General features: G+C 43.8%; 1 protein-coding gene across 3 annotated transcripts; it reads right to left on the reverse strand.

The window, feature by feature from the left end:
• Nucleotides 1-6,986: 6,986 nt before the first annotated feature.
• B4GALT4 (beta-1,4-galactosyltransferase 4) lies at nucleotides 6,987-97,722 on the reverse strand. Of its 3 annotated transcripts, none has more exons than XM_030203928.1 (7): nucleotides 97,614-97,722; nucleotides 94,594-95,012; nucleotides 79,594-79,826; nucleotides 75,491-75,678; nucleotides 52,392-52,514; nucleotides 15,013-15,117; nucleotides 6,987-7,795 (listed from the first exon to the last, which is right to left on the reverse strand). In XM_030203928.1, exons 2-7 carry the CDS (start codon nucleotides 94,853-94,855, stop codon nucleotides 7,654-7,656), a joined length of 1,053 nt encoding a protein of 350 aa, XP_030059788.1. In that variant the 5' UTR covers nucleotides 94,856-95,012; nucleotides 97,614-97,722; the 3' UTR covers nucleotides 6,987-7,653. The 3 variants fall into 3 exon arrangements, with proteins under 3 accessions (XP_030059788.1, XP_030059787.1, XP_030059789.1); XM_030203927.1 differs by having other exon boundaries at nucleotides 94,594-95,041; XM_030203929.1 differs by lacking the exons at nucleotides 6,987-7,795; nucleotides 15,013-15,117 and adding an exon at nucleotides 36,361-36,425 and having other exon boundaries at nucleotides 94,594-95,041.
• Between the last annotated feature and the right edge of the window lie 46,457 nt (nucleotides 97,723-144,179).

The following is a 144,179-nucleotide window of genomic DNA, read 5'->3' on the forward strand; positions in this document are numbered from 1 at the left end:
GAACAGGTCCCGTCGGCCAGCCGGTCCTCCGGTGAGAGTGGGGGTGAGAGGCCGCGTGGGCAGTCGGCCCCGGTCACTCCCTCAACTCGTGGGCCACGGGACCGAACCCTGTCTGACCCGGTACCTCGAGACCGAGGGGGATCGACCTCCTCCTCCTCCATGCCTTCCGGCGCCGGTGACGGGCATCGTAAGAAAGATAAGAAGCGTCGTCACCGGTCGCCCTCGGTGCATCCGGATATCGGAGAGGAGTCGACGCCGAAGCGTCATCGTCGAGAGGAGAGGTCTCCGTCGGTTGTGGAGGTACCGACGCGTCGGGGTTCCGGCACCTCGGTGCCGTCTCCTGGCCCCCAGCAGCTTCTGGCGCCGACACCCCTACCGGCCCCACCGCCTTTCCCGGCAGCGGGCCTGGACGAGTGCCTCAGAGCCATCCTTCCAGGGATCCTGGAAGGGCTGATGCGCCAGGCTGTGCCGGCGCCGGGGGTGCTTGCGCCCTCGGCGCCGATGACTGTGGCGCCGGCGAGCTCTAGCCCGGCGCCGGGGCCGTCGACACCGCCGCCGCTTGCGGTGCCGGTCTCGACCGCCACGCAGGTGGAGTCGACGTCGATGGAGGGAGCTCTGTCCCCGCCGGTGCGGGAGTCCACCGCTCGACGACACCGAGACCTTGGTGCCTCGACGTCGAGCCGGGCCCGGTTCAGGACTCAGCTACATGAGCTTATGTCCGACACCGAGGATGAGGACTCGTGGGGGGAAGAGGAGGACCCTAGATATTTCTCCTCAGAGGAGTCTACGGGCCTTCCCTCGGACCCCACGCCTTCACCGGAGAGGAAACTCTCACCTCCTGAGAGTCTCTCCTTTGCCTCCTTTGTGCGGGATATGTCTATTAGCATTCCCTTCCCCGTGGTCTCTGTGGAAGAGCCGAGGGCCGAGATGCTCGAGGTCCTCGACTATCCATCACCACCTAGAGAGTCCTCCACGGTGCCGCTGCACAATGTCCTTAAGGAGACGCTGCTTCGGAACTGGGTGCGACCATTAACTAACCCCACCATTCCCAAGAAAGCAGAGTCCCAGTACAGGATCCACTCCGACCCAGAGCTAATGCGGCCACAATTGCCCCATGACTCAGCGGTCGTGGATTCTGCTCTCAAGAGGGCACGGAGTTCGAGGGATACCGCCTCGGCGCCCCCGGGGCGGGAGTCTCGCACTCTGGACTCGTTTGGGAGGAAGGCCTACCAATCCTCCATGCTCGTGACCCGCATCCAATCATACCTGCTCTATATGAGCATTCACATGCGGACCTATGTGCAGCAACTGGCGGACCTGGTCGAGAAGCTCCCGCCGGAGCAGTCCAGGCCTTATCAGGAGGTGGTCAGGCAGCTGAAGGCGTGCAGAAAGTTCCTGTCCAGGGGTATCTATGACACCTGTGACGTGGCATCTCGTGCTGCGGCCCAAGGTATAGTGATGCGCAGGCTCTCATTGCTGCGTGCCTCTGACCTGGACAACCGCACCCAGCAGAGACTGGCCGACGTCCCTTGCCGGGGGGATAACATTTTTGGTGAGAAGGTCGAGCAGATGGTGGACCAACTGCATCAGCGGGAAACCGCTCTCGACAAGCTCTCCCACCGGGCGCCTTCAGCATCCACCTCCACAGGTGGACGTTTTTCCCGGGCCCGGCAGGCTGCACCCTATTCTTTTGCGAAGCGTAGGTACAACCAGCCAGCCCGAAGGCCTCGTCAGGCACAGGGACAGCCCCAGCGCGCTCGTTCTCGTCAACAGCGTGCGCCTAAGCAGCCCCCTGCGCCTCCTCAGCAAAAGCCGGGGACGGGCTTTTGACTGGATCCACGGGAACATAGCCGCCCTACAAGTGTCCGTACCGGACGATCTGCCGGTCGGAGGGAGGTTAAAATTTTTTCACCAAAGGTGGCCTCTCATAACCTCCGACCAGTGGGTTCTCCAAATAGTGCGGTGCGGATACACCCTGAATTTGGCCTCCCTGCCTCCAAATTGTCCTCCGGGAGCTCAGTCTTTCAGCTCCCATCACAAGCAGGTACTTGCAGAGGAACTCTCCGCCCTTCTCAGCGCCAATGCGGTCGAGCCCGTACCACCCGGGCAGGAAGGGCAGGGATTCTATTCCAGGTACTTCCTTGTGGAAAAGAAAACAGGGGGGATGCGTCCCATCCTAGACCTGAGAGGCCTGAACAAATTCCTGGTCAAAGAAAAGTACAGGATGCTTTCCTTGGGCACCCTTCTGCCAATGATTCAGAAAAACGATTGGCTATGTTCCCTGGATTTAAAGGATGCATATACTCACATCCCGATACTGCCAGCTCACAGACAGTATCTCAGATTCCGCCTGGGCGCACGGCACTTTCAGTACTGTGTGCTGCCCTTTGGGCTCGCCTCCGCCCCACGAGTGTTTACAAAGTGCCTCGTGGTGGTGGCGGCGTACCTACGCAGGCTGGGAGTGCACGTGTTCCCATATCTCGACGATTGGCTGGTCAAGAACACCTCGGAGGCAGGAGCCCTCCGGTCCATGCAGTGCACTATTCAACTCCTGGAGCTGCTGGGGTTTGTGATAAATTACCCAAAGTCCCATCTCCAGCCAACCCAGTCTCTGGAATTCATAGGAGCTCTGCTGAATACCCAGACGGCTCAGGCCTTCCTTCCCGAAGCGAGGGCCAACAACCTCCTGTCCCTCGCTTCGCAGACCAGAGCATCTCAGCAGGTCACAGCTCGGCAGATGTTGAGACTTCTGGGTCATATGGCCTCCACAGTTCATGTGACTCCCATGGCTCGTCTTCACATGAGATCTGCTCAATGGACCCTAGCTTCCCAGTGGTTCCAAGCCACCGGGAATCTAGAAGATGTCATCCGCCTCTCCACCAGTTGCCGCACTTCACTGCTCTGGTGGACCATCCGGACCAATTTGACCCTGGGACGTCCATTCCAAATTCCGCAGCCCACGAAGGTGCTGACGACGGATGCATCTCGCCTGGGTTGGGGAGCTCATGTCGATGGGCTTCACACCCAGGGTCTGTGGTCCCTCCAGGAAAAGGATCTGCAGATCAACCTCCTGGAGCTCCGAGCGATCTGGAACGCGCTGAAGGCTTTCAGAGATCGGCTGTCCTGCCAAATTATCCAAATTCGGACAGACAATCAGGTTGCAATGTATTACGTCAACAAGCAGGGGGGCACCGGATCTCGCCCCCTGTGTCAGGAAGCCGTCGGGCTGTGGCGCTGGGCGTGCCAGTTTGGCATGCTCCTCCAAGCCACATACCTGGCAGGCGTAAACAACAGTCTGGCCGACAGACTGAGCAGAGTCATGCAACCGCACGAGTGGTCGCTCCATTCCAGAGTGGTACGCAAGATCTTCCGAGAGTGGGGCACCCCCTCGGTGGACCTTTTCGCCTCTCAGACCAACCACAAGCTGCCTCTGTTCTGTTCCAGACTTCAGACACACGGCAGGCTAGCGTCGGACGCCTTTCTCCTCCATTGGGGGACCGGCCTCCTGTATGCTTATCCTCCCATACCTTTGGTGGGGAAGACCTTACTGAAGCTCAAGCACGACCGCGGCACCATGATTCTGATAGCGCCCTTTTGGCCCCGTCAGATCTGGTTCCCTCTTCTTCTGGAGTTGTCCTCAGAAGAACCGTGGAGATTGGAGTGTTTTCCGACTCTCATTTCGCAGAACGACGGAGCGTTACTGCACCCCAACCTTCAGTCTCTGGCTCTCACGGCCTGGATGTTGAGGGCGTAGACTTCGCTGCGTTGGGTCTGTCGGAGGGTGTCTCCCGGGTCCTGCTTGCCTCCAGGAAGGATTCCACTAAAAAGAGTTACTTTTTCAAGTGGAGGAGGTTTGTCGTTTGGTGTGAGAGCAAGGCCCTAGAACCTCGTTCTTGCCCTGCACAGAACCTGCTTGAATACCTTCTACACTTATCAGAGTCTGGCCTCAAGACCAACTCAGTAAGGAATCACCTTAGTGCGATTAGTGCTTACCATTATCGTGTGGAAGGTAAAGCCATCTCTGGAGAGCCTTTAGTCGTTCGATTCATGAGAGGCTTGCTTTTGTCAAAGCCCCCTATCAAGCCTCCTACAGTGTCATGGGATCTCAACGTCGTCCTCACCCAGCTGATGAAACCTCCTTTTGAGCCACTGAATACCTGTCATCTGAAGTACTTGACCTGGAAGGTCATTTTCTTGGTGGCAGTTACTTCAGCTCGTAGGGTCAGTGAGCTTCAAGCCCTAGTAGCTCATGCTCCATATACCAAATTTCATCACAACAGAGTAGTGCTCCGCACCCACCCAAAGTTCCTGCCGAAGGTGGTGTCGGAGTTCCATCTTAACCAGTCAATTGTCTTGCCAACATTCTTCCCCAGGCCGCATACCCGCCCTGCTGAACGTCAGTTGCACACATTGGACTGCAAGAGAGCATTGGCCTTCTACTTGGAGCGGACACAGCCCCACAGACAGTCCGCCCAATTGTTTGTTTCTTTCGACCCTAACAGGCTAGGGGTCGCTGTCGGGAAACGCACCATCTCCAATTGGCTAGCAGATTGCATTTCCTTCACTTACGCCCAGGCTGGGCTGACTCTTGAGGGTCATGTCACGGCTCATAGTGTTAGAGCCATGGCAGCGTCAGTGGCCCACTTGAAGTCAGCCACTATTGAAGAGATTTGCAAGGCTGCGACGTGGTCATCTGTCCACACATTCACATCACATTACTGCCTCCAGCAGGATACCCGACGCGACAGTCGGTTCGGGCAGTCGGTGCTGCAGAATCTGTTTGGGGTGTAAATCCAACTCCACCCTCCAGGACCCGAATTTATTCTGGTCAGGCTGCACTCTCAGTTAGTTGTTCTTCGTAGGTCAATTTCTGTTGTACCCTCGCCGTTGCGAGGTTCAATTGACCTGGGTTCTTGTTTTGAGTGAGCCTGAAAGCTAGGGATACCCCAGTCGTGAGAACAAGCAGCCTGCTTGTCCTCGGAGAAAGTGAATGATACATACCTGTAGCAGGTGTTCTCAGAGGACAGCAGGCTGATTGTTCTCACCTACCCTCCCTCCTCCCCTTTGGAGTTGTGTTTCATATTTTATTGCTTGTCATTCAACTGGCGGGAGCGGTCGCGCACGGGCAGGAAAACGGCCGCGCATGCGCGGTGGGCGTGCCCTGCGTGCCGACCGTCCCGCGAAGCCTTTTCCGGTTGGTGGGGGCTGCCGCGGACGTCACCCAGTCGTGAGAACAATCAGCCTGCTGTCCTCGGAGAACACCTGCTACAGGTATGTATCATTCACTTTAGAGCCTGGTGTAATTACAGTTCTGCCTTTTCACGCATAAGGTTGTAGCTCGTCCTGTCCTTGGAATTAGTGCTGTTATGGTTTAGTAAGCTATAAGTGTGTTTTTGCACAAGTTTGTGTATAGCGTTTTACAGTGGAGAGATTGTGTGTTGGCCTTACTGAGGTGGCACAAAAACATCAGAAAGGGTGTAGAGCCTAAATCCTGACACACTACCTCTTGAAGGATCTACATATAGAGCCTATGCATTTCTAAGGTCAACACTGGCATGGTATGGGAAAGGGGGTGGGGAAATACTACTGGAGAGGAAGAGGGAGTGCTGGGTAAGGAGGAAAGACGGAAGGAAGGAAGGGAGAAAGAGCTGGCTTGATATCTCATACATATTCATTGTGGTTATTCCCCAAAAAAGCCAGCTCTTTTTCCCTTCCTTCCTTCCTTCCTTCCTTCATATTAGCATATTCATTTGAATATATATATATATATATATATATATATATATATATATATATATATATATATATATATATATATATATGCAAATGAATATGCTCCGCCCCATCCTTTGCCCCTCCCCCAAATGAAACACTCAAACTACGCCTATGACATTTCCGGCCTATTGAATTTGTAGCAGCTCCAACATGTCCAGCGACCCTCCCCTCCTGCACCCCCTCTGCGCATCAGCTAAGCCCCTCCCCCAGCACATCAACCAAGCTCCTAACCCCCTTTTCGACCCTAATCCCCTTTTCGCAACGGCCGGTACACAATGGAAAAAGTGGAAAATATTTTTTTTACCTGCCACATGGTTCCTTAGACAGCCATGTGGCATTGGCTGTGGACTCTGCATCCGTTCCTCCTCTCCCTTCTGACGTCGCTGCACTCCTCCGGGGTCTTCCTGCAGGGGCAGTGACGTGCAGGGAGAGGAGGAGTGGTTGCAGAGACTACAGCCAATGCCAGATGGCTGTCTACGGAGCCCTGTTGCTGGGTTTTTTTTTCTTTGCTTTTTTCTTTGTGTACCGTTGGGTGGCTTGGCTGAGGTGGGGGATGCATTTGCACGTCCTCGGTCGGTTCGTGAAAAGGGGAAGAGGAAGGGGGGTGGAGTTACCTGCATCGGCATGAGAAAAACATTTTTTTTTCTTTTTGATATTTGGTTACTCCTGGTTTTGTATGTTTTGGTTTCATTTCTTTCTTTTTTTTTTTTTTTTTGCTAATGATGGAGGTTGGCAGCCACTCTGCAGCGATTCCCAGGCAGGGGAGGAGTAGGGAATACTCCTCCCCCCGCCTGGCTCGCTCTTTCATGCTGGCTGGGTCAGGGGGAATGTTTGCAGCTGGCGCGTACCTGGTCCTGTCCGGCCACGTCCCATATGGCGAGGGACACGCTGTTCTCCTGCTCCCCCGGCTCCACGTGAAGCGTACAGGAATTTAGTTTATTTCCGCACATAACCACAGCTGGGATATTCTTTGCTCTTTCCAGCGGAGGTCGTCTCACGCCACTTTCATCTCCTTGTTCGTTGTGACCCACTGACGCCATTGCTCCGCCCTCGACGTCATCACGTTTGATGCGAGGGCGGGGCCCAGAGACATAGCGATTTCAGTGGCTTCACCACCACGAACCCTTCGAGCCGGTCTTGAAGGAAGTGACGTCAGTGTTCTCAGAACGTTGAGGGTGAGTTCTATTATATAGGATTGTCTGCTGAAGCTACTACCCACTGCAAAACAGAACCTCTGCATCTAAGTTCCTTTTTTTTTTTATTCTTTCCAACCCAACAAATAGGAAAGAATTATACAAATTTAACAGCATAGGATGAAACTTGGCATGTGGAGAAAAAAAGAGGTAAAGATAACATCAAGTTCAGAACTTGGAACCCCATAGTCCACTTAAGCCAACAAAATGTCTCCCCCCCCCTCCCCCCCCCCCCCAAGAAAAAAAATGGCCCAGTGCATTTCTGTAGCATAGAAACTTACATAGAGTGAAACATAGCAATTAGTACTACTAATCATTTCTTTAGTGCTACCAGATGTAATTAGGGTATTCTGCTTTTCAAGAACTGCCCATTTTTGTTCATAGATCCAGTGGCATGAATATAGCCCTCTCCTGGACATGTATTTTGTGAAAATACAACAGATGGCAAAATCACATTCTGTGTGGCTTTGCCACAGTCAGCACTAGACGGGTATCATCTTCATTACCTAAAAACCTACTATTTGTCCTTGAATCCCAAAAGGATGCTGTAAATTTACATACAAGTCTTTTCTTCACCAGTCCAGTGTATCCAAAGCACTATTTCTGGAGAGTTATCTGATTTACAGGCCTCCTACATCCAGGAAAAGAAATAACATCTCTGCTATAGGCAATGCAGAATGCACTGTCAAGAGCCTGGGAATGGGATACTGATGTTCACTGTGATATTGGTGTATAGGGTATTGTGCTCCACAGATAACAATTTATATGAACAGGAGTTTAATCCATCTGTCTTCCACGCTCTTGTCACTTGCCTCAGGAGCCTTATTCTGAGGAAAGAAATGGGGGGGGAAGGAAAAAGAGGGTGTCAGGTCTTACAATGCTTGTAGAGAACAATCATTACAATTCTAACAAAGTAGCTTGAAATCCACAAAGGCACAATACAACACAAGTCTATATAAGCTACTTACAAGCTGAATATACACCGTGTAAAGATGTATCACAAACCCTCAAATCTATTACCCTTTACTTAAAGCTTGCAAAGACGATTTAAATATAGGGTTAGAAGGTCAAATCTTGTGGTAACCATTAACTGAACCCTGAAGCCGATACACTAGACCATAAATGAGTGGTCTGTTGCAGGTTTGATTTGGATGCAAATTAGGGCCTAGATGCACTAAATCTTAACGACCCTCTAACAACCCTTTAACGAAGGAAATTCCTAACCATTGCATGCATTAAAGGCCTTTTTCCTACGAAGCAAGCAGCTAACGAAAACGGAATGCAAACGAGAAACTACCATTGAAATGTGGACAATTTGGAATGCACTAACCATACCGACGATTGCAACGAATCACTTACCATCAGAAATTTTACCTGAGCTCAGACCTGTCGTTAAGGCCTGAGCTGTCATCTCCCCGCTGCCCCCTGCACCATAAAAATCCAAGCCAGCATGTTTAAAAAGACAAGTGAGATACAAACACAAGGCTCTCCGCGCCCCCCTGCATCACTACAAAACTAAACATACCTCAAAAAAGGATCGGGAGGGGGCAAAGGCGCTTGTCAGAGGCGTCCTGTATGGACGGCTTTCCCCGCCCCCCCCCCCCCCCCCAGATCATACAGACATTGCTCCCCACTTCTCCCTGCAGCTTAAAAATCCTGTCTCTCCTTCTCACACAGCTTTGAAAATTAACACACTCTGCTAGCCCCTGAAGCCAATTTCCCAGTACTGTAAATAAGCTGCACCTTCCCCCTCCCTTCTTGTTCCATCACAGTGAAAGAGGTCTTTTGTTACAAAAGAGGGTTTACGAGGGTCTTCTTTTTAGAGTCATCTTCAACTGCACTCTCCTGCTAGGTCCGGGACCTGCAAGCCTTTATGCTCTCTGATCTAGCAGGAGAGTTAGATCCGATCCCCCCCTTGCACGCCCCAGTCTGACGTAAGCAACCTAAGTAGATTTAATACGTTTGTGGCATGCTCAGATCTGCGCATGCTTAAGGGGCAAATTAACGACAGGGATGATACATTGTACTTTTCAATACCGCACCGAACATTTCTGAGCTGTGTTTTTTGTGCATTCTTCGTTGTTTCAAATTCGTTAAGCACTTTTACGATTTAGATTTTTTAACGTTTGGTTGATGCATCTAGCCCTCGGTGCACAGCAGCCATTCACATACAATGTAGCTGTGGGGCAGCTGGCAAATAGATCATGGCAAGAGAGGGTTCAGGGAAGTGGGGTAGATATGCTCTTTCAAAATAAACTAAGAGAGATGTAAGTTCAAACAGTGATCTTTATTGGAACAATCACAATAGACTCGACACAGCTGCTGTGTTTTGGCGTAAAACATGCCTGCCTCAGGAGTCTCGTGATGTAGGTTACACAAAGGTAGATGACAGTTCCAAAATAACATGCAACTTTGGACAAAGCAGATCCGAAGTTGGTTGAAGATGGTAGTAGCATCTGTCGCCAAAGTTTAATGAGTTGCTGTCCATATGTGATCTACTGAGCAAAAGGTACCATATTTGTAACCCCACTTAACAGAGATAAAGGCTATAAACATTTTGGGGGGGCAATTTTTGAAAATTGTGTGTATTATAGGGTCAGTAGAATGGGATACTGCAATTTTTGTCACAACTTTAATGGCTTTTTATGTTCTACAGTCTAAAAACTGCAGGTACCAAATGTGGGGCAGGTTATTTTTGAGGTTAATTAGTTTTTTTTTGTTTGTTTGTTTTTTATAAATGCTTCTCATTTTTAAAGATGTAATTAGTCCATACCTGAGGCTAAAATTTTGCTTAATTATGCAGTTGATATCTCTCTGTCTTGTGGTATAAATTAAGCCACATATCCCACTTTTGGTACATTTTTGTTCAGCGAGTCACATACCTGCTTTGATAAATTTATGTGTAGTGGATGAAGTACAAAAGGTAACTACTTGTGACAATCAAAACCTCTAGGTTTTCTCATGTGATTTTTGCATGGTATGCAAACTTCTGACATTTTGGTAGTTTGGGGTGGGATTTTATTTTGTTCCATTTTAGCCTTCTTCACTGTATTAGTGTTCATGTGGTTGGCTACTATATCCTATAAAGCTGAGTTACGGACTTCTCTTGCAGTAATCTCCAAATACAATTTGTAGTCATCAATGAGGGTGACCACCTAATGGCTAGATGTAAAGCTCCTGACAAAGAGTTCCAGAAGGGTTCAGGACTAGTGCTGTCCGTTTTGGCCAAAAGGTTTTTGATTCAGTTCTTTAAGGCTACTATCAATAAATAGAAAATAAAATTAATTTTTCTACCTTTGTTGTCTGGTCTTTTAATATTTGTAATTGTTGGTCCCAGTCTCTGGTTTTTGCTTTCCTTCGTCTTCTTTTAACTCTTTTGCCAGGATCTCCTGGTCCATTTGACATTTCTTCTATGTCCATCATTCAACTCCCCTCTGTGTCCCTGCCCCTATCTTCCTGCCAGGTTGAACATCTTCCCCTCTGTGTATCTTTATTTGTGCCCTGTCCAGCATCACATCTCTGTTCCTATCCCTCTTCATGTTCAGCTTCTCCCGGTATTCCTCCTTCCCCAAGACCAGCATCTTCCTTCCTTTTCTCTTGTCTTCCCCTCCTCTTTCCTCCTTCCATCCATGGTCTGCCCTCCTCTGTCCTCTTTCCATCCAGCTTCTGGCCTCCTCCTTTGCCCCCTCTCCATCCAGCCTCTGCCCTCTCTCTCCCCCCCACCCCTTCCATTCAGCCTCTATCCTTCCCCCTCACATTGCCACTGCTGCTGTCTCTAGATGAGCTGCAGAAGAATCTAAACTCACCACGGGGCTGGACTCTCCATTGGTGTGGTTGCCAATCCTGCCTCCTTGGATGTCCCACTTCCTTTAGCTTCTTTTGGTGACAGCAGGAAGAGGTGGGGAAAGGCCAATTTTTCCCAAAACAAATCAATTTTAATCAGATAGCCACTACTCAGAACCACTGCAGCAATGATCTGACTAGAACAGTGAAAGGAGCTTATCAAGGTAAAGTCAGTTTGGTTTCTCCTCCTGCTTTCTTTGTGGCACCCAAGACTTGTCATCTTTCACCTCCTTTTACTCTTCGCCCTTTCGTTTTTTTTTATTTGCATTTAAAAATATGCATGAGCAAGAACTTAAAAAGAAAAGCACACCAGTAACAATATCACTCAAAGTCTATCCTATTTACAACAAAGGAAAAGAAATGTGCTACTCAGCCCATAAATAAAAGGGGGAGAGGTCGAAAGAAAGATTCCAGAAACCACAGGATACTAAATTATCAAGAAACAAAAAAGGGCTATACTGAAAGAAGCAAAGATCACTCGATCTTCAACATCATCTTGAGCCTGTGCAGAAAGCATCTGTTTCTTGGAATCGATGAAAAAAAATGTAGTCAGTCTTAATCAAAAAATATATATATTACTGGAGAAATCAAATTAAATGTTTAACCTAGCGATTGGACTCGTCGGACTGCTAGAAACTTCATTCTATTGTGAAGTCCCAGGATATATGGTCGACCTGATCGATCTCCCAACCAGAAACAGAACATCACGTACCTACTTGAATCCCCACTACCCAAGCTGCAAAGGACTCAGATACAAATTAGCCTATGCATCCAACTTCTCCTACATAGGCACACAATTGTGGAATGCACTGCCAAAGACTGTGAAAACAATCTATGACCATCTCAACTTTAGGAGATCATTAAAGACCTACTCTTTCAGAAAAGCATAACTTAGATGCCTCAACTCTGCAACACAGCAAAACCATGTGGACTTATTCTTTAAGTAAAGATGTAGTACAGGGTTGTGGTCATGTTCTTATAAGAAAACAAAGGTCACCAATAAAAGTAGCTCGAGCAACAACTTCTGAGTCAGAATGTTCAAGGAAAGCTGTTCAGTCCAGACTGTCCTGTGGACAAATCTCCATCTGGTTTTAAAGAAGCAGTCTCTTGGGGTTTTTTTCCAGCTGAAAATGTCTTTTAAGGGATATAGTATACTTCAGAGAAAGAGGGATTGCTGCTTTAGATATACCCAACACTTCTAAATATTTCTTAAGTAACTCAATCTGTGAAAGAATAGGATGTTTGGGGAAATTTAAGAAGCATAGGTTCAAGTAACCTTTGGAGTTTTCCATCATTTCCCACTACCAACTTGTCTTTAATCAGGGCCATCTGTACGCTGTGCATCTCAGACATTTGCTCATCAAAATTTCCCAGTCTTTTCTGAATTTGTGATACTTGGCGATCAATAGAAATCAAACAAAATAAAACATGGAAAAAAAAATAAGATGATACCTTTTTTATTGGACATAACTTAATACATTTCTTGATTAGCTTTCGAAGGTTGCCCTTCTTCCTCAGATCGGAAATAAGCAAATTTGCTAGCTGACAATGTATATAAGTGAAAACATTCAAGCATTACTATGACAGTCTGACAGGGTGGGAGGAGGGGGGTGGGTAGGAAGTATGCATGGGGACATTTGCTTATTTCCGATCTGAGGAAGAAGGGCAACCTTCGAAAGCTAATCAAGAAATGTATTATGTCCAATAAAAAAGGTATCATCTTATTTTCTTTTCCATGTTTTATTTTGTTTGATTTCTATTGAGAACCTTAAGAGTGGACTAACATGGCTACCACACTCCTCTACTTATGATACTTGGTGAGAAATTTCAAGAAAAGTTTTCTGATTTGCTACCACAGCTGATATTAAGGTGGTACTAGATTTATGCAAAACAGTGATTGCATTCCACAGAGAACTCAAAAGTTGTTGTAGCTGGTTTTTCCAAAGGAGAGACACTAATTAAAGGTTCCAGGCATTTGTAGATCCACCTTGAACGGTAATACCAGGGTCTCACGGTTTGCCTAGCTGATTTTCCTCTGTTTACTAGAACCCTCTCTGTTTCATACTAGATGATCTGGGTGTCTGTTCATCAGCTTTCATTTCTCTCAGCAGCAAGCTTAGATGTGATGGCTGCACTGGAGATGCCAGAGCTTGGTGCTGGACAGGACTCAAAGATGTTTCTGCCTCTCCAGAGGGCGCAGTTTCAAAGGTCTGAGCTGGGATGTCCAGTGAAGTTGGCAATTTTATAAGTAGCTCTGGGATCACTTCCCTAAAAGGCAACTCTTACTGGGACCCTTGTGCTTTTTCCCCATTCCAGGCGTGAGCCTCAGAGCTCAACTTACGAACAACTTCTCTCAGGGTACCACCTTGGCCATTCTCACCCTTTCTATCTTTTAATTCTGTACCAGAAGTGGCATGGGCTCCTCTATCTTATATGTTCAATCTTTGCCAGCAGAGAAATGGGATCCTCCATCAACTTCTCACCAGCATTTTATTTGGATTTTGCTCACACCTTTCAACAGTAGCTCAAGGTAAGTTACATTCAGGTAGAGTAGGTATTTCCATGTCCCTAGAGGGCTCACAATCTAATTTTGTACCTAAGGCAATAGAGGTGTAGGTGACTTGCCCAGGAGTACAAGGAGCAGCAGTGGGATTTGAACCAGGGACCCCCCTGCTACAACCACTAGGCTACTCCTCCAAATATGTATGGATGGACAGACCCTCTCCAATAGTCGCTACTACTTAAGCAAAACACTGTAGCATATAATTGCCAGTTGCTTTGATCTTCTCTGAACTTTAAGCTTTCTTTCAATAATTTACTACAACGGCTTTGGTGTAGACTCATCTCGATGACCAAAACATTTGAACGTGTGTGTGAAGTACTACACTAAGAAAATTTAAAGAGGCATTTCAACTAGCCCCAAAAGTATTGCGAACTTACCGTATTTTTCGGACTATAAGACGCACTTTTTTCCCCAAAAATTTGGGAGGAAAATGGGGGGTGCGTCTTATGGTCCGAAGGTAGCGAGTTCCGAGTTCGGGATCGCCCTCCCCCCGAGTTCGGGATCGCCCTCCCCTACTCACGTCACGCGATGTTCCCTGGTGGTCTAGTGACGTCGGGGCAGGAAAGAGCCCCCTCTTTCCTGCCCAGCGCGCTGCTCTCCGTCCTCCTGTATGCTGCCTGACGGTCTCGGCGAGATTCAAAATGGCCGCCGAGAATTGAAGTCTCAGCGGCCATTTTGAATCTCGCCGAGACCGTCAGGCAGCATACAGGAGGACGGAGAGCAGCGCGCTGGGCAGGAAAGAGGGGGCTCTTTCCTGCCCCGACGTCACTAGACCACCAGGGAACATCGCGTGACGTGAGTAGGGGAGGGCGATCCCGAACTCGGGGGGAGGGCGATCCCGAACTCGGACAAGACGCACCGGAGCACCTAGGTTTTAGAGGAGGGAAAAAGGAAAAATTTTTTTTTCCTATTTCCCTCCTCTAAAACCTAGGTGCGTCTTATGGTCCGGTGCGTCTTATAGTCCGAAAAATACGGTATATTCCATTTCATTTTCTCCTTATATAAGTTATTCTCTATGAATCAACCCTTGGGACAATCACCAGAAATTTGTTGCTTCACAAGTGGCATTCAAGCCCCTGTGAAACCTATCAGTAGATCATGTACTGCAGCTGTTCCCCCGTAAACAGTGTGGAGTAGGAAGGACAAGACAGCTTAAGCCAGCTTAAAGTAGCTCAATACTAACAGTTTTCTTTGGGCCAGCCCTACAGTTTGGACTGTAGTTTTACAGAGTGTAAGGCAAGTGATCCACTTTCAGATCCCTTATCACTGCCAATCAAGTCTGGGACAGACTGCACAGGTGATACACTCAAGCCCCAAGTACCCCTCAGTTCAGTAACAATTCTCCAGAGAACATCAGACATGCCATCTGGAAAAGAAAGATTCAAAGATGGAGTGGGAGAAGAGGGGGGAAAAGAAACAGAATATCGTCTGTTTAAGTTAGTGTATAATCAGCATTACAAATTTTCAAATAGCATTATATTCTACCCAGCATTTTGAAATAGATAAGACGAATCTCTCTTTAAAAAGGAGATCTGATTATTTTGGGAGTCAATATATATAACGAATGTGGCTGAAAAGATCTAGTATAAATAAAGGAGTTCTGCCATGTTGCTGTCTTCTGAAACAGTACTGACTCACCTTTCGCTATTCACTTCATTGCCACTGTCTCTGGTGTGGAAGATCATAGTGTATTTGGCTACATCAGAGAATGGTCGAACCACCTTCATCTTATTAAGAGTCACCCTAAAAGAAGCAAGATTTTGGTGAGTACTAGGTAGAGTCCAGCCCTCAGGGGGCCTTCTCAAGACTTGCTGCAAAGAACGGCACACGACTGCCGACTCCTGCATGCTTTTATTATATCCCACCCCAAGATGTTCTTACAAAATGAGAGAATCCTCTCTTTTCCTGTGACAGCTGCTGTTAAGCATATACACAAATGTTAGAAACATTTGTATAATGGCAGTGGAGTTCGGACAAAATGTATTTTTGCATCACAAACGAAGGGGCACTTTTACTAATATGCACTAAGCAGCTAACGACAGTGCAGTTAATTTACACATTAGCTGTGTATCTTGTTATGGGTAGGAAATGAGCATGGACTGCACGTTGTAGTTAGCTACGGTAACATGGATGATGCACTCGGGCCCCTGTGGTTGCCACATGGTTAAGATATTTTCTGTGTGGTAAGTGCACATGAAGATGCTGGAAACATCCCAAACACTTACTGTATGGTAAGTTAAAAACCTATGTGCCAAGTGCAGAACATGGCTGCACAGTAGAAAAAAGGCCCCTAAATTTCCTGAAAGTATACCAGGGGTTGTTTTAATTCCAACACTTGCAGAAAGTGCTTTTTTTTCTCCAAATGATTTTAAGGTATTAGATTTCATTTATTCTTTATCACAGTTTGTTCCAAACATCTTGGCCCTTGAATTTCATATTTTCATTAAGGTTTGAGATTTTATTTTGTTTTTAAATTAGCTTAAGTTTTGACTAGTTACAATATTTCAAGAAGAAATATACATCAACATGGAAATTAACAAAGAAATTATAAACTAATTAGCCCACATCAAGAAGAGAGTGTAGCAAAACTTTAACAAGCAAAAAAAATTACAATTTGAAATCTTAGGACAATTCCTGTCACCTGCAAATCTAATTAATACCCCTTTCCCTCCCAACTGAACACTCTGATTTTTTATTTTTTTTATTAGCCAAGAAATTTCACCAAGGATCCCTTTTACTAAACTGCTTCGTCAGCATTGCCACGCAGGACTCGCTAGTGAGGTCTGGTAAAAAAGAGGACCTAAATGATTAAGATTTTTTTTTTTTTTAACATAACTAGAATTACCATCAGTAATGAAGTATTTATACGGGAACTATAAAAAATACATTTAATAAAAATGGGTCCCAAAACAAGAAGACTTTTCAAATGCTACCCCCCCCCCCCCCCCCAAAAAATATATTTTTTTACATATCTGAGTTGATCTTGCTACCATCTTGAAACATCTGAATTTTCTGGCCACAAAGCAAAAAATCCTTTCCTTAGGATAAAATTTTACAAGCAACTTAACTTTTTCTAATGCATAGGGGGGGGGGGGGGCTCTGAATCCTGCATTAGCAAAGTCCCCAGTTAACCCAGGAAGCAAAATCCTAACCATGGGAATCAAACAAGGGACCTTTTACATGCTAAGCAGGTAACACACCATGTGAGCCACTAGGCCAGCCCATGACTTGATTTTTGTTAAATTATTATTATAGTAAAAATGCTTTTCCTTTCAACTGATGAGTTGAAAAAACATAATGTACTTTCCAAGCCTCAAGCACACCAAACAGTAGGTTTCTCAATCCAATCCGCACAACACCCCCAGACAGTCTAGATTTCAGGGTATCTACTACGAATATGGATAAGATGGAGACAATTTTGCATTAGCATTCTTTCATGAATATTCATTAGAGAGAGTCTGAAAACCTGACTGCTGTGTGGCCCTTCATGATTGGAGGTTCCCTACCCAATCTATACCATCAGTGGTTCTCAACCCATGCTGGACTTGCATATTCACTGTGAATATGCCATAGAGATTGCTTTCAACTCTCTCATTCATGTTTATTAAGGATGTCCTGAAAATGTAGCCCCTGTGCAAATAGGCTTGGGCTGAAGATTTCCAACCCTTCTACAGAAGTACAGAATGAAACAGCTAGTATTAGGTTATATTTTAATATTAGCATCATTTTATAGACTGATGCAGAGAAAATATCACAAAAGCCCAGTCGATTGTTGAGAAGATTCCAGCTGCCGGGATTTATTTTACAAATAAGTAATTTTTAAGGGGGGTGGGGAAACCAATAGTTAACATGACCAGTCATTAGGCACCCCTTTTCCTCTTCCCTCCAACCCCACCAAAATTAAGAACTACCTTAGATGGTGGGAATTTCAAATTCCAGAGAAATGAAGAAATTTAGAGCCCAAAGTCAGTTGTTTAGTGCAGCTGAGCTACAATCACTGGCACTGCCCCAATGCTATCTCCTGATGTCAGCATCAGGAAGTACTCCCACAAGAACCGAATGCGCTCACAATGATGGCATCAGCCACTCAACGTGCCGCCATACTTTTGTGCTGCATTGCACTACACTACACAGCTGACAGGACTTGGGATCCCCACCAGCTACAAGACTGGTGTACCCAGCTTTGGGAAGGCTTCAGGCTAAAGTGGAGGGGACAAGGCCCTGCCGTGATAATGTCCCTGCTCTAACATCTTTAAAAATAGACTATAGCAGAACAAGCGACAAAACAAAGAACCTGTATATCTTGTTCCAATGGACACTTTCAAAATAGCTACAATGAATATGCATGGAATGAATCTGCATTAATTAGAGACCCGGTGTATGCAAATCTCCCTTATCCATATTTATAATGGGTATCCCAAACAGCCAGACTGCTGAGGAGTGCTGTCCAAAAGTTGCATATATGCACAAAAAAAGTTTATAAATACCCCTCCAAATGAGTATCTTATTATTTTTATTGTTCCTCACTTTGCCATTTCATGTCATTAACTGTTTAATTATTTTAACCCACTTGTATGATAGAAGACTGTCTCCATGATATAGTTAGGGTATACTGTTCCCCCTCTCTTCTAACTCAATCCATGACGTGATCAAAAGTCAACTCTAGGGCCTGGCAGAAGTGATGTGTAGCAGTGCCATGTTGAAGCTTCCTAGCTAATCCTAATTTGGGTCTTCCGCTACCCCAGGTGCCCAAGGATGCTGTGGTGGCAGGATTAGGGAAGGGAATTTTGGCAGCTGGGACCTGGGCTTTAGGACACATGACTACAGGCTGACCAGAAGAGTTCCGCTACATCAGTATTTCTCAAGTCGGTCTGGGAGTACCCCATTGCCGGTCAGGTTTTCAGGGTATCCACAATGAACATGAATGAGATTGAGTTGCATATACTGTTTCCAAATCTCTCTTTCATGCACATTCATTATGGATGTCTTGAAAACCTGACTGGAAAGGGGGTACTCCAGGACCGACTTGGGAAACACTGTGCTACATGAATCCCAAATAAATGACCACTGCTGTAATAATCAGACCAGGGGACATCCCTGGCTGGTAGCAACTGAAGGTTCATGGTTCTGATTGAGTTAGAGACAGAAAAGGAACAGGAAACTGCCAGAACAACAACATTCCCTCCACCCCCCCCCCCCCAAAAAAAAAATGAATACCAAAATAAGCACAAGACTGCTGCTTTAGAGGTCCTTTTACTAAGGTGTGCTGACGAATTTAGTGCATGCTGACAATCAGCATGCACTAAATGCCACATAGCTCATTGTATACCTATGGGCTACAGGGCACTTAAAGCATACTAATTAATTAGCGCATGCTAAATCTGTTAGCACACCTTAGTAAAAGAACCCTTTAGTAAGTAAGTAAGGAGAAACCATTAATTCAGTTTCCCATTTCAGACCAAGCACTTTGTGTATGAGTGAGAGAGAGAGATCCGATCTCCCAGTACATAGTGCTACCAGAAAATAAAATGAACCCTTGAGTCCTTCACAAGCTGCTGTATATCATAACCATACCTTTGAACTGTTTCTGTTTGTAAAGCTTTCTTCTTTTCTATCACAGACCTTTATGTTTGTGTGTTGATAAAGTTGCAGATACTACCCCCTTGTCCAATCGTTTATATTTTTTTAATGATAGGAAGCTGATAAAACATGACTAGAAAGGCCATGTGGAAAGAGATTGGAGCCATTTTATCAACTGTATTTCTTATTTTAGTGTACAGTTGATATTCTAAAGGTTTAAGAGGCTACAGCTGCTTTAAGTTATTGCTTTATATTAGGCCCAAACTATTCTACTCAAATTGTGTAATTTATTGTTCTGGATCTAAAGTACTGGTAAATATAAAACATATACAGTGGGGGAAATAAGTATTTGATCCCTTGCTGATTTTGTAAGTTTGCCCACTGACAAAGACATGAGCAGCCCATAATTGAAGGGTAGGTTATTGGTAACAGTGAGAGATAGCACATCACAAATTAAATCCGGAAAATCACATTGTGGAAAGTATATGAATTTATTTGCATTCTGCAGAGGGAAATAAGTATTTGATCCCCCACCAACCAGTAAGAGATCTGGCCCCTACAGACCAGGTAGATGCTCCAAATCAACTCGTTACCTGCATGACAGACAGCTGTCGGCAATGGTCACCTGTATGAAAGACACCTGTCCACAGACTCAGTCAGACTCTAACCTCTACAAAATGGCCAAGAGCAAGGAGCTGTCTAAGGATGTCAGGGACAAGATCATACACCTGCACAAGGCTGGAATGGGCTACAAAACCATCAGTAAGACGCTGGGCGAGAAGGAGACAACTGTTGGTGCCATAGTAAGAAAATGGAAGAAGTACAAAATGACTGTCAATCGACAAAGATCTGGGGCTCCACGCAAAATCTCACCTCGTGGGGTATCCTTGATCATGAGGAAGGTTAGAAATCAGCCTACAACTACAAGGGGGGGAACTTATCAATGATCTCAAGGCAGCTGGGACCACTGTCACCACGAAAACCATTGGTAACACATTACGACATAACGGATTGCAATCCTGCAGTGCCCGCAAGGTCCCCCTGCTCCGGAAGGCACATGTGACGGCCCGTCTGAAGTTTGCCAGTGAACACCTGGATGATGCCGAGAGTGATTGGGAGAAGGTGCTGTGGTCAGATGAGACAAAAATTGAGCTCTTTGGCATGAACTCAACTCGCCGTGTTTGGAGGAAGAGAAATGCTGCCTATGACCCAAAGAACACCGTCCCCACTGTCAAGCATGGAGGTGGAAATGTTATGTTTTGGGGGTGTTTCTCTGCTAAGGGCACAGGACTACTTCACCGCATCAATGGGAGAATGGATGGGGCCATGTACCGTACAATTCTGAGTGACAACCTCCTTCCCTCCGCCAGGGCCTTAAAAATGGGTCGTGGCTGGGTCTTCCAGCACGACAATGACCCAAAACATACAGCCAAGGCAACAAAGGAGTGGCTCAGGAAGAAGCACATTAGGGTCATGGAGTGGCCTAGCCAGTCACCAGACCTTAATCCCATTGAAAACTTATGGAGGGAGCTGAAGCTGTGAGTTGCCAAGCGACAGCCCAGAACTCTTAATGATTTAGAGATGATCTGCAAAGAGGAGTGGACCAAAATTCCTCCTGACATGTGTGCAAACCTCATCATCAACTACAGAAGACGTCTGACCGCTGTGCTTGCCAACAAGGTTTTGCCACCAAGTATTAGGTCTTGTTTGCCAGAGGGATTAAATACTTATTTCCCTCTGCAGAATGCAAATAAATTCATATACTTTCCACAATGTGATTTTCCGGATTTAATTTGTGATGTGCTATCTCTCACTGTTACCAATAACCTACCCTTCAATTATGGGCTGCTCATGTCTTTGTCAGTGGGCAAACTTACAAAATCAGCAAGGGATCAAATACTTATTTCCCCCACTGTATATATATATATATATATATATATATATATATATATATATATAGATATACACAGGACAAAAATATATGTGTAAAATTATAAATTTACCATATACAGTTCAGTCTCAATTATCCAACCTTTGCTAATCTGGCATATCTGACAGACCCCCCCCCCCCCCCCCCCCCCAGGTGACATTGTTCTTTTCTTTTTTTTTTTTTTTTTTAAATTTTACAAATTATTTACATAGGAAATGCAAAATAGTAAGGCTAAATACACCAATATCTTTCTCAGTCAGAAATAAAAACTAATACAACTATGTACCCTTATTAAATATAAAGTCCACATCTCAGAGACAGTGAAAGAACACTCAAAAAGGAAAAAAATAACAGAAAACTTTCTATCATTAGAGCTTCACAAAATTACAAAACCCTTAATCCTATTTACTCCCTTGACCACGATCTAACAAATATCTTTACAGATGAGAAGGATCAAAAAATATAAATCTCTTCCCTTGATGTTGTATAACATATTTACAGGGAAAAGGAAGGAAAAACATTGCACCCAAAGCCAAAACCTTGGGTTTTAAATTAAGAAAAATGTTTCTTCCTTTGCTGGGTGGAACATGCCACATCTGGAAAGGTTTGTATTACTTGCCCACAAAACTGCACGTTTCACCTTAAAGTACAATTTCAATAACTTCAATTTATCCAATTCAGAAGTAAAGGTCACTAATAATGTAGCATGTGAAGAAATAATATCCTGAGAGTCTTCTAAAAATGCTGTTAACTGACCCTCCTCTGTGGAAGGTTGTATAACTGCTTCAGAGGTTACCTTAGGCAAATAGAAACACCTGAGAATAGGAAAATTCTGAGTGGAGTCAAGATGGCAGCATCCTGATCGCAACTGCTCTGGTGTCTCCTAAATTCTTCTTTTGTAATTTTTTCTTATCCCTCCGAAAAGGGGGAAGGCGGTTGTTCACACCCCTACAGCTTCAGTTTCTTCTTTGTCTCAGCCGCAGCACAGTGGAGCAGATGGGAAGCCAGTTTCTGCTGCTGTGGCTCTTCCGGGGAAGGGGGGGGGGGGGTTGAGCCCCCTGGGAGATGAGAATTTTCTCAGCCCCCAATCTCAGCCTTTAGTTACAAGAAGTTCTGTGAGGCAGTTGCTTGGTGCAGAGGGGAAAACACCCCTGTTGGAGGTCAGTGTTCAAGTTTGGGTGGGACTGGCTGCCCCTACAGAGCAAGAGTCTGGCTCTGGGAATGTAGCTTGTCTTAGAGGGAACCCAACCCATAACAAGAGCAGCACTAGTGGCTTCAATAACATCTACCCAGGTACTATCAGTAGAATCCTCTGCCCCCCACCCCTGCAAAGACCACTTGCAAAAGAACTGCAAAATAAAATTCAGGCAACTGAGCAACAACTAGAGACACAGAAGGGGAAAACTGATTCCCTGGAAAGAGGTGGAAAGTAGGTCAGTCAATAATACTTTAAGGATAAGACCCAATCAAATAGAAGGATTTAGGTTTTGGAAAATTACACTAGATGTCTTAATCTTAGGATATTGGATTTTCCTAAAGTCCCAAGATATGACACCATTGTATCTTTTTAAGAAATATTTGACTGAGAATTTGAAGATTCCATCAGTTATTACCATCCATAGCCAGAGCATATTATATGCCTTCCAAGTCCGGAATATAGCCTCAGAATGAACATTTGGGAAATATATCTGTGGCAGTAGCCAATTCTAATGTGGCAATTGAATTAGCCTCTGAAGGGCTTTTGGTTGTTGGGAAAGCAACCTTACCGATTACTCTGGTTTTTGAACAAGATATTTATTTATTACATTTGTACCCCACATTTTCCCACCTATTTGCAGGCTCAATGTGGCTTACATAGTACCGTGAGGTGATAGCCACATCCGGTGAAGAAACAGAGTGATGTTATTGTCAATGAGATAAATATGTTACAGAATCATTTGAAATAGTAGAGAGGGAAGTTAAATAGTGTTCATTACAAGTTTAGGTTTCTCTTTGTGTTGCTGGGTTCAGGCACTTATGCTGGGTCAGTAGAGTATGCCTTTTCAAACAGGTTGGTCTTTAGTGATTTCCGGAAGTTGAGGTGGTCGTACGTAGTTTTTACAGCTTTAGGGAGTGCATTCCAGAGTTGCGTACTTATATAGGAGAAGCTGGATCCATAAATTGATTTGTACTTGAGTCCTTTGCAACTAGGGTGGTGAATATTTATATATATGACTATGAGGTCAGTCATATATCCTGTGGCATCAACATAGATATGATACTTCATCTCTATTTTCATAATATGTGGACTTTATTTTTGGGACATTAAATTTGGATTTTTCATGATCTAGCGAGATCAACTCAAGAGCATAGAAAATGTTTCTTAGCCATGAGGACAGATGCAAAGTCTGGGTGCTTCGTTCTTCCTTAGATATCCTTGTAAGTGTTTAGTGAAACTAAGGTAATTCCCATATATTCTTTGTCCCACATTAGTTAAGATTCTTTTTAGATGCTAAGAAATCTTTGATTCCAATTACTTCTGCAATTGTGTCCAATGTAGGTGACCCTGGCAGAATTGGAGATATGGATTTGTCATGAGATGTTAAAGCCTTTTCTTCTTTTTCAAATTACCTCTAATAGTAATCACCATATAATGCTGTATTAGCACCTCCATCTGTGGTCTAGTAGAGTTTTTGTCTTTATACCTTCCTATGTATTTGATATGTTATTGACTCATATTTCTTTGTAACAAGATTATATTGCTTGTTCTGATATGAAAAATTGCAGTAAATTAAAAAAAAAAGGAAAACTCTCCACCTTATCTAAATGTAACACCTCTACAAAATACTTCTTGAGCAAAATTTCAGGGGAAATCCAGTAAGTCATAGGAAAATTTAGAAATTTAAAATTTTTTATACGTAAATGATTGTCCATTAACTCCAGTCTATGCAGAACACTCAGGTTTGCCTTAACTGAAGAGGCATTAACTGTCAGTAAGGCCTGAACCTGAGGCTGCACAGATGAAATTGCAGATTCTAAGTTAGTGAGTGACCTTATCTTCCACCTGAACTCAAAAATCACATAACTCTGCAACCTTCTCCTTGTAAAAGACTCTGTTCTAGAAATCACCCACCAAAAGACCATCAAAGAAATTTCTTCCACCACTGTCCCAACTGGAATCTCAGCTGACCAATCAAAAATGACTGGTTGTAGCTACAACAGATGTTGAACTGACGTCTCCTGGGCAGGATTTTGTTCAGCTTCCCCCTGCAACTCTTTGGTTGCGGTTTCAGCTTGAAATCTGCTTGTGGGCAGTAAGGGAGGGATTCTACCATTGAAGCTTAAAGAAGTTCCCTCTGATGTCAACACAGATGTACTCACAGGACCGGCTTAAGATGTTTATCCATTGGGCCCCTATCCTTAGGAGTGGACGTAGTAGCTTTCACAGCTTTTACATTTTGATTTATTCGCTCTCTTCATAATATAATATCTCCAGTAAAAGCCCAATGAGGTTTGATCCACTTCTATATGTTTTGAAAGGACTTTCGGGCCTGCCCCAATGGCCATGGTGCATACAGCAGATGTACTGGGAAACAGAGTCTGGGTTAATGATATCACGAGCAAAGTCTTGCCTCCAAATGCCTGCCAAGCCCTGAAGCCCCTCACCCTCTTACAGACCCTTGACGCATTCAGCAGATGTACTAGGAGAGAGAGGCGGTGTTAATGATGTCACGAGCAAAGTCTCCAAATGCCTTCCAAGCCCCAAAGCCTCTCTCTATCGTGTTTATTTCTATTAAAAAATATTTGTTTCACAGCAAGCACATGTACAGTAATTGTTTTAGCACTCCAATCATCCTGCAGAATGTGCTATAGTGCTGTTAAACAATTTTTTTAAACATGACCTCGACGCCTTTGTTTATGTGTTGTTTGAGGGGTTTATGTAGTGTTTTCCACACTATCAGACAATGGTCCTGTTTATGTTGGATAATCAAGACCGTACTTGTATTGTGCATTTTTATTTTGAAGCTGGAGTCAAGAGTCTGTACATTTTTACCACTCCAACCCTACCCAAAATTGCTTCTGACTTCAATTCCGACTCCACAGCCCTATTACATGAAATTGAATTAAGGTTGGGATAAGGGGTACGAAATGAGGCTCTCATTGTCTTTTTTTTTTATATAAAAATATGGCATTCAACTTAATTTTGCCCTGCTGATCTGGCAACTGAAGGAGTTTGGGTTTTGCCAGTGACGTCTTAGGGGCCCTTTTACAGAGGCACGCTGAAAAATGGCCTATGGTAATGTAGACGCATATTTTGGGTGAGCGCAGAATCAATTTTCAGTGCACCTGTAAAAAAATGCCTTTTTAAAATTTTTGCTGAAAATGGACATGCGGCAAAATGAAAATTGCTGCGTGTCCATTTTGGGTCTGAGACCTTACCGCCAGCGAGCTGGTTGTTCTGCACAGCGAGCCGGCTCCAGTAAACGAGGTAAGCATGGCAGGAGGATGCCACAAGCCATGCTTACCTGTTTACCTCACCTCCCACCACTGGATACAACGTACTGTTACAGGACTATAAAGAAAAGCTTAAGAAGCCCGTTTACAATGATTGTCCTAAAGAGGCTTGAATGGGTTAAATGCAGGACATTTGGAGGGTAAACAGACTGGAAGGCGAACTTCCTGGTGCACAGACGGAGAAAGGGAAAGTGTCTGCCCGTGTTTGCTCAGGTAATCTCTAGGAAGCCAAGCAGCCTCAGGATAAGAATAAAGAATTGTGCCAGATCTCCTGCGATTATAAAGAAAACGGTTACTGGCTTAACTTGTGCTTGAAAAGAACATTACTCTGCAAAGAAGAAAAAGAAAGGGATGTGACTAAACCTCTGATTGAACATAAAATGCAAAACTAACTGTGTTATTACCTCTTCTTGCTGGAGTGTGCAGATAATAAACCTTTGCTAATAAGAGTTTGTTTACCCTTCCTGCAGATTTTCTCCAGCTGGACAAACATGGAGTATTTGAGAGACTGAAAGCTGCTGCTGTTCCCGTTTCAATGTTCATTTTAGCTATTTGGTTGCCAAAGAAATTTGTTTTTCAGTCTTGGCCACATGCACTGTATGAAAAATAAATAAATAACCCATGCAGCAAAAGAGAGTGTTTAGAAGTTTGCCTGCACCGCCCTGGGGGGGGGGGGGGGGGGGTTAAATCGTTTTTATTACCTCCGTTGAAGCGGCCACCTTATTAAAAGCCCTGCTCATCTCTAGCCTTCCCTTTGAGTTCGTTCCCTCAGAGTCCCTCCCTCCCGGAAAGAGGAAATGACGTCAGAAGCGGGACTCTGAGGGAACGAACTCGAAGGGAAGGCTAGAGACGGGCAGGGCTTTAAATAATGCAGCCGCTTCGATGGAGGTAATCAGGGGAGAGAGGAGAATCGCTGGAGGGTGGGCAGGGGAGAGAAGAGAATCGCTGGGTATGGGTGGCTGGAGGGGGGCAGGGGAGAGAAGAGAATCGCTGGGTATGGGTGGCTGGAGGGGGGGGCAGGGGAGAGAAGAGAATCGCTGGAGGGGGGCAGGGGAGAGAAGAGAATCGCTGGGTATGGATGGCTGGAGGGGGGCAGGGGAGAGAAGAGAATCGCTGGGTATGGGTGGCTGGAGGGGGAGCAGGGGAGAGAAGAGAATCGCTGGAGGGGGGCAGGGGAGAGAAGAGAATCGCTGGGTATGGATGGCTGGAGGGGGGCAGGGGAGAGAAGAGAATCGCTGGGTATGGGTGGCTGGAGGGGGAGCAGGGGAGAGAAGAGAATCGCTGGAGGGGGGCAGGGGAAAGAAGAGAATAGCTGGGTATGGATGGCTGGAGGGGGAGCAGGGGAGAGAAGAGAATCGCTGGAGGGGGGCAGGGGAAAGAAGAGAATAGCTGGGTATGGATGGCTGGAGGGGGGCTGGGGAGAGAAGAGAATCGCTGGAGGGGGGCAGGGGAGAGAAGAGAATCGCTGGGTATGGGTGGCTGGAGGGGGGGCAGGGGAGAGAAGAGACTAGCTGGGTATGGATGGCTGGAGGGGGGCTGGGGAGAGAAGAGAATCGCTGGGTATGGATGGATGGAGAGAGGGCAGGGGAGAGGAGAGTTGCTGGATATGGATGGAGGGAGGGGAGAGGAGAGTTGCTGGACATGGGTGGATGGAGGAGAGGGCAGGGGGAGTGGAGGGTTGCTGGACATGGGTGGATGGAGGGGAGAGGAGGGTTGCTGGACATGGGTGGATGGAGGGGAGGGAAGGGAGAGAGAAGAAATGCTGGACATGGATGGAGGGGAGGGAAGAGTGAGGAAGGAGATGAGATGAGGGAAAAGGAAGAGAGGAAAAAAAACTGCACATGGATGAAAAAAATAGGCAGAAGCTGGATCCACTGGACAGTCAAGTCTGCGGAGGACCCAGCTTTTACTTACAGATGTATGGCAAGAAATAAAGAAGAAAGGTGGAAAGTAAAGAAGTAAATGGAAAGGAAGCCCTGGAAATGGAGTTATGAGGACAGATAGCAGCAGAATCGGATACTGGGCCAGAATGATCAGAAAAACAAAGTCACCAGACAACAAAGGTAGAAAAAAATCATTTTATTTTCATTATAGGGTTTGGAATATGTCCACTTTGAGAATCAGGTGCTCAACATTAAAAGTTTATATTTATTTACTTATTTATGGCATTTTATCCCACATTAAACATGAATTAGATTGGAACCTAGGATCATTTAATTTTTTTTTTCCTGGAGTAGTGCATTGCCCCCCCCCCCCCCCAGGCTCTCTCCCCAGTTATAGCCAGCTCTGCAATTTGGGAGGGGGGCGCAGAGGTGGACGGGGGAGAGAGCCTCCTGTTAAACATTTACCAGCACACCACTGCCGCCAGCCATTGACCTAGCGGTAAGGTCTCATGCGGTAACCAGGCAGTAATAGTATACGTATGTAAAATGCCGATTACCGCTCACGTGCCAGAAAATAAAACTTTCCCAGGGCACATAGTGGATGCATGTCAAAAATGAAATTACCGCACGGGCCATGCGGTAGCCGGGCAGTAACTCAAAATTGACACGCGCTGGGCGCGTGTAGGCGCCTATGAGGCATATTTTCAAAGCACTTTGGGAGGCTAAGTTCCATAGGTTTCTATGGAACTTTGGGAGGCTAAGTGCTTTGAAAATGAGCCTCAAAATTTGCGGCTTAATAAAAGGGCCCCTTAGCTTGGCTTATTTCTTAGCTATATAGCCATACTTTCCACATTAATTGAACTCTGCCCTCGCCACTGTTCATCCTGTTCAATACGGAGTATTAAGTATTGGCTCCTATTTTATTCAATCTTTATCTGCTACCTCTGGCAGCCTTAATTCAAGTCTTCTGGATCAACTATATTTTTTTCACTGATGACATCCAATTGGGGGCTTAGGTCAACTCATTACAAACTAGTGACAAGCAATTTTTACATTCTAACACAGTATCTATTCAGCTTAAATTGCAGAAATAATCCTTAGAAGAGCCTCTTTATTAACAGATGATTTGCACTTTTCTGCTTACTGACAGGCATGACCCATGACCTACATAGCTAAAAGCTCAAACGTCATCTTTCTATGCTTTCTGCTGATGCTGTAAATGCCAGGTCACACTGTACCAGCAAAGAGTGCTCTTCCCCCTCCCCTTACAGAAATGGTGCCACTTACTCTGGCTCAGAAGAATATGTTTACATTGGGAGGGTAGAAGTGTTGAGGACTTAGATAAAACAGTGATAAGACCTGGGTCCGAGGGAATAGCACTGCAATCTTCAGTAAAAGAACCTTGAACTTATTTTAAGATGCTGAGTTTTATAAACATTATTCTGTATTCTGTAAACAATAGCGTAAGACAGAATTTAGCTGATGTTACAATAAATTTGGCTGGCATGGCAAGTTGTAGACTGGATGGGAGGGGAATTGGTGCTCAGTCCAGTGTATATAAAGCCACTGTGGTACTGAATCTAGTCAGAGAAGGAGATGATCAACAGAGAGTAACTTTTTACAGCAGTGGTCTCTCTCCCTCTTGTAACAAATTGCTATGGCCTGATTTCTTTGCCATTTGTTACTTTAACATTCTTTGTCCAATTACTTTATCTAATTACTCTGTCCAATTATTTGACCTAATTACCTAATTCCCTAATTCCTTATCTAATTACTCTAATTACTTTGCCCAATTACTTTATCGCCTGATTGCTTTGCTGTCATCTATTTTGGAATAAAGACTTACTCCTTGGAAAGAGCACGGCCTCTGTCTTTTCTGTTACTCCATATCTGGGAGGTGGCTGGTCCATTGTATCTTGGGTGGGTGTAAGGAGGTAGAAAAACCCTATTTGCCCCATTATTCCAAATTGTATATTTCTTATGGTAAGTAGGTATATCAAAGAAATAATTCCCACATAATTACAGCCCTCACTGATACTAGGTTGTCAGAGGGGGCCATGTAAGAACAGACTCCGACTATAAACACACTGCTAATCCAAAGAGCCTCAAATTTCTTGATCTGATTAGCACAGCAAAACAACCTTGCCATCTATCTCGGGGAATATTGTTCCTTCCCCCCTCCACCCCAAGTTACAACGCCAAGCTCTCCATGCAGAAATAAATTTTACTGTATTTTTTTTGTTTGTTTTAACATTCAGCAATTATGTCCATTTTTACAGCAATAAAGACCTTCAGACACTAATCCATGCCCTGGTGGTTTACTATAAATTTCTTATTTAATTATGTGGATTTTGCTTGCATCTTTTTCAGTAGTAGCTCAAGGTGAGTTACTTTCAGGTACTCTAGATATTTCCATAATCCCTGGAGGGCTCACAATCTAATTCAGTACCTGAGGCAAAAGAGTGTGACTTGCCCAAGATCACAAAGAACAGCAGTGGGATTTGAACCAAGCACACTTAAAATATCAAGCCCAGTGCTCTAACCACTAGGCTACTCCTTCACTCCACAAGTGATGTTTTAATGTATTTGCTTTGCTTGTTTCATCTTGCTAGCCTTTGCTTCCTTTTATTTGTGCTGCTTTTGTTTTACATGTTGGCTGGACAACAAGCTGAATTTGGTTCTCGTTCACCACTTTCTGTGCATTGTCTGTACTTTGTATCTGTTGCCTCATTATATTTTGCTTTGCACAAGATATTTGCCTAAGATATTAAATCTACCTTTTTTTAACCATTCTGATGTCTCTAGGGAAAGGCAGTTTTTCAGGTTAATAAACTAAACAGTTTCTTCTGGGCCTTTGTGCTCCCAGCTTAATTAGTCAGTCCTTACTGGGCTACAGTGCTACTGCAGTTTATTTGCAACTGTCTGCGGCTTTTCCCCCTGTGATCACAGGATCTTTAACGGAATCCAAAGAGATAGATTAAGAACTTTCATTTCAGACACAGCGAGTTTGCAGCAGATGCAGCTTTTCCCAGTAAACACTGGCTGTCATCCACTTCACCTGGTGCAAAACGCTTTCCTAGCGTATACATTGGCCATGTGCTAGCATCCCTACTGAATATGCGTGAGTGCCTTCCCGCCCACCGTAAGAGCACGGGACCAGCACTACAATATAATAGCTACACAAAAGCAATTCCAAGGGAAGGGTATGGGAGAACGACTGGCCTGCTGTCCTCGGAGAACACCTGCTATAAGTAAGTATCTTTGCTTTCTTCAAGAACATGCAGGCCATGTCATACTCACATGTGGGAATCAGTGGCGTAGCCAGATGGCAATTTTTGGGTGGGCCAACAGGTTGGATGGGTGGGCTCTAGGGTTACCAACTTTCTGAAAGAGAAAAACCCACCACCTGATGCACCCGTGCTCTGCCTCACCCCATGCTCCACCCCTACTTCGCTCCCAATAACTTCAATGAGGGTAGCAGTGCAGGCCACACTAAAGCTAGAGGGAAGTCCAAAAGACTGCACTCTTCAGTCCCCATTGAGCCATGGTCCCCCAACACATTTATGCTTCTCCTGTATCAGGGTTTGTCAATTCTTTTGTGGCCACAACCCCATAATAGTGGCCAAATAAAATTATGTGACCCCCCCTGGAGGTGCAGAACAATGTACCATAGAGAGCCCACTCAAGTTGTGACCCCAAATGTGGGTTTTGTGACCCCATTTGGTATCCCAACCCACAGTTTCGGAAGCTCTGTCTTATATGGTATTGAAGCCAAATACATTCTGCATCCACAGAACCCCCTGGCCCTTCCCCAACAGTGGATGCAGAGCAGGGCTAGGACACTTCCCCATAAAACTCACCAAATACATATTTGTCTCTTGTGTAATCTCAATAACAGACGTGTAAAGTAATTCAAGCTACTCAGAACCTAGATCAAATCTATCATTCCAGCACTAGCTCCCAAAACAAGGATTCTACCTACAATATTTTAGGGCCCTAAATATTACAGTGATGCCCTAAAATATCAACATCTATTAGGAAAACTGAACAAGCCAAATTACTACAGAATGCTACATAGAAAATTCATACTATAAGAATACCTTGGTCACACACACAGAACACAAATGCCAAATACAGAATAGGTGACCACAAATATAAACATTAATTAAACCGAAATCCCATGAAGCCAGCCTTTTCATGTAGTACAATACCAGAGAAATAGAAAGAGATGCATTTCCTCCTATACAGTGCAAAAAAGAAAGATGACACATGCCAGGGATGGTGTTAGAGGAGTGCAGCTAGGGCAACTGCCCTTGGCCCCCTGGCCAGAGAGAGCCCCAAGCCTGCCAAAACTTGAAGAAGGTGCAGCCTGATAATGTGCTCTGGGGTCCCTCCTAGATTTCTGCCCTGGGCCCCAGCCATATCTAACATCACATCTGGCAAGATGTTCATTTCAAATCTGACGTATTCTAATCACAAAGTAGAAAATAAAAATATTTTTCTACCTTTTGTTGTTTGGTCATTTTTTTTTTCTCCAAATAATGTTCATCCCAGGCTCTGGTTTCTGTTAACCACTGACTTCTCTTCTCTCGCTAGGATCTTCTGTCCATTTGGCATTTCTTTTCTCTTCATGCTCACCATCCATCTTTGTGCCACTATCTTTCCCCATCCAGCTTCTCTCCCCTCCCTCTTTCCCCCTGCCCGCATTTGGCTTGCCTGGCTTCCCTCCTTTTCTCACTTGTTCTGTGTGTTTAGTATTTGACTCCCTGTTCTTGCATCCCTTGCCTTCAGTATCTCTTTCCTTTCCCTTCTCCCAGGTTCAGCACCTCTCTTCCTTCCAGCCAGTCAGCCGCCACCTCCCATGAGTACAGCACTTCTCTCCCTTCCCTCCAGACCCCCCCCCCCCCCCACAAGTCCAGTACCCCTCTCCTTTCTTTCCAGCCTACCCCCATGGGTCCAGCACTTCTCTTCCTTCCCTCCAGCCCTTCCCCAACAGCTCCAGCATCTCTTTCCCTCCAGCCCCTCCCCCCACAGCTCCAGCATCTCTTTCCTTCCAGCCCCTACCCCCACAGCTCCAGCTCCTCTCTCCCTACAGGCCCCCCATATGTCCAGGACCCAGCCAGCCACTCCCACAGGGCAGCACTTCTCTCCCTTCCCTCCAGACCCCCCCCCCAAGTCCAGTACCCCCCTCCCTTCTCTCTAGCCTACCCCCATGGATCCAGCACTTCTCTTCCTTCCCTCCAGCCCTTCCCCAACAGCTCCAGCATCTCTTTCCCTCCAGCCCCTCTCTCCCTACAGCCCCCCCATTTGTCCAGCACCCAGCCTGCCCCTCCCACAGGGCAGCACTTCTCTCCCTTCCCTCCAGACCCCCCCTGCCCGGAAGGTCATCTCTGTCTTTTTCCTCCTTTCTGTTGCTCCTTTCCCTGTGCTCCCACCTCGTTCCGCGAGTCCGGCACTTCAGTTTTCTTTTTCTCCCTGCTTCTGCCGCGGTGCTTCTGGCGTGCACTGCACAGCGATTCACAGACACGGGCTGGCTCCGAGGTTCCCTCTGCCGTGTGCGTCCTGCCCTAACAGGAAGTTGCATCGAAGAGGGTGGGATGCGGAAGAGCGAACCCTGAATCCCACCCTGTGTGTGTGAATCGCCTGCGCACGCCAGTTAGAAGCACCACGGCAGAAGCAGGGAGAAAAAAAACCTGAAGTGGCGGACTCGCGGAACGAGGTGGGAGCACAGGGAAAGGAGCAACAGAAGGGAGGAAAAAGACACAGATGACCTTCCGGGCAGGGGGGGGGGGGGGGGTCTCAAGTTCGAAGCACCGCTACAGAATAAAAAACAAAACGAACAATTGAAGGACTTGCTGTGGGAGCGGAGGGAAGGAAGCAAGCCAGCTACGGATGCAACTTGGGGATAGCGAGTCAGTGCACCATTCCTGGGTGGGCCTTGGGCAAAAGTGGGTGGGCCTGGGCCCACCCAGGCCCACCCGTGGCTACGCCCCTGGTTGGAATCTCTAGCTACCTAACTCACCAAAAACAACAACAACAGTAGGTCAATTTTAATTCATAACAGTGAGGTCAAAACATTAATCAATCTGAAACTATATACACATACTGTGTGAGACTGCAGCCTGAAACAGAACAAAATGGGCCTAGGAGGGTAGAACATAAGAATACCTGGACACTTGCGACACAATGTAACCAAATCATTCTACCACAATATCACTTTGTATTCATTCATACTATGTATTTGTTCAGACCGGAATCGGCTAACACCATTAACGGTTATATGTAAGCCACATTGAGCCTGCAAAAAGGTGGGAAAATGTGGGATACAAATGTAGCATAATAATAACTGGATTCTAGACCCCCCCCCCCCCCAACAAATTCTGTGCCCCACTCTGGTTGCAGTCATGCCCAATTTATTTATAGATTAGGTTATTTATTAACAGCCCCCTAAAGAAGCAGAATGTAAAACACTGGCCATGTTGAGGTGTAATTAAAGTTGTTTGAAGGAGAATATGTTTGGTTTAAAGTGTCACGTCTGTGGTCGTGACCACCCTCAGACTTACCTTATTTCTGGGGGTCAGCATCTGTGCTGGCTTCTGTCTGTTTCTGTGTTAGGTTTGTCTCTGTCTCTGTGTGCTGATTACTTCACTAGACCTCACCTGTGTGGGCTATGCCTCTCTGAGGAGCCAGCTTCTAAGACGGCTCCCACTTGTTCTGTTCCAGCTTCCAAGATGGCTCCTGCCTGTCCTTCCTGTGTGTTCACTTCCTATGTGTTCCAAGCCTCTCCTTGGTGTGAGTGTGCTCCCTGCTCCTGTCCTGCAGTAGGTGACATCATCAGTGAGAGCCTTCATAAGGAAGTGCTGTGCTTGCATTCAGGGCCTTTGCATGTGTTATGCCAAAAGGTCGTCAGGTTAGTGAGTGCACTGTTGTGCTGCTACTTAGCCTTTCTCTGGGGCTTTTGCCCATCTGCTATTTGTCTCTGTGGACTGCTAGTCCTTCCGAGTGGGCTCCTGCCTTTCTGCTTTGTCTTTGTGGACTGCTGTCCTTCCGTGTGGGCTTTTGCCCTTCTGCTTTGTGTCTGTGGACTGCTAGTCCTTCTTTTGCCTTGCTCTGTGTTTGGAGTCCGAAGCTTCAGCCATTTTCTCTCTGTCTGTATTTGGAGTCTGAAGCTTCAGCCCTGACCCTGTTATCCCTGGTTTATTCCTCTGTCTGCCGCCTGTCCAAAGACTCAGTTAGCTCCGGGTTTATTCTTCTGTCTGCTGCCTGCCCAAAGACTCTGTTAGCTCCTGGTTTATTCTATTGTCTGCTGCCTGCCTAAGACTCTGTTAGCTCCTGGTTACTCTATTGTCTGCCGCCTGTCCAAAGACTCTGTTAGCTCCTAGGTTTATTCTATTGTCTGCTGCCTGCCCAAAGACTCTGCTAGTTCCTGGTTGTTGTTTCTTCTGTCTGCTTGCCAAGCTCGCTGTATATCCTGGTTCCTGTTTCTGTCAAGCTTGCTTGTATATCCTGAGTCCTGCTTCTGCCTAGCTAGTGTGTATATCCTGAATCCTGTCTCTGCCTAGCTAGTGTGTATATCCCGAGTGTATATCCTGAACCCCGTCCTGCCTTGCTTGCATGTTTATCCTTGCCCCTGCTCCTGCCAAGCCTTGTGTACGTCTTGTCTCCTTAGTCTGTCTGGTGTTTCTGGCTTAGTGGCAGTGTGCAGCTTTCAGTCCTAGTCTAGCTCCGTGCCAAGCCTCCCTTGTGTATCCCAGACCCAGGGTGGGTCCTCTGGATCTTCAGTTCCTGCCTTATCCTGCAAGTCCTGCCGGCCACCTGCACTCCGGAGCTCAACTCCGGAGGAACGGTGGTCAAGCACAGGTGAAGCTGTTCCTGTTCTGCCTGTTTTAGTTGCCTGCCTCAGTTACTACTCCAGTCCAGAGTTCCAGTCCTGCTCTTCCTTGTATCCAGTCCCAGGGTGGTCTTGCCTGTCTCTGCCGCTCCTCGGCAGTGGCCCAAGGGCTCACGAATTCCGGTTCTGCCTCGAGGACCCGACATAAAGCATCGAGGAGTGAAGATCACAGCCATACCAGCAAGGAGACCCATTGGCAAAGGATTGATTATTGAGATATATTATAGTCCAAAGATGAACTTTTTTGTAAACACTGAAGTTCAGACACGAGAATTATACATTTTTGTAAGAACTGACAGGATATTAATGGTACAATATATTGGTCAATTAGAGTTATCAGTCTTTTTTTCAATAGTTTTTTTATGTTAAGTGTAGTGAAGGAATGGCTGCTTCTTCCATTAAGAGCACCTGGTTCTGAGCACATTTCACTAAATGTATTCATTATTTGTAGTCAAAGTGATTATTAATTCACTTTTCCTGACAAAAGCTTTTTGATAGCAAAGATAAAGCTGGCCCACATTGATTGGGCAGATTAGACTTTACTCAGGGGCCCTTTCACTAAGCCGCACAGGTGCCTAAGCGCGCCCACCGCCCAGCTACCGTGTGGCCCAGGTGGTAATTTCATTTTTTTTTTTGCATGTCCACTATGTGTGCTGGAAAATTTCCAGCGCACAGCACTAACCAAGCAGTAATCAGCAGTGTACGGACACTGACAATTACCACCCGGTTAATGCGTGAGACTTTACCGCTAAGTCAATGGGTGGTGGTAAGGTCTCAGGCCCAAAATGGACGCGGACCAATTTTTATTTTGCCGCACGTCCATTTTCAGCTTAAAAAAAAAGCGGCCTTTTTTGCAGGTGCTCTGAAAAATGGACCTGCACACATCCAATACATGCATCTACACCAGCGCAGGCCGTTTTTCAGCGCACTTAATAAAAAGGACCCCTCAGTGACTCCATTCTTATACTGAACTTCATTTAACCTGTGGCACACTTGATTGCTGCAGCAGCCTGTCAGAGAGCCTTTTCCAACCCTGCTCACTTTCCGAGTATCTGCTTTCTGAGGCAGGAAGTGTGCAAGAAATAAATGCTTTCCGGTCATAAAACGAGACTGGGTGTTCCATAATAAGAAATTAAACAAGAGGCTAGAATATACAAGAGTTTGACATTTTTTATTTAGCCAGTCTTCTCAGAGAAGATGAGTCACTAGTTCAAAGGGCACAAGCAGCAAAAGCCAGGGTGTGGGAAGGCGGGCAGGGCAGTAATCTCAAAGACTGGAAATGCAAAAAGTAGAAAAAGCAATATCAATAATACTCTGTGGCACAAGCATTTTCCATGAAAAGAAGGGCATCTCTAGACAGAAATATTTGGGGGGCGGCGGGGGGAAGCTAGAGCAACATTTCCACACCTTTGCCCTCCACCACATCACACAACCCTCTCCCAACTCCTTTTTTAAAATTAGAAATGCAAGACAGTATAAACGTCTATGCATTAAGAAACCTTCCCCCTCCCCCTAGTTTCAGCTACTCGGTAAAATCGCCATCATAATAAATAGCATCATTCAACAAATTTTTCTCAGTGGACAGAAGTCTGGATTCTGTATAGGACTGGGCAGAACCTCAATATAAACCCTGCACCTCCAGTTGTTTATCGCAGACTCCATATTCCCTAACAATAGTCCCTTATTTTCTTACTCCTGTTACTCTATCTACGTTCTGTCTTTGCTTACACCCTATGCTATTAAATTTTTTATTGTATTGACATTGTAATGATTGTGACCTCTGTACAGTTGCAGAGTAAGGCTGGGCCCCTGTGCATTGAGCAGGCACACCGCATAGGTCCAAAAAGTACTAAGGGCTATAGACTGTGTGGTGATTCCACGCTCATTAAATTTTCAAATCACAGAACAGGAAATTTTGAGAGCTTTGCAGTTTGGAAAATTCATCAGTTATGAAGAGTGCCTCATTCTCTGCTTTCAGGACTACTCCTCCCAGGTGGCGTCACACAGGAAGGAATATACGGTCCTATTTCCTTTTCCTGGCTAGCCTGTGCATGGCTTTCGCAAATCTCTGAAGACATACTTCTTCAACAAGGCCTACAACGAGAGCCAACAGCTTCACTAATTCACTTTCCCAACCCAACCAGTTAGGAAAATCCACTTCTACTATCATCCGCCTAATCACTTCCTCTTTCTTCCCTACTTAATCTCTACACACTACTAACTGTATCTGATATTCTGTAATGACAATGTCATAACAAAACTATGTAAGCCACATTTAGCCTGCAAATAGGTGGGATAATGTGGGATACAAATGCAATAAATAAATAAACACGAGGGCATAACACAAATATTGGACACAGTACAAACTGCAAAAGATTTCCTGGCCTGCATAATGTGTAGCACAAGTGGCCTGAGGAACTGAGCTGGGAGATAATCCAGCTTATTTTCGAAAGAGAAAAACGCCTATAGTGCGACCTAAATCGGGAGATAGACGTTTGTCTCGCAAAGGCGCCCAAATCGGTATAATCGAAAGCCGATTTTGGGCGTTTCCAACTGCACTCCGTCGCGGAAACGAATAAAGTTGACGGGGCGTGTCGGAGGCGTGGTGGAGGCGGAACTGGGGCGTGGTTATCAGCCGAGGAGAGATGGGCGTCTTTAGCTGATAATCGGAAAAAAAAAAAAGGCGTTTTTAACCGCGATTTTGTGTCACTTTTTTTGGACCCCTTTTTTTCAAGAACAAGTCCCAGAAAAGTGCTCCAACTGCCCAGATGACCACTGGAGGGAATCGGGGATGACCTCCCCGGACTCCCCCAGTGGTCACTAACCCCCTCCCACCAAAAAAAAACCCCACTTTAAAAACTTTTTTCCCAGCCTGTATGCCAGCCTCAAATGCCGTACCCACCTCCATGACAGCAGAATGTGTTCGATCCTGTCACAGCCTTTCCTTGGGTCAGATGTGGCTCTCGGGTGCACTACAGGGTCACATCAGCATTGCATTGTGGTGGGTGTAGGGTATTGGGCTCCGTGATTTCATTAGCTTGTGTTACAGTCTCACAATATTGGTAGTTGGTAGGCTCTTCTCCCATGGTGCTTTTCCCCCTGCCTACTAGGTCAGAGTGTGCCCTGTTGTGTTTCCTGTTGTAGTCCATGCGGTAGTGGCCACTTTTGTAAGCCAGTTTTAGTTCCCTTTCCTTAGTTCTTCCCTTGAATGTGGCTGAAAGAGGGCATTGTACAGCATTCTGCCAGCTCTGACCTACTGCTCATCTCAGTACCAGGGAGACTCATTGCCAGTGGGGCACAACCTCTGATCTGCAGTTAACTGTGAGTAAACGCGGTTATTCCAATAAAGGATGTTTTCGGAGAGATTAGTCTTCAGGTGTCAACTGGTGTGCCAATGTTATATAGCAGCAACCAGTCCTAGAGGCCTGCGTGTATGCAGGTCCCTGGAGCACTTTTAGTGGGTACCGCAGTGCACTTCAGCCAGGTGGCCCCAGGCCCATCCCCCCCCCCCCACCTGTAACACTTGTGCTGGTAAATGGGAGGCCTCCAAAACCCACTGTACCCACATGTAGGTGCCCCCTTCACCCCTAAGAGCTATGGTAGTGTTGTACATTTTGGGTAGTGGGTTTTGGGGGAGGGGGGTTGGGAGCTCAGCACCCGTGGTAAGGGAGCTATGCATGTGGGAGCTTTTTCTGAAGTCCACCGCACTGACCTAGGGTGCCCAGTTGGTGTCCTGGCATATCAGGGGGGCAAGTGTACTACCAATCCTGGCCCCTCCCACGACCAAATGGCTCGGATTAGGACGTTTTTGAGCTGGACGTTTTTAGTTTCCATTATCGCTAAAAAAAAACAAACGCCCAGCTCAAAAACGTCCATTTTTTCGAAAATACGGCTCGGCCCGCCCCTTCACGGACCCGTTCTCGGAGATAAACGCCCATGGAGATAGGCGTTTCCGTTCGATTATGCCCCTCCATGTCTACAATTTTAAGTTGCCACAGAACGAACTTAGGTAATGGACCATAAGAACACAAGAATAGCCATACTAGATCAAGCGAATGGTCCATCTAGCCCATCCAGCATTGGTCGATTCAGGTTACAGGTACCTGACAGATTCCCAAATAGTAGTAAGATACATGTTACTGATCCCAGGGACAAGCAGTGGATTTCCCCATGCCTATCTCAATAGCAGACTATGGACTTTTCCTCCAGGTTTTTTAAACCCAGATACACTAACCAATGTTAGCGAATCCCTTGGCAATGAATTCCAGAGCTTAATTATTTATTGAATGAAAAAATTTCTTCCTGTTTGTTTTTTTTATTTTATTTTTTATTTATGCATTTTTCATTTACATTCATGTTATAAACAAACATTGGAAATTCGGCAAAACCCTAAGGTTATATAATATGGGCAAAAAAGAAAATTGAAAAAAGAAAATTATTTTCATAACTTTAGTCCACAATATAATACAATGATCCAAGTACTAGGTAATATTAACTTTAAATTTCAATTATTACAATTAGAGTAGAAGGAGCCCAAAAGAACACAGCCGAGAAGCGTATCATAATCAGGGATGAACACGATTCTCTTTAGCATTTATAAATTCTAGTAATTTCCCAGGTTAAAAAAAAACATAGTTAAGTGCATTTAAAGAAATAATACATCTACAAGGAAATTTTAGGAGGAAAGTTCCTCCTAAACCCAGAGTCCTTGGCTTCAACGCCAAAAACTCTTTTCTTCTTCTTTGAGTAATTCTAGATAAATCTGGAAATATCTGTACTTTAGATCCTAGGAGAAATGTATTTATATGACGGAAGTACAATCTAAGAACATTGTTCCGATCAGGCTCTAAGGCAAACGTCACCAGCATAGTTGTTCTTTCAGAAATAACTTCCAATGAACTTTCAAGAAATTCTGTTAGATTTAAATCAGGTTGTGGAACATTTGTTGATCTTCCCATTCCGGTTATATATTGAGCCTTCACCACTGGTGGAAAACCATCGGGAGAAATGCCCAATATTTCTCTGAAATACTTCTTTAACATTTCCATGGGCGGTATAAGAGGAGATTTAGGAAAGTTTAATATACGAATATTATTTCTTCTGACCTGATTTTCTAGGTATTCAATCTTACGTTCTTGGAAGTTATTATTTTTTATTATCGCCACAATAAGATCTTTCGAAGTTATTACCTCATTTTCCAGAGCTTCTACTTTGGTGGTTTGTTCCTCTATCTGACCAGTCAATCGGTTCTGAGTTTGTTTAACCTCCGTTATATCTCCACAGAGGGAGCCTGAAAGCTGTTGCAGAGTTTTGGACATTCCCAGAATCGCGTTCCATAGAACTTCTAAAGTGATTACTGCAGGCCTTGTTGTTTCGCCCTCTCCTCCGGTCAAACTATGCTGCGATGTTACCGGCTGAGCAAAAAAGCTTGCCTGTCTCCCTTGTTGAGTTGGTAGCACCGGGGTCGATATGGCTGCGGGGCCTCCACCTTCAACTAACGAAATATCACCACTTACAGATGCTTCCGCTTGCTGTAGCCCCGCTACCTCCAATTCTCTTCCCGGCCTCGGAGGAGGTGTAATCACAGGAGGGCTGAGCGTCACTCCCTCTATGCTTTGGTCCGGATTGCCTTTTGACCCTCTCGTGGTGTTCCCTTGCGCTCCCGGTGTCTGCAACCCGAACTCCTCCAGAGTCCTCTGTCGCATGGAGGGGGCATTCACCTGGCTTGTGGAGGTAAGCAGAACGGCTTTGCCCTTCCTCTTCCCCATTTCTGGGTAAAGAGCCTATCCAGGAGATAGATTCCTCCTGTGAGTCAAGAGCTGCCAGAACGCACTTCAACTCAAGTCTCTTCCTGTTCGTTTTAAAAGTAGTACCATGTAACTTCCTTGAGTGTCCCCTAGTCTGTGTACTTTTTGGTAAGAGTAAAAAAAAAAAAATCACTTTTACCCGTTGTACACCACTCAAGATTTTGTAGACCTCTATCTTATCCGCCTCAGCCTTCTCTTTTCCAAGCTGAAGAGCCGTAACCTGTCTAGCCGTTCCTCATATGAGAGAAGTTTCATCCCCTTAATCATTTTGGTTGCCATTCTTTGAACCTTTTCAAATTCTGCTATATCTTTAAGATACAGCGACCAGAATTGCACACAATACCCTTGTTTTGTAAACAGCTGAGTAAGCATTATGACAGGAAAGATGTCTCACTGTTCTGTTGCAAGTTGGTGTTAAGTGGTTGTTGCCTGTTGGTGACAAATGTTGGACAACATGGACATTAGAAAATCCTGCACGCACATTAGAAAATCAAGGGATGAGCAGTGGTCCAGCACCAATGTGAATGGCCCATTAATAACAACTGCCTGTGCCAGGCTTGTTCTCAGTTTAGGGATTATGAGCCATATAAAGATTAAAACCAAGTCAGGATCCTCTTTGAACCTTGGAGAAGTCCCCTACCTTGGTGTTATGACTTTTCATGTGGTTTGGTTCAGTATTTATTGCCTTCACCTGTTTGAGATGTGGGATCTTTTCTTATACCCATTTTCATTTTACTCAGGCTGGATTTTCTATAGCCTCCACTCTATATTGAAAACTATGCCATGTTATGGAACCTAGTTGGGTGTCTGGGACATTATGATTTTTTTTTTTTTACTTTAAATAATGTAATCCTGATCTTTAAGGATTGCCCATATCTGGACTACAGTTACATCAACAAGTATTTAGACACTGAAGAAGGTTGTGATATCCTAGAACAGTGCTTTTTGGTGCACCATAGGGGGTTAATTTTGAAAGCACATAAGACTTACAAAGTTCCATAGTAACATTGGTAATAAGCAAGTTTCATGGTCTCAGTGGCAGCGTATTGGAATTTGGTCTTTAAAAGATTTGATCCATCTGAGTAGTCAGAGCTAGAAATCATTCTCAGATTTGCAAGCAGAATTCTCATTATCAGATGGCCAATTTTACCAGTGGCTTCAGATTAGCACCATGTTAAAAAAGAAAAATAAAGGTAGATTACAAGTGCAGTTTTTGACCCAAATCCCAGAGATTATCGATTTCAGTTTGAGGCTCCAACAAACTGGTCATGCTGCTTCCCACATTTACAAGTATCTTCTCAGCAATTCCCGCACTACTTGTAAGGGTTTGCGTAGATGTTGGGAAGAGGACCTCCAGCAGCCTATTCCTGATTCATTGTGGGAACGACTTTGGAAATCCCTCTTCAGATGCTCTAGATCTTCTTCCCATATACAGTCGTTGTATTTCTTTACGCATAGATCTTTGTGGACACCTTATAGGATGCATGTTATTGATCCCTCTAACCCTAAAGTATGTTGGTCTTGTTTGTCACAAGTGGGTAATTTAAAGCACCTTATATTTGACTATGCATGCATCCAGCAATACTGGTCAGAAATCTGGTCACAACTGATTGATATCTTTCATCTTCCTGGCTCAATCTCTTATAAATTTGTGATACTCAGGGATCAATGCTATACAAGTCTACTGACTCCCAGTGAAGGGTCACTAGTTAACACCATGGTATCTTTAGCGCTGAAGGTAATCTTCTTGCACTGGAACTCCTTGCATCAAGCCACTTACCAGGAATGGTGGAACGTGTTGCTTCAAGTGTACAAGTATGAATCCCACCTTGCTAAGCAGTCTCCTCGATTTATGTGTTATAGGGAGAAATGGCTCCCGCTTGTATCTTACTTCAATGTTGTTCAGTGAAATGCATAAATATTGATGTGTCTTATATTTCTAGCATGCTCTGTACTTTGATTTGTCTCCTCCAGCTCCCCTCTCTTCTTTCTTTGTCTTTTCTTAATCTTATCTTAATCTAGAAATGGATATTTGTGTTTTACCTGTGAGCTCCAGGGTTACTATTTGCTGTAATATGTTATCTGTTGTCTAGTTGTGGGCTCTTGTTTATTTCTGTATGGAAAACTAATAAAAAGAATTGAAATGAAAATGAGCCTCTTAATCTAATAAAACCATAGCTTACATTGTTACAAAGTACACAGGTACATTTATATATGCAGACCTTGTAAGTAATTTTCAAAGGGAAACTAGATTTATATCTACTATTTCTGCTGGCGGAGAGGGTGTGGCACAACAGAGAAAGCCACATTGGTTTCTGCTTTTTTCATTAGAAGTTGAAAAGTACATAACACCTGCACCCAAAGTTTATTCAACAGCAAAAAATGCTTCTATCTATCATCCAGCCTAAATAATGGAAGGACAATAAAACATGTCTTTCAGTTACTATATTGATGTTTTTTGTTTTTTTTGTTTTTTTTACTTTTCCAATTTTTATTGAATAAAGATCCAACATACAACCATAAATTCAGGTACACAGTCGGACACCCTCCAACATATCAGTATAACATCTTCAATACATTTTTAACCAACTGTTTATGTCCCCTTTCCCACCATCCCCCCTCCCCCTCCCTCCCTCCCCCCTATTGAATTGTCAGGGTAGAGTCTGGTCGTGCCAACCACTCCGTATAGGGGTCCCAAATTCGGTGGCATGGCAGCAAGCGACCCAGACGCATCGCAGTCAACTTAGACATCAGCTGAATATAGTCTAATTTGCGCAGAATCGACTTCAGTCCCGGCAGAGTCTGCTGCTTCCATGCCGCTGCCAGCACCAGTTTGCTGGCCACCAATATCTGAGTGGCCAATTGGTGCGCGTGTGTTTTGCTGCCCTGAAGTCGCATATGTAACAAGCAATGGTCCATTTTCATGGGAAAAACAATTTTTGTTATACTCGCAATCAATTTCAGAACCCTCATCCAATACTGTTGAGCCTGCGGGCAAGCCCACCAGATATGGACCATGTCACCCTCCATGCCACATTGGCACCAGCAGAGAGCAGACCCCCCGTTAAACATCTTGGCTAGTCTCTGCGGTGTGTAATACCAACAATATAATATTTTATAGCCATTTTCTACCAATGCATTAGAGATTGACACTTTAAGTAAAGATGTAAACACACTTTCCCACATATGGTATTCATAAGACACCCCCAATAGTTTTTCCCACTTCTGTGTGTAGTGCAGGATGGGCTGCGACTGTAATAGGAGCGCTTTATATAGTCTAGATATCCCTCCTCTTTCTCCTCCTCCAGCCAGTGCCCGCTCTAATTGTGTTTCCTCCAAACACAGCTCTTCTTTTGTACGCCTCAGAATAAAATCTCTTAATTGGCGGAACTGAAAGGCGTTGGAGGCAGGAATCCCATATTCCTCCTGCACTTCCTCAAAAGTAAGAAGTTCCCCGTCTTCCCACACCTGACCCAGCTCCCACAGTCCCCTCTGTTCCCACTTCTTAAAGCAGTGATCTGAGGATCCCGGGCAGAATCCCGGCGCGTATCTAATCATCATGTGCAGGAAAAAAGTATGCCCACGAAAAAAGCTAATGCGAATTTTACTCCAGTTGCTAAGTGGCCCCCCTACCAGTGGAGGAGCCACCTTTATTATCTCTTTTAGCTCCCTATCAGGTAGCCAGGGTATGGCTTTTAACGGGTGGAACTCGCACCAGGACTGCTCCATAACTTTCCAAGCCTTCGCTTTCCCATTATGCCACTCAGCTAGGATACGGAGGTGGGCCGCTCTGTAATAAAGCAGAAATGAAGGTACTCCCATCCCTCCATGTGCCCGTGGCTGATGCATTACTGACCTACGCACCCGTGGTGGCTTCCGCTTCCAAATGAAGGAGAAAACTCTCCGCTGCAGGCCTCTAAAGAATTTGTCGGACAACGGGATAGGTAGCGCTATGAATAGATATAATATTTTGGGCAATAAAATCATTTTAACCGCACTGATCTGCCCCATCCACGAGATCGTCAATCCCTCCCATTTATCCAACTCCAGAAATAACTCCCGTACCTTTGCTGGAAAGTTGGCCTCATAAAGTCCCTCCCATCATTTTGTAATATTTACTCCGAGATATTTAATTGATTTAGGCGCCCATCGATAGGGAAAATGAGCTTGCAGCTCCCCCATTTGATCTGCTGGTATAGTAATATTTAAGGCTTCTGATTTTTCCATATTGACTTTAAATCCAGCCACCCAGCCATAGTCCCGCAGGGCCGCCCCTACAATGGGAAGTGACTTGACGGGGTCTGTCAGTGTGAGAAGAATATCATCCGCAAACAACAAAATCCGAGTCTCTATTGGTCCCAGCTTCAATCCCCTAATGTCCGGTTGTGATCTAATGTATGCTGCTAGTGGTTCCACCGCCAAGGCGAAGAGGAGAGGCGACAGGGCACAGCCCTGTCGTGTTCCTCGCCTCAGCGGGAACGTGGATGACTGGCTCCCATTGACCCTGACCGATGCTGTTGGTGCCCTATACAACAAGGATAGCCAATGTAAATAATCCCCTGAAATACCCATCCTCTTCAAGGTTGCAAATAAGAATGGCCAATGCACCCGGTCGAATGCCTTTTCTGCATCTAATGAGATTATACAAAGTGGGATTTTCTTGAGGTTAGCATACTGAATAAGATGAAGTGTCCGGCGGATATTATCAAATGTCTGACGCTCCCACACGAAGCCCGCCTGATCTTCGTGAACTAACTGTGGAAGGTACTGCTGCAGGCGAGCTGCCAATATAGAGGTGAAAATTTTATAGTCCACCCCCAATAGGGAGATGGGCCTATAAGAGCTGCTCAATTGAGGATCCCTGCCTGGTTTAGGCAAAACTATAATGTTCGCTAGATGCCAAGTCTCTGGCAGAGATCCTCTCCTTCCTAGGTCATTAAATACCCTTCGCAGCACCGGAGCCACAAGAGATGCAAAGGTTTTGTAGAACTTATTGGTGAAGCCGTCGGGGCCCGGGGCCTTGCTAGGCGCCAACTCTTTAATAGCACCTATTACCTCCTCTAGCTCAATTGGCCTGGAAAGCCTAGCTTGTGCACCCTCCGTAAGTGTTGGCAGATACACCCGGTCTAAGAAAGCAGTGATCTCCCCCTCCTCTGGGTTAATGTCCGGGGTATAAAGTTTCTCATAATAACGCTGAAAGATTGCTTGTATGGACCCCGGATCTGTGGTACAATCACCTTTTTCGTCTTTTAAACGGGGGACATGCGTTCTAAGTACCTGATGTTTTAATTTATATGCTAAGAGCCTACTGGCTTTATTGCCAAACTCAAAATGTGACTGGCGTACCCTTTGTAACTGCTCTGAGATGTCTGCCAACTGAAGCTCGCGGATCTCTTGTCTAATTTTATGAGCTTGGTCTAGCAACTTTTGTGCGGGGACTCCTGGGCCCCATCTGCGAATTAATTTCTCCACCTGCATTAGTCTCCTGCGTCCAGTGTCCTCTGCATGGGTTTTTTCCCTGTGGATATGAGCTTTTAACGCAATAAAGTGACCCCTCATGACTGCCTTGAAGCCCTCCCAAAGCACCCCTGGTGAGACCTCCCCAGTATCGTTAAACTGGAAGTATTCTTTAATAAGCCTTTCAAATTGGAGCACCTGGGTCACCTCAGCCAGCAATGCATCATCCAACCTCCACTGTGGAGCAGTCTGTCGCCCCTTTGATGTCCTCAGCACAAGCATGACCGGGCTATGGTCCGACCATGTACGGGGCTCAATGCGTTGGTCCCTGATATTTCCCATGACAGTCGCGTCCCCTAGCCAAAAATCAATATGGGAAAACAAGTTGTGGACCGAGGAAAAATATGTGTAATCTCGTTGGGTGGGGTGGGCCTGCCTCCAGGTATCCCCCAAATGCCATCTAGCCAAAAATGTCTGGAGTGCCTCTCGTCCCTGTCGGGCATATTTTACTGATGTAGAGGAATTGTCCAGCTGTGGATCAGGGGTAATATTGAAATCACCACCTACTAGCAAATTCCCCTCCCCGTGTGCCAAAAGCACCCGATCTAGGTGCTGAAAAGATTCCGCATGATCTTCATTGGGCCCGTATACATTCAATATAGTGTATTTTTGTGCCCCCAGTTGCATATTTATCAAGAGAAAACAACCTCTCTTGTCCCTAATAACCTTTTGAAACTGCCATGGGCGAGAATCATTAAATACCACCATGACCCCCTTACTTTTAGTGCCCAGTGTGTTTGAGGCATAGAAGATATGTGGATACTGGCGGTGTTTGCCAACCCCTCATATTGCTTCTTTAAATGGGTCTCCTGTATCAGGGCTATGTCTGCTTTTAAGCGAGTCAACTCCCTAAACAGAAGCTGCCGCTTCATAGGCACATTTAAACCCCTGACATTCAGGAGCGCCAGTGTTACTTCTTGCATCCCTTCATCATCTGTAAATGCCCAAAGCCCACCCTGGCACATTTTTGTTTTTTGTCATCCACCCATTCCACGCTGCTATCCAAACCCCTTCCCTGTATGCCCCCTCCAAATGTCCCTCCCCTCCCTCCCACCCGCCTCCCCCCAGCTACTCCTTGATCCTCCCTCATGTCTGAGGAGGTATCTATTGGAGGAATCGTCTCCCCTCCCCCCCCCCCACCGCAGTATTATAACTTTATAACTCCCTTACAGGTCTCCCGCCAACAATTATCCAAACCATTGTAAACTTAACTGACAAGAACTACAAGGCTATTACCTCTGAACAAATGTCAGGTCTCCACCCGACATATAGTAGCATTGCATTGACCCCCCCCCCCCCTTACCCGCAGTCATGTAAGATGACCAGCAGATTGCTGGCGTTGTAGGCGCTTGTGTCCTTTACCCACATGCTGCCACTTCGAGTGGGGTGTCTGGGTCTTGTTCTTGCTAACTCTCCCGGAGGTCTCCGAGGGAGCTTCCTGCTGTGCCTCTGATAACACTGCTCGAGCTTCAGCCAGTGATCTCACCTGATGCATCCGTCCATCTTTGTAAAATACTAGAGCAAAAGGGTGTTTCCAGCGGTATCGGATACCCAGTTCCTGCATCTGCCTTGTGACTGGTTTCAACTCCGCGCGGCGTTTTAAGGTAGCCGCCGCCAAATCTTGATAGATTTCTATTGGGAATGTGTCCCATTTAAAACTTTGGAGGCGTCTTGCCGCCTGGAGCACCAGTTCTTTCAATTTGTAGTCTTGAAAGCAGGCAATAATATCACGGGGTAGATTGTTTCTCGCTGGACCCAGAGATCTGTGGGAGCGTTCCAGGCCTACTCCCTCGGCCCCCAGAGGATTTCCTGCCTCTTCCAAGATGGCGCTCACCACTTTCTGGACCACCGCTTCGCAATCAGTATATTCCGGGGTTTCAGGTATGCACCTGAAGCGTAGGTTGTGCCTTCTACTTCTATTCTCCAAGTCCTCCAACTTATCTGTCAGTTGTTGCTGGCCCAAGCGAACATCTGCGACCGCTCGGTCCAGGGCCCCAATCTCTTCCGAGTATTCTTCTATCCGGGTTTCCACCTCCTCCACGCGACCCCCCAAATCTCTGATTTCACCTCGGAGGTCGGATCCCAGCGTTTCCAGTTCCGCCCGGACCGCTTTTACATCCGTCCAGATCTCTTGCAGCCATTCTTTCAGCTCCGCTAAGGGGTCCACCGTTGACAGTTCCGGTTCCTCCCCGAAAAGGCATGGGCTGTTCTGAGTGACCTCAGCCGTTGGTTTTCCGGCGCGTGGGGGAAGGTTGCCTGCTCCTGCCTCGCGGTTCGCCGATGTTCCGCTTTTAAAGCCGAATTGGCTTAGGTCCGCTTGCGTGCTCATCGCGATTTGATGCATGCGCTTTGTGGCTATCGCTGGGGGTCAAAAAAACTGCAGCAACGCTGCCCCTGTTGGGAGACCTCATGCTCTTTGTGCTGCGATGAGCGGGAGCAAAAGCGCTAAACCGCCATCTTCGTGGGTGACGCCACTTCCTCCCTCATATTGATGTTATTTCAATGTTATTTGATGTTGACATTTGCAATTATTTTTGCCTGATGGATTTTCTTCCTGATTGTTTTGGGTTTTGGTCTGAATTGGCGCCAGCCTCTATTAAGACTACAATAACACCATAAATCTTAACTATCAGGGTTATTTCCCTCATTTAACCCAGCTATCACAGGGAAAATCCTCAGGAAGAGACTACAGATCAGGGGCAGCCTGTGGTGGATGTTCAGAAACTCACCGGGACTTCATTTGCCTGAATCAAGGAGTGGAAAGCTGGGCAGAAAAGCAGAGCCGGTATGCAAAACATACGCACTCACTCAATGATAAGGCCAGCCCTGCTACAGATTGGCTCAGTGGGAGCACGGTATGCTTCCATACTTACCTGTGCGCATGGGTGGATTCTAGCAAAAGTCAGTCTAGACCCCTTCACTTCTCCTCACTCTAACCTTGTTGTACTGGCTGTTCAGGGCCAGCTTAACCATTAGGCAGAGTAGACAGTTACTTAGGGCAGCAGAGTACAGCAGTCAAAGAAAATAATAGGTGCTGAATATCACACAAATGTAAAGAACCACCAGAGTATACATTTGCCTGCAGGAGAGGTGGCTAGTTCATGAGTTCATTTTCCAAAAGCCATTTATCCAGGACTTTTAACACAGCCTATTCTCTTTTGGGAGACTGCTAAAGTGCTGCTTAGAGGGGAAATAATTGGTTATTGTAGCAGAAGCGTAAAGCTAGGGATAGGGAAATATTATGCTTAGGAAAGAGTCAGACAAGAATGAGGCATTTTTGGGAGACCATCCCACTCCTCAGGATAAGTTCCAATTGTTGAGGTCTCAATCATCCCTTAATGAACTCCTTCATCAAAAGGGCAAAAAAATGTATTCAGCATTTTAAAATATTATCAATTTTACAAACATGAGAACTACAATGGTAAACTTGTCTAGGTTGATGCATGTTTGGGAGGGCTCCCCTACAATTTTGAGAATGAAATCACCTACTAGAAAGGTAGTTAGGTTGGATGAGGAGATTTGCCAGCTTTTTAAATCAACCATTTTATGAGGCGTTATATGCTAAAGCCTAGGCATGAAGGTCTAGATGGAAATAGTGACTTGTCTAGCATAGAAATGCTCCAGAATTCATAGGCTGCTAGAGAGTTCTTGAATGACTTTCATCTAGGAAAGGTGGAATATGTGCTTCAACAAAGTGCTCTGTGTAAAGCACCCAGTCCAGATGGGATTCTGAGCAGAACTCTATAAAATATTGCAAGGAAGAACATTAAAGCCGTTGACCAATGTGTTTAAATTTCATTATAGATAACCAGGCTTTTCTGACAGCTTGGCCTCTGTGCAAATAGCCTTACCCAAACCAGGGAGGGATCCATTGGTCCTGGAGTTCATATCACTGCTCTGTTCGGAGGCTAAGCTGTTGGCTCGAGTGCTCCCTACAAGTCTATCAGACTCTCAAATGAGATTTGTCAGGGATATTAGGAAAATTTTGGGTACACTAGAACAGATTAAGTGGATAGGTACTTCTTTATTAATCAGTTTTGATGCAGAAAAGCTTTGGATCGCATCCGTTGGGATTTTATGTTTGTGGCTTTGCAGGGCTATGGCATAAGCGGTCCGTTTCCTTCAAGCGGTTCATGCTTTATATGCTAAACGAAAGGCTAGTAGATGGGTTAATGGTCATCTTTCTACTGTTTTTCCTATTTTTTTGAGGAATTAGGGAGGGCTGTCCCCTATCTCCTCTATTATTTGTCTTAACCTTAGATCCGTTTTTGAGAGAAGTGCAAGGGGACCCGGGAATTCGTGAGGACTATGTAGAAAGGAGGGCAAAGATAGCCCTGGCTATAATATTCTTAACCTCAGAGCAAATAAAAGTTCCTTAAAGTATTCTGGATAACCTGTGTTTCAGCAGTGAGGATAAAAGTAGGATCCTAATGACAAGGTAGGTCACCAACCCCTACCAAACAACAACCTGAGGAACACCACTTGCAACGAAAACTAAACAAAACAAAAATATTTCCATACATGATGTAGGAAACTAATAAAAAAAAAATCATCATTCATTTTTGGACTACAAACCACTCACCACCACCCCCCCAACCCGAGTCTTGCCTACTGTGCTGTCACAAGTTTTAAGTTATCATTTTGTCTTTTTTCTCCCATTCTCCATTAAACTCCTTCTTTGTCCGTCATGCATATAAACCATTTTGGCCCCAATAGAGTCTCTTTCACTGAAACAAAAAGTTCTCATATCCTTAAGAGTTTCCCTCCCTTCTGCTTTATATAACTCCCTTATCCATGATCCTCTCCTTTTATAAAGAATACCAATTTCTAGTTAATTTTGTTGATGCCTGGCTTTATAATCTGATGGTTTTATCAGTTCTTCTCATTCCCTTCTTTCTTCTAGAGTACATCTTCAGATCCTTCAGTGTCTATATATATAGAAATGTAAATATCTAATCATAACACGCTATACTCTAGACTCTATAAATAGGCTTTCATTTGACTACTGTACTTTTCTACAGCTCGGGGTTTTCCAGGTTCTCATGGAAATTGATTGGCGTTTATGTGATGACCAGCTACTAATGGTTTTGGCATCAATACAGATTTACCCTTAGACTTGAAGAATTAATATAGCAGATCCATGTTCCCCTAAATTATACTCGAAGGGGTATGTTTGAGGATCTATCATATTTGGATTGAGGTCCTACCTTTTTCAGCTGTAGCTCAAAGCAAGTTACATTCAGGTACAGTAGGCATTTTCCAGTCCCCAGAGGGCTTTTACAATCTAAAAAGTCAATTCTATAAGCTGGCACTTAGTTCATAGAAGTGCTTATATGCGCGATTCTGCCAATAACTGGTAGTTATGTGCATAAGTACTTAGGGCCCTGTTTACTAATGTGCATTAGTGTTTTTAGCACGCCTACACTTGGCAAGTGTGCTAACCATGTAGGCGCCTATAGGGATATTGTAGGCACACATATGGTTAACGCACGTTAAATAATATTAACGCGCCTATGACACTGCTTAGTAAATAAGGCCTTAAGTGCTAGTCTATATACAGTGCACCTAAACCACTTAGCACACAGCTGTCAGGGGCATGTACACATGGGCGGAGCATGGGCATGTCCTGGTGTGTCGCCAAGCAACGCACGCAATTTATAGAATACTATCCATTGCGAGGATTACATGTCACACTTAGGTGTGCCCACTTAGCCCAGACATTGATCTGTTGTAAGTAGGCGCACCTAACTTTTGGCACACCAATGCAGCTTTACACAATAATCTATAAGAGTTTAGGCATATCCTTAAACCGTTATAGAACTGGCACTAAGCCTAAAATGAGGTGCCAATTTATACAATTGTTGCACGTGTTTGCGTCCATGCATAGATCCAGTTATCCCCCAAACCTCACTCACCTTTCTCTCAAGTCGTCGTCCTCTCCTCCCCAGCCCCAGTAGTTGTTGGAGAATCCATTTACCTTGGAAAACTGATCCCTGGTCATTGCTGTGACGCCACCAAAATATCCCTTATACCGTAATCTACAGTCGCAAAAAGAAATGAAGAAAATAAGACCTCATCAACAGGAAAAAAAAGTGAAAAGTTTAAATTCCAATTTGAAGGACAGTTTGCCTATCTATGTACATTAACCTCCTGATTCTATATAAGTTCTAAATTTGGGCTTAGAACAGATGCGCGTGTAAACTAGTCAACTGGGTACTAACAACCAATTATTGGCATTAATTGGCACTAAGTTGGGTGTTAACGCCATACACCCAAAATGTCTCATGTGCAACCCAAAAGGTGGTCTGGCAATGGGAGGGGCATGGGCAGGTCAGGGGTGTTCCAATATTTAGGTGCAGTGTTATAGAATCCTGGGAATACGAGCCCAACTTGCACGCCTGGATTTGCACCAGGTTTCAGCAGGCGTAAGTACTCAAGCCCAAAGTTGGGCGCCGGAAGCCACTCTAGGTGTATTCTACAAATGGTGCTCAGCCCCAAGCACCATTATCAAACAGCATTTAGTGCAGGGTTTTCCCGCCACATAAATTTGGTCACCATTTCTAGATTTTACCCCTTAATCTACTATGGGGTTTCTAGTCCTGCCTTACTAAAGTTAAAGAGCTGAAAGGTTTGGGCTAGTCCAGGACTTTGATACTTCAAACATTCAGGAGCCGATACAGAAAGCCTCACAGTAGGTCCAAATGCCAATGGCTGAGCGCACAGCTTCTACCATGAGATTAACAAGGAAAATATTCTGTGACAATTCAGTACACAAATCATATGCAAACATGAAGCGTGCAGAACTCGTGCGCTAATGAGGGAAAGCCTGCCGGACCCATGTGCACAAAGGTTCTGCAATAACATTACATTTCTTAAATTCCACAATTACCTTCTTGGTTCTATGCAGATTACTAAAAATGAAAGATAAGCCAACCTTCGAAATTACAAGGCTCATTATCAAAACATTTGAGAAGTAAATGCATATATGTGAAACATAAAAGACTTAACAGCCTTTCTAAACATAAAATAGTGAATGCCAAAAACGGAAGCCACCTGATATGCAAAAGGATGAATTAAATATCTTTTGGGCCTTTTTTATCTTGTTTGGGTCTGAGAAAAGCAAAAGCATTTTGGTTCTGCAGTGAAATTCTGCCACTAATAAACATCAAGATTAGTGCCTTCATTGTGCACATGTCCAAACAAAACAAAAGTGCCAGCACAAACATGAACTGGAGGAGTGGCCTAGTGGTTAGGGTGGTGGACTTTGGTCCTGGGGAACTGAGGAACTGAGTTCAATTCCCACTTCAGGCACAGGCAGCTCCTTGTGACTCTGGGCAAGTCACTTAATCCTCCATTGCCTCATGTAAGCCGCATTGAGCCTGCCACGAGTGGGAAAGCGCGGGGTACAAATGTAAAAAAAAAAAAAAACTGCTATGATGTTCTGTGAATAAATATTAGCTTTGCAAAAATTTCTTGCATAAAGTTTTTGTGAGGTGCCGTCTCCAAATCTGGGTGGGTTGCAACACATACATAATAATTAAAAATACACGTGTGCTAATATTTTCATTTTCTTCAGACACATGCACAGACCTTGTCTTAAGTTGCAGGCACTTGCTATGGTTGCAAGGAAAAACAAAAAAACTTGTCAGTAAATCCCCAAAACTGGTATTAAATCCTGTTAACCCTTCTACATTGCCTTGGACCTGGCAGTGAACTTCCTACATTGTTAAAAATATCTGTCCAGTGTGCTGCGGCAGCTAAGAAAGCGCACAGAATATTGAGTATTATTAGGAAAGGGATGGAAAACAAACACGAGGATGTTATAATGCCGTTGTATCGATCCATGGTGCGACCGCACCTCGAGTATTGTGTCCAATTCTGGTTGCCGCATCTCAAAAAAGATATCAAGGAATTAGAAAAGGTGAAGAGAAGAGCGACGAAAATGATAAAGGGAATGGAATGACTTCCCTATGAGGAAAGGCTGAGAAGGTTAGGGCTCTTCAGCTTGGAGAAAAGGCGGCTGAGGGGGTGATATGATAGAAGTCTACAAGATAATGAGCGGAGTAGAGCAGACAGATGTGAAGCATTTGTTTACACTTTCAAACAACAACAAAACCAGGGGACACAAGATGAAGCTAGAATATGGTAGATTTAAAACAAATAGGAGAAAGTTTTTCTTTACTTAGCGTGTAGTTAGACTCTGGAACTCATTGCCGGAGAATGTAGTGACAGCAGCTGGCCTTAAGGAATTTAAAGGGGGTTTGGACAGATTCCTGAGGGAAAAGTCCATTGAACATTATTAATTTTTTTTTTTTTTTTTTTTTGGGGGGGGGGGGGGGGTTGCCGGGTTTTTGAAGCCTGGATTGGCCGCTGTCAGAGACAGGATGCTGGGCTTGATGGACCCTTGGTCTTTCCCAGTATGGCGGTGCTTTTGTGCTTATGTGCTCCTTAGAAGTCTTCTGTGTGCTTCTCTGTATTGCAGTGGAATAGCTAATAGCCTCATTATCATGCATTTTATTATACCGTGTACCAATGCTTACCTCACGAGTTAATTGAGGCAGTGGACCCCTTTCTGAATTTTAGAGCCAAAAATGCATGTGTAGACTTTGCAATAACCACGCGCTTCCACTCATGGTAGCTTTCTGCTTTGGCCCCTCAGTGTTTCGTACTGGCAGAATGTAGCAAGCACACCTATGGCTGAATTCTGGCAGAATAAACAAATGTTCTTACTAAATTTATCAGGATTGCATGCTCAGAGACAGTTACAAATTGTTTTGATAAAGGTACATTTCAGTGGCTTGGGCAGGGTAACTTTTGGGATAAGAAGATCTAACCTCTATCACTAAGGTTCACCAAACCATTTCATCTTCATGTGACACTGCATCCCCAGCCCTAATTGGCTAACCATGATACACTAATCAGAGCGACTTTGAGGAAAGGATTAGCAGCCTGAGCAATCCAGAACTCTCTCAAATTCTGCCAGAAATACTTTCATAACAACCTGAACAGTGCAGAACTACAGCAAATTGCTTCCCTTTCCCCACTGCAGCAGAGTGGAAGGTGGAAACCACCGCTGATCCCAACCCAGCACCTTTTCTAAACAAAACCACCACTGCCTTCAAATTCATATGCAAATTTTGTGTGCAGAATTAAACTATCATGTCTTCTAGGAGTGGGGTGAATAGGACAGGGTTTTGGGGGTGGAGATTAAGAGTTACGAATAGGAAGGGAGAAATGACAATAGAAAATTTAAGGTGTATAGGGGCTGGAGAGGGAGGAGCAAGATGGCGTCCTAGCTGTGCTCACGGAAGCTGCCGAATTGTTTGTTGGCAATTTTTATCTTTTCCTCGATTTCTATTATGCCCCATACTAAAAGAAAGGGGACGACAAAAGTGCAACCGCCAACTGCACTAACGTCGTCCCCTAACCAGCAGACATTAGACCGCTTCGTGAGAAGCCTACCTTTCGGTTCCGGTTTGGCGAGCCCCGCGTTGGCCGACAACGAAGGAGCGACGTCGGCTAGGGGCCTCGATACCACCTTGTCGCCGCCGACGCTGAACCCGCCTCCTTGTCCCGCAGGAGCCAGAGTTGAGTTAGAGGATCGAGCGGACTCCGAGGAGAGTAACGACTTATCCTTATTTGGCGGTTTCTCCCCTGGAACAGCGGTTGAGAGTGTGCTGGAGCTGGAAAAGCCCCAGGAGGTTACAATGGAAGCTATTTGGACTGCGCTCCAGAGACTGACTACTGAAGTTGCCAAATCTACGAGAGAAATTTCTACAGTTGCTAGTAAGTTGACTTTGATGTCAGAATCTTATGAAGAAATTAAAAGAGAATCTGCTATTCAATTTGCTACAGTAAAAGAAGAAATTAAAACTGTTAAGACAACAGTAGATTCTCTGGTTAATGATAAACTTTTCACTGCTCGCAAACTAGAGCAGATAGAAAATTATAATCGACGCCTCACGCTTAGGATGTTGAATTTTCCTATTTCACCTGCTTTAACTCCTCGAGATTTTCTGAAAAAATATCTACAGGAGACTTTGAAATTTTCCCCTGCTGACATTCCACCCTGCAATAAAGTTTATTATTTACCTAATGTGAAAAAACAAGGAGAAGACTGTCAACCTCCAGTAATAGATATTCAGAATTTAACAGCACTACTAGAAGATTCTATGATAGAAATAACTTCAAGAGGAACTCTTATAATATCAATGGTATTCGAACAGGACTTGAATATGATTATGAAAAAATACTTTAAATATTCGTCAGCCCTGTTTTGTGGACAGAAAATATGGGTCTACCCCGATGTTACCAAGATAACGCAGCAGAGACGAAAACAATTTCTTATACTTAGAGAAGAAGTTAAAGCGTTGGGTGCAATATTTACCTTAGCATACCCATGTAAATGCATAATTCGAATGTCTGGCATTAAATATGTTTTTTTTGAGCCCTCTCAATTGAAAATATTTCTGGATGCCAAAAATCCAACTAGCTGAGTAAGAAGAACATTTGATATCAGCAAATATAAGTTAATGGAAAATAAGATCAGGACTATGCCAATTTTTGTCAAGTTTTCTTTTCCTTTCTCTTTTTAGAGTGACAAATCTCCTTAAGTCTGTTTGACTCCTCCCCCTTTCTTTTTTTTGGTGGTCTAAGGAAGAGAATTAAGTTAAATATTTTTGACATATATGTTAGAATGGAAAGTATTATATATATTTTGATTTTCCTTAAATAATTCTCTGTATTGCCTTACAAACTGGATTTGTTTGTATTATCATTTAAAATTAATAAATATTAAAATTAAAAAAAAAAGAAAATTTAAGGTGTATAATTGGCAAGCTCTCCAGATACAGCTTTACCTCTTGTTAAAGACACTAGAATTAATGTGATGATAGAGCTGAAAGGGGGAGACGTACTGAAATGTAAGGTTACTGTAAATATCCATATTATTCAATGTTTATCTGAAGGTCTCTCTTTCTTTACTCAAATGAATACTTGGTAAAAGGTATTATTGGTTTTGAGGATGTCAGAGGAAGGGTAGATGCAGGAATGGGATGATACAAAAAAAACTTGAACAATTAGACTTTTTGATGTTCGACTGTACCTTTAATTGGTTGTTCAATAAAAATCATTTGAATAAACTAATCAGGTCTAAGGACTAGTTTGTGGTGTACAAATGCATTTCACGCCCATTTCTTATAATACCTTATAAATCAAAACTACTGCTGGGAAAACTCACTAAACAGAAAACATTTTCTTCCAAATGCACTTATGTCACTAAAACTCTTCACTGGAATTAAAAGCTTTACTGCGAGTGCTTATGTATTTCAATCAATCAATTTTAAAGTGCCTTTTTTTGTAATCAAATTAGCCTGAAGGTGATCTGGAAATTCATACAATATAGATGAAAACTACAACCCAAAATGTGTGAAGTAAGGGTCACAACCAAGTTCCTCTAGTTCCCCTCTACATTTACTCTTGGGGCACGGTAGACCCTGACGGTTTAAATCTAGAAGTTGAATGGATTTAGTAATTTAAGGTGTTAACGGAAGTGAGGTGGATATTTAAACCACCATGCAGTAGAGTTCAGCTGAGCAATTAGTGGGCGGATCCTTGGATGCTCCCTTGGGAGGGAGAGCCCAGACGGTAAGCTACCGAAGCTACAATTATATTGATAGAAATTACATTGATAGAGATGATATCTTATTTGTTGTTAATTAAGGTACATGAGATTTAGTTTGTTAAGAGATTTGTTTATATGGTGTCTGTAGGTATCGTTTAGTAGTTCCACCTGAAGAAGAACATCGCAAAATGCGGTCGCGCATATCGAAATGCGGTCACGCACAGGGGAACTACAGGAACTGAAGTGAGCAGGACACTGAATGAGGCGGATGGTGTTTTGGCGATCACACACGCTAGCCTTTCTAGACACTCCACCCACTTGGACTGGTGACAGAACCCCAATTGGGGTGATGTATGAAAATATACATTGAATATATATTTATGCAACGATGGAGACCTGAGTAGATCTAGAGACAGTGTTAATTTGTTGAATTGATCAAACAGCTGTGCGGCGCTGGAACCGTACTCTAGAGAACTATTGCTAAAGAGAGATTTGGTGAAGTAAACGAACACTAAAGAGTTAAATATACATTAGGACTAAAATTATATAGCTATGTATACATAAGATTATTAGTTATTGTATGTAACAGGTTAAACAAGATGTGTTCAAGTGAGTTGTTGGAGTAGGAGGCATTTGATTGTGAGTGGCGTGAGTGCTAGCAGTATGAATGGTAATTAGGAGGTATTGAATGTAATAAAATGGGTTGAGAATGAAAATCAGTAGTGGAGTACGTTTTTGTATTATGTAGGATAAAATCAAAGCCACACCAACCTAAAAAGCATTCATTTTTGATCAAGTTTCCTTTAATGCCAAATGGTGGTGTTAAATGTGAGGGGCTGAGGGCTTTAACTCCCTCTCAATAGGATAAGAACCCACAATCTGGAGTGTCATTTAATGTCCTGTTATGATCAATTAATAATCTTTTGACTAATGATAACAGTTCTAAAAATGTAACAACTGCTATCTAAATATAAGCAAAACAATTTTATTCAATTATTTAACTTTAAATCAAGTGCATAATACTAGTGACCATACTATCATTCACTCACTCTCTCATACTGCTCTCTATATCAGTATACAACGGTGCTTGCTGAAAAAGACATAAAACATGCACAATGACCTAAACTAATACACATGCAAAACTGCCTCTGAATAAACTCTGCATTTACTGCTTAATGCTTAAAAGTTCTAAACAACGCCTCAAGGCAGTCCTCTTTAATCCTCTTTACAAGTTCCTGCAGATCTATAAAGGTCATTGAAAAAACAGTCTGCTGTAAATGTCTCTCCAATCCCTGAAAAGACTGTTGTAATTGTCTTTGCACCAGAAAAAATGAATCTACATGTCCTGTAGATTCACACTTATCTTCCACAGCATTTTCACTCCTTGATACTGTGATTAGACACGGGTAGCTGCTGATGTCATCAACCAATGCCCAGAGGCAACAAAACACACTCTCCAAATGAGTCTCGGCTTACTCCGTGAACTCTGTATTCTTGCCCTTTCAGGGGAATCACCTTGCTTGTCTCCACCTGCTGCTCTCAAGATCTGAAACCCAGATCTAATGCCCAACGCGTTTCGCCAAATGGCGTCCTCAGGGGCTTGATCTATACAATACAAAAGCAGGGTACTAGCAACCAACGCACTACAACGTTCCTCACCCATTCTTTAAATCATTGCATATATATATATATAACTTGAAATACCAGCAATTGAATCTGTATCTCATTGTGACATACGCCAGCTTAGACACCCGTTAGGGAAGCAGGAGACTCGGCTATGCTCCTCCCTCATTCCGAGCATGCCCAGAAACATACACATCCCCTTGTGTCTCTCAACTATCTATAAACCTGTCCACTCTACTTCTTTGTTAAGGCTAGTAGGAGTCACTGTTCTCCATTCATAGATAAACCTTTGTTCTACCTGCATCATTCTCTGCAGCTCATTACCACCTCGAGTGGAATCAATATGTTTGAGCACCACAAACCGCAAATCATCAACATTATGTGTCTCTTGCAACCAATGTTTAACCAGCGGTGCCTCTATTTTCTGTAATCTCATATTACTGAGATGTTGGGCAATTCTTAGCTTCACTTTTTTAACTGTCTGGCCAATATAAAACAGCCCACAAGGACAACAGATAGCATATATAACAAATGAGGTATTGCAATCAGTGCAGGACTGCAGAAAATACTGTCTGCCTTGAACTTGATTGGGAATCCTTAGGCTTTGAGTAACAATGGCGTATTTGCAATATATACAACCACTACATCTGTTATGTCCATTGTTCCCATCTTGCTTAAAGCCATTGTTCCTAAGTTTTTCTGCAAGATTTTGCCCTCTCTTATATGAAAATCTCGGTTGTTCTCTAAACACTGAGTGTAACCCCAACATGCTCCAATGTTTACGTATGATGTTAACAACTTGACAAGACTGGGGCACATATGGCAGAATACAGGTGAGGCTAGTATCCTTCTCCTCCTGCCCTTTCTGAAAAAGCCAGTGATGCTGCACATTATATGCTCTCTTAAAGCTTTGTAAACAACTTTACTAGGATACCCCCTTTCTTTAAATCTGGCTTTCATAATAGTGGCTTGATTTACAAACTCTTGTTTACTCGAACAGATCCTTCGAATACGGAGAAACTGCCCTGTGGGTATACCTCTTTTCAAAGCTGCCGGATGGTGGCTTTTATAATGCAATAAGGTATTCCTGGACATGGGTTTGCAGTAAACTGTAGTTTCAAACACATTGTTTATCCAAGTGATCCTAACACCTAAAAAATCAATGACATGATCGCCAATGTGAGATGTAAACGTGATGTTAGGATCACAAGCATCTAGATAGTGCAGAAATTCTTTTAAATCTAGCTTATCAGCATTCCAAATTAGGAGAATATCAGGAACAATGGCTTTAAGCAAGATGGGAACAATGGACATAACAGATGTAGTGGTTGTATATACTGCAAATACGCCATTGTTACTCAAAGCCTAAGCATTCCCAATCAAGTTCAAGGCAGACAGTATTTTCTACTACTACTACTACTTAGCATTTCTGTAGCGCTGCCAGGGTTACGCAGCGCTGTACAAGTTTAAACATGGGGAAGGACAGTCCCTGCTCAAGAAAGCTTACAATCTGCAGTCCTGCACTGATTGCAATACCTCATTTGTTATATATGCTATCTGTTGTCCTTGTGGGCTGTTTTATATTGGCCAGACAGTTAAAAAAGTGAAGCTAAGAATTGCCCAACATCTCAGTAATATGAGATTACAGAAAATAGAGGCACCGCTGGTTAAACATTGGTTGCAAGAGACACATAATGTTGATGATTTGCGGTTTGTGGTGCTCAAACATATTGATTCCACTCGAGGTGGTAATGAGCTGCAGAGAATGATGCAGGTAGAACAAAGGTTTATCTATGAATGGAGAACAGTGACTCCTACTGGCCTTAACAAAGAAGTAGAGTGGACAGGTTTATAGATAGTTGAGAGACACAAGGGGATGTGTATGTTTCTGGGCATGCTCGGAATGAGGGAGGAGCATAGCCGAGTCTCCTGCTTCCCTAACGGGTGTCTAAGCTGGCGTATGTCACAATGAGGTACAGATTCAATTGCTGGTATTTCAAGTTATATATATATGCAATGATTTAAAGCAGGGGCGCAGCCATACAGCAGATTTTGGGTGGGCCAAGTCAAGAAGTGGGTGGGCACCAAGTGTTCTCCTCCCCCTCCCCCAAATGCGATGAGGCCAGTATCAGCAGCTTAGGAAGCTTAGACTGCCAGTGCTGAAGTGGAGAGCAGTGTTTTCAGCACCATCAGGGGGAGGTCTTCAGCTGGCGGAGCTTGGGATCCCCACTAGCTAGCACTAAATATGTGCTGCTGTTGGGTGGGCCTGAGCCCTAAGTGGGTAGGCCCCGGCCCACCCAGGCCCACCTGTGGCTACGCCACTGATTTAAAGAATGGATGAGGAATGTTGTAGTGCGTTGGTTACTAGTACCCTGCTTTTGTATTGTATAGATCAAGCCCCTGAGGACGCCATTTGGCGAAACGCGTTGAGCATTAGATCTGGGTTTCAGATCTTGAGAGCAGCAGGTGGAGACAAGCAAGGTGATTCCCCTGAAAGGGCAAGAATACAGAGTTCACGGAGTAAGCCGAGACTCATTTGGAGAGTGTGTTTTGTTGCCTCTGGGCATTGGTTGATGACATCAGCAGCTACCCGTGTCTAATCACAGTATCAAGGAGTGAAAATGCTGTGGAAGATAAGTGTGAATCTACAGGACATGTAGATTCATTTTTTCTGGTGCAAAGACAATTACAACAGTCTTTTCAGGGATTGGAGAGACATTTACAGCAGACTGTTTTTTCAATGACCTTTATAGATCTGCAGGAACTTGTAAAGAGGATTAAAGAGGACTGCCTTGAGGCGTTGTTTAGAACTTTTAAGCATTAAGCAGTAAATGCAGAGTTTATTCAGAGGCAGTTTTGCATGTGTATTAGTTTAGGTCATTGTGCATGTTTTATGTCTTTTTCAGCAAGCACCGTTGTATACTGATATAGAGAGCAGTATGAGAGAGTGAGTGAATGATAGTATGGTCACTAGTATTATGCACTTGATTTAAAGTAAAATAATTGAATAAAATTGTTTTGCTTATATTTAGAAAGCAGTTGTTACATTTTTAGAACTGTTATCATTAGTCAAAAGAATAGGATAAGAACAAGATAAGGTTTTATGTTGTGTAGTGCACTTTGACCCTGAAGAACACTGATGTAGCTACTCTAACCCTCTCCCGATACCTCTGGGAAAGGTATGCTCATACACTAAGAGAAACCTGCTCCAACTTTACTTTTTGAGAGTAATGGGTGTCGAAAAGGGATGTGGATTGATATACCACCTTTCTGTAGTACAACCAAAGCAGTTTACATATATACAAGTACTTTCTTTGGCCCTAGTGGGCTCGCAAAATATTTGTACTTGGGGCAATGGAGGGTTTAGCAACTTCCCCAGGGTTCCAAGGAGCTGCTGTGGGAGTTGAACCCAGTTCCCCATGGTCTCAGGCCACCGCATTAACCATTAGGGGAAAGGGAAGGGAAATGGGACTTGATATACCGCCTTTCTGTGGTATTTTGCAACTACATTCAAAACGGTTTACATATATACAGGTACTTATTTTGTACCTGGGGCAATGGAGGGTTAAGTGATTTGCCCAGAGTCACAAGGAGCTGCAGTGGGAATCGAACCCAGTTCCCCAGGATCAAAGTCCGCTGCACTAACCACCAGGCTACTTAGGCTATTCCTCCACTCCATTTTACAAGCAGAAAAGGAATTTTTTTTTTTAATTACACAACTGCTGTGTGCGAAGTCTGTTCCTTATATTATGTTTGATCTATGTTTTCCCCAATATTCTTAGTAATGCCCCCTCTCTCTTTTTGTTTTTTTGTGATATAAAAAAGGCATTAATGTATCTTCATATGAATATATCTAAGGAATGATGTGATTCCAATATTCTTTTCTGTCTGATATACTGGAGCAAGATTTTCTTATATTGTAAAGTTTTTGAATTTATAAATAAAAATTAAAAAAATTACACAACTACATATGCATGTAAAAGTATGTGCAGAGAAAATGTGTGTCTAGTTTTACACAAATCAAGAAGCCCAGTTTATCAAGGCACTTATGTAGTCTTTCTAAAATAGGCACTGTTTTGGACTTCTCACATAGGCTTCCTGTTATGTCATCCCATCCCCCACCTGGATAAAACAATGTGGCTGTCCTACCTAGTGTACCTTAATGTAACTCACCTTGAGCTACATCCAAACACAAAAACAAATAAATGTTAAGCCACTTGAATGGGCAGAATGGATTTTCCCTGACCTTCTGTTTCTAGAAAACAACTGCAAAGCTGGACAGGACCTTGTTACCCATCCTTTTGGAGTTGCACTCAGACAAACAAATCCAATCTCTCTTTCTCTTAACAGCATTTGGAATATAAGAACTTCCAGGCTCTAGTCTTCAAGGAAAGCGATATCACATTGCTAATATAGCTGATAAACATCTCTATCCTGTTAAGCTGGATAAGGGCCAAGAATTTTACATGGTATGTGATACTTTATATAGGAGGAGGTGATAGGAAACTTCTATTATTAAGACAAGAACAACGCTGGATTTTTAGATTGAATACGTTACAACCTTTTGGCATTAATACCAGAATTGAATGGAATCAGTTTTTCTGAATATGTTAGGCGATCGCAAATCAGATCACACCCACTCTTTGATTGACATCTCTGAGGGAGGAGTTGAATTGATGGCGTCTGACGTCAACCTAGATAAAGCGCGGCCATGTTTGAAGCAATACTATGTAGGAGCGAAGAGATTGCGGAGCACCCTGTAAGATCTTTCTAGATGAAGAAGTTTGTAATTTTTGAAGTTATGTTCTGAAAACTAGCTGATGTTGTTTGTTTTTCAACAGAATTTGAAAGTCTGACACCACGGACCCTGATGAAGGATTCGAAACTTGGGCCGAAGTCGGGCCGTGAAGGGTGTCTAACAGACTGTTGATTTAAAAAGATAAGTGCTTGATCCGTCGATTTAATAATTAGACGGCTTTATGTGTAGAAATATTTTGAGCAGTAGCCACATTTTCACACATGATATTAAAATTTAAGGAGGTTTTTGCCCATGATGATTTAGGAGACCTCCCTAATATTGGTTTACCAATGATGGAGTGTTCTCTTAAAATATGAGGCTTTTTTCCTCCGTTAAACAATTATTTAGTAACATCAGGAAAGTGCAAGGATATTTTGTGAAGTTTATACTTTATATGCATACCAGAGTTTGATTTGTCCTGGACATTCTCAGGGCACAGACCCCTTAAAATTTACACTCAAGCCCATCCATATCTATTCAGTCATGATTCATTTTCTGTTTCTCCAGTGTTGTACTACAAAAGCAGAATCCATTTTCTTTGGGTTTCCAGTTCTTTTGTGAGCATGTAGTTTTTATGTAAGGATTTGTAGCAGTCTGGCTTGTTCTTCTTTCCCCAAGAAGTGTGTTCGACAGTGTGATACAGTCTGTGCCAGAGACGGTGGTTGGGAGGTGGGGCTGGTGGTTGGGAGGCGGGGATAGTGCTGGGCAGACTTATACGGTCTGTGCCAGAGCCGGTGGTTGGGAGGTGAGGCTGATGATTGGGAGACGGGGATAGTGCTGGGCAGACTTATACGGTCTGTGCCCTGAAGAGCACAGGTACAAATCGAAGTAGGGTATACACAAAAAGTAGCACATATGAGTTATCTTGTTGGGCAGACTGGATGGACCGTGCAGGTCTTTTTCTGCCGTCATCTACTATGTGTGCTGTGCCTTGTTATTATGTGAAGCTCCATTGGCTCCCTGTGCAAGCCAGGATTTTGTTTAAATTTTCTTGTTTTGTGTATAAAATTATATGCCTATCCTTACATTACTTATTGAATCATCTTGTTTTTGTTAACAAAACAAGAGTCACCAGGATTTCAAAACTTTTCACCTTTCCTTCTCTAAAAAATTATAAAAAGCTAGACTAATTGATATTCTTTTTCCATATCAAGCAGTTCGTTTAGATAAGGCTATCAAGGATATCTTGATGTCTGAAATCTCTTATAACCAATTCCACAAACAGATTAAAACTTACCTATTTAGAAACTTTGTGCTAAATAATGTTAAATAGAATATGTAGCTCAGTGATGTACTGTTTTTGTTAGGTTATGTTTTGTTATTCCTGGAAATATCCAGTCTTCTTTAATGTGTGATCCGCATTGAACTGAAAGGTATATGGCAGAATATACATTTATTGTTAATGTTCTAAGTAGAGAGTTGCACAGGGAGAGAAATTTCATCTAACCCTGCCCATGCCCAACAGAATCTAATTCATACCAACTAAGATCCATTCCATTCCCACAATCTCCTCCATCCCCATCTGTTCCTGCAGGACTTGACATTATTTCCATGCTCACAGCCCTATGTTTCCTCCCAACCACAACAGCCTAACTTATTCACTATTCAACCAATGAGTGTTCCAGATGTCAGTTTGGGGTTCCAGCTGCCCCTCTGGGCATTTCAAACCTCATTCTGACGCTCCAACTGCCTCTTTCCCCATACGTTCCAAGCTTCATTCTGGAGTCACCAAAGATTTTTTTTTAAACTATACTCCTGTGGCAATCCCACCATGGCAGCTTCTTCCATACCTGCGTGTTCCGCAGGATTCCTAAAATCCCCATTGCCATGCAGCTCTCTAGTTCAAAAGACTGATATAGCTTTTGCAAGGTTATTTTGTCTTAAGCTCAGTGGCCTGAGATTAAGACAAAAAGTGGGGGGGGATCCTGGGTAGCCACAATACCCTTTAAGGACAGCCTTACATGTCAGTTAAAAACAAAAGCTGCTGGAACTAATAAAAAAACACTGCATAGCACTGTGCTTTTACCACAGATCTCATCAACCCATTAAGAACTCCATATTTCCATAAATGGTGAGATTTACTGTGATGGCAAGCTAAAATTAAAAAAAAAAAAACACACAGGAACAAGCACTCTGCCTAATTCTGACTCATTGTGTCTACGCATGTGCTGCTTTTACTGTTATGGAGCATGGAACACTTTGGTAGAACTAATGAAAAATGCGGAGTGGAAGGCTCCATGATTACAACAAGCTGTTTTAACACTAAACCTCCTGGGACATGATGAGGCCCACATCAGCCAAAAAGGCACGGCTCCAGAAAGTCTGGCAAGAAAGGGGGGGCCGATAATGGGAACCAGATGCAGCATATGTTCTGCCCATGATTAACAGTTTGTGGTATTCAGAGACTTGCACAGGAATGTTGTATGAGAGAATTAGTCAGAGGCCCGGTATAAAAGAGAGGGAACAAAGAAATAAGTAAGCATTTTGAATTTCTCTTTGTCTGTGTATAGCATTTTGATTTGCCTTAAGCTTGCTGTATATTGCTTGTGTGTAGATATGCTTTGAGTACAGAAATGCTTCCTGCAATAGCCCATTGAGTTATGCAGAAAAATTGTAAATACACTGTTTATATTAAATATTAAATATCGTCTAGCCTTCTCTACAAAAGTGGCGACATTCTTTTCTTCAAAGTGGCGAGCCAGCCAGGAGTAGGAGTAGGAGTAGGCCGCACACGGAAAAGAGAAGGCCAGACGAATAACAAATTAAGTGTTTGTTGTTAACGAAGTTTTTTACAGGATTTTGAGAGAGCAAGCGTTGTTTACGCCTGATTACTATGTACCACGGAAGTGGACGTGATCAACCTACTTGAAGTGGACATATGGGTGTCGACTCCTGGGCTTGCTAAAAAGAGAAATAAGAAGACGCGTAAGTAAGCTTACATTGTGGACTTATGTATATTTGGTTAGCTTTGTAGTTTTCTTTTTTGTATATTTTCTTTGTTTAGGTGCAGTAGTATATTTTTGTAGATTGTGGCTCTATAGGAGAAATTGTAATAGTCAGAATAAAATGAAAGGGAAAGGGGCAGATAAGAAAGAAAAGCCTCCTGTGTATGCTATGTATTTAGATTTAGATAGTTCAAAAAAATGCTCCCCTTTGCAGCATGTCATAGAATTATTCCCATTAGAAAAAAAACAGATTGAAAAAATACATGAGAAATGGGTCAAATATGAAGGAAAAGATTCTGTTTTGAGCTGGTCTCAGGATGGATCGTTTGATCGTCCAAAATTATTATCTCTCCTGAGCTACTTACAAGAGAATAAAAATAAAACTAGGCAGAAGAAAAGCTTAGAGAAGCATCTTACAATTTGGAATTTATTTTCTTTAGCAGCAGATCTGTTTTATGCTGATGTAGATAGGGTACAACAAGAGGCAGAAATGTACAAAAGAAATAATCCTCCTCCTTATGATTCTGGCTGTAATACAAGGAGAGAGACTTTATGCCCTGTAAGGGATACAGGATGGGAGAAGGAACAAAAGCGCTCTGTGCCATGCGCTGGGTATTCGGCTCTTGATGACCCCCCCAGTGATTCAGAAAGTGAAAAGGGAGGGGATAATGAATTAGATGGGAGAGAACAGGCAACAGCAGGAACTCAATTAACTATTGGGGATTTTAAAGCTCTGTGTGCAGCATCGGGCGTAGGAAATATTAAGGCTGCTCTTTCTGCAGCTCTGCATGTGATGTATCCAACCCCGATTGATTTTTCAGCCATAACAGCAAATAAATGGGACCCTAAAACTGATTTTTCGGCACATTTGACAAAATGTATAAATTTGTATAAGGTTCAAACAGGGCAAGATGCAGATGTAGAAAAAAAAAAAAAAAGCAGCCTTTGGTTCAGCCTGAAGGTTGAGGAATGTCATCTGTTTTTGATTTCTCGGTGTCTGGCTGTTGCTAAGCTAGGTTAGACAGGTCAGGAAGAATTGAAATTTTCTTTGTTCCTTTTAAAAGATTTTAGATTAGATTTAAATAAGTTTGATTTTGTCTTATAAGGTGATCTCTGTTTATTTTAAAATATGTGTTATTCTGTTTAATTAATGAGTTCTAGTTCTCTATGTGGAATGTCTTTGCAATTTAACTTTGTTTAACCCTTTTTTAAGTGAGATTCCTGCAGTGTTAAGAGATCATCTGGTTTGAATTAGTCACAGTTCTAAGCTAGTTCTGTGTGTAGGGCTAGGTGAAAGAGGTGATTTAAAATCTTTAATAACATCTGAACAATATGATTTGTCAGCAATTTGGTCACTATGCCTCAGAATGTTATCAGAATGCAGGAATGCCCCAAGTACAAATGCAGACACAGCAAGGATTGATGCCACAAGTAATAGGGATGCCTGTGAGTGCCCCGCAGACTGCAATACAGCAGCCGGCGATGCAATCACAGGGACCAGGGGCTGCAGTACAGAGACAAGGCACTGTAAATGCTTTTCCAACTTGGCAGAATATTCCAGACCAATGCTATTGACTGGAAGCAAACCCGTGTCAGGAAGAGGGAATGATTTTCAGATTAGACACAAGAGAACCCTTTATTACATTGACAATTGGCAAATATGGAACTCCTGTGAGATTTTTGATAGATACAGGGGCGAGTACCTCTGTATTGTGTGCAAAACCACAGGGAGTTAAACTTTCAAATCAGTATAGAACAACAGTGGGATTTACGGGGATAGAACAAAGAAAAAGGCTAACAGAACCCACTCTGGTGCGCTTGGAATGCCAACCACACGGTTCAAGGGAGGCTGTGGTACCCTTCTTAGTGGCACCTGATTGCCCAGTAAATTTGTGTGGTAGAGACTTGTTGTCTCAATTAGGATTGTGTTTAGATTTTGGAAATAAAGAAATACCAAAGTTATTGACAGCTATAGTGGCAGCAGTAGGTAAATGGAGAGCACAAATGCCTTTTGTTCCTATTGTAATACATACTAACCACACGATTAAAACGCTGTTGAGCCCTAGCCAAACAGCATTGACAGCCACTAGATTTGGAAAATATCAAGCAGTACTTTTAGGACAAGATATAATACCATTAACTAAAGAACAGAGAAATAAGATAGATCTGCTTTTTCCTGTCAATCAAGAGGGTGAGATTGATACTATAGAAATCCCTACATTTCACTGTCTTACTTTTGAACCCTTATCTGATGGGTTAATATGGTTTACAGATGGAGCTTGTGAAAGGACTGTTGCAGGCTTTGCCTGCGTGCAGGTAGATGAGAATCTAAGAAAGATAATGCAAGTACAATATAAAACCCCTCCTAACCAGACTGCACAGCATGCTGAACTTTTAGCCGTTATTACGGCCTTACAACACACTGATATGACTCAAAATGTCACTATATATACTGATAGTGGTTACGTTGCAAGTTCACTACAGTATCATATATTAAAATGGCAGCGTAGGGGGATGATAACCAGTGCAGGTAAAAATCTACAACATTACACATATTGGAAATTGCTATTTGAAATTTTGGCAAGAAGGGAACGTGAAGGTAGAAAAACTGCAGTTGTGTGGACCCCGGCCCACACTGAAAAGCCAACCTTTGAGGCACTAGGTAATGCAATGGCTGATGCAGCAGCAACGGAGGTGGTTAAGCAAAGTGAAAAGATTTTGTATAATACTAGACAGACACAGGAAGGGCCACTTACGAATGTAGATAAGATTGAAATGTGGCAGCCAGAGGGACAGGAAAGTGAAAAATGGTTGAAGAGAGGATGTATGAAATTGGGAAGTGAATGGTTTAATGCAGAAGAAGGATTACCTTGCATGCCAATGAGCCAGGCGATTAAGGTATTGGCTGAGTGGCATGCAACCATGCATTGGAATAAGGAAACAATGAGGCAACAATTTGAACAAAGGTTTTGGACCTTAAAAATTGATAACTTGATTCAACAGGTTGTGCAGAATTGCATGGTATGTAATATTAACATACCTAAACGAGGTCCTAAAATATCGCCTGGGACACTTCCAATACCAGAAGGCCCAGCAAAAGAATGGTATATCGATTTCACTGATATGATTGTTCCAGTGCAGGGAAAAAGGTATTTGTTAGTTTGGGTGGATGCTTTTTCAAGGTGGGTAGAAGCATTTCCATGTAAAAGGGAGACAGCACATGAGGTGGTACAATGTCTGATAACTCATATTATGCCAAGCCATGGGTGTCCGTCTAGAATAATTTCTGATAACGGGACGCATTTTAATAACAGTGTTTTGAAAGAAATGGCAATGATTATGGGTTTAACACACAGAAAAGTATCAGTGTATCGCCCCACCTCCAATGGTTTGGTGGAACGCTACAATGGTATTTTAAAAACTAAATTGAGAGTATTACTGAAGGCTTTAAACAAGGAAACAGCAGGTAAACCATATACCTGGCTTGATTTGTTACCATTAGCTTTGATGGTTATAAGGGCCCAACCTAATGGGCGTACTAAATTGACCCCATTCCAAATTCAGACAGGACGTCATTTCTTCCCGATGCAGACAGCAAGTACTGATAGCACAGCTCAGTACTGGCAAAAGCTACAACCTATGTTGAACCTGACAAGTGATATGATCCGAACAAATGTAGCATCACAGGCAGGAACTACTAATGATGTTTGTGCTTTTAAAATAGGTGACCTAGTGCTACGAAAGAACTTTACACATAAAACATGGAAGGATCCTGTGTATGTAGGGCCTTTTGCTATCACGGCCCTTACTCAGACCGCTGCCTGTCTGGAAGGTCATACTTCTTGGATACATTTAGCAGATATTCGACGAATTAATAACATTGAAATGGACAAAGAATAAACAAACATCATGTCCCTAAACATGATGGTATTGGACTGTTGTTGTTTGTTAATGGACAATGAACACATATGATAATAGACTTGTTACAGTGGCCAAGATGTTGAATTTGACTGATTGTATCATATGTGCCCACTGACTGACATCATCCTTGTCCTTGCCAACTATGATATATGGGACTACAATGATAAAATCATGTCTGTTATCCCAATAATACCTGTGTAAGAGATGATGAAAACCTTCATTGGACAAATGAGACTATTTATAAGCAAGCCTTGCTTATGGACAAGTACCCACAGACATCATGTTGGTGTCTGATTAATAGTATGACAACTGAACACATTCCCCCGATAAAGTGCACTTACACGCAGAATGTTGTAACTGATTCAATGAATGTTATGCTTTTAATTTGTGTAATTGTTAATGCCACATCAGCTAATGAAAAGTAAGAATGAATGACAGTGTACTTCCCTTTGATGAAGCTCACTGTCCTATAAATTATATACCTCAAGAGATATAAATTTTGTACCCTAGTACAATTGAATCTGTTTAATGCTGTGTAACATGTGTATTAGCATGTTTGCAAAGATGTGCCAGGATGCTTTTAAAATAACAATGATAATTAAGAATAAATAGAACTTTAATATGTCAGCCAAAAATATTGAAAAAGCGTGCAGAAACTGAATGCCACAAACAAAGGGGGAGGAGATTTAGAAGGGAGGTAAGGAAACAACAGACTGGAGCTGAAACAGATGTTTGAGTCCTGGAATACCAGGCCTCAAAAGGGAGGATTTGTTGAACAAAAGTATGAAAGATTTGTTGAATAAAAGTATGAAAAATGCGGAGTGGAAGGCTCCATGATTACAACAAGCTGTTTTAACACTAAACCTCCTGGGACATGATGAGGCCCACATCAGCCAAAAAGGCACGGCTCCAGAAAGTCTGGCAAGAAAGGGGGGGCCGATAATGGGAACCAGATGCAGCATATGTTCTGCCCATGATTAACAGTTTGTGGTATTCAGAGACTTGCACAGGAATGTTGTATGAGAGAATTAGTCAGAGGCCCGGTATAAAAAGAGAGGGAACAAAGAAATAAGTAAGCATTTTGAATTTCTCTTTGTCTGTGTATAGCATTTTGATTTGCCTTAAGCTTGCTGTATATTGCTTGTGTGTAGATATGCTTTGAGTACAGAAATGCTTCCTGCAATAGCCCATTGAGTTATGCAGAAAAATTGTAAATACACTGTTTATATTAAATATTAAATATCGTCTAGCCTTCTCTACAAAAGTGGCGACATTCTTTTCTTCAGAGTTTAAAAAGGGGTTAGATAGATTCCTAAAGGACAAGTCCATAGACCGCTATTAAATGGACTGGAAAAATTCCTCATTTTTAGGTATAATCTTGTCTGGAATGTTTTTACGTTTGGGGAGCGTGCCAGGTGCCCTTGACCTGGATTGGCCACTGTCGGTGACAGGATGCTGGGCTAGATGGACCTTTGGTCTTTCCCAGTATGGCACTACTTATGTACTTATGTACAGTTAATATACTATTATGAGATTATTATTGATATCTTCTATATAAACTAGCCGTTAAGCCCGTAAAAACGGGCGAGATTTCCAGCAACCCTCCTCACTGCCGCTCCCTCCCCCCTCCGTGCCGGGCCCCCTGCACTGACCTGACAGCACCTCTCACCTCAGTGTGAAAGCGCTGCAAGCAGCAGCAGAGCGCCTGCAGCGCTTCCACACGGAGGTGAGAGGCGCTGTCAGGTCAGTGCAGGGGGCCCGATACGGAGGGAGGCAGGAGCGGCGGCGGGGATGGGGGGAGGGTGGAGGTTGTTTCGCGCGATGTTCCTTCCAGGCGGCATCCGACAATTCGACTCCGTTTCCCTCTCTGTTCCGCCCTCTGACGTCATGACATCTTGACGTGAGGGCGGGACAGAGAGGGAAGTCTGTACTGCGCATTTGCAAGTGAGTACGGTCACTTGCCATTTATATGTTTGATAATTCTCACCTCCAACGTTCTGAAGCTCACTCTGTGGCAGGGAAGCCCTGTACTGAAGCCCTGTACTGTTGGTAGGCTAGGATGTGAGCACCACTCACTCTCACTCATGGACCCGCCCTCAGCCACGCCCCATCCAGACATAATTCACAATCCCAACGTTCTAATGAAGCCTCAGAAATTTCCAGCGTTCTAAAGTTGTAGTTGTGTAGATCCCAGTTGGTCTGCCCTGCCCTCACGTCACAACGTGATGACGTCGAGGGCACAGCACTGACACTGAACGAATCGGTCGTCGTCAGAAGCATCGTGCAATGGAGCAATCACGAGCAACTGCATGGAAACAAGGGAGGAGACTCAGCAGTCCGCAGCACAATGAGTCATTTTCTGTGCAGCACAGAAACAAGGAACTTCCCTGGAAGGAGAAAACTATTTTGATGCCCATGCTCCTGCTCCCGGTATGTGCAGCCACCCTAACAAACGACCACCCAGACAAAACTAACCACTGACTCCACGTCTACACCCCCTCGCCCCCCCACCCACCCAAAATCTAAACGCAGGCTTCCACACAAGCAGAAAACCACACAAATACAAATGGAGTTATAATTAGCAAACACAGCTCTCCAGAACAAAGAATATTAAGGACTTCACAGGCAGGTACCCAAGTGCTTAAAGGACCTTCCTCCCCCCTCCCAAAATCAAAACGCAGCCTTCCACAGAAGCAGGAATCCTAACAAATACACATGGAGGTACAATTAGCAAACACAGCTCTCCAGAACAAAGGCATATTAACGACTTGGCAGGCAGGTTCACAAGTGCTTAAAGGAGCTTCCCTCCCCCTCCCAAAATCAAAGCAGCCTTCCACAGAAGCAGGAATCCTAACAAATACACATGGAGTTACAATTAGCAAACACAGCTCTCCAGAACCCAGGCATATTAGCGACTTGGCAGGCAGGTTCCCAACTGTTTAAAGGAGCTTCACCCCCCCCCCCCCAAAAAAAAAAAAAAACGCAGCCTTCCACACAAGCAGAAAACCAGACACATACAAATGGAGTTAAAATTAACAAACAGCTAAATATGGAAAAACAATAGAGAAAATAATACAATTCAAAACATTAATGGCAGAAACTAATCACCATGCTAGCACCCGTTTCATTTGTTACGGAAACGGGCCTTTTTTACTAGTATATAATGATAAATGTACAATGTTGTAAGTTTATACATTTTTTACCATTTTTGTTTATACATTTTTACCGGCTCAGAATCGACCCATAATTGCTTCCGAATCCAACTCCACAGCCCTTGTGGTAATCCCGTGGCTGTTTTCTGCATCAGTTCCACTGTGCAGTCAGACCCACATTTGGCCTCCACTTGTTTCTTATTTGGTTTCCGTTCAGATGTCTTGTGACCTTCAAGCATATTTTACTGGAGTTGACAAGGTAGGATTAAGGCATAGGAAAATTAGGCACATGCCTAGGGCCAAAGAGTTTAGGAGAGGTCCTTTTGAACCTAATTCGTGCCCTGGTAAATCATCTGCCAGCAGAAAGAGTTGGAAGGGGGGGGGGGAGGGGAGACAACCACTGCCCACAGGTCTCTTAATTCTCCTCATTCCTTGTTCATTGTCCTCCAGTCAGCAGGAGGAGTCAGTGAGCACACTTCTTACCTGCTGCTTCCTCCTCTGCTGGTTTTCCACAGCAGTCAACCACACAGGGCCCTATCTGTGGGAGTTTTAAGATTGTGCACTTTGGACTTCCTGACAGATAAATATTTTTCAGTTCATATGAATGACTAGACTTTGGCTACACTTTCCAGTCTTTATGTGCTGTAATGGATCATTTCCTTTGATGTCCACTGTTTCTCCTCTTAATGTGGACTTTTTGTTGAGGATGTAAAAAATAATTTTGTGTGAATTTACTTTATTATGTTTGGAATTGTAATATAAAAATTCTCAATAAAAATGTTATAATGGGGGGTCCCAATCCACTTGTTTGTCAGGGGTCTACCAAATGGGGGGAGACACCAAAGTGGCACTCAGACCAAAAGGTTTGCCCAACCTTGCTCACCTTCCAGCATTGTACACAGTTATTAGATTTTTGTCTTTTAGGGCACTCTTCCCATTTCATTTGTCCTACCTGTAGCCTGTGGCATTTCTGCCCACCACCAGGTGCTTTGGCTCATTGTCGCAGAGGTAAAGGTTAAAGTCATTTTCTGGCAGCAGGTCCACATCATGGAATATAAAGCAGTCCCATTTCTCCTCCTTTAGGGCCTCCAGATAGCCTATGTTCAGAAGCTTAGCCCGATTAAATTTAGCATTCCCAGCCTGTGTAAGGGAAGGAGTTTCTTAAATCAGGAACCCTGTTATAAAAATCACCCTTTACATGCATAAATAACCTTTAATGTATGGAAAGTTAATTTAAATTCTTACATTCATTAATCACATCTTACACATGATTTCTGAAACAAACTAAAATGTTCAAAAATTGTCCACCCCTCAGGCCACATAATCCAAAAAAGAACCAAAACTTTCAGTGAATGAATTTACCCTCTACCACAACCTCCTGAACTGTGCAAACAAAAAACAAAATCTTAGCTCACATCTTTACATTACTAGACTGACTTACTGTTTCTTGCTCCTGTTGGTCTGTGTGCAAAATAAGCCCTTAGAAAACAGTTTTTATAAAAACTGCGACTGCATGCTGGTGTGAAAAATGTGCATGATCTACACATAGGCATTTTCAGGGGCAGTTATGCCTGTCACACGCATTTTATACCTTCTTCCGAACATATCTGCTGGAGCTTGATCTGGGAGCCTATTTTATAAGGGTGCATATTTGGATGTCACTTACAGTGGGGGAAATAAGTATTTGATCCCTTGCTGATTTTGTAAGTTTGCCCACTGACAAAGACATGAGCAGCCCATAATTGAAGGGTAGGTTATTGGTAACAGTGAGAGATAGCACATCACAAATTAAATCCGGAAAATCACATTGTGGAAAGTATATGAATTTATTTGCATTCTGCAGAGGGAAATAAGTATTTGATCCCCCACCAACCAGTAAGAGATCTGGCCCCTACAGACCAGGTAGATGCTCCAAATCAACTCGTTACCTGCATGACAGACAGCTGTCGGCAATGGTCACCTGTATGAAAGACACCTGTCCACAGACTCAGTCAGACTCTAACCTCTACAAAATGGCCAAGAGCAAGGAGCTGTCTAAGGATGTCAGGGACAAGATCATACACCTGCACAAGGCTGGAATGGGCTACAAAACCATCAGTAAGACGCTGGGCGAGAAGGAGACAACTGTTGGTGCCATAGTAAGAAAATGGAAGAAGTACAAAATGACTGTCAATCGACAAAGATCTGGGGCTCCACGCAAAATCTCACCTCGTGGGGTATCCTTGATCATGAGGAAGGTTAGAAATCAGCCTACAACTACAAGGGGGGAACTTATCAATGATCTCAAGGCAGCTGGGACCACTGTCACCACGAAAACCATTGGTAACACATTACGACATAACGGATTGCAATCCTGCAGTGCCCGCAAGGTCCCCCTGCTCCGGAAGGCACATGTGACGGCCCGTCTGAAGTTTGCCAGTGAACACCTGGATGATGCCGAGAGTGATTGGGAGAAGGTGCTGTGGTCAGATGAGACAAAAATTGAGCTCTTTGGCATGAACTCAACTCGCCGTGTTTGGAGGAAGCGAAATGCTGCCTATGACCCAAAGAACACCGTCCCCACTGTCAAGCATGGAGGTGGAAATGTTATGTTTTGGGGGTGTTTCTCTGCTAAGGGCACAGGACTACTTCACCGCATCAATGGGAGAATGGATGGGGCCATGTACCGTACAATTCTGAGTGACAACCTCCTTCCCTCCGCCAGGGCCTTAAAAATGGGTCGTGGCTGGGTCTTCCAGCACGACAATGACCCAAAACATACAGCCAAGGCAACAAAGGAGTGGCTCAGGAAGAAGCACATTAGGGTCATGGAGTGGCCTAGCCAGTCACCAGACCTTAATCCCATTGAAAACTTATGGAGGGAGCTGAAGCTGCGAGTTGCCAAGCGACAGCCCAGAACTCTTAATGATTTAGAGATGATCTGCAAAGAGGAGTGGACCAAAATTCCTCCTGACATGTGTGCAAACCTCATCATCAACTACAGAAGACGTCTGACCGCTGTGCTTGCCAACAAGGGTTTTGCCACCAAGTATTAGGTCTTGTTTGCCAGAGGGATTAAATACTTATTTCCCTCTGCAGAATGCAAATAAATTCATATACTTTCCACAATGTGATTTTCCGGATTTAATTTGTGATGTGCTATCTCTCACTGTTACCAATAACCTACCCTTCAATTATGGGCTGCTCATGTCTTTGTCAGTGGGCAAACTTACAAAATCAGCAAGGGATCAAATACTTATTTCCCCCACTGTAGGTGTCTTTTTATAAAATCAAGCTCTAAATCTATTTTATGTTAAACATTTTCAAGACTAAACAAAAGCATGCCAAGTCTTGAATTGAGAGCTGCATGGGAATGGGGAATGCGGGAATCCCGCTGAACCTCTGAGATTCTTATAGGGATGGAAGAAGTTGCCATGGGATCTCTGGTGACTCCAGAATGTGGCTTGGAATGCACTAAGAGGGAATTGTTGGAGCACCAGAACAAAGCTTGGAATGCATGGAGAGGCAACTGGAGGGCCAGAATGAGGCTTGGAATGCCCAGAGAGGCAGCCCAGGACACCAGACTGAGACTTGGAACACTCATTGGTTGAACAGTGAATTTCATCCTAAAAAACACGGGATGCTGTTGGGGTTGGGAGGAAACAGAGGGCTGCATGCAAGTAAATAATAGCATTGACTCCCAGGTGGGGTTGGAGGAGATCAATAGTGGGGATGGAATGGATCTTAGTGGGTATAGGTTGGATTCCATTGGGGATACGTGAATTTTTATGTCCCATGCAACTCTCTAGTCCTCAATTTTAAGCCTCTCTGTTCCCAAAATCATTCATTTGACCATAAGGTAGAGATAAAAGGTTTACATATATCAAAAGTGGCACTAGAATGTGTGTCCAATAATGAACACTGGATGCGATTGGATTTATTGGCTTAAATATTCCACTCTTCCCAAAACTATAATGGATAACAATGAACAATATGCTTGTTGACTACACTGTAGAAGATTTGCAAAACCTTTCATATTTTCATATGGAATGTAAAATAGAAAGGGGAATAGACAGTTTAAGCAACTGGCAAAATAAACCAATCGTCATGGGGACAACTAAAAGCATAAGTTTGTAAAGCCTTTTTGTACTTTTTATCCACAAGCTATACACCAATTTTCAAAAGAGAAAAAAAAATTCTCTTCAAAAATAGACTCTGGGCAAAGTACACACACAAATTTGCCACTGTACGAAAACCTAGGCATATACTATGCACTCTGCCCTAACCCTAATCCCAGGGAACACCTCCACAATATGTGCATAATGGCTGTGTGTGTGTATGTATTGAGCAAAATCTTATTTTCAGACATAAAAAAAACCCTGTTTTATGCATGGAAATATCTTTGAAAATTGTTCTTTTCATAATACCAATGCTTTAACATGGTGATTCTGTTCAAACTGGTGATCATTAATTTTTATCCTACTAAGTGAAAAAAAAAAAAAAAAACATAAGTATCACCATAGTGGGACAGACCAAAGGTCCATCAAGCCCAGTATTCTGTTTCCAACATTGGCCAATCCAGGTCACAAGTACCTGGCAGTTCCCAAAAGAGTAAAACAGATTTTATACTGTTTATCCTAGAAATAAGCAGTGGATTTTCTCAAGTCCATCTTAATAATGGACTATGGACTTTTCCTTTAGGAACTTGTCCAAACTTTCTTTAAACCCTGCTACGCTAACCACTTTTACCACATTCTCTGGCACCAAATTCCAGAGTTTAATTACACGTTGAGTGAAGAAATATTTTCTCCATTTTGTTTTAATTTTACTACCGAGTAACTTCATCATGTGTCCTCTAGTCCTTATATTTTTGGAAACCGTAAACAAGCGATTTATGTCTACCCATTCCACTCTAGTCAGTATTTTTACCTCTAATCATATTTCCCCTCAGCTGTCTCGTCTCTAACATATACAATGGCCAAGGATAAAGGATGGGAGATCAAGGGAAGACATAGTAGGGAGCCCCTGTAGTTGTATCTTATGTATTAGTTAGACCCCCACTGGCACCTGGCTCACCTGATGAATGATATAGATGGAATAGTCCAGCTGCTGCCTCTGGAGAAATGGGTGAAGGTGGTCCATTAGGTATAAAAGGTGCTTCTCACGATTCCGGTGTGGGATCAAGATGGCAACACGCTGCAAGGACTGACATTCAGTTGGATGGTACCGGCCCTTAAGTACGTTAGGATTCTTCTTCTCCACTTCTTTTAGGGTGAGGGATGGTTTGAAGGAAAGTTGTGTTGAGCCTCCTAGGGCAGTGAAATGCGATTCATAGTATAACATCGGAGAACTTGGAATGAATGCACCACAGCTGTGCAGTTAAACTGCACGGCTTTTCTTAATCTATGGATCACCCAGTAAATCCTCAGCACCGATTCAAAACACAGGTATAAAAAGAGGCAACTACCTACCCATAAAATGTAAAAATAATAGAAGTTGGAGGATCTATGTATGAATTAAATCCTAATATACCACATGCATATGATAAGCCCTGATATATGCTTTAGGCTTAATACTTTGGGATCAATATTCACGGCGAGTTAACCACACAGGAGAGCCTCCTGACTGCTTAAATCACACCGAGTAGGCCAGGAGCAAATGTTCAGCAGCAGTTAACTGAACCAGTACTGCTGAATATCCACTCTGGTTGCCATAGCACACTCTGGTTAGTGCTGGGCACACTGGACCACATAAATAGCTTTCATAACTTTGCCAAGTATCCAAATATGGCAATGAACATTGGCCGTACCCGGATAGCTTATGTGCGCAGACACAGACTAGGATATTAACAACTGTTTTTTAAGTCGCATATTGAAAATCAATATTGCCGCTTTTTTTTTTGTAGTTGAAGTTGCTGCAGTGTTCAGCAATTAAATACAGTACAGTCTCAAATATCTGACCTTCGCTAATCTGACCAACCAGCATATCCAACAGATCACCCCGGTGATGTCATCGCGTTGCCGTTAAGAACTGTGCAGGTTCTCTTCCTGCTTTCCGGCTTTACACACTGCTAGTTAGTGTTAATAAACAATACTGTATTTTAAATACAGATACCTCATGCCTGTTCTTTATGCATAAAGTATATTTTCCATGCATTTTTTAAGGGATTACCATTGTTTTTCGTATTATCCGACTTTTCACTTATCCAACGACGCCTCAGTCCCATTTACGTCAGATAATCAAGACTGTACTGTACTTCTTTTATGGTGAAATGGTAATGTCATTACATGGTGGATGATGATAGATAAAGAGCAAAATGGCCCATCTAGTCTGCCCAGTTTTTTGGATCTACAAGAGCTAGACCCCTTGTAGGATACTGCTCCTTATGCAAATCATTTTTCAGTGCACCTGTAAAAAAAAGGACTTTTTTAGAATTTTTGCCAAAAATGGATGTGCGGCAAAATAAAAATTGGAGTGTCCATTTTGGGTCTGAGACCTTACCGCCACCTATTGACAACAGCAAGGTCTCACATGGTAGCCATGCAGTAATCGCCCACGCATGTAGAATGACAACTACCGCCCAGTTTCCGCCGCGCGCAGGAAAATTATTTTCCGACACGAAAAGCAGACACGCGTAAAAATGCAATAGCCGGGCGGTAACTCCAAATTGACACACGTAGGACATGTATGCGCCTACACGTCTTAGTAAAAGGGCCCCTTAGATATACAAAGTTAAAAATGAGCCCCATGGTAACCTATGGAACTTTGGAAATGTATGTGCTTTGAAAATGAGCCTTCACATGACTAACATTTAAAACACATTTTGGCATATTACGTGGGAGACTGGTGATGTACAAAAAGACATTAATAACTGCCTAAAATAATGGATTTATTTGTTCATCTTTGCTCTGCCACACCGAGGACCGGCTGCCACGTCTAAAAACTGAGTGCTGCCAACTACACATGTCATGACTCTTGGAGCTTGGTAATAAGAAGCCCCAATATCATGGAGCATAATCCTGGCGCAGCAATCACCTGAAGTCTCTATTATTTTATAAAGTCTCTTTTATTGAATAAATCACAGATAATTTACTCACAGATAGATGTTCAGGATACAGAGACTTCTTAATCTGGAGGCTGTGGGAGGTGGAGATCTGAAGAGAGGTAGTTGTACTGCAGGGGGAGGGGAAAGTAGTTGAACAGGTAGAAATAGTCCAAAGCTGGGTGACTGCAATGTGCAATATCTCATTTGGAAGAAGATATTTACAGGGTAAAAAATCCAGGTTCGTTACAGGGAGTTTGATCAGGACAGAGCTGTCTGGAGCGTGATGGTGTTGGCTCCATGTCCCTGGCTGTAATGGAGGAAGAAGCCCCTCGTGGCTGAAAGGACAAAGAAGTGTTGGGGCTTCACACAGGGAGGAGCAGATAGAGACCAATGGGGACAGAGCCTGCTATCGGATAGCAAGGGGTAGTCCTAGAGATAGGAGGGAAAGGTCATACCTGGCTGACCTCTGTGGACAGAATAGTAAGACTGAGCAGGAAGACAAAAGAGCCAAGCTTGGCAGAGAGAGAGGGAGAGAGAGAAGGTCTGAGCAGCCTCACAACCAGTGACAGCAGTTCTTACACAGCCAAACAAGTGTGGTTGCACTGCCTGTGAACTACATTACCCACAGTGCATTGCTCATGTATTTTTCCAGTGGGGAAACTGCAGCAATGATAGTCCTTGGGACTGAGTAAAGGCATTACACACATTTTAGGATCACGTTATAAACTAGTGCGAGGCTGTCGGAGGACAGAACACTCCCCGCCTAGTATTGGTAGATACCACTATCCTTATTATCACACTTTATCAAATTAATCGCATGCAAGGTCCATTATTGACATTCAGGCTGTCCATCGGCTGTCACGATCCCAGACTTCAAACAAACAGTCGCGAACTCTGGAACAACGTGAGTTCTTGACCTATTGTCGTCGAACGGCAGCAGGAGGCAAACCTCCCGAGCAGGACTGGACTAACAAGCTTGGTTTGGCTGGAACCAGTTGCTAGGACGGGCTTCGCTTAGCAGGAACAGGATTCAAGATGCTGGAACCAGGTTCAGGATGCTCGAACAAGCTGGACGGGAACAGGATTCAGGATGCTGGAACAAACTTGGCAGGAACGGGAGCTGAAAGCAAACAAAGCAGAGACGAGCAGGCAGGGGACTGGAGCTGAAGACAACCAGGATAGACACAAGCAGGATACAAAGCTAGCCCTCACAGACAAACAACAGGACTAAGGCTGAAGCTAAGGCAGAGAGGGACTAGAACAAACAAGGCAGGCTAGGCAGGACACGAAACCGACCTAGAGACAGACAACAGACTAAGGCTGGAGCTAAGGTAGAGGAGAACTAGAACAAGCAAGGCCGACTAGGCAGGACACAAATCTGACCTACACAGACAAACAACAGAACTATGGCTGAAGGTTGAACCCAGCACACAAACAGACTGAGAAGAGCAGAGGCAGAAGTGCCCATAGGCACACAGACTATGAACGAGGTAGAAGTGCTACGCTTCCTTATAAACAGGACAGAGGCAGGAAATACACAGAACCCAAAGTGAGGCTTGACACACACAGGAGAGAAACACGCAGACAGTAGCCAGCACAGCAGCTGACCCTCAGGACAAGGTGTGGACCAGAGGGGGATCACGACCACAGTTGTGGTACTGGCTGTAGGGTCATCTTCTTCATCACACAGGAGCTGAAACGAGAGACAGACAACAACAACACTAGACAACACAAAAGAGAGAGAGAGTCTTTGAGTCCTTGGTCTTCATGGGAGGATGGCGACTCTCTGTGCTTGTGCTTCTTCGGGTGGTCCAGGAAGCGAAATCTTGGCGGTGGGTCATACGGGCCATTCACTGTAGACAGGATGCTTCGTTGGGTGCGCTGGTGCAGCTGGGTGGAGACCCAAAGGGAGAATTCCCAGTTTAGGCCAAGGCGGCGTTGAAACGAGGGTGTGTCCACACCCAAGTCTAGATCTTTCAGGTCTCTGGCATGGTCTACTGAAGGGAATGACTCATCTTTACTGAACTCTTTGTTCATCATGCTCAGGAACTCTTTATCTTTTATGGAGAAGGCTGGTTCGTCTCCATCTTTGGTGTTCTGGAACACTGAGCTTCCCAGGTGTTCTCCTAGATTTGCTGGAGAGACTGTTTTGTAGAGCGTTGGGACAATGCTCTGTTCCTTCTGGGTGGGAGTTTCTTTGGTGGTTAAGTGGTTGGTACATGGCTCGAACAAGGAAGAGCACCCGCTGTCTAGGACATTGGTGTGAAGTACCTTGACATTTGACTTTCTTGTTCGCTTGAGGCAGGCATCGCCTGCCGTTGTCCCACCCAAGTTGAGTGGGTGTGCATAGGGAGCACTGCATGGACTCTTGCCTGATTCATGGATACCCAGGGGTTCTGGTGCATCTCTGTCTGGCAAAGGCGAGATCTCAGCGTCTGGCTTCAAGTATGCAAGCTGGTCGGTGGTGGGCCTCAGGTAAGGGTGATTCCGGGCAGCCTGTAGCGTGGGACTCTCACCCTTGTCATTTGGTATCTGGTCACGTTCAAACTTTGTGAGTGACTGTGGCATGGTGTCGCCATTCATAGCCTCTATCGCGTAACCGCTTGCTGCTTGCCTTGCCGTCTGTACGGCCTTTGCACAAGTTTTGATGCTGTCTTGGGCGTAGTTTTGGTGGATGTCGAACAGGTCATGGCGCTCTGACCTTGCAAGAGGCCTGTTGCTCTGCTCATTTATGACAACGTACATTTTGGCTGCTTCGTCACGTCGTCCTTTAAGGTGCACTTCGGTCAAGCATGTCTTGGTGCGGCATCTACCTTCGCAGTTTCCTTCACACACCTTCGTGCATCTCGGAGTGGCTTGGAATGTTGATGCCTTCTCCTCCTCCATCTCCCCGCCATGATTCGATGCGGGGTTAGAACTCGGTTCGGCATCATCTGGGTGTACGGCATAGACGCTCTGGTCGTTGCCATGTTCTGTACCCTTGATAGGTACTCTGCCATTTTTGGCAGGATGATCTGAATTCAATTCTTCTACACGTGTGGCTGTTTCCTTTCTCAGCCCGTGCAGCATCGTGTGCTTCTCTTGCTTAGGAGTAAGCTTCATACTTGCTATGGCATCCTCGGAATCGGATTTCTCCGTCCTGTGCCGCTCAGGGCGGTCATTGGACTGGGTAAGCTCTGCGCTCCCCAGATCTTTGCTGGTCAGACACTCTGCTGGCTCATCTCTTGCTGTGGCTTTAAGTCGAGCAGCTGACGTCACTGCCAGTTGGTTGGCTTGCGCCTTTCCGACACTTGAAGCGGAGTGTGGCTGTCCAGCTCCCTCTGGTTTAGACCAAGGGAGTTCAGCCGATATTCTGCTTGAGAGCGACTGCTCCGGTCTCTCTTGCTTCTGCCCTGTGCGAGGGCTTAGACTTTGCGATGAGTGTTCTAGCTCGTTTCCCTTTCGCTTCAGCCCTATGTGAGGGCTCAGACTCTGTGGTGAGCGTTCTTGCTCATTTCCCTTTTGCTTCTGCCCTGTGCGAGGGCTCAGACTCTGCGGTGAGCGTTCTTGCTCGTCTCTCCTGCCCCCAGTCTGCGTGAAGGCTCGGACTCTGCGGTGAGCGTTCCTGCTCGTGTCCCCTTTGCTTCTGCCCTGTGCGAGGGCTCAGACTCTGCTGTGAGCGTTCTTGCTCGTTTCCCTTTTGCTTCCACCCTGTACGAGGGCTCAGACTCTGCGGTGAGCGTTCTTGCTCATGTCTCTTCTGCCCCCAGTCTGCGTGAAGGCTCGGACTCTGTGGTGAGCGTTCTTGCTCATTCCCCCTTTGCTTCTGCCCTGTGTGAGGGCTCAGACTCTGCGGTGAGCGTTCTTGCTCGTTCCTCCTTTGCTTCCGCCCTACGCGAGGGCTCAGATTCTGTGATGAGTGTTCTAGCTCGTTTCCCTTTTTCTTCCACCCTGTATGAGGGCTCAGACTCTGCGGTGAGCGTTCTTGCTCATATCTCTTCTGCCCCCAGTCTGCGTGAAGGCTCGGACTCTGCGGTGAGCGTTCCTGCTCGTGTCCCCTTTGCTTCTGCCCTGCGCGAGGGCTCAGACTTTGCGGTGAGCATTCTTGCTCGTGTCTCTCCTGCCTCCAGTCTGTGTGAAGGCTCAGACTCTGTTGCTGAGATGGAGCGTCTCTGTTAGCGCATCTTTCTGGAGCGAGTGCTAGTGGTAGTGCATCCGTGTGCATGCTTGCGTGTGAGTCACTGTCGTACGAGCTTGCCTCTGTAGTGTGCTCTGCTTTAGGCTCATACATCTTGGGTGTGTTAAACTCTGACGAAAGTAGATCAGGTTCCTCGGTATATGAGGGTTCTTCTGACTCAAATTGCTTTAATGCTCCCCCCGTTTTCTATTTCTGTTGATGGCTCTCTCATTCTCCCTGTCTCCTCAGCTCGAAACCTTGGGGTCATCTTTGACTCTTCTCTCTCCTTCTCTGCTCATATCCAGCAGATTGCCAAGACCTGTCGTTTCTTTCTTTACAACATCCGTAAAATCCGCCCCTTTCTTTCCGAGCACTCTACCAAAACCCTCATCCACACCCTTGTCACCTCTCGTTTAGACTACTGCAATCTGCTTCTTACTGGCCTCCCACTTAGTCACCTCTCCCCTCTCCAGTCGGTTCAAAGCTCTGCTGCACGTCTCATCTTCCGCCAGGGTCGCTTTACTCATACTACCCCTCTCCTCAAGACCCTTCACTGGCTCCCTATCCGTTTTCGCATCCTGTTCAAACTTCTTCTACTAACCTATAAATGTATTCACTCTGCTGCTCCCCAGTATCTCTCCACACTCGTCCTTCCCTACACCCCTTCCCGTGCACTCCGCTCCATGGATAAATCCTTCTTATCTGTTCCCTTCTCCACTACTGCCAACTCCAGACTTCGCGCCTTCTGTCTCGCTGCACCCTACGCCTGGAATAAACTTCCTGAGCCCCTACGTCTTGCCCCATCCTTGGCCACCTTTAAATCTAGACTGAAAGCCCACCTCTTTAACATTGCTTTTGACTCGTAACCACTTGTAACCACTCGCCTCCACCTACCCTCCTCTCTTCCTTCCCGTCCACATTAATTGATTTGATTTGCTTACTTTATTTTTTGTCTATTAGATTGTAAGCTCTTTGAGCAGGGACTGTCTTTCTTCTATGTTTGTGCAGCGCTGCGTATGCCTTGTAGCGCTATAGAAATGCTAAATAGTAGTAGTAGTAGTAGTAGTAGTAGGAGGTGATGGGGTGTGTGCCATCGCATGAGCTTTGGTTCTTAGCACAGGATCTTCAGAGACAAGGCGGTTAAGTAGTTTCTTTCTGTCATTCTGATCTGCAGCAGCTTTGAGAGCCTTGGCCTTTGCCTCTAGTGAAGCTAGTTTTTTCTCTTGCTGGAGCACTTCTGTGATAATGTCTCGCCCAGCTTTTTCACGCACAGTCTCAGCCTCCATCTCCGCCCTTATGTGCGCTTCTCCAACCTCCATCTTGGCCTTTCTGCGGGCTTCCTCAGCATCCAGCGCAACCAGTTTTAGCCTCAGGGCGGCTTCTTGTGCAATGTAAGGATACTGAGCCTTGGCCACCCGTGCCATAAGCCACGCCTGAAGGGCCGCCGACCTGGCTGTCGATTGGCTGGAACGGCTTAGTTTCTCGCTGTACTTTTCTTGCTTTGCTTGATAAAGTTCCAGGAGTTTCTGGGTTACCTGGCAAGTTCTTCTGCTCTTGAACAATGCGATGCCCTCTGGCCATTTCTGTGCGCCTGGTGCAGGGGACACTTCATCTGGTCTTGTCTGTAAGGCGTTAAGTTCTGCCATCCTGCCCTGGTTTGCTTATCTGTCTTTATTAAGTGAAAAGTCAACTCTTGTGTGCAGGGGGGCTGGGGATGTAAGGATTACCCAGCACGAAGCAGTTTGTCTTTCAAGCTGTTGGATTCAACTGGATCAAGTTTCACTGTTATGTTACTGGGCAAAGGAGGAAGGAGGGGGGACTGGAGAGAGTAGCTCTGAGTCAGGGCTGTGGCTTCAAGCAGTAACCTAGCAACAGATTGCCTCCCGCCCTTCTTGCCCAAAGACCTTCAGGGCTCAGATTTCTGAAGCTGGAGGGAGAGGGGAGGGGGACCTTCCAAGTGTCCTCAGTAATCACAGAGGTGTGATATTCAGACAAAGAGCTAGCTGCACATTCTTTGGCTCACTCTGATGTCTTGCTTGCTTCAAAGTTAAACGTTCACAGGTTTGTCAATACAAAAACAGTTTTCCTCTCTCTCTGACTTTTTAGCTGCTGGCTATATTTACTGATGACCCAGAAGTGGTGGGGGCTGCTCTCGAGCAAGGAAGAATACTTAGAAACACAATAGAAGGGCGTTTAACTCAATCACCCTTAGGACATGCAACACACCTTCTGGTTTGAGTTTAGAACTCCACAATCTTCTGCTTTTTCACAACTAAGTTCTTCTGATACATGCTCTTAAACTTTAAACAGTCCAATGTTGCTTTCTTTGGCTGCAAGTTCATTTAAATGCATTTCAATTAACATAGGCAGTGCTAGCAGAGTCACTGATTTCTTTAAACACAGTGCAGATGGCTGTTTTAATTCTGGTTTTTTACTTTGCTTACTGGTGAGCCAGATGAGAAGGGGTCCCTTCTGTGCAGGAGAGGGTATTTAAATTAATCACTATCAAGAATGCAGGCAGACACTGGATTCAGTTTAAACCTCCACGATTTTCTGCTTCTTTCACAAGCTCCACTTATCTAGTAAATGCATTTTAACTTTAACAGATCATCCAACATTGCTTTCCTTATGGCTTCACTAGAATGCAGATCAATTAACATCCAGACAATGCGCAGTTACTGATTTTCCTTTTCTTTTCCACACACTTGACCCTTCTGTTCTCTTAAAGGCACAGTTGTCCTGCTCCAAACTTTCCTCACAGCTATTCAGTTATAATGCTGGATTTTTTACTGTCATGACTCTTGGAGCTTGGTAATAAGAAGCCCCAATATCATGGAGCATAACCCTGGCGCAGCAATCACCTGAAGTCTCTATTATTTTATAAAGTCTCTTTTATTGAATAAATCACAGATAATTTACTCACAGATAGATGTTCAGGATACAGAGACTTCTTAATCTGGAGGCTGTGGAAGGTGGAGATCTGAAGAGAGGTAGTTGTACTGCAGGGGGAGGGGAAAGTAGTTGAACAGGTAGAAATAGTCCAAAGCTGGGTGACTGCAATGTGCAATATCTCATTTGGAAGAAGATATTTACAGGGTAAAAAATCCAGGTTCGTTACAGGGAGTTTGATCAGGACAGAGCTGTCTGGAGCGTGATGGTGTTGGCTCCATGTCCCTGGCTGTAATGGAGGAAGAAGCCCCTCGTGGCTGAAAGGACAAAGAAGTGTTGGGGCTTCACACAGGGAGGAGCAGATAGAGACCAATGGGGACAGAGCCTGCTATCGGATAGCAAGGGGTAGTCCTAGAGATAGGAGGGAAAGGTCATACCTGGCTGACCTCTGTGGACAGAATAGTAAGACTGAGCAGGAAGACAAAAGAGCCAAGCTTGGCAGAGAGAGAGAGAGAGGGAGAGAGAGAAGGTCTGAGCAGTCTCACAACCAGTGATAGCAGTTCTTACACAGCCAAACAAGTGTGGTTGCACTGCCTGTGAACTACATTACCCACAGTGCATTGCTCATGTATTTTTCCAGTGGGGAAACTGCAGCAATGATAGTCCTTGGGACTGAGAATAACAGTAAAGGCATTACACACATTTTAGGATCACGTTATAAACTAGTGCGAGGCTGTCGGAGGACAGAACACACATTGAATTTATTGTTTAGTCAGTCTCAAACACAGATTCACACATGCTTAGGATCTAGGTTCATTTCTGAACTGGTATGCACAAAACTAACCCAGCTGGAGAAATTGCCCTGAGAAAATTAGTTTTTCTTGTGATACCCATTCTTGTTCTCCAGGATTAAATTGGGTTTGTTTTGAGTTTAAGCTTGTTCATGCTCCACTATCCATATCCAAAGTATACTTGAATTCTGTCACAGCTTTGATTTTGGTTAAACAGTAGGGCACGCATTTCACCAACAGCAAATGTAACCTTGTAATCATTTGTTAGATATTAGTAGGTGAAAATTATCATCTTTTGTCAACTATTACAGAAGCCTACCAAGGCAGAACTGTTTGTCCCCATCAAAACCACAAGGAGAGCAGATTAAAGAATGCACTCATGTTACCCACAGTGGGGAGGGATTTCTCTTATGTTTATTATATCATACCAGCCAGTGTGGAGGATGCAGTGCACTAAGAAAATGGGGAATCGAGTTCAATTCCCACTGCAGCTCCTTGTGACCATGGGCAAGTCACTTAACCCTCCACTGCCCAGGTACAAAAACTTAGGGCCCTTTTACCAAACAACAGTAAAAAGTAGCCTTAGCGTGCTCTTACGCAGGTCTTTCCTGCACACTAAGGCCATTTTTACCTCTGGTGTAAAATGGCTGAATTTCCTATTTTTTGTATTAATGGGAACATGCAAATTTTGTCATTAGCACTTGGCCATTAGAACAGATTAGCGCCACCCGTTTTGTAGGTGGAAAAGACTCATGCACTAAGAATGCGCTAATCGGTTAGCGCATGGCAATTTAGCTGCACTAACAGATAGCACAGAGAACGCCCACTCTCCGCAACCCCAAACACACCCCCTGCACAAAAAATGTTTAGTGCATGCATAGCACATGCACGTGGCAAAAATTACCATGACACGCCCTGCTGTGCGCCATTTTTGCCTTTGGCATTCCTGTGTTAGTGCTTATCACAGCTTTGTAAAAAGGGCCCCCTTAGATTGTTAGCCCACTAGGGACAGAGAAAATACCTGCATATAATAAAAATGTGAACCATACAACCAAATCCATGATCCTTTACATCAGCGAAATATTTAAAATTTCTAGAGTTGTAGCCTTATATTCAAATGCAATTCCAGGGATTGAGTCCAAGGATTATCATTGTCAGACTCAGACCCTCAAGCATCAGTTAGTCTACTTCAATATGTAATAACTGTCAATAAGTTGCATGTGATTACGTTTAGCTTTTGAGACCATGGTTTAATCAAGCAGACTTGAAGGGAGTATATTTCTCCAATGCTAGTCACAGATGTATTGAGATCTTGTTAATGGACTAACTCACCTTAAACCTATTTGCTGACCTTTATTTCTACAACTGAAGATGTAAACCAACTAAACAGTAAACAAGGTTAACTGTGTAGCTGGAAGACTAAAAACACCATGAGATAAGGCTTAATAACTATGAGGTCCTTTTACTATGCCACGGCAAAAACTGGCTTTGTCGCACCTTTACACAGCAAATGATGGCAGATAAAGATCCCCACGGTCCATCCAGTCTGCCCAACAAGGTGGCCAGAGCCATGCTCGCCACTCTGTGTGAGCACCAGTCACCCATGCTTAAACACTGATTGTCAAGTCTTCACTATTCCCGCATGGTAAGGTCATTTTTACCACAGCAGTAAAACCAGCCAAATTTTCTATTTTTTTTCTATTAATGGCCATGCAATAATATTTTAAAAACAAACTCCAAGGCAATAATAGTTCCAGAACCATTACTGCGCAGCCATTAAAACAATAAAATAAAAAATGACCACATAAGCATTTACCAACACGTATTGTGCAGGCGGTAAAGGCTCATGTAGTAATCCTGCGCTAACCAGTTAGTGAGCGGTAATGTGGATGCACTAACTAATTAGTGCAGGAATGCCCACTCCACAAAAATAAATAAACAAACACCTGGATTAGTGCAAACTAATTCGTCAGTTACCGAAGGATGCATGAACACAGGGCTGCCGAGAGACTGAGCTGGGCCCGGGGCAGGGCCGCTGCCGCAACTGAGGTGCCTTGGGGCTTGCGGGGATCCCGAGACCCCGTCAGTGGAAGAATCCAGCTTTGCTCTTCACTCCATGCCTGCCCTGCCCCTGCGGCTGCTTTTGTTCTCTCATCGCAAAAGGTCTGTTTCAAAACCAAGCATGTGCCTGAGGGGGAAAAGCAGTCACTGGACACAATAGTAGAAGCGAGCAAAGAGCAGCGCTGGAGGGGAGCCCGACACCCGAGTTTTTTTCTCTGCTGCTCCTGTCGGGACCCAATCACTCGGGGCCCGTCAGGACAGAGAGGGAGAGAGAGAGAGAGAGAGAATCTTGCGCTGGGCCCACTTGGAGGCCAGGCCCAGGGGAATTTTTCTCTCCCCCCCCCCCCCCCTCGGCAGCCCTGCATGAGCATGACTTGCAGTACACCCTGCAGTACACTATTTTAAGCTGCAATAGCACCTAATGCAGCTTAGTAAAAAGGATCCCTATATACACTATCATCTCGACATTACTATGGGGCTTATTTTCAAAGAGAAAAACATTCAAAAAGTGGCACAAATCTGCATTTGGATCTTTTTCTCACAAAACCATCCGTCAGAAGTGTGTTCAAATCACAGGTGGGCATGTTCAGGGCGGGATCTGGGCCAGGGCCGGTCCTAGGGTCTCTGGTGCCCCCCTGCAGACTATCAGTTAGCTTGCCCCCCCCCCCCCCCCCCCCGTCTAGCATCTTCTTTCTCTCTTCTCCCTCCGTCTCCTCTGAGTTCCAGGCCCCTCTCCCTCTCCTCTGAGTTTCCGCCCTTGCGGAAACAAGAAATGAGGGCGGGACCAGAGGCAGAGCTGAGAGCGAAGAGAAGGGAAAAGCGCCGACTCGCCGAGCCTGCTCGCCTTTCACTGCTGCCGCCGGGACCCCGGTAAGATGACTTTTAAATTCTGGGCGGCATGCAGGAAGGTGAGGGGCAGGTGGACTGTGTTGAGGGAGATGGGAGAAGAGGTCGGGCAGGGAAAATTGCATGATGCAGGCAGGCGCCCCCCTGCGGTGCTTACCCCGCTTACCGGGTTGGGCAGGCCCTGATCTGGGCGTTCCTAACAGTTGGATGTTTTTCTGCCATAATGGAACAAAGCAAAAACAAAACATCCAGGGCTAAGTTGGACATTTTGATCTAGACCTGTTTTATTAAATAAGCCACAAAAAATACCCTAAATGACCAGATGACCACTGGAGAGAATCAGGGATTACCTCCCCTTACTCCCCCAGGGATCACTAACCCCCTCCTACACCCCAAAAATGTGATTAAAAACATTACTTACCAGCCTCAGATGTTATACTCAGGTAATTAGAGCAACATTCATGTCCCTGGAGTAATTTAGTGGTGGGTGCAGTGCACTGCAGACAGGTGGACCCAGGTCCATACCTCTCCCTACCCGTTACACTTGTGGTGGAAACTGTGAGACCTCCAAAACTCACCACAAACCCACTGTGCCTATATATAGGTGCCCCCTTCACCCATAAGGGCTACTGTAGTGGTGTACGGTTGGGGGTTGGGGGTTTTGAGGGGCTCAGCAGACAAGATAAGGGAGCAACGATGAGATGTGTACCTGGGACCATTTATTTGAAGTCCACTGCAGTGCCCCCTAGGGTGCCCCATTACTCTCATGGGATGTCTGTGTGGCCAGTCTACTAAGAATGCTGGCTCCTCCTACATCCCAATGGCTTGATTTTGAGCATTTTTCACATGGATATTTTGGACCAAAAAGATAAACGCGCACAGCATTAAAAACATCTAGCAAACAGCCATTAAAAAAAAAAAAAACAATAAGACCTTTTTTTTCTGTTTTGAAAATGGCTATATTCCCCACTTGAATTTTGGACATTTGTAGCAAAACGTCCAAAGTTGGACTTAGACTGCATATTGAAAATGCCCCTCTATATGAATACATATAATTAAAAGTGTTATATTGGTCTTACTCAGAGAGTCAACAATTTTTTAAGTTGCTTATTTAGATTTAATAGTCAGTTCTTAATCTTGTCCTTGGTATCCAAGTGGTCTTCAATCAAGTGAAGTATACAGAGGTATGAAAGCTGAATCATTTGTGATCCACATTAGGCCGTATTGGCAATATGTGAAATATAACCCCAAGGTTTTGAAAATAAATTTCTAAATAAGATAAAGAAAATATTCCAATCCAAGAAAATTTCAAGCAGTAAAGTAAAAAAACAAAAAAAAACCATTTAAGCCCAAATAAAACAGTAGCAAGTTCAGCCCATTTCAAAGAAGAATAATTTTGAGATGTGTGATAAATTTCAAAAGAAGCATTACAACTGAACAAAAAAATGTCATCATGTATTTTGCCATCTTTTTCTGAAAGCAAGAGAAATACATTGGAGAAGCTTTCCAGATTTAGGGCCCTGTTTACTAAGGCACGTTAGCATTTTTAACATGCCTACAATTAGTGTACGTGTTAAACATGTAGGCGCCTATAGGGATATTGTAGGTGCCTACACAGTTAATGCGCCTATACCGTGGCTTAGTAAACAGGGCCCTTAAAGCCTTCTGAAAAAAAAGGGGTTTTTTACTCTGCTTGTTCTCTGCCAGAGTTCATTAGAAAAAAAGTCTTTCAACATGCACCCACAAAAGGTGGGAGAAGCACCAGGAAAGGAAAGGAGGAGGGGACAGACCAGTCTGACCTTATGGAAGGGACAGGGCTGAGGTTCAGGGAGGGAGTTGTTTCTCAACTTTTAGCTGTGTGTCAGGGTGGGGGAAGCTTCAGGTCTATTGGGCCAACAAATATTTCAACTCCCCCCCCCAGTTCGGGCCCTTAAATTTTTAATCATGCCACCCCCAAAGGGCAGTTTTGCATTTCTCACATGTTGATGTCATAGCCCAGAATGCATTAAGTTCTTGGCTGTGGAAACACATAAGAAAATCATGTGAAATTTAGCTAAGGATTTAAATTAGAGCTCATCTTAGTTAAATTTTGTATAAAACTGGTACTGACCAACAAATATTTTCTTGGGTTATACATTGGCCCCTTTGTTATTAAATTTTGTCTGTTTGAGAAAGTGTGGGCCTTCCTGTTGACCTAAGTAGGAAGAAGTTACCTGCAAGAGGAGAGACTAAAATGGTGAGCAGAAACTGACATTACAGAGCACGACACAGTAAAACTGCTTACTTACGCAGGTATGGAGACAGGGCCGGGCACAGCCTCAGATCAGACTTTTCTGCAGGTATTTCAATGGCAGCAGAAGTCTCTTTCTCCGGGTCCTTCTCAATCATCATCTTTCTAAAGTGCTCCACAAAGGTCTTTGTTTTCTGGGAGACCCATATGGCATCTTCCATGTAGGAAAACGAGGTCCAGATCACCATCACCACACACAAAGCAAAGAGGAGACAAAGCTTGAACTTGAAGAAGTGAGAGGTAGAAGAGTTCACGCCCATGGCTTTCTCTCAACGGATCCTTAACCACAACCTTGTCTTTGGTCACTTGCTGTTAAGTCTACCTCCAAACTCCAGAGGTGAAAACATCCCTGGAAGATGGTAGTGGCTCAGTGCCTTCTCCCACGTGTTGAATTCATCCAGTGCCTAGTCCACAGATCTGATAAATCCATTAACATGAGAAAACACCTAAAATAAAGTGTAGGACCAATGAAAATCACTGAATTTCAGAGCAAGTTGAATCACATGTTGGAAAAGATACCTAGAGTCCACCTCAGATGATCTGGGAGCAGCTGTAACTGGGTCCCCCATGCACTGCTGAAGCATGGCCCTCCCCCCTTCCCTGTGCATTAGCACATCTTTTTACCTTCTTACCAGCCAAAGCCGCTGCCCGGAGGGGGAGAGAAGGACAATGCTGTAGTCAGGGACACTTTTACTTATGAGTCCCTGTTAAGATGGACTCAGAGTAGCTGCCCCCTTTTTCCATAGGTAAAAGTGATCATGCTCCTAGTTACCCCCTATTCCGCCAGAACAATGAAGACCACAGACACTGTTCTGAGCTTTTCCTGTTATAGTTCTGTCCAAGGTTATTCTGTGTGATATCACAACTGAAACATGGAAAGAAAAAACCTGACAGCAGATATTGCAACTGAGCTAAAGGGGATCTTGGGCCATCTTCTTATGTTTTTGAAAACAGCAAACACCTGAAGTATTGAAAACTCCAATCCAAACTAGAGCTGTACCGAATGGCATATTTTAATATTTGGCCGAATACGAATAATGGGTGAGCTTTAACATAGCAAATAATAAAAGAAGCAAAGTGAAATCAAAGATCAAATGTTTATTTCAGTAGGATTTAGCACAGTAGTGTACCGGATTACTCGTATTCAAATTCAAATTGCTATTCGGACGAATATGAATAGTGTATTTGGAGCACTATTGGGGGCTGAAACGAATCAACTATTCGGTACAGACCTAATCCATAATCACCTGTCTGCTTTGTGGCTACACTGTTAATTACTTTATAAATTATCTGGCATAATGTCTAACACTCACTAGTTTTTGGAGCCCAGCTAGTTCCAATCATCATCAGTAATTTTTTATCCCGAGGTTGAGTTCTGTACATTTACAACTGAAGGCAGACAGGAAGTGATTTTGGATTTAGATCACACATTTTTTCAGTAGTAGTTCAAGGTGAATTTACATTCAGGTACAGACAGTAGGTTATTTTTCTGTCCCTCAAGGGCTTACAATAAGTTCATACCCAAGGCAATGAAGGGTTAAAAATCTCTTGCTCAACATCACAAGCAGATGCAGTAGGATTAAACCAGATTTCCTTGTGTAAGCTTTGACTGTAAGGAAAATGACACCCTGTACATCCAATATTGACACAAAGTGATGAACAGTGTTGCCAGGTGGGCGGTTTTACAGCCCAATTGGGCGGTTTTCCGCGACCCGCCGCAGGAAATTTTTGCCCGCGGCGGGTTGCAGTTTTTTGGGCTTCTTTTTTGTGTTTTGGGCGGTTTTTCGGCCGCGGGGGCGGGGTTAGTGACGTTCTGGGCGGGGCCGATGACGGCGGGGGTGTCAGGGGCGGGGTTTGAGTTTGGGCAGGTTTGGGGCTGGATTTAGGCTGGTTTGGGTGGGAAAAAAATTTTCCACCTGGCAACCTTGGTGATGAATACATCAGAAACATTTAACTCTCAGAGAATACAGACCCCCAGATTCACTCAGCGCTCTTGTTAAATGTACTGGGGCCCAGGGCACATTTTTGGACAAAGAGCCCAAAGCCCACCAGCAGGCTATATTTCCTTCAACTTCAAGCAGGCTTGGGGCCCCTGTAGCAAGTAGGCCCAGCCCCCTCCCCCTAACACCTCCACTCCTCCCCTTGCCAGGGCTTGTGGTGGGTATGAGATGAAAAGTCTCACTCATTAGGCAGTGAGTCACACTCATTTGAAAGCTCTCTCACTCTCACGCTTTTTGAGACTTATTTCTCACTCATCAGAGCTTCAGTACCAGTGCACTGATCTTGATCACTGCTTTCATGAGAGGAAAGACTTAAGAAAAGTAAACCAGGTGGTTCAATTGTAAGAAATCTGAGCACATCTACCTGCCTACTGCTTCCCCCTGCTCACCTGTCTCTTTTCCCTTTACTGCAAGTACATGTGGTCTGAAATCAGTGTACATACTTTTATCTACTGGGTAGTAGACAATTTTTAGCTCAAAAAAATTTAACCAAACTGCTCCCCATTTTGTCTGTATTCTTTCAGAGGCTCCAAAGCAAAAACAGTATCATAGAATGCAGCCTTGATTCATTTGCAAAGCAATACAGTACTGTACTAAAATCATTCTAGATTTATACCCTGGATTTACATCTGAAAAACTCATTCTTTGGCCTTCAATCTCACTACTTGGCATAGTTCACCCTTGGCACAGGAAGTCAGCGATGCCATGGAGACCCAGGGCAAGTGCCCTGTTTTTGTAACGCCTTCGCCCCTTCTCCTGCCTCCTGACAAGTTGACCTGGGCTCTGCACTGCACACAGGGCTGATAGCTACCATTCCTCTGCCAAAGGCTACAGCATATTCAAACACTCCACCTCCCTCCCCAGCAGCAGGGCTGAAAGATCAAATTCCTCAGCTGAGCCCCGCCGTTACAAATACTGAAAACAAAATCTAGCAGCCTATCACCGAGCAGGATCCTGCAGAGCATTTTTCTTCCTATGCAAATCAAGAGCTCCCAGTCCCCACATCACCCACACTTACTCGATTGCTGCTGTTGCTACTGGAATCGAGTTCCTTTGTGAAAGGCTGAAAGCCAGGACTGTCCACCACAAAAGATCTCTGCCTCAGCCCAGACGTATACTGCACGTCATCATTGTGCCTGATGAAAGAAAGAGACGCCTTCAGCTTATCAAAGGGTCCCTCCTCCCCGAGTCCCTAGCCAGACTCCTCCTCTCTTGCGATGCTCTCTGCCTGCTGCCACCTCGCAGCCCACAATGGCAGAGAGCATTTGATACATAGGGACCATCCTGCAGCTGCCAGGGTTACCAACTGGCATTAGATTTGCCCAATAGGGTTGATTCCGTCCTGGGGTTACCTTACTCTGCATGCGCAGACCTGTAGTGCTGTTTAATCGTCCTCCCTAGGAAAAAGCAAGAGGACAAATCCCTGCATACACAACGTGATCAATTCAGGCCAGGATTGGCCAGATCTGGAACTACCTGGCAGCTGTAGTTGCTAGAAAAGCCATGAGTTATATAAGAAGTAATTTTCCTTCTTCACTGTAAGGCAAAATAAAATTGTGTCTCCCCTCCCCCTTGAAGGTGCAGAATAATTATGCACTTATGGACATAGGAGCCAACTTTTCAAAATTATTGGGGGTGCTAAGCCCAGTGGAAATAACCCTTCCTCGGACACACACAATGAATTTTCTCAATATTAGGGGTGCTCAAGCACCCACAGAGTCGGCCCCTATGCTTATGGAGAGCCCATTCAGGGTGTGACCCCAAAGGCTGGTTTTGTGACCCCTTTTGGGCTCCGAACCTACAGTTTGAGAAACTTTGCTGTAAATGAAGATGATTTTTAAGCATCTCTTCATATGCTGAGCACATCTTGTCAAGAGTGTAAGACACACCCAGCCAGTAGGGTTTTCAGAATATCTACAATGAATATGCATGAAAGAGATCTGCACACAATGGAAGAAGTGCATGCAAATTCATGCATAGTGGTTGAGGCTATCCTGAAAACCTGACTGGCTGGGTGTGCCCTGAGTGGAGAAGCACTGCAGTGGAGGCAGTACATGTACATTTATCCAGAAATCTTGAAAACCAGACTGGCTTGGTGTCAAGGTTGCCAGGTGGGCGGTTTTACCACCCAATTGGGCGGTTTTCCGCGACCCGCCGCGGGAAATTTTTGCCCGCGGCGGGTCGCGGTTTTTTGGGCTTCTTTTTTTTCTTTTCCGCGGTTTTTCGGGCGGTTTTTTCAGCCGTGGGGGGCGGGGTTAGTGACGTTTTGGGCGGGGTTAGTGACGTTTTGGGCGGGGCCGATGACGGGGGAGGCGGGGCCGGTGACGGCGGGGGCGGGGTTGATGACGGCGGGGGCGGGGGTGATAACCCGGGGGTGGGGGGTGTCAGGGGCAGGGTTTGAGTTTGGGCAGGTTTTGGGCTGTTTTTGCGTTGGATTGGGTGGGAAAAAAATTTTCCACCTGGCAACACTGCTTGGTGTGCTCCAAGGACTGGGTTGACAATCTCTGTTCTATACAGTTGACCAGCTCAGAAGCAACATAGAACAGTGGTTCTTAACCCTCTCCCCTAGAAGTGCACCTAGACAGTCAGGTTTTCAAATTAAATTACCAAAAAGCAGCAGCATAGACAAATTTTAGGTGGGCCAGCCCCCTGCTCAAGTTAAAAGTAAATACCTTAGCTAGTAGGGATCCACAAGCCCTGCCAACAGGAGAAATCAGCAGCCCACCATAAACGCCTGTGGTAGCATGAGGCCTCAACAGAACAGATACAGGCAGGAGATAGTGTAAACGAAAAGAAAAGCCTTTATCATGAACCAAAAGCTATCAAACATCTGTTATTGTCACAGATCTGGTGTGCAAACTTAGGCAGGATTCAAATGGAACTTCATTTCATACAAAAATTATCTTTTACTCTCTCTCAGGATCCCTGAAGCCCAGCTACATTAACTCACACTTGTTAATACTCACAGTGATGGCTCTTAGCAAGCTCCCTTTGTAATCTATATTCCTCCCACTTTGACCCATCTTCAAACACTGTAGTCAGGCTAGGACTCTCTTGGAACACCCAATCCTTTGGTTCTGGACCTCCACGTTCTATTCCCACTCTTGGGCCTTAACTTCCTGCTCTCTGCCTGAGCTCCACCCTCCTAGCAAGGCAGGCTAAGGTACCTATTCTTAATGTGGCCTGGTGAGGGAGTGCTCTTAAGGGAAAATAGGGTTTGCCTAGGCACTTCCTCACACCCCCATAAGAAAATCATGGCAGTCAGCGGCATCGCTCTGAGTCACCAAAACCAGCACTCTGCACACGCTCAGTTCTCACACATTAATCCCCTGATCCTATAAAGGTTGCCAAAAATTATGTGCACAAATTTAGATGTGTTCCCAATTTGTGTGCACAATTGAATTGAATAACAAGCCACTTAGTGCAAATAATTGGCTTTTCAACAAGCAATTCTTGGCACCAATTAGATTTAATTGGGACTAATACACGTAAAGTTAGGTGTGGGATCCGCGTCTAGAATTTACGCATGGTCCAAAAAAGGGGGTGTGGAAATGGGAAGGTTGGGAGTTTTGGGGTGATATAGGGATGTATCTTCAATTCACATATGTAATTACAGAATAATGGTACTCCGCACGTAAATTTATTTTTCATTGTTGCAAATGGCTGCACCTAAATTTATGTGCGACTCTTTGCTTAAGAGTGTAGTCTATAAATTGTGCTGAATTTTAGATGCAGTTTATAGAATATCATTTACACAGGTATGTTTCGGCACCAATTTTTTTTAGGCGCCATACAGGGCCGGCCTTAGGCAGGGGTGACAGGGGCAGTCGCAAAGGGCCCTGCGCTCCTAGGGAGCCTGCATCTCTAGCACATCTGCCCTCCTCTCTGGGAACACCTGCCTGCTCTGTATCTTAATGTGCATCTACATTTCATTAGAGAGCATCAGGCAGTGGCAGCGATTTTCATATCCTGTCAACCAGGGGCGTAGCCACGGGTGGGCCTGGGTGGGCCTAGGCCCACCCAGTTTGGGTTCAGGCCCACCCAGCAGTGGAGAACTTTAATTTCAACAGCAGTGGAGGGAGCAGGCTGAGGTCCGATCCTGCTTCTGCCTCCCTCTCTCCCACAGCGCTTCTCAGACACTGCCTACCTACTGCCGCCACGATCTAGCATCTTCCTCCCACCTCAGCACTGCAGTAGCGGAGCAGCGGTAGCAATTCATGCTGCCTCCTGCTTCGTTCTAACCCGGAAGCGTCTCCTCTGCCGCGTCCCGCCCCCATTATTACAACTTCCTGTTTCTGCTGGGGCAGGACGTGGCAGAGGAGACACTTCCGGGTTAGAACGAAGCAGGAGGCAGCATGAATCGCTACCGCTGCTCCACTGCTGCAGTGCTGAGACGGGAGGAAGATGCTAGATCGTGGCGGCGGTAGGTAGGCAGCATCTGAGAAGCGCTGTGGGAGAGAGGGAGGCAGAAGCAAGATCGGACCTCAGCCTGCTAAGGGTGGTGCTGTGCCCCATTGAAGAGATGGAGAGTTGGGGGGAGGTCTCCTTAAGATAGATGCTGCATGGGGGGGGCATGAGGTGGAGAGGGGCAAGAGAGAGAGAGAGAATTGTGGGACATAGGGGGGGTAGTGGGGAAGGAGAAATGGTAAATGTTGGACTTGGACAGGGGGTGGTGAGGAAGAGAAGATAGATGGTGAAAAATTGGACATGATGGTGGAGGGCAGGAAGAGATGTTGTAGGGGGAAGCGAGAGATGTTGGATGGGGCACAAGGGAGGGGGAGAGGCAGAAATGTTGGGCATGGCAGTGGAAGGGAGGAAGAGAGAAAATGTTGCATGGGGGGAGGGGGAAGAGAAGTGTTGGACCCATGGCACAAGAGAGGGAGAAATGGTAGAAAGTGGGAGAGAGGGAGAGATATTGGCCCTGGCGGTGAATGAGAGGGAGAGAGAAACACAGGAGCTGGAGAGGGGAGAAAGGAGGAGATGTTGGATTCAGGAGCAGAAGGGTGATAGAGAGGTGCCGGACAGTGGGAGTGAGGGGAGATAGAGGGAGAAATGTTGGAACATGAGGGAGAGGGCAGGAGGGAGAGGAAGAGGGTGGCAAGGAAATAAATAAAAAGATAGTGATTACAGAGGATAGAAATATGGTAATGAAAGGGAATGGAGGGCTGAGGAAGGAGTGAGATGGGGAAATGGAAAAGCTAGTGGGTGAGAGAAAAAGATTAAAATCTGATAGGTAGCTGTAAAATAAAAAGGAGGAGAACAGTGAGAGGGTGAAATTTGAGTTGACAGCAAGGCAGAAAAAAGAAAAAAGAGAGGAAACAGCTAAAAAATAAGAAGTCAATATGTCAGAAGCAGGTGTAGTGAAGGTAAAAGAAGACAAATGGACAGCAGCCGCTCGAAAGAGAATTAGAAGACGACAGACAGGAAAGCAGAAAAGAAACTGCAACCAACATGATGGAAAAATACAATGTCCAGACCACAAAGGTAGAAAAAAGCAATGTATTTTGAATGTTTTAAATGGAATATGTTGGCTTTGGGAAATCTACATAGCAAATGTGTTTGTATCATGTTCAGGAGAAAGGAAATGCATTTCTGTTTTTATTTCTCCAGTGTTGAAGTACATGCTAAGTTTAACTTTTTGGGGTTCCGAGTTCAATTTTTGTCTAAATATTTTTATTTCTGATACATGATCCCTTGTTCTGTATTTGGTGAGGGTCTGTTGGTGTGACAGTAATGGCAGGTTGGGAAATCGGAGGGCAGGCAGGGAGGAGAGGGGATCAGAGAGGGGGCCCTAGCATGTCTAACACCAGTTCTGACCCTTGCTGTATAGCTGGTAGGGATCCCAAGCCTCCCCAGCTGAGGACTTCCTCCAAAGACGGCCAGAACCTCCTTCTACCAAGCTCTGCAGTCGGTGACAGCATGCTTGAGTCACCGACAGCTATGCACGCATAGGGTGCTGGCATCAGTGGCTTACTGATGTTGCTGCTGCCTGCCAAGTTTGGTAAAAGGGAGTCCTGGCCACCTTGACAGAAAGTCTTCAGCTGATAGAGCTTGAGGATCCTTATTAGCTAATGTATTTATATTTTGCGGTAGGGCAGGGCAGAGAAAATATTGTGCCCACCCACTTTGGGCTCAGGCCCATCCAAAATTGGCTGTCTGGCTACACCACTGCTGTCAACTGCCGAGCCCAGAGCTTCCTCGCTGTTGCGTCCCTCCCTCTTTTGATGTCACTTCCTGCTTCCACAAGAGCGGGATGCAGCAGTGAAGAGGCTCTGGGCTTGGCAGCTGACAGGATATGAAAATTGCTGCCACTGTCTGCCGCTATCTACTGAAATGTGGTGGATGCACATCAAGGTATGGAGTGAGGTGGGGTTCGAAGAGCTCTAAACTTCCTTTTAAACTCTGATAAATTATGGCTTATGGTGGTGGGCATGGTCTGGGGGGGGGGCACAGAGGGATGGGCAGGGGGCCCCACTAAACTGGTCTGCACAGGGCCCCACAATTGCTAAGACCGGCCCTGGTGCCATATATAGAATCTAGCTCTAAGTGAGCATGCACAGAATGCCGGCAGCAATCATTTGGAGAACTACTGCTGCTGACTGTTGTAGCTTTCTGATGGGGATTATGGTGGGCTGCAGATGTCTTTAACTGGTGGGCCTTGGGGATTCCCACTAGCGAAACCAATGGTGTGCTGCTGCTTGATGAGCCTGAGCCAAAAGTGGATGGGTCCAGGCCCAGACAGGCCTACCCCTGGCTATGTCCCTGTGTGGTAACATGAACGAAGGCGGGTCCTGGAGCCAGGATAAATTACAGCCACACAACAGGTTAAGGTGAACAAAATACAGTTTTATTGAAGGTGTCGGGTAAGGGTCCTATTCAACTCACAGGTGGGGAAGAAAAGTGAACACAAAACAAGTCCTTCTGTACAAGAGGTCCCCCTGTGGCCTGCCCCTGCAGGGCCACAGCATGCAACATATGTGGCTAGGCTCTGGTCTGGCTCCCCAGAGTTACCAGCACAATCATTAGCAGTTCACTGAGGCCAGCCTGTGACCAGCTAGGTCAATGATATTAAAGTACAAAGTTCCAAGTCTGCCTATGTGACTGTAGCGGTTGCAGTTCATACATAGTTGGTGCAGGTATATGCAACAGCACCGCTGCTTCCCTCTGGGCTTCCTTAACCTAGCTGTGACCTGAGCTTTTATACTTCTTAATTTTTGCTCTCCTGGTTCTACCCCTCCTGTGTCATGTCCCCCTTGGGCAGGACTATGGATATTAAGGTGGTTCTGACACTGTGAGTGAGTATCCTTAAAGGGACGTGTGTTCTGCCCTGGTTTTACAGCCTGCTTCACTGACAGACTACTCAGTAATTACTGTGGATTCTTTAGGATTCGTATTAGGTAAATGAGACTTTTATTAGAGGTTCTAAAATCTAAGATACACAATGATTTATATGTAAGCAATGATTAAGCTATATACAATGATTATAACTGAAAATAAACAATATCTATAAACAATCATTACATCACTGGTCCCTACATCCAAGCAATGCTAGGAGTTTCTAGACCAGGAAAAGAAGCAATAATACACTGTAATATACATATGTCCATCATTGGTCCTTACATCTTCCAGGCTTTTTACATCAGCTGAGAGAAGCCCTTTTTTCAACGAAGCTGGAGTTTGACCAGGAGTCGAAGCTGGATTTGACCAGGAGTCTGGTTCTATGCAATGCGTCCACCCATAGATGAGCTTCCATGTTCACTGTAAAAGGCCCCCCTTTTTTATTAGGCTTAGAACTTATTTTCAGAGCTAAGGAAAATTACGGAATGCTTAAGAATTTCTCTGATTAGGTAAACAAGCCATACTGTGGGAATGTGGCCACATGTTTCTCAGTCCAGGTGACCAGTCTGAACTCGAAACAGGCTCCACCTCTCCCTTCACATACCAAATTAATTAGAACTGTGTCTTCTCTTCTACATTCCAACTTATTTTCACACAAAGTTAAACAATCATTTTTTTAAACAGAATTACTTCTAATCAAAAATACAGACCTCGAGTGCACTTGTTGGTCAAGGCAGAGTTGAAAAACAATCTTTAAAATTCACTTCCACTACAGGCATGGCAGTATCCTATAGACTACCTCACACCCCGCTATAAAGAATACATATGAGAGCAATTTGCGTACAATAGATCTATAGCATGTGCAAATTTATCCGATGCACATTGTGGTAATCTTGAAAAACAGGTTGGGCTAGATGTGCCTCCAGGAGAGAGCTGAAAAGCACTGACTAAAGATGCACATAGGTTAATACAAATAACCCAAAATATGTAAAATAAGATGATACTTTTTATTGATCAATCTTTAACACCAATACTAATATAGTGCTGTTTAAACCTCCTCGTTTAAACTGTTTACTGAGTATTTTCACCAAAAAAAGAATAAAAAATGAAAGCAGAAAAGTTGTATAATTTTTTCTTTTTATTCAACTGCCAATGCCATGACAGAGCTATGCAAGAATATTACATAGGAAGCAAGTACGGAGAAACAATCTCATCAGTTACAGAGATGAAGTTGCTTACTAATACAAATGTCTCCTTTCTTATATACATATATTTCTGGCATCATCACACATCCCTTACATGTTATTTAGTTCTTTACTAATTTATCTCAAGCCATCTGGCGTCTAACTTTCTCTCCCCTTTTTTTCCCTTCTGCAGTACTATCAGACACAGGTTTTACATGTCTTGCCAACCTTTGTTCTTACTTTCAACTCATGGTCATGCTGTAGACATTCTGTTCCTCTACCCCCTTCTTTCTCAGGACTCTCAGTACATTCTTAATAAAGGTTATTATAATGTCAGATTTTCAGTGTCAGCTATTCCAGCTGCACTTCTGGAGTCCATTTTATATTTGTGACTCCATTTTGTCAGTTTTATTATATACAATCCTCCCTTGAACACTGTGTACAGTGTTCACATATTTAGGCAAACACTGTAGTATGTCTAGCATGTTTGAGCTCTATAGGGATGTAGTATTTCTCATTACTCCCTTTCTAGAGGCCGTCATAGCTAGCATACAGTTTCTGTCAAGTGTTAGTCACTGTTAATCTTTGAATAGATTTTATTACATGCCATTCTTTCCTTTGTTTGTCCATGTACTGGATATATGTTAATATGTTCCCCCTGTGTTATCATAGTGGTAGTTGTTATCCTTGTCATCATTTTCCCACATAATTTCATACAGCATGGGATAAGGCAAAGTAACAACAATATTACAATTATGAAGACTGTGACAAATGACCCTTCAACCAGGGGCTCAAGGATCCAAACCATCCAGTTATTGAATCCCACCAAGATGTGTCTAAATTTCCCTTATAATCACTCACTTCAATTCTTGCCAGTGAAAGGATGCGCTGCATTGCATTTTTCACAATTATTGATTGATTTCTAATAACTGAACAACATGATGTATCATTCACTATGCCGCATACTCCTCCGGATTGGGCTAACATAAAATCAACCGCCATGCGTGTGTGCATTGCATATCTTGCTGTATCATCAATTTCCTCTTGAAGTGCTGTTATAGCTATGTCTAATTCATGTGTTACAACATGTAATAGTGATTGTAAACGTCTGATTGACATACCCATTTCAGCTGCAATGGCAGATCCTGCAAATGGAAGCCATCCAGTGGCTGACAAGGCATCTAAACGTGTCTTGGTCATTGGATAGGTACTATTAATATAATCTAATGCTAATTGTAAAGCTTGATCATCTCCTGTTAAAGCACTAAAGGAGGTACTGGAAACATCTCTTTTACGTCGTCTCTGACTATTAGAACTATGTGATGTGTCATTTAATGGAATGATCAAATCAAATAAATTTAGTTGAACAAGAGTGCAGAACTTATAACATGATGGAAGATAAGTGTACAGGATATTATCACATAACAGATAATCTCCCAACCGTAAAGACTGTAGAGAAGTTAGGTTATGATATAAAGCATAAGTTTGAGAAAAAGGAAAAATAGGATTATTTAGTGCCTTAAGTGAAGAACACGCAGTAGGCATAGCAGTAATGGCTTGTATAGAAGAGGCATTAAATTGACATAATGAAAAGAAGAAAGTCAAATTTGTAAGAGTAAGGTTAGTAGAGGTCACATAAGAGGTTGTCAGCGTCCGGTTACAGAACATTTTGTTAGCACAAGCTATAGATGTTGCAGTCTGATTTATGACATAGGATCCTTGTAACACAGTCCAATTTCGGGACTGTATGTCATAAGTATAATTACATAAAACATTAGGCATCTTACCCTGAAGTAAACTAGAATTTATCAGACACCAATAGTTTAGTGCAGGAATAGTATGAGCAAATAAGGAAGGCAGGCGTTGAGCAGTAACATTGGTCCAATATTGCCTGTGCTCATGATTCCGACCCAAATAGCAGGTACCATTACTGAAACAGTTATGAATACCTTGCAACTTAATCATAGAGTAAGGGTGAATGTGTGCAGGAATGGTAAGTACGGAAGTGACAAGTGGAGTGCAAACAATACAGTTAGTCAGATTAAGAGTCTTTGAGGCATGTTGAATTCTTTCAACATATGTATTGAGTCCATAAGTAAGTCCTACCAACAAACAGATTACAAAAGCCTTCATAATCCTTTTACACTGATAATGTTGTTAATCAGTGCCCTTTGGAGGTACAATGGTGGTTTCTATTTCCTCAGGTAGTCCTAGATCATGAGCCTTACGTATATCAGATAAATGTACCCAAGTAGTATGGTCTGATAATCTTGCTGATGTATGAGTTAATTCCTTGATCTCAAATGGTCCTACGTAGATAGGATCTTTCCAAGTTTTGTGTGTGAAATTCTTCCGAAGTACTTTCTGACCTATTTCAAAATGAGAACAAAAAGTCATATTAGGCACTTCTTTTGATTTGGCTATTGCCATATCTCTTGTCAAATTAATTATTGGATTAACTTGTTTCCAATAAGCTGTCACTCCTTCATTAGTTGTTTCTATTGGATTCACAGGGATCCCTCTTGGATCTCTTCCTGTATGCAATTGAAAAGGTGAAATCTGTAATTTCGTACTGGGATGGGATCTCAATTGAAATATTGCCAATGGTAACACATCCATCCAAGTATATCTTTTCTCTTTATTACTTAATGCTTGTAATAGCACTCTAAGTCTGGTTTTTAAAAGACCATTGTATTGTTCCACAAGGCCATTAGAAGTAGGTCTATATACTGCCACCCTTTGGTGCAGTATCCCACACAATTCAGTCATATCTTTGACCAAAGCGTTGACAAAATGACTACCATTATCTGTAACAAGTTTCTGAGGACAGCCATGTGCTGGCAATATTCTCTGCAAAAAAGTTTCAATTACTACTTGTGCATTTTCCTTTTTACAAGGGAATGCTTCTACCCATTTTGTAAAAGCGTCCACCCAGACCAAGAGATACCTTTTACCTTTTACCGGTATTACCATATCTGTGAAATCCACATGCCATTCTACTCCAGGTCCCGTCGGTATTGGGATTGATCCAGGAGAAATAACTGGTCCCCTGTGCACTATATTTTTGGAACAAACTAAACAATTTAGTACAACTCTTGTGGCATAAGAAAGCATATTAGGATGCCAAAATGAGACTTCCATTGCTTTACTCATGTCAGAAGCTGGTAAATGTAATGTAACATGCCAATTATAGAAGTTATTAATTAATTCTGAAGTAGACATACATATTTTCCCACTAGGATGTATCCACTTACTTCTATCAAGGTTCATTTTACAATCTAAATTTTGCCATTTCAATTTTTCAGTCTCGGTTGGTTTTTCTCGGGGTTGTGAGACATCTGGTGGATATGGTGTATCAGTGCACTGTATATGAGCACGGGTAACTATCATGGTAGAAAGTACCTCTTTAGCTGCCTTATCAGCTAGATCATTCCCTTTTGCTTCAAATGTCTGTTCTCCTGTATGAGCTGGTACCCAAACAATGGCAGTATGTAGTCCCTTTCCTTCTCTATCACTCAAACAATTTAACAATTGTTCCCACAAACTTTCATGTTTCAGGGGCTTTCCATCTGCTGTCAAAAATCCCCTTCTTTTCCATTTTAACAAATGATATTGCAATGAACTAACTACATATGAACTATCAGTATATATAGTCCCTTTCTTTTCTGTCCCTAATTGTCTCACAGCTTCTAATACTGCTGTTAGTTCTGCTTCTTGAGCTGTTGTGCCTGCTGGCAATCGTTTTTGAATCTTTTTACAGATTTCAGTGTTTCCTTGATTTAACTGAACCTTAAGTGCTGAAAATGAAGCATGCTCGCCTGTTTGTGCTCCATCAGTAAACCAAATGTCTCCCTTTCCACTAAGAGGTTCAAAGATGAGTAATCGAAAGACTGGGATGTCTTTTAACCCATCTAGGTGTTCCTGAGTCTCTTGTTCTAATTGGAACAATGCATCCATTCGTTTGATATTTTCCTTATTCAATGGCTGAGTACGAACATCTTGTCCTATTAATATAGCCTGATACTTACCGAATCTTGTACTAGTTAATGCCACTTGGCTAGTAGACAGCAAGTTGTGGATGGTATGGTCAGAATGAATAATAATAGGGCCAAAAGGCATAACCGCTCTCCATTTCTCAACAGCCGCAACTGCAGCTACCAGGAAACGGGGAATGGTCTCCATCCCTCTTTCTACTGGACTAAAGGTGTTGGATTATTTGTAGTAAATAATTAGCAGATTTTATACACACAGCTTCAGCTTTAGAAATGTTAATTTCTTTCTTCATCTCTCTCATACACCCCAGAATAATTCACTGCTGAGTCACTTTAAAGTTTAAGTAACAAAACATCTGTTTACTCACAGTTTGCAGTTAGATTATATTCAGACAGGCTTATATATATATAATACTATACATTTGGATTATCAGCTCTTTCCATGTGCTTAGATGGTAATGGATGCTCACACCATAGATCCTCTCAGGTTAGGAGAGATCATGAGCTCCATGTGCTGTGTCCAACCCCCACAGGAAGTTGCATGGGTGTGACCTCTCTAAGTAATTCACATCAGAGGTCACAGAGTAATCACAGAGAAAAACATTTCTGACAGGCAATGCATGTTAAATACAATACATTCCAACAAACCCCTTCTCATGCATAACTGTCATGCAATTATTAATTCACACAAAGTCCAAGCTTTATACGCAGATTCTCAAAATGTTCTCTGGGTAACGGTTTGGTCATGATGTCAGCTGTCATCTCACTGGTGTGACAATAGTCTAGACTGATGACCCCTTCTTTTGCCAACTCTCGCACGTTGTGGTATTTCGTTGCGATGTGCTTGGTGCGTGACTGAACCTTGTCATTCTGTGACAGTCGGATGCAGCTCTGATTATCTTCCATTATCTGGATTGGTCTCTTTTCATCTATTCCAAAATCCAGCAAAAGTTTTTCAATCCACATCAGTTCTCTGCATGCTTCTGATACGGCCACATATTCAGCTTCTGTAGAAGACAGACTCACAATACTTTGTTTATGACTGGCCCATGAAATTTGTACATTTCCATACATAAACACATATCCACTTGTGGATTTATAATCAGAATGATCCCCTGCCCAATCTGAATCACAGTAACATATTAGTTTTGGATTACTATTGGCTGAAATCTTTAATTTACAATCAATGGTACCCTTTAAATACCTTACCATCCTTTTAACTGCAGTCCAATCTGATTTGGTAGGTGAGCTGACCCTTCTGCTCAAAATTCCTACTGCATTTGCTATATCAGCCCTGTATGTGGTAGTCAGATATAAAAGCTTACCTATGGCTGATCTATATTGGATGTTATCTGGTAAAGGTTCTCTTACTGTTTCATCCTTCAGAAAATCAGTGATCATGGGAGTGCTTACAACTTGGGCATCTTGCATACCTAAACTTTCAATAAGCTCATTTATTTTCTGCTTCTGGCTTAGAAGATAAGAACCATCATTTTGTTTCTCAATTTCTATACCAAGATAGTATGACACATTACCAAGTTCTTTTATCTCAACATTCAGGTTTAAATATTTTACAATGTCCTTGTACTCTTGCTCACTTTCGCTTGCAATGAGCAGATCATCAACAAAAGCTAAAATGTATGCATATTGTCCATTTCTGCACCTAGTGTACAAGCATTTATCTGCTTCACCTTGCTTAAATCCTAAATTTGTCAATATTTCATGCAATTTGTCATTCCAACATTTTGCACTTTGCTTTAATCCATAAAGACCTTTGTTTAATTTACACACTAGCTGTCTTTGTTTTGTATTTATGAAACCTGTTGGCTGTTCCATGTACAAGTCTTCAGTTATATCTCCATGAAGAAATGCTGTTTTCACATCAATGTGGTTGACTTGCATGCCTTTTGAGACTGCAATGCTCAGAAGTGTTCTAATTGTCGTGTGTTTCACTACAGGTGCAAACACTTCATCAAAATCTTCTCCATATTTTTGAAGATATCCCTTTGCGACTAATCTGGCTTTATACCTTTCCACTTTTCCTTGTGCATTCCTTTTTAACTTGAATACCCATTTGCATCCTATAGCTTTCTTGCCAGGAGGTAATTTTGTAAGAATCCAAGTATTATTTTTATCCAATGCATCAATTTCTTCTTGTGCAGCTTTACGCCATTCAGCAGCTTCTTCTGCTGGCATTTTCTCAATCTCATCCCATGTTAAGGGCTCTTGAGCTTCTGCTGACTTTGTTAGGTAAGACAGTCTTGGGGGTGGAACACCTTTGTTTTCCCTGGATGAGCGTCTGACAACAGGTTGGTCTGACCTTTCCGCATCCTCTAAATCTGAGAGTTCTTCTCCAATTGATTCCCCTTCTCCAACTGTACTGTCTTCTGCAATGATCCTTTCTGTGTCTGCTTCCTCTGCCTGTTCCTCGTTAGATACAGATGAGTTGCTTTCAGACATCTGCCTTGGTATGGCATTTATATACACTGGCATGTCTATTATGGTTCTAGTTTCATATTCTGGATGATAAGGCTCATCTGGGATAATCCAGCCTTTATCAACCCTTTTGTTTTCATCAAAATATGTAACATGTCTTATGCCAACAATGCCAGTTTTCAGATTCAAAATTCTATATCCTTTGTGTCCTGGAGCATAGCCAACTAAAATGCCCCTTTCTGTTGTGGAATCCAGCTTATGCCTTCTTTGCTTTGGTATATGAGCATATGCTGTACTTCCAAATGTTCTTATGTGTGACAGGTTTGGCTTCCTACCATGCCATGTCTCATGTGGTGTGCGCTCAGCGCCTTTAGTTGGCATTCTGTTTTGTAGGTACACTGCTGTGAGAATGGCTTCCCCCCATAGTCTTTTAGGGAGATTGCTATCTGACAGCATACATCTGGTCATTTCCACAAGTGACCTAAATTTTCTCTCTGCAACAGAATTTTGCTCTGGTGTATAAGCTACTGTTGTGATATGCTGAATGCCTTCTTGTTCTAGAAATGTGCGCATGCTTTGTGAAGTGAACTCACCACCATTGTCGGTCTGAAGAACCTTTGGTTTTCTTTCAAATTTATTGCTCACCATGGCTACGTATTTCTTCAGCATGTCTGTGACTTGACTTTTTTCTTTCAGCAAATAGGCCACACAGTATCTAGAGAAATCATCCAAGAATATTAGCACAAATCTGTTATTTCCCAATGATGGGATATTAAACGGTCCACATAAGTCACTGTGTATTAAGTCCAGTACTTTATTACTCCTATTTCCTGTGTATGCAGGAAATGAGGGTCTCACACCTTTTTGAGTAACCCAGTCTATGCATTTCTCCATTTTACCAGCATCTGCACTTATCTGAATGCCAGTGGCAAGTTGCTTACTGTAAAGATCCTGGATCACCTTAAAATCACGATGTCCCAGGCGGCGATGCCAGATTTCCAGACTACATTTACCATCATTCTTCCTTACTTGCGCCATATGTGAGGCTTCACCTGAAATGCTCAGTTTATAAACATCATTATGCATAAAAGCTTCAGCATACACTTCATCATTTTTAGAGATTGTGCACTTACTGTTTTCAAAATGAATCACAAATCCCTTCTTATCTAATGTAGATACACTAAGCATATTGCAAACTGCTTGGGGAATATACAAGACATCACTTACAGGAATTTCTTTAACTTCATTAGACACTTTGCATTTTAAGAATCCAATGCCTTTTGCTTGGATCTGAGTAGTCCCTGCGTTTGCAGTTTTAAGAATACCTTCTTCTGGACACATTTCCTGAAAGAAATCCTTAGAATTGGTTAAATGGCATGTGCTCCCCGAATCCAAAATCCAAGTACTTTCATTTGAATTATTATTTACCATAGTCAAAGATTTTTCTGCCATTAGAAAGCCCTTATGTTTATTATTGTCCTTCATACATTTCCTGGTTTGAAAATTCTTTAGTTCCATTGGCTTAGGTGAGCTAGAGGGAGTGTTTTGTGTTTCCTTACACCATTTAGATACATGTCCCTCCTTTCCACATGAGTAGCAAATCAGCTTGCCCTTGGGTGGAGTTTTCCCATAGCTCCGCCTTCCTCTGTTCTTTGCCAAGAAATTTGTTTCATTTCTCTTTGACTTGCTTTGAGAACACATCTCCTCAGAATCATTTATTATGCATTCCTGCCTTAGTTTTGATGCTGCCTGTTCAAAAGATTGCCCTTCAATGGCTTCATTTACAGACCTAAAAACATCAAACTTCTTTGATAGTGAGGTAAAAAGAAATGCTCTTTTCAATGCATCACACATGGGAATTCCAGAAAGTTCTAACTTTTGAAATGAAGACATAAGATGCATAATGTGATCATTACATTTACTTTTATCCCTTAATTTGGTTTCATTCAACTCTGCTAACCAAATTGGTTGCTGTTTTGCATATGTAGTTGCATACATAGTTCTCAGTTTATATAAAATGTCCTTTGGTGTATCTTTTCCCTCCACTAATATGGCTTGTTTCTCTGAGAGAGCTTCCAAAAACATGCACTTCACATAATAGTTTGCATTGTCCCATTCAGCCATATTTTCAGCTGTTCTGTTTTGGTCTAAGCATATATTTAGTTTCTTTGCTTGAAGGAGACATATGAATCTTAGTTCCCACTGCTGATAATTAAATTCAGTTAATTTAGGCACCTTGAGAGAATAGAAAAATGGTGAATTTCCTCCCTCAGCCATTTTCTTAGCCTTGCCTGCTGTTTGGTGTGTGGGGGGAGAGAGAGACAGACTGAATCTTTCTTTTAAAACTTAAGAGAAAAATGTGGCTTTTTTTTTTTTTACTGCCTGGTAATATTTCTCTTCTTTTTCAATTCCTGGCCCTGGGCCCATAACCCTTTTGTTGGATTATTTGTAGTAAATAATTAGCAGATTTTATACACACAGCTTCAGCTTTAGAAATGTTAATTTCTTTCTTCATCTCTCTCATACACCCCAGAATAATTCACTGCTGAGTCACTTTATGATTCAACATTTTTATTGATGACATGAAAAACGGAAACACCAACATATTCACCATGTTGAGATACAATTGTCCAAAATTTAACAGAGTTCGTAAAGTCCAATTGTTACTGTCTGCCATCAAACTTTTTAACATTTTATCCCCTTCCCACCCTCTCATATCAGGTTGGAATTCTTTAATAGCTTATATTTCAATTTTATAACCAACCCAACAATAAAACACTCAAAGTCCAACCAGCCATATCAACTCTGTACAGCTTGCCAACCGTGAATTACATTCAACTGAATTATCATGTCTCCAGTACATTATCTTTACTCATGCCCTTCCCCCCGCCCTCCCCCCTTTCCCCCCCTCCCCCCCTCCCCCCTAGCTCCACCCCCCCTTTTCCCCCCCCCCCTTTTCCAACTACAACCAAGCATCAGATTCTCATTGTACTATTGTCCATACTTCTCTAGAGGTTCAATAGGTGACTCCGGGCCGCCGGCGTGAGGGTCTGCCACAGGGGCGCCCAGCACTGTTGGAATTTCTGCCCCGCTGCCGATTCCAGATTGTAATGTTCTTGGCGTTCCAGGCGCATTAGGTACAACATCCTGACTCTCCATGCTTGCCGGGTGGGTGGATTCTTTGTGATCCACTCCGCCAAAATCACTTGCTTAGCAACAATGGTGGCCTTCGACACAAATGTCGTAAGTCCTTTGGGAGTAGGCGCTCTTAGCCTCGGGTGCCCGAACAGCAGGGCGGCGTCATGTGACCACTGTGAGCCCCATATCCTGGAGACATAGGTTAGCAAATCTCTCCAAAATTTCTCCACTGTCTTGCATCTCCAGAACATGTGTCCTAATGATGCCCCTTCCCCGCCGCATTTGGGGCACGAGCCCCACGGAGACACTCCCAGATGAAAGGCTCTGCGGGGGGCAACATACAATCTCATCACAAATTTGTATTGTATTTCCCATTGACTCACAGCCTTGGTCAAACGTCTGATGGATAAAATATGTGCTTTTACCTGCGTCTCCGTGATGTCACTCAATAAGTCCTCTTTCCACTTTACTGCCAGCCGCAAGTAATCCACCTCTGCCACAGTATCTCTGATATGCCTATGGTGATAAGTTAAGGGCACCTCCTGCTGTGCCCCTAGCGAAAACGCCGTCCTCAACTCCTCTTTTACATCTTCTGCTAGCCATTCCCATGGCAGAGTTCCAATATAATGTTTGAGTTGCAAGTAATGAAATCTGTCTCTTTCTTCCAGACCATATTCCCTCTGCAGCTCTGTAAACGGTTTTATCGTTCCCTCCAAGGTGACCGCTTGTAGCAGGTATTTCACTCCCTTTTGCCTCCATCTGTGGAATACCGCATACAAATTTCCAGGAGCAAAGTCTCTGTTGCCACAGATGGACCGGAACGGAGTCACTCTTGCAGAGAATTTATGTAGTCGGCATATCCAGGCCCACGTCGCCTTCGCTGATGTCATTATCCCTGAATACCTTAGTACCTCTGGTATGGGTCCTCCTCCCACGTGCAGATAGTTAGAGAAATGCATTTGGGGTACCAATTGTGTCTCCAATTCGGTATTTGAAAATTCCTCTGTCCCTCGGTACCAGTCAGTTATATGCCGCATTCCACATGCTACTGTCAGTTGTCTCACACTTAGCAGTCCAAGTCCTCCATACTCCACTGGGATCGTCAATGTGGACAAAGGAAGGCGCGCTCTCCTCCCCTGCCAGAGAAATCTTTGCGTACTGTTAGTTAATTTCCTCTCATCTGCCTTTTTCAAGTATATTGGTATGGTCTGGAACACATACAGCCACTTAGGAATTATGCACATATTGTAAAGGGCAATTCTTCCCATAAGCGTAATGGGCAGTGATCTCCACATACTCAACTTTTCCTCCGTCTCTGCCAGTAACCTCCTGACATTCTCTTTATATAGAGTGTCTAAATTTGCAGGCAACTGTATACCAAGATATGTGATTGGATTTTGGGTCCATTGCAAGGGTGCGGGGCCTCTCCACCTGTCCCCCTCCCCCTCTTTCAATGGGAGTATAAATGATTTGTTATAGTTTAATCTGAACCCAGAATGTTTGCCATATTCTTCCATCTCTCTCAGTGACATTTCCAAGGAGGTACTGGGGTCTGTCAATGTCAATAACAGATCATCCGCATATGCGAGTACTTTCAATGGTCTGCCCTGCATCTCCACCCCTCCTATGGCTTCATTCCCTAGTAAATGTTTTAGTAATGGTTCTAATGTCAAAATGAAGAGCAATGGCGAAAGTGGGCAGCCCTGCCTAGTACCTCTATTGATGGGAAACTCTCTCTCCTTCCTGCCATTGACCATCACACTAGCCTTGGGTTCTGTATACAGGACCTGGACCGCCCCCGCAAACCAGCCCCCCACCCCTATGTGTGTCAGCACCTGAAACAAAAACTCCCAATTCACCTGATCAAAAGCCTTCTCTGCGTCCAGGCTAATCACCCACGCCGGCCTCTCTTTTTCTTTACATAGTGCCATCGCCAGGAGTAATTTCCGTACGTTATGGACTGCTCTTCGTTTTCTTATAAAGCCCACCTGTTCAGGTCCAATGATGCTAGGTAAACACCCCGCGAGGCGCTCTGCTAAAATTTTTGCTAAGAGCTTTACTTCTACATTTAGCAGAGATATCGGCCTGTATGACCCCGGCTGTTCTATCGGTTTCCCCGCTTTGGGAATTAGCGTCACCAAAGCTGTATTAGCGTAAGGTGGAAAACAACCATCTTCAAGCACTTCTTCATAGTAACTTAACAAGTGAAGTAGTGCTTTGGGGGGGAGCAATTTGTAATATTCGCCAGATAGTCCGTCTGGGCCTGGGGCTGATCTAAATTTCAGTGCTTTCACCGCCTGCTGCAGTTCCTTTATGGTCAGTGGGGCATTTAGCAGTTCCATTTGTTGGGCTGTTAGTCTTGGAAGTTGAGCTTCCTCTATGTACTTCGTCATTTCTGCCTTTTGGGGTGCCGCTTGTTCCCTGTATAGTGTAGAGTAATACTCTGTGAATATTTTGCCAATTTCCCCATGATCGCACGTCAAATTCCCTGCTGCGTCTCGTAATGCGGTCACCACCCTGGAACCTCCCTGCGCCCGAATTACTCTGGCTAGCAACCTGCCCGCTTTATTCCCAAACTTGTGCAATCTATATTTATAATGCAAGGTGGATCTACTTTCCTTCTCATGTAGCAGGGAATTTAGAGTGGCCTGGATGGCTTTTAGGGCATCTAACGTGTCTACTGTCGGCCGTTGGGCGTGTATTCTCTGGGCTCTTTTAAGTCTTTTTTCTAGTAACAAGATGCCTACAGCTCTCTTTTTATTTTGTTTACTACAGTAAGCGATTATGTCTCCCCTCAGAACCGTTTTAGAAGCTGCCCAGAACAGGGCAGGCTGGGTATGTACATGTTGCTCATTGTTCCTCGCATAGTCCTCCCACTTAGCCGCTATATATTTTGCAAATTTAGGGTCTGAATACAAATAGGCTGGAAACCTCCAGCCCCTATATCCTTCTTTATTTATTTGGAGCTCCATGTCCACCCACACAAAGGCATGGTCCGAGATTTCCTCCGGGCCTATGTCTGCTGCCACCACATGCGTGAACAGTGTCTGCTCCACTAATATGTAATCTAATCTGGATTGAGTGCCATGCGCCCTGGACCGATGCGTGTATTCTCGCTCTGTGGGGTGTACGGCTCTCCAAGTATCTATTAACTCAAGATCCCTCATAAAGGAGGTCATCGCTTTTGCTCTTTGCCCAAGGTAGTGAGCTGAGGTGTTGCTCGAGCAATCTAATTGGGGGTCGGCCACTAAATTGAAATCTCCCACTACTACCAATTTCTCTCTTCCTTTAGTGACACATTTCCCTCTTAGATTCCGGAGGAAGGCTGGGTCATAGTTATTTGGTCCATACAGAACCACTAATCTTATCTCTTGCCCCGGCATCCATATCTTAATGATAATATATCGCCCATCTTTACCAACCGCTGCCTGTACCGCTTTGTATACCAGCCCCTTTCGGAATAGTATGGCCACTCCTCCTTTCTTCCCCTGTGCGGGCACTGAGAACACCTCTCCCACCCACATCCTCCGCAGCTTACTGTGCTCCAGATCGTTTAGGTGCGTTTCCTGCATGCAGGCAATGTCTGCCCTGTGTCTTCGTAAGGCTGTTAGGATTTTCGCCCTCTTAATTGGAGAGTTTACTCCCCCTATGTTCCATGTCACAATTCTAACCATCATATCTAACGTCCACAGTAGTCTGCATCCCACACGTGGTGTCTTTCCCCCTCTTTCTTCTGAATCTCTGATGCCAAGCTGTACAGTTTCTAAAACTTATCCCCCCATCCCCCCCTAGCCTTCCCCCCCATCCATCCCTTCCCCTTAACCATAAACACCCAGTGTCCATCTCTTAACTCAAAGATGGATGTGGAGATCACTCCAGGACGTGAGTCCATGCCCTTCGCTTACCATCATTAGTGCTTTCGGCTGCTCCTTTGGACTATTAGCCCATTTTCAAGTAGTTTCCATCAAGCCAGCCTCTTTTATTGCTTTTGTAGCTGCCGGAACTGATGAAAATGCTTCCCATTTGTCCTTAATCAGTACTCTCAAGGTGGCTGGGAACTTCAAGGTAAACTTTATATTTTTCTGCGCTAAGGCAGAGCAAATCGGGTGAAATTTGCGTCTTTGCTGCTGCACCTCTGCTGAGAAGTCTTGAAAAATTAGAATTTTGTTTCCATCATGTGTTAAAGATCCTCTCCGCAATCGGAAACCTTGTAAAATTTCATTTTTGTGGCGAAAGTTGAAAATTCTGGCCATTACTATTCTTGGCCTTGACTGCTGTTCTGCTTTACGGCCTACTCTGTGGGCTCGCTCTATCACGAGTGGCCCTATGGCGTCTGAGAGCGCGAGTTCTTTTGCAAGCCAATTCTCAAGCCAGCATGTCAAATTACGCTCTGGAACAGTCTCTGGTAACCCTACTATTCGGATATTATTCCTTCGTGAGCGATTTTCTAGCTCCTCCAGCTTCTCATGGCTTTCTTTTAATTGCTGTGTGAGGATCGCGATGTCAGGGCCATATCCTCGGCCATCGTCCTCTAATGTCGTCACACGCGTTTCCAAATCTCCTACGCGTGTCCCCACACCGTCCAACCTTGTGGTTAGGCTCTCCAGTGTCCTCTCCATTTCCGCCCATTTTGGGTCCCAGGCTTTCGCCACGGCTACAGTAATTTGCGCGAGTTGCGCTTCGGAGAAGTTCCCGGGTTGTGATACCTCCCCCTCCGCCATATTGTTTTTCCCGGGGCCGGTTGTCTTTGCTTTTTCTATCTTCTCTTTCTTGGCAGATCGTTGCGCCATCACTCCATCCGCCCTCCTTAAGTATCTGTCCATATAGTGGTCCGTTCGCTAGGTCAAATATTGCCCAAAGAAGCTTGTTTTATCCAATTATCAGGCATGGATCTCGGAGCCCCAACAACGTGCTGCCGTTCAGCTCATGCTCCCACGTGATCTCCTCTGCTGAGTCACTTTAAAGTTTAAGTAACAAAACATCTGTTTACTCACAGTTTGCAGTTAGATTATATTCAGACAGGCTTATATATATATAATACTATACATTTGGATTATCAGCTCTTTCCATGTGCTTAGATGGTAATGGATGCTCACACCATAGATCCTCTCAGGTTAGGAGAGATCATGAGCTCCATGTGCTGTGTCCAACCCCCACAGGAAGTTGCATGGGTGTGACCTCTCTAAGTAATTCACATCAGAGGTCACAGAGTAATCACAGAGAAAAACATTTCTGACAGGCAATGCATGTTAAATACAATACATTCCAACAAAAGGTTCCTGATAAAAATGATACAGGTGACACAAAAGTGTCTTGTTGATTTACCATTGCTGCCCAAGTAGTGCCCATATCTTTAATCCATAAATGTATCTCTTCTTTGGGGTCTACCGTGGTTAACGGATTATATGATACTAGATGCTTCACCAACAATTGTATAATGACAATATCACTCTGAGTAAGCTGTATGTGAGTCTTGTGTGGCGTACCAGCCGGTACACGCAAATGGCGATACAATGGGCTAATTAATTGAGAATAATTAGGAATCCATTGCCTACAGTAATTAAGAGAACCCAACAATCCTCTTAATTGTGTAAGTGTGTTTGGTAAAGGAGACTTTAAGATCTCTCTCAAGGCTTCTCGTGTTATAACCTTAGCTGCACTTGAAACTGTTTGTCCTAAGAAGGTAACCTCCTTCTTACACACAAAGCACTTATTTCGATTACACTTATATCCCTTTAAAAGCAACTGTTCAAACAATGCCACTGTCCATGACAAACATTCCTCCCTTGTGGATGCAGATAATAATATGTCATCGACATATACAAAGAGAGACACAGTGTCAGGCAATAACTGTTTGAATGATTTCAAGTCTTCCATTATTTGCTTAAAGAAAACTGACGGACTTTCAGTATACCCCTGTGGCATTCTTGTCCAGCGATATGCTTTATTTTCTAAAGTAAATGAGGTTAAATCTCGTGATTCCTCTGCAAGGGGGATAGTGAAGAAAGCATTTGACAAATCTATAACTGAGTTAAATGCATGTATAGGCTGTGATTGTAATAGCGTCAATGGATTTGGACAGACTGGGAACTGAGCTTTTACTAGGTCATTTAAACCTCGTAAATCATGAACAATTCTTACATCACCATTTGGTTTAGGGACTGGAAAAAGAGGTGTATTATACGGTGAATTTGATGGTTCTATGATATTATGTTTCAACAACTTCTCAATATGTAACAAGGTCTGAGGTAATAATTGTGGTTTGATAGGGTATGGCGGCCACACTGGGCCATCAACCTCATGTTTAAGGCGAATCACATGGGGCTCCATTTTAGCTAATCCATAGGGATCATCAGGTGTGCTCCATAAATCTGCTGGTAATCTTTGCATCACCTGTATACCCTCATCATCCTCATCAATATAGAAAGTGTCTTGTAAGACCGAAATCAACAAACTCTGTTTACATTTTGGAAACTTTAGGGTGAGTCCTAATTGTGAGAGCAGATCTCGGCCACATAAATTTACGGGACAATTTTCTGCCATCACAAAATCAATGACTCCTCTCCTGCTCATTTCTACCTTATTAGGCCCAAATGCTTTTAAAGTTACTTCAGTGGGTACAGTAACACGCTTATCCTGCTTTTTTCCTTCAAATCCTACTAATGTATCTATGTTTTTGCTTAAGGGTACACCCCTAACTCTAGTACTCAGTACTGATCTAGTGGCTCCGGTATCAATTAAAAAGGACATAGGCACTTTCTCAGGACCTATGAAAAGGGTGATAAAAGGTTCTTGATTAGTTAAAGAAAAGGTAAAATCGCTATTCCCCTCTTCGGTTAGTCAATAGGCATCCTCCTCATTTTTCTCCTGTTCCCACAAAGGGAATTGTTGGAGTGGTATGTTTTGCTGATTCTGAGGCTCTGGTATCATACTCTGCGTCTGCACAAATGGATTGTTAGACCCCATCATTTGTCCTAAATTCTGGGGCATCTGTGGTGATTGCTGAACCTGACTATTAGAATTGGACACTAATGGAAATGCTGGTTGTCTGGCTGGACATTCATTCGCATAATGTCCCAAATTTTGACAAACCCAGCATTGAACATTTGCTCGTCTGTTGGGAGAGGGCTGACTAAAACCCCTTCCTCTTCCTCCTCGACCTCTGCCCATACCTCTACCCCGATTAAATTGATTATAAGGTTGTTGATATCCCTGTTGGTATGGTGCCGGAGGATAAGCTTGACTCTGATTTTGGCCTGGAGGTATCATATAGTAAATAGGTTGCTGCACCTTAGTGGGTTGTTGTGTTTTCTTATCCTCTATCTCTTTTATCTGCATAGCCACCAACTTATCTGATAATTTTTGTTGTTCCTTTGCTGGTGTTTCTAACATTTTTATATGTATGGTACTGAAATGTAACAATGTAGCTCGAATTTCAGGCCATGGCTTTGTTGCTAAAGCTACCACATTATCTAGATTCTTTCTCATATTCGTGGGCAATGTCACTAAAAACAAATGCAAAAAAATAGCGGAGGCAGGAGCAACGTCAGGGTCGTCTCCGGTCTGAGCTTTATAAATCTGCATGCATCTCATCAAGTGAGTAGTAAAATCTTCCTTTCCGTTCCATTTGGTAGTAGTAATAGTGGAAAAGTCTATCTCATTGGGGTACATAATTTGTAATGCAGCTGTCAACTCTCGCCTAGCATTTCCTACTAAGGCTGCACCATCTTGGGTGTGGTTCAATATTGCAGGGTTCTGTGCCTGCACGGCAAGTTGTGCCAAACTAACGCCTGCAGCAGAACAAAATGCTTTAAAATCACCAACTGCTAATTGTGTCCCCGCTGTTAATGTATCCATCTGTTCTAACCAAATTCGTGCCCCTTTCTGAATATTTGGTAATTTATTAATCATGGTACTGATATCAACTGGGTTATATGGCTTATAGACTTCGAGTCTCTGTCCTAACGGATCGGTGCGTGTAAATATGGGATACGCACTCTTAGCCGTTGACTGGTCTTTAATTGTATCAGTATTATCCTGCTCTGCTACTTCTGCTTGCAATAAACCTCTCCATAGGTTAAGTCCCTCCAGTATTCCTATATAATCTGACCAATTAGTTCCTTTTGTCTGGACTTTATTTATTAACTTATCCACTTCAGCCAGACTAGCTGGTCCCTTCACATTCGTGGGTAGGTGTATATTTTGTTCTGAAAAGGTTTGGACCAAATTATCCCAAAATGTATGTCCAAACCTAGTTTTATATTCCACGGGTACACGGAATATTAGTCCCTTAAAGAAACACTCCTTTTCCGCTGTCCATCGTTCAGTTATATTCCCTCCTGGAATCTTTCCTTTTCCCTCATCTTTCTTCCCAGGCTTAGGTCTAGTAACAACATCTTGTGTTCCTTCTCCTTCGTCACTATCCTCACCTAATATTTTCGCATTCCCTTTCATTGTAAATGTGCCCTTCATTTCAACATCCACTCTCTTCCTATTTTTACTTTTCTTATCCTGTTTCCTTGTCTTGGGAATGGATGTTCGGGCTTTATCTTCACTATCAGTGTCATGGTCTGAATCAGTCTCATTATCAGAACAATCTGTTTCTATGACAATCTGCTTTGGTTGTTTAGGCTTGGGTTTTGGTTTAGACCCCCAAGGTTCATAACCCGCAGCTGTCCTGTCGGCAACCGTGGCTTCAGCTTGTATTTGAGATAAACCTTTTAAATTTGGATATATACCTGGTGTGTCCAAATGATCAGCACCCTCATATGGAGGTGGTGCGGATGGAGTAACAGATTGGAGGGGGGAGATCCCCTGCCTTTCCCTTTCTCGCTCTGCCACAAAAGCTTTGTCTTGGCAGTGCTGTTTATCATAGCGCCACATGTCAGCAGTTAGTGTAAATAGATTCCAAACATGCAAATGCTTTTTTAAGGAATCCTTAGTCTTATTATCGCGGATATGATTAAGCAACTGTAATAATATAGGTTTTTCAAAGGAGCCATGCTCTGGCCAACCTAGAAATGGATTTTTCTTGCTATATGTTAACCATTTTTTGTGCAAATCTTTAATGCGCTTTTCATCAAAAGGAAAAGCGGCTATAACATGTTGCAAAGGAGTAAAAGTACTAGAACTATCTACAAATAAGGTGTATTTGGATTCAGAATCCGGTGGAGGCACCTCTATATCAATGTTAATATTAGCCATTTTACAGCAAATACAATAATATTATAAATAATATCCAATAATAAACAACAAAAGAAAATATAAACAAAAAAGCGGGAAGAAAGAAAGCAGCGTTAAAGCGTAAAGAAATGAATTAAAAATGACGTCACTATTTTATACTCACCGTCCGTTGGTTTCAGAAGATTGCAGAGCACCTCTCACGAGCTGATCAGTATCGTAAGACCGATGCACCGTTGATCAATCAACATCCGTAGGTATCGGAAAATTGCAGTGGACCTCTCACGAGCTGGCCAGTATCGTAAGATCGGGACACCTTAAAGCAAAAACCGAACCAAAAAATAATGGCTGTGCGTGCACGGGCCTGCCGCGCAGGTCGCCAATTGTTTAAACCTCCTCGTTTAAACTGTTTATTGAGTATTTTCACCAAAAAAAGAATAAAAAATGAAAGCAGAAAAGTTGTATAATTTTTTCTTTTTATTCAACTGCCAATGCCATGACAGAGCTATGCAAGAATATTACATAGGACGCAAGTACGGAGAAACAATCTCATCAGTTACAGAGATGAAGTTGCTTACTAATACAAATGTCTCCTTTCTTATATACATATATTTCTGGCATCATCACACATCCCTTACATGTTATTTAGCTCTTTACTAATTTATCTCAAGCCATCTGGCGTCTAACTTTCTCTCCCCTTTTTTTCCCTTCTGCAGTACTATCAGACACAGGTTTCACATGTCTTGCCAACCTTTGTTCTTACTTTCAACTCATGGTCATGCTGTAGACATCCTGTTCCTCTACCCCCTTCTTTCTCAGGACTCTCAGTACATTCTTAATAAAGGTTATTATAATGTCAGATTTTCAGTGTCAGCTATTCCAGCTGCACTTCTGGAGTCCATTTTATATTTGTGACTCCATTTTGTCAGTTTTATTATATACAGTGCTTATAGCCCATGTATTCTTCAATCAGTTCAAGAAAACCTAAACATACCTAGAGAAGCTACAAAAAGGCAATAAACATAAACATTGTTATTTTCATCATTATAAGACAAATTTTTGATAGAGCCAGGTTTTAGACATTTTCTAAACAGCAAATAACCAGTGGACATTCAAAGATTCAAAGGAAGATCATTCCAAATCTTCGTTGGACTGATAAGAAAAAGTGGCCCAAACAAGTCTCTTGTATTTAACCATTTTCCTGTTAGGAAGTGTAGGATCATCTGATCCCTTAGTCGTAATCCAAACTTAAGAGGGGGAGAGACACAAGCAAAACCATATATTGTGGGACTTGACCGTGTAAAATCTTAAACACCAGGGTACAGACCTTAAATATATAGGGGCTCATAAAAAAAAGTGTCATAAAGCAGCATTTGGACATATTTCTTCTAAAAACATCAAAATTGGTATTTTCAAAACCTATTTTGCAGACATTTATCTATATAAATTGGATGACTCGGAAATACAAAAACATTACAGTATCATGACAGCTGCATTCTATTCTTAGAGGGGGCATGGCTCCAACCAGACTGCCACCACCACTGGTGCCACACACCCAGAGCTCAAGCTTTGCTTACCATAGCAGCTCACAGCCAATCAACATAACAGCTGGCTCCATACTCTCCCAAACCTGAACACTAACACCGCAAAATGTCTACCAATGCAAGATAAAAAATCTTCCTTTCCACAACCCACCAGGAATACTAGGTGCCAAAACCTGCTTCACTAACAGGCTTTAGCATCCACACCCACAAACACTGATCCCCAGGGACCATTATTTGGTAGTCAAGTTGTCTCACCTTGCCCAAGCTCATTCTGCTGCAATGCAGAGAGAGGGGAAGAGTTGGTGGCAGAGCCCTGTTAATGTGTCCATGGCTAAGCCTGAAGGGCTTGCCAACTGCATCTCAAGGTTTATATGCATTGAAGATAGTTCTTGATCTTCTTTCATACAGTAGTTTACCTTTTCTATATACCTATCTCTTACCTTTTCTATATACCTATCTCTCTTATTATTCTGCTAGACTTAACGTATATTTTCTCTATCGATACTATGTAATCTTTACTACTATGTAAGCCGCATTGAACCTGCTTTAAGTGGGAAAGGGGGGGTATAAATGTAATAAATAAATAATTTGTCTGCAGTGTGTCCAAATCACAAGGGGGTGTGTTGGGGCATTTTGGGGGTAGGATTAGGGTGGGCTTCGGGCATTTCTAACACATGGATATAGCCATAATGGAACAAAACAAAGATGTCTAGGGCAAAAACTTAAACATTTTGATCTAGACCTGAACTAATAAGGCACAAGAAAGTGCCCTAACTGACCAGATGACCACTGGATAGAATCAGGGATGATCCCCCCTCCCACCCCCCAAAGATGTAAAGAAAAATAGTACTTACCAGCCTCTATAACAGCTTCAGATGTCATAGCCAGTTCTATTAGAGCAGCAAGCAGGTCCCTGCAGTAGTGTAGTGGTCGGTGCAGTGCACTGTAGAGAAGGGGACATAGGCCCATATCTGACTCTACCTATCTCACTTGTGGTGGAAAGTGTGAGCCCTCCAAAACTGACCTAAAACCTACTGTACCCATATAAGGTGATCCCTTCATTCATAAGGGCTATTTTAGTGGTGTACAGTTGGGGATGATAGATTTTGGAGGGCTCAACAGACAAGATAATGGAGCAACAGTGAGACATGTACCTGGGAGCTTTTATATGTAGTTCATAGCAGTGTCCCCTAGAGTGCCCCACTGCTCTCCTGGGATGTATGGGTGTGGCCATTTAAAGAAAACAAAAAAAAAAGGACAGAAAATTTGCTATTTCAAAAATGGCTATATTTCCTATTCGGATTTGGGACATTTAGCACAAAACATCCAAAGTCCGACTTAGAAATCATGGTAATGATAATGGTAAATCAGATTTCTATCTCGCTATTACCTCACAGTTCTAAGCAGTTTATAAGAGGCCAGTTTCATTTAACTGGGAAGAAGAACGGTTAATGATAGATTTTTTTTTTTTTACATTTGTACCCCACGCTTTCCCACTCTTGGCAGGCTCAATGCGGCTTACCTGGGGCAATGGAGGGTTAAGTGACTTGCCCAGAGTCGATTCAATTGGGGAAAATATATATTTAACTAGAATGAAGAACAGTTAATGAAAGATTCAGCATTTAGGATGGGATACATATTTCTAAAACAAAGTTTTCATATTTTTCCTAAAATCGATGTAAGACTGAGAAGACTGAAAAATGCCACTCCACACATACTTGAATTGGCAACCAATGGGCCTTAATAATAAGAGTTGATACTCTATCAAATTTCTAGCTGAATATACCAATCTCACTGCCATATTCTGTAGTGTATTTAGTTTCATCAATATTGTATATGAACACCCTGCATATAACACATCACAATAATCTAACTGAGAAACAACGCTTGTACAATTAGTTTAAACTGTTCAAGCTGTAGGCACTCACCCATCTAAGGCATCTCTAGGATAAGGAAACATTTTTTTAAATCAAAACAGAAACATGACTTTCTAAAGACATAGTACAATACAGAACTACACCTAGAAGTTTCAGTGGGAGTTGCCAACGAAAATTGTATGTCATTTATGTTCAAATTTTGATATACAGCAACTTGTTGAGGAACTAGTTGAAATGTTGTTTCGTCTACGTTCAACCTTGGCAATGCAATGAAATCCAGTTCTTAATTATTTCTACACTAGTAAAAGAGGCCTGTTTCAGAGCAAATGAAACGGGTGCTAGCAAGGTTTTCGTCGCCAACACCCCCCTCCCTCCCTCCCTCCCTTGCAAACCCCTTCGTTGTTCTGCCATTGCTCCGCCCCCAACATCATAACATTTGACGCGAGGGCGGGGCCCGGAGCGATTTCCCACCCCACCCCCCGCCTCCCTGCCTCCCTCCCTGCCAACCCCTTCGTTGTTCTGCTATTGCTCCGCCCTCGAGGGCGGGGCCCGGAGCGATTTTGGTGGCTTCACAACCACGAACCTTCGAACCTTTTTGAAGGAAGTCAGGGCTTGGCTTCACTGACGTCAGTGTCCTCAGAACGTTGAGGGTGAGTTTTATTATAGTAGATATTGTTGAATCCTCAAGAAAAATTCCCTTCCCAGCATAAATATAAGATTTCAACCTAGTTCCTCCATTTTCCTATCTAAAGAAGAAAGTAGAACATTGAACAATATCAGTGACAACAGGAAACCCTGAAATCCCACAAACCATTTTACAAGAATCAGAGAAGGTCCCCATCATTCTCACTGTACATGACCTAGAGGTTAGAAAACCTTTAAACCAATTTAACACCACTCCTGCAATACCTATTTCTTCCAATTGGTATAATAACTTGTGGTCCACAACATCAAACATTGATGCCATATCAAACTGAACTAATAACACCTGCATTCCCATTCTGTCGGTGATTGAATTTCTGAACTCAATGTTCCCAACACTGTCTCAGGGCTAAAATCTTTTCTAAGACCAGACTGCGATTGATGTAAAATATTATGTAAATCCAAATAATCTGAAAGTTGTTTAGAAACTATACCTTCCATAATTTTCACAAAAAAAGAAGTATGGATGCTACTGGTCTATAGAGACCCCAGATAACTTTTCTTTTTAGCTGTTTGGTATAGGAGTGAGCACTATCAGGGGCATAATCGAACGAGAAGGACGCCCATCTTCCGACACAAATCGGGAGATGGGCGTCCTTCTCTCAGGGTCACCCAAATCGGCATAATCGAAAGCCGATTTTGGGCGTCCTCAACTGCTTTCCGTCGCGGGGATAACCAAAGTTCACGGGGGCGTGTCGGCAGTGTACCGAAGGCAGGACGGGGGCGTGCTTAAGAGATGGGCGTCCTCAGCCAACAATGGAAAAAAGAAGGGTGTCCCTGACGAGCATTTGGCCGACTTTACTTCGTCCAATTTTTTTCACAATCAAGCCTCGAAAAGGTGCCCAAACTGACCAGATGACCACCGGAGAGAATTGGGGATGACCTCCCCTTACTCCCCCAGTGGTCACCAACCCCCTCCCATCCCCAAAAAATAACATTTAAAAACATTTTTTTCCAACCTCTATGCCAGCCTCAAATGGCATACCCAGCTTCATCACAGCAGTCTACAGGTCCCTGGAGCAGTTTTTAGTGGGTGCCGTGCACTTCAGGCAGGCGGACCCAGGCTCATCCCCCCCCCCCCACCTGTTACACTTGTGGTGGTAAATGTGAGCCCTCCAAAACCCACCCGAAACCCACTGTACCCACATCTAGGGGCCCCTTTCATTCCTAAGGGCTATGGTAGTGGTGTACAGTTCTGGGTTTTGGGTATTGGAGTTTTTTGGGGGGGCTCAGCACTGAAGGTAAGGGAGCTATACACCTGGGAGCAATTTCTGAAGTCCACTGCAGTGCCCCCTAGGGTGCCCGGTTGGTGTCCTGGCATGTTGAGCCTGCAAATAGGTGGGATAAGGTGGGATACAAATGTAATAAATAAATAAATAAATGTGAGGGGGACCAGTGCACTACGAATGCTGGACCAAGTAAAGTCGGCCAAGTGTTCATCAGGGACACCCTTCTTTTTTCCATTATCGCTTGAGGACGCCCATCTGTTAGGCACGCCCCAGTCCCTCCTTTGCTATGCCTCCGACATGCCCCCAGGAACTTTGGTTGTCCCCGCGATGGGAAGCAGATGGGGACGCCCAAAATCGGCTTTTGATTATGCTGATTTGGGCGACCCCGAGAGAAGGATGCCCATCTCCCGATTTGTGTCGAAAGATGGGCGCCCTTCTCTTTTGAAAATAATCCTGATAGGTGCCCCCTTCACCTGTAAGGGCTATGGTAGTGGTGTATGGTTGGGGGTAGTGGGTTTTGGTGGGGCTCAGCACACAAGGTAAGGGAGCAATGGTGAGATGTGTACTTGGGAACATTTTATGAAGTCCACTGCAGTGCCCCCTAGGGTGCCCTATTGCTGTCCTGGGATGTCAGGGGGACCAGTCTACTAAAAATGCTGGCTCCTCCTACATCCCAATGGCTTGATTTTGTGCGTTTTGCAATCGGACGTTTTTCTTTTTTGAAAATGGACCAAAAAATAAAAATGTCTCTCTTTCGTGTTCCAAAATACTGTTCTGAACAACATTTTGTGATTTGAAATTTTTATTTTTTGAAAATGACCTCCTTTCCTATTCGGATTTTGGATGTTTTTGCTTTTATGTCACAGCTCCGCTGGCCTGTCCAGCTCTTTTCTCATTGTCAGCTGTGCAAAAGAATCATGCTTTCTGATTTTGTTTGCACAGCTGAAAGTGGGAACAAGGTTAGTCCTTTAGCTGAGGAGCAAAAGCAGGATCCTTTCTACCTAGATCCCTATTTCAGGATCCAAAGGAATTGTTTGTACCCAATCTGGAGCTTTGATTACTAAATATTTGGAATGCTATCAAGATCAGTTTGATCTTTTGCATGTTTCTCAGTAGGGTTTTTGAGCTCTGCATAGTACACACTGATTACTCGAGTTAAACAGATTATGAGTAAAGGTAATAAAGTATTGATAATGCAACTAGACCTTTCAAGTGCCTTTGATTTAGTCCATCATGATATACTTTTGATGAAACTGGATAGTATTGGAATATCTGGCACAGTGATGAAATGATTTAGGGGTTTTCTTTCACACAGGTCTTATATGGTTAAGATGAAGGGGGAGTTTTCAGACTGTTGATCCCTCAGGGGACCCTTCTATTGCCAATTCTGTTGAACGTATTACTATCCTCTTTAGGCAAACTACTTGAAAAAGCTGGTTACCAAATCTACATATATGCGGATGACATCACTGTTATGTTTACAATTGATTCTGATTTGGAAGATACACTTACTTTAGTAGCTTGATGCATGTCTTTCATCAGCAATTAAATGAGCAATACTTGCTTAAAACTTAATAAGAAGACAAAATTGTTGATGATTGTTAATAACCTTGAATTTGATAAGAACTTTACTTTTGTGGTGGATAACTTTAGAAAAAAATCGATAAAAGTGCTAGGCATAATCATCGATTTCAGATTGCCTGTGGAAGATCAAATTAATTATTTGACTAAAAGTTTACTTGGGCATATCAAAACACTTACGAAAAAAGGGTTGCAAAGGGGCAAGTGGGACATCCATTCTCATGCTTGGAACAGGATGCCCATGTCAGATTTGTGTCTGATGGAACAAACTACCTACTCCTCTTCCTGTCTTTTCTTAGTGGGGGTATATGACAAGACACCAACCTGGATTGTCATAAAAGAATGGACCATATCACCATGGAGATGTTATACCAGGGGGGAAAACTTCACTTGCAGTTCATCAGTGGCTACTTTTGCAGCCAATTGTTCTACTGGTCTTTCGCCTAATGTGGCTCCAAACCTGCAGAGGCCTGCCAAAGGTTTTGTTGCTGCTAGAAAGTCAACCATCTTTCCTCCTGCAACCTGCTTCTTCCAGTCAAACTAATAATCCAGCATACTTTTTTCAATTTCAAAATGGCCTTGTAGGGTCTCCCATATGTTCTTCAGTATCATCTGATCTGGTGTAAGGAAGATGTACTACCGCTGGGGATCACATTGCGAAATAAAGGAGTGCTCCCTTGATCAAAGAAGTGTCTTTTGGGGGCAAAGGTTGAAGAAGAGGATCATGGTTGAGGGATCTGATTGGAGAGTGGTGGGGGGAGGGTTTATAGCCTGCACTGGCCCTTCTAAAAGATAGCAAGCCAGGAACATGAGATGTACCTAGCTACAGCAAACACAAAATGTTTTGAAGTACTGCATGATACTGACTGGCACAGCAAATTTTGCTGCACCTTAGTAACTACCCTCATCAATTATCATATTCATTAGTGGGTTAAGGATAAGAAGATAGTTAAAGATAAGCAGAACAAGTTAATGGCTGAATATTTACCTCTTAAATTTTATAGCAGACATAACCCCCTCCTGAAGTCCTCATGTTCAGAGAGGATCCCCGTCAAGGAGTGACCAGTTCTGATATGAGGAAAAGTTGGCAACATTATTGTAGTCATATGGAAAGACTTGTGGCAACAGATCCCAGTCTTGAAGCTCAAAAGGAGCAGAAGGAAACTCTCAGGTGACAAAGAAATGATAGACTCTGGGTATTGTATGCAGTGATGTGGAAGATCTCTAGTACTGACTTGACAGAAGAATCAGATGCGCTTTTGTAATTATTATTAACTTAGGCATTCACACCAAATAATCCCCCATATCAAGTTAATTAACATAGGACCTTACATAAATAAATTAGCTTCACTAATTTATTTATGTACAGTCCTATGTTAATTAACTTGAAAAGATAGTGGCAGCAGCTTTATTAAATTTCCAGTGCAACATCACATCAACAAACTTGTCAAATGCTGTATAACTAACTGACTAGTCAGTGTCATCCTAGTCATCAACCCTTTCACAAATTTGCCAATATCCCTAGCCCTCTTTCAGCCTGCAGTAATATAAGACTGAAGATCACCCCATGCCAACCCTCCCCAATTTAACTCCCCCATTAAGCATAGTGGTGCCACACATGCATTAGTAATATACATTCTTCTATTTATAAACTCCCTGTGAGGCAGTGAGGGACATAGGGTGGACATCCCTAGAGATATTCCCTGTGAGGAGTTGCAGTTCAGCCACCTTTGCAGCAGGTGGTGTTAACCCTGCTGGTCAGAGGCTGAACTGCAGTTACTATAGCAGGATTATTGCTTTATGGGAAAGTGAGGCTGCCTGGCAGGAAGGAGTGGCTTCACAGTAGACATGAAGTTAAAAGCCCTGAGACAGAGCAGAGTGGGAAAGCCCGATACAGAAGTTCCTTGGGAGAAGGAATAAGCAGAAGGCCCTGATACAGAGGTCCAGGAGAGGAAGAGCAAGAGCTCTGGAGTGTGACCAGACTAAGATTGGATTATTGTGAAAGTGAGTTGGATTAATTGTGAAAAGGCCCCAAAGCAGAGGTTCAAGAGAGGAAGAGCTGGAGCTCTAAAGGGTGTGACTGGAATGAGCGGACCTGACTGCTGTAAGCCATGATGTTTAATTAAGTATATTATGCAAGTATGCTGACATGTATTGCAAACCCTGACACTGCTTAGTGAGCTATACCAGACTGCTGGAGAGTTGAGAAAGAAAGTATAGTACAGGAGACCACGACACAGAGGTTCCCAATCCAGAGAGAGAATGAGAAGCCTAGGAAGGAAAGCTATGGTGCTTGATGAATTAACTTGTATAAGAGTGCTGGAGAATTGAGAAAGAAGTATAGTATATGAGACCCCAAAACAGAGGCTCCAGGTTTGAAGAGAGAGGAAAAGAGAAGCCTGTGGTACAAGGAAGGCTGGGGAATTAAGAAGTGATGTTTGGATTTAGCCTGCTAGGCCGAGGCAACTGAATTCAACTGAGAGAGAAATTGGTTTACTTTATAATTCCACTTCTTTGATATAACAAGCTGAAGAACTAGTACAATAAATTCTTTATTTTTGGTTGCACCTTTTGTCCAGCTGTATTATTGTACTAGCCATGCCCAACCCCTGCTGAGGGTCACACACCCCCATCTGGAAGTCATTAATATCTTCCCAGTCTTTAAACACTGCCAACAAAGCTTAACAACTCACAGTCCCCAAATCTTCTCAGACTCTCACATTCCAGCCTTGCCATCCAACACCTTTATCTTTAATAGGAAAGGATGGGGGGGGGGGAGGGAAACTGTTACCTACTTTTTTTTCAGTCAGATCAATTTGACTTTGCTGCCACCACTGAGCAACAAAAACAGTTGCTAAATTACTTCCCCCATTTTTCTTTCCAGATGATTTCAGTGGCGTAGCCAGACCTGACATTTTGGGTGGGCCCAGAGCTAATCTTGGTGGGCACTATGTATATAAGTATGAGTAGTGTTTCTTGGGATACTACAAAATAATGCCTTAGAATGCACTTGATGATGGATTTCTACATAGTCTGCCCAACAGCTGCCCTGTATCAATATAAACCACGTACATACTTAATGGAAAAATTGATATTTGTAAATATAGTTACATTATGCCATATCAAACCTGACCAGACATGTCTACTATAATGGCAAACAACGCACATGACAGGATCCTGCATTATAATTACAGCAATGACATATAACAATGTATTCAAATTCTGGTAGACCCTCAGTAATAGCCACAAAAACAAGTCACTGCCAGGTACTTTGTGAAGTAACACTAAATCCTTCTTAGAGCCTATGTTGCAAACCTTAACACCAATTCCAGTAACAATACCTTACAAAGGCAGCAGTATGCATTCCATTGGAAAAACCAGACAAGTCAGACTCAGAGATCCCCACACAAACCACTTGCCAGCAGAATTTCTCACCTACCCGGTCACATGCAGAACACAGACCAACCCTCATCAATTACAAAATAAAGGACCAAAATTTAGAAATTGTCCTGTAACTCAGCATCAGCACTTCCCTTCCCTACCCCCATCCATCCCTGTAGCCCAGCATTAGCCGTTCCCTTCTCTACTTTAACCCTCCCCAATCTATCCCCATAGCCTGGGATCATCCCTTCCCTTCCCCACCATCCATCCGATAGCTAAGCATCAGCCCTCCCTGAAGCCGAGCGTCAGCCCTGTCCTACCTCTTACCCATCCCCCTATGGTCTGGCATCACTTTCCCCCACCCTGAAGGACACTAGCATTATATATAAGACAAAGGTCTTATATATAATGCCTTTATTTTATTTTATTTTTTTAATGTCCTGGACACTGCAGAGCACACCTTCACCCAGAAACCTGCCTACATTAGATTTAAAACTATTTTTTCTTTTAAATTTTAACCCAGGCACTGCAGAGAACATCCCCACTTAAAAACCCACCAAGGCACCATGACAAATATGCAACCTTTTTAAAATTTTAACTTGGATACTATTAACATTTATTGATGGTAGGTCTGGGTGGGCTCCTGCTGCCTAGGGGGGAAAAAGTATATTTAAAGAGTGTTACAGTAGTCAAAGTGGGAAGAGCAAGGATAAGAGGGTGTAATAGAGTGGCCGGAAGGAATGGGTGGGCAGATCGAACCCGGTGAAGTGCAAAGGAAGAAGGGTGATAATTTGATAATGGTTATCTTACCTCCATATTGTGGTACTCATTAGTGACTAACTGCGATCTGAGCACTTTGAACCTCGATTTAAAACTGGTGTGAAGACTTGGTTATTTGAGCAAGTCTTTTCAGGGTGCTTGTAAGAGAATACTGTATTGTAATGCAGATTTTGACATTGTGATAAGTTTTGTTATATTGGATTCCTCCTGATCTTTCCTATGGTTTACTGAACAATTCTTCCTATGATTTGGTTATATCATGTTGTGCTATTCACTTCTCTACCCTCATGTATATACTGAGTAATTTGTGTAGTACCAAGAGATGCAAAGAGAAATTGCAAACATGATCCTTTTATTGACATTTGTAGCTGCTTCTAATCAGCTTATGCCAGGCTCTAGTGAACCTTCAATAGCTCTTTGTAACTGGGCAAGTTTTATTTGTGCACGGGTCATATTCCACTTTTCTGTCTTCTGTGCAAAATCTAATAGAACAAAGATTACTCATGCATGTGAAGAGAACTGGAAATTGCTGATGGACCACATTTTTCTATAGCTTGCCTGCATGCTAATCACAAAGTTGGGCACACAACTTTATAGAATTAGGGATAGATTCTATATATGGCGCCTGAAAAATCCATGCCGAAAAAAATATGCCTAGGCATATTCTATAAAGTACACCTAAATTTAGGCAATAAACCAAAATTTTTGTACAGATTATAGAGTGCACCGAGCGCCCCTCCACACAGCACAGTTTGGGAAACTGTATTTTTGTATCATCTGTTTATTTCATTCTTGATATTCTGTCTTGCTGTTTTGCACAATCAAAGCAGTTTACATATAGTACATACAGGTACTTTCTCTGTCCCTAAGTTTTGTACCTGGAGCAATGGATGGTAAAGTGATTGCCCAGGGTCACAAGGAGTTGCAGTGGGAATTAAATCCAGTTATAAATGACAACATGTCAAACCCTTTTTTCAAATAATACATCTCTGGTATTTTGCACAACACAGGAATTCATTTCTGTTTCTCTGGTATTGCACTGTATACTTCTTGGGGTTTCCCGTTCTGTTTCCATATTTCTAATTTGTGGGTGAGGCTTTACGTTTTGCATATTGACCAAGCGAAGGTATTTTACTAGCATGTTTCTATGTAGGGATTTGTAGCAGTCCAGCCTGTTCTCAACAAGAGGTATGTTCTATAGGTAAGTGTAATATTTACAATGCTTCCTTTTCATAGACTCTGGCTATTTTCAACCACTTAGGCCAGCATCTGTGACCAACCATCTCTATTTGCACCCACATGCCCATTAAGTCTGCCTATTCTTTCCTTACAACTGTGTTCTTATCTCTCTTAAGGTTTATTGCAGATTTCCTCATACAATGTATTAGCTATATAATCTTTTTTTATTATTATTATTATATTTATTAGTTTAAATTTTTTCCAAGTATACAACTTGAATAATGCAATACAGGAGTAAGAAACAATAAAACATATAGTTTGATTTAAGTAAAGCTTTTTCCTTCATTAGACCACAAATAGAGTATTTGTGGGGGAGGGGGGTATAAATTTCAGGAGAAAAAATTAAATGTCAAAAGAACAAAATTAAACTTAATCAATTTAGCATAGCACTACTGCCTGGCATAATATTATACAATCTCTTATCATTAGTCAGTAAACTATTACTTTAATATTTTCTTTTGATTTATGAAGGCATTCAATTGTTCTGGTTGAAAAAAAAGACATATTTTAGACCTTGATATTTTACCACACATTTACATGGATAGTTCAAATAAAAGAAAGCGCCTACATCCAAAGTGTCTTTTCTTAATGCCAAAAAAGATTTCCTTCTTTCCTGTGTTTGTCTAGTGACGTCGGGATACATCCATACTTTTTTACCGTAAAACAGGGATTGTGAATTTTTAAAGGACATACTTTTCACTGCTTCCATGTCTTGTTCAAAAACAAACGAAATAACCAAAGTTTGCCTTTCAGTATCCTCCGTTATTGAAGATTCCAATATCTCCGTTAGATTTAGAATATTTTCTTTTAAATCTTTTTGTATATATAGGTAATGACTCCGGAATTTCTCCTTCTTGATTCTTTTTCATTGGAATATAATATATCCGATTTATTGGGGGAATATGATCTGAAGAATAATGCAAAATTTCCACCAAATAGTTTTTAAAAATATCAAAAGGAGTATATCCCAGACATTTAGGAAAATTTAGAAGTCGTAAATTCAGTCTACGATTATAATTTTCTATTTGCTCCAATCTTCTATGAAGCATGGTTTTATCTTTTATTGTCGGAACTGAAAAATCTTGTGGCATATTCATTGCAAGAAAAAACACTATTTTTCCCGAGTTGAGAAGAGAGGCTGGGAGGGTGGGATCAGCATGTTCTCTTAGTTGTGGTCTTGAGTGCAAAGATCGAACCTGTGCAGTTCTATGGCTTCTTCCCCCTTCCCCCCACAGTGATACACTCGGCAGCAAAGCCACTTGTAGGGCAGTGGCAAGCTTTTGTGAATGGGCCCTGTTTTTTTTTTTTCTACATTGAAACAACCCTCCCTCCCCCCCCACAATTTTCCCAAGGCGTGATCCTCTTTAAAACATTTTTCTTTACCATATGAGGCATCTACAAAACCAGAAGCACTCATTCAAAAGGTGACAAATAGCCACAACAAGTTTACTGGGAAGTGCCTTTTTTTTGGATGTAGAGTTTGACTCTGATTTATATATATATATATATATATATATATATATATATATATATATATACTACAGAGATTGAAGTATATTGGCATGGGAGATGTGGTCTTCCACTATTTTTTTTTTTTTTACTTGTTTAGTAGAGTGGAAGCAGCAGCAGGTGCAAGTAAGGGACTCATACCTCTAGATGGCATCCTTATTGAGAGGTATCCCACAGGGGTTTGCCTTACTGGCTTTATTGTTCACCTGTGTATAATAATAACTACTTATCATTTTTGTAGCAAAGTAACATAGTAGATGACGGCAGAAAAAGACCTTCACGGTTCATCCAGTCTGCCCAACAAGATAAACTCATATGTGCTACTTTTTATGTATACCCTATCTTGATTTGTACCTGTCCTCTTCAGGGCACAGACCGTATAAGTCTGCCCAGCACTATCCCCGCCTCCCAAAACCGGCTCTGGCACAGACCGTATAAGTCTGCCCAGCATTATCCCCATCTCCCAACCACGAGCCCTGGCGCTACAAGGCATACGCAGCGCTGTACACCATACACAAAAAAAGACAGTCCCTGCTCAAAGAGCTTACAATCTAGATAAGACAGGCAGACAGACAGAACAATTAAGGGTAAGGGAATAAAGAGGTGAGGATAAAAGGACAGGGCAAGTGAGCAGTGGTTAGGAGTCAAAAGCAGTGGTAAAGAGGTGGGCTTTAAGTTTGGACTTGAAAACGGCCAAAAAGGGGGCTAGACGTACAGGCTCGGGAAGTCTATTCCAGGCATGAGGTGCCGCAAGATAAAAGGAACGGAGTCTGGAATTAGCAGTAGAGAAGAAGGGGACAGATAAGAGAGAAAATATGAAAAACTGCTTTGGTTGTACTACAGAAAGGTGGTACAACAAGCACCCAAGTAAGGTTTAATTTTTCTGCAGATAATCTCATGATTTATACACCATGAGAATCTGCAGAATGTATCCATTTATGATTGTTTCTGGGATATTGCATCCTGGCTCCACATGCATAGGTTATTATATATTAGGGAGGGGATCAGAATGGTCTTTACATGTTAGGGTGAGGATCGGGAGGGGCTCTGCTGCTGGGGAGAGGATTGGGATGAGGAGAGGTGTGCACCACTGCCACACCAGTTCTCCTTTCTTAACTTGGTGCAGGCCCATTGCAATTAAGCAATGTGGAGTAGCTGATGATTGCAAAGGTGCTCCCATGCTGTCAGGCACTGCATGTGACGTGGTGCCTGTGCAATGACTCTCTGCCCTGTGGAAAATGCAGGGCAAATACTGACCACAACCTTTGCACTTACCACAGGTTAATTTTTGCATTACCCATATGGTAACTGCAATAACTACCACACTTTAGTTAAAGGGCCCCTAAGTTATCACTTAAAAGCAGCATTAAAATACAAGATTTTGTATTTTTCTACAATTTTAAGACATCTGTCTGAAGAGGCAAATCTAAAGGAAGATTGTTCCATAGCTTGTGACCCGCCAAGGATATGCATCCTCTTTCCCATTTTACCTCCTTGCGCTAAACAATAATCTCAGTGTGACTTCAGCGCAAAGGTTGCCGAATATATAAGACATGGATGTCTTGAATCCCGCATCCCCAAGACTCAAGGCAGTGATGATCAGGGCCGTGCCGATGCGGTAAGCGAGGTAAGCGCCGCAGGGGGGCGCCCACCTCTGGAGGGCGCCGCCGCGGTGCTTACCCTCGCCCAGGCGCCCCAGCCCAATCGTGGACTTCGGACTTCCCTGCTGCCCTCACAAGCGTAGCGCTTTTGTGAGGCAGCTCGGGCTCTCCCTCCTTCCTTACTTGGTTCCCGCTCTGGCTCCCCGACCGGCAGCCCCCCCGCGCCCCCGCGTGTTTTAACCTTCAGTCTCCGACGTGGCAGCGATGTCAATCAATGAAGAATGTACAACAGACTCGCTTCCAGCTTCTCTCTCCACACAGTGTCCCGCCTTCAGCGTCAGCGATGATGCACTTCCTGTTCCCGCGAGGGCGGGACACTGTGTGAAGAGAGAAGCTGGAAGCGAGTCTGTTGTACGTTCTTCATTGATTGACATCGCTGCCACGTCGGAGAATAAAGGTTAAAACACGGGGGGGGGGGGCTGCCGATCGGGGAGCCAGAGCGGGAACCAAGGAAGGAAGGAGGGAGAGCCAGAGCTGCCTCCCAAAAACGCTGCAGCCTGCCACATGTAGGGGGGAGGGCAGGGGGGAGGAGAATTGTTGACCCCATGTATGGATGCAGGGCAGGGAGAGAGAAGAAATCACTGGACAGGAGGGGAGAGGGCAGAGCAGGGGAGAGAATTGCTGACATGGATGGAGGGGAGGGCAATGAAGAGAGGAGAATTGCTGGGCATAGATCGAGGGGACAGGGGAGAGAGGAAATTATCTGGAGATAGATGGAGGAGAGGGCAGGGGAGAACGGAGAGTTCCTGGACATGGATGGATGGATGGATGGAGGGGAGGGCAAGGGAGAGAGGAGAATTCTGGACATGGATGGATGAATGGGGACAGGGGAGAGAGGAAATTTGCAGGATACGGGTGGATGGATGGAGGAGAGGGAAGGGGAGAATGGAGAGTTGTTGGACATGGATGGATGGAGGGGAGGGACGTCAGGAAGGAGATGCACATGGATGGAGGGGAGGGGAGTGAGGAGAAATGCTTTATATGGATGGAGGGGAAATTGCTGAATTTAAAGGCTGGATTGGAACACTTTGAGGGCAGATGTTGAAACTGGAGAAAGGATAGGGTGGTAGACAGGACGCATAAGGACACAGAAAGATGGTGGACATGATGAGAGAAAAAAATATCAAATGGAAAGAAGACACTGGGACCAAAGCTAATAGAAAAACTAAATGCTCTGACAGCAAAGGTAGAAAACATTTTTTATTCAAAATTTATTAATTGGAATATGTCAGCTTTTGGAAATGTACATCTGTGATATTTTGCATGTAAGTTTCAATGTTTCTAGTATTGCTGCATGCTGTCTGACTTCTTGTATTTTGCCTTCATATCTGTTAAGCCATGTGTTTTTCATGTGTGATCAAGATGCAGTATTCTGCTAGCATGAAATATTCGCAGCCCTTTTTGTTTTATTTTGGTTTCACTAGGTTGTGTACTGGTGTTTTAGAGCCCGGTGTAATTATAGTGCTGCCTTTCCACACATAAAGGTTGTAGCTCGTCCTGTCCTTGGAATTAGTGCTGTTATGGTTTGGTAAGGCTATGAGTGTGTTTTGCACAAGTTTGTATATAGTGTTTTGCAGTGGAGAGATTGTGTGTTGGCCTTACTGAGGTGGCACCAAAACACCAGAAAGGGTGTACAGCGTAAATCATGACACACTACCTCTTGAAGGATCTACATATGGTCGTTAATAAAAGGAGCTCATTGTGAACACTAGCCACCCTAAAAGGGTGTTTTTTGGCTCTACACGTATCATGATATTATGATCCCTTGTTTCATATTGTTGACGGTCTGCATGTTCCGTATGGGTGGTATATTGGTGTATTAGGTCTGCCCAGTGTAATATTTATGGTACAGTAAGGTTCTGAGTGTGTTTTTGCACAAAGTTGTGCATAGTGTTTTGTAGTTGAGCGACTGTGGTTAGTATATGCTTTGAGCAACCACTTTATTCTTTGACATATGATACATATCTAATATCTAAATTTAATAAAAGGTATTAACTGTGACTTTTATTTTTACTTATTTTTTTTCTGTGTGTTGTCAAACACTTATGGAGGTAAGCTCCGCCCCTGGCCCACCCCTAACCCCGCCCCCTTTAGCCTCCCCAAACAGTTGGGCCACCGACCGCCTATGGCAGGCATGGATGGGAGGGCAGAGAGACAGGCATGGATGGGAGGGCAGCAGCAGGGCCCAGGGAGAGGACAAATTGCTGGAAGGGGAGGGGAGAGAGGAGGATTGCTAGCTATGGATGGAGGAGGGAAGGGCAGAGAGGGAAAAGGATGGACATGGGGGCCCAGGGAGAGGACAATTTGCTGGAAATGGAGGGGAGGGGAGAGAGGAGGATTGCTGGCTATGGATGGAGGAGGGAAGGGCAGAGAGGGACAAGGATGGACATGGGGGCCCAGGGAGAGGACAAATTGCTGGAAATGGAGGGGAGGGGAGAGAGGAGGATTGCTGGCTATGGATGGAGGAGGGAAGGGCAGAGAGGGACAAGGATGGACATGGGGGCCCAGGGAGAGGACAATTTGCTGGAAGTGGAGGGGAGGGGAGAGAGAGGAGGATTGCTGGGTATGGATGGAGAAGGGAAGGGCAGAGAGGGACAAGGATGGACATGAGGGCCCAGGGAGAGGACAATTTGCTGGAAATGGAGGGGAGGGGAGAGAGGAGGATTGCTGGCTATGGATGGAGGAGGGAAGGGCAGAGAGGGACAAGGATGGACATGGGGGCCCAGGGAGAGGACAAATTGCTGGAAATGGAGGGGAGGGGAGAGAGGAGGATTGCTGGCTATGGATGGAGGAGGGAAGGGCAGAGAGGGAAAAGGATGGACATGGGGGCCCAGGGAGAGGACAATTTGCTGGAAATGGAGGGGAGGGGAGAGAGGAGGATTGCTGGCTATGGATGGAGGAGGGAAGGGCAGAGAGGGACAAGGATGGACATGGGGGCCCAGGGAGAGGACAAATTGCTGGAAATGGAGGGGAGGGGAGAGAGGAGGATTGCTGGCTATGGATGGAGGAGGGAAGGGCAGAGAGGGACAAGGATGGACATGGGGGCCCAGGGAGAGGACAATTTGCTGGAAGTGGAGGGGAGGGGAGAGAGAGGAGGATTGCTGGGTATGGATGGAGAAGGGAAGGGCAGAGAGGGACAAGGATGGACATGAGGGCCCAGGGAGAGGACAATTTGCTGGAAATGGAGGGGAGGGGAGAGAGGAGGATTGCTGGCTATGGATGGAGGAGGGAAGGGCAGAGAGGGACAAGGATGGACATGGGGGCCCAGGGAGAGGACAAATTGCTGGAAATGGAGGGGAGGGGAGAGAGGAGGATTGCTGGCTATGGATGGAGGAGGGAAGGGCAGAGAGGGACAAGAATGGACATGGATGGGAGGGCAGGACCCAGGGAGAGAGGAGAAATTGCTGGAAATGGATATAGAGCAAGAAATGAAGAAGAAAGGAGAAAAGTAAAGAAATAAATGGAAAGGAAGCCATGGAAATGGAGTTAAGAGGACATATAGCAGCAGAATCAGTTACTGGACCAGCATGATTGAAAAAAGAAAGTCACCAGACAACAAAGGTAGAAAAAAATTATTTTATTTTCATTTTAGCATTTGGAATATGTCCACTTTGAGAATTTACATCTGCTATCTTATTTTGCAATGTATAGCAATTTGTTTCTAAGAATATTGCTGACAATTCCTGTCAGTGTGGCAAGTGGTGAGCGATCATTTTCACCGGGGAGGGGGGGGCGTGATCATTTTCACGGGGGGGGGGGGGGGCGCCAACTGATAGTCTGCAGGGGGGCGCCAGAGACCCTAGGCACGGCCCTGGTGATGATGTCACTCAGACGAGCTGGAGTTGTCTATACCGGGGTCAGTGCCCCAGGACAGCACTGAGATAGTTAACTTTGGGGGGGGGGGGGGGGTTGTATTTCAAATTACACCGCATTGGAACCTTTTCCTAAGACTTTTGGTTTGATAATGTGTTTACAGTTAGATTTCTAATGGAGTAAGCCTTGTGCCTCCCTTACCAAGCTCTTTCAGTGGGTGAAGAAAACAAAAGTATAAGCATAACTATTATATCTTCCTCTGACAACGCAAGAGGCATAAGAGGCAGCTCTACCATTCATAAAGTATTATTTTACCCATGATTATTGAGGAGAATGAGCTGGTGGGAAAGACAGCTACGCAAGCTTGGCACTGAACAAAAGCCCATCTGTGATTCTCACAGCGAAAGAATAGCTCCTCTGTGTGAGACTAACTTCAGTTCTGTTACCAGGTCAGTGAGACCCAAGGTGCTTGCTACAGGTGTATTCATCTCGCACAAATACACAATAAAGGTGTGTGAGGAGACAGGGAGAGCAGAGTAGACAACTATCCATCACCTTCCACATTTGGAAACTGAAAGAGTGAAAGGAGAACACTGTGCCTGTTTCTTTAGCAGGTTTTGCCACTGTGTTGTTGGTGGGTGGGGTTTTATGCTTTTTTTGGCAGTTTGAACATGCTGGTACTTCTGCCTCTGACAGGGTCATCTTTCACAGCTGATCCTATTTTAGTCTTCCTGAACCCTACTAACTGCATTCTTAGGTTTGTAGTCTTGCTGTTTTTATTCTTTATCTTTCCAACCTGATGGAACGTTGAAAAGAAATTTATTCATAAGGCATCAATAACTATCTGTCTGCCTAAGGAATCGGACCAAATTTGGCATGAAGGAAAAACCAATGAAAAAAAAAATATATATATATATATATATATATATAAAATCAAATTTGAAAATAAACTGGATTGGACCAGGGGTTCCAGAGAAATAAAATTCCTCAATAAATGGCC

This window comes from Microcaecilia unicolor, chromosome 5 (genome assembly GCF_901765095.1).
Source record: "Microcaecilia unicolor chromosome 5, aMicUni1.1, whole genome shotgun sequence".
In the NCBI taxonomy this organism is placed as follows: domain Eukaryota; kingdom Metazoa; phylum Chordata; class Amphibia; order Gymnophiona; family Siphonopidae; genus Microcaecilia; species Microcaecilia unicolor.

Excerpts from the sequence above, each read along its gene's own strand:
- B4GALT4 (XM_030203928.1), bottom strand. The coding sequence starts at position 94,855 with ATGGGCGTGAACTCTTCTACCTCTCACTTCTTCAAGTTCAAGCTTTGT. Across the intron at positions 75,679-79,593 it reads CCATCTATATCATTCATCAG|GCTGGGAATGCTAAATTTAA; the intron begins GTGAGCCAGGTG and ends TCCCTTACACAG. Across the intron at positions 15,118-52,391 it reads GACGACGACTTGAGAGAAAG|GGTGACTCTTAATAAGATGA; the intron begins GTGAGTGAGGTT and ends TGCTTCTTTTAG.